General features: G+C 41.2%; 1 protein-coding gene across 2 annotated transcripts; it reads right to left on the reverse strand.

Annotated features, from left to right (window-relative positions):
* Window positions 1-25,091: 25,091 nt before the first annotated feature.
* Window positions 25,092-97,304, reverse strand: LOC124596262 (bile salt-activated lipase-like). 2 transcript variants are annotated; one of them, XM_047135336.1, is made up of 10 exons: window positions 97,170-97,304; window positions 85,657-85,803; window positions 69,117-69,276; window positions 66,610-66,795; window positions 64,259-64,455; window positions 63,105-63,273; window positions 50,594-50,766; window positions 44,267-44,417; window positions 27,338-27,473; window positions 25,092-25,336 (listed from the first exon to the last, which is right to left on the reverse strand). In XM_047135336.1, the coding sequence occupies exons 3-10, from the start codon at window positions 69,166-69,168 to the stop codon at window positions 25,174-25,176; spliced, it is 1,227 nt and encodes a 408-aa protein (XP_046991292.1). In that variant the 5' UTR covers window positions 69,169-69,276; window positions 85,657-85,803; window positions 97,170-97,304; the 3' UTR covers window positions 25,092-25,173. The 2 variants fall into 2 exon arrangements, with proteins under 2 accessions (XP_046991292.1, XP_046991293.1); XM_047135337.1 differs by lacking the exons at window positions 63,105-63,273; window positions 64,259-64,455.
* Between the last annotated feature and the right edge of the window lie 24,271 nt (window positions 97,305-121,575).

Here is a 121,575-nt window from a genome sequence, read left to right on the forward strand (position 1 = left end):
CTTGTAAGCAGAAGTCTAGGTAGGTTTGAGTCTGCGAGCAAAGCAACCAACTTAGAACGTTATTTATCGCTCACTGTAAATGAAACGTATTTATGTTACGTATATGGATTGTCTTGCGCGCCACCAGACTTTCCGATTATGGATTTGTCATTTTGACCAACGCTTATCTCGTGAATGTGGTGTTGCTAAGGGAAAGGCATAGTGCTAACCTGTACATTCGATGTTACCATTTTTTCAGTCTTCTGCTGTCTCATCGTTACCTTCCACTTGCTGATTCGCACACATACCTCATTCATATCTTAATAGGACTGTGGCTCTCTATGTGAGTCAATATCATCTGTTTGTCGAAGTCCAGTACACTTATCTCGAATCTTGATTAGATCTTCCAGATAATCGTTTCACCAGAATATCAGGGTGTAGGGTTTCGGTTAATAGGTCATGGGTCCATTACAGACAGTAGACGGCTACACGCTGTGTGGAGTGCACTGTGAGGCTTTTTAGGTCGAGGGTCTCGAGAAAACACAAGAAGGGCTTCAGTCTCCACGGGTGCGGGTCAAGCACAGGAAAGACGCTTGGCCTAGGAACTGTAGCTATTAAGGTAGTGAACCGCTGTAGCTGTTTTGCGAAAGAACCAGATATTCAAAAGCAAATAGGAAGCACTGATGCTCAAATCGTTATGGGTACTGGAGGCTAGCTAAAGGATCCGAAATTTTTACAAGAGACCTAACTATGTTCAGATAGGAAGATTGAATATGTTTAGGGGTGGCGTGTTTGTTGTTAGAAATAGTTTACCTTTTAATTCAGTGAAATGTGTGTGTGTGGCTGGGGCCTCCAGATGGTTAGACCGCTCGTCTGGGGCAAGTCTTTTAAGCTGACCCCATTTAGACGATTTGCGTGCTGATAGAGGTGAAATGACGATGAATACAATACGACTTCCAGCAATCAATGGGAGAAAATCTCCGACCCGGCCGGGAAGCGAACGCTGGCCCTTAGCATGGCAGTCTGCCAGGCTGACCACTCAGCTATGGAACAGGACTATCTTGTAATGACGCTGAAATAGGTAATTTCTGTGAGTTAGCAGGGATGGAGATTATACTTGACAAACGGAATAGATTATTAACTGATCCCTTCACCGATCTCCTGACTCAGGTGATACATTTCCTGAACGGTTCAGAGAAAACCTGAGTATCATATCAGATAGGAACCGCACTCATAAAGCTACAGTTGGTCGTGACTTGAGCCTATCTTTTTTATTTGGGCGAAAATACATGAGGAAAGCCGGTGGTATGCATATAACTTCGTTCGAAATTGTGCTAAATGATTTCTCCGAAAATTATTTTGAGTACACAGTTCTGGAGTCCACTTGAAGTGTAAATAGTCCCGAAATCATACTTGACCTTTTACCAACAAATAATCCTGAGCAAATAGTGAGCACAATCATACATACAAGTATTAGTGAACACAAAGTTGTGGTTACGAGACTGGCTACCGCAACATCTAATTCCACCAAAAGTAAACGTAAAGTATGTCTACTTAAGGAAAACTGATACAAATTCTCCTGACTCTGTCCTAAGAGACAGTCTGCACTTCTTCCAAACAAATTATGTAAGTGTAAACCAGACGTGGTTTAAATTCTAAGGAATAGTTTTGGATGGCAACGGATCACTGTCGTTGAAACAGCGAAAAACAGATGGCAGATTTAAGAGAACGCAAAATTGGTCATGTTATACAGAAGCCCGAAATTAGTGGTGACCTCAATGCGAGAAGCTTTTAATGATATCCACAACGAAATTCTGTCTCGAAATTTGGCAGAAAATTCAGAGGCATTCTGGTCGTACGTAAAGTACGCTATTTGGAAGGCACAGTCACTACCTTCAATGTGTGATAGTGTTGGCAACGTTGCCGATGACAGTGCCGCTAAGGCGAAGTTGCTAAACATGGTTTCCTGTAATTCCTTCGCCAAAGAAGGCAAAATGAATATTACAGAATTCTGACCAAGAAGTTTTGCCAGCATGAGTAACTTAAAAGTAGATATCCACGCTGCAGCCTAGAAAGTTAAATCACTTAATCAAGTTAAGCCTCCAGTCCGAATTGTACGAGTATATCAGTTAGGTTCCTTTCAGGATATGCTGATATTATAGCTGGCTCGACGAAGGATCTGTATCTAAGGGTCGGAAAGTTGCACGTGCCACATCATTACTCAGGAAGGTAACAGTAATCCCGTGGGTTAAACACTCAGACCACTGACGTCGATCTGCAATAGTATTTTAGAACATACTCCGATCTTTATGAAGCACTTTGAAGAAAACGATCTCTTAACACACAGCACGGATTCAGACAACGTTGTTCTTGGGCAACACAACAAGCTCTTTAATCACATGGAGTAGTAAGTGCTATCGACAAGGGATGTCAAATGAATAACATATTTCCAGAAGACTTCTGACACCATTTCTCACAAGCGGTTCTGATCGAAATATGTGCCTATGGAGTATTTCTCAGTTCTGCGACTAGATTCGTGATTTCCTCTCAGGAAGGCTACAGTTCGTAGTGGCTGACGGAAAGAGGTCGAGTAAAATGGAAGTGAAATCGGGCGTTCCATAAGGGCGTGTTATAGGTTCTCTGCTCATCTTCATCGATGTAAACGATTTACCAGACATCTAAACATCCCTCTTAAATTGTCTGCAGATAATGCTGTCATTTACCGTCTAATAAAGTCATTAGAAGATCAAAACCAATTGCAAAATGATTTAAATAATATTTCTGAGGGGTGTGAAAAGTGCCATTGACTGTAGTGTACATAATGAGGCGTGTGAGGTCATCCACATGGGCACTAAAAGGAATCTGTTTAATTTGGTAACAAAGTAAATAATGAAAATCTGAAGAATGTCTACTGAACTAAACACCTTGGGGCAACAATAATGAACAATATAAGTTGCAAAGATCACACAGAAAATGTTAGGAAGGGGGAGAGAAACTGTGTTTTACTGTCGGAACATTCAGAACATGCAACATTTCTAATAAAGGGACTGCGTACATTACGATTTTTCCGCCCACTTCTGGAGCATTGCTTTGCGTTATGGGATCTTTACGGGATTCGATTGACGAAGAATATAGAAAAGTTCAAAGAACTGTAGCTCGTTTTGTATTATCACAAAATAGCGGAGAGAGGGTGACGGATATGGGGTAACAACCATTTAAATAAAGACGTTTCTCGTTGCATTGAGACATTCAACCTCCTCCTGATAATGCGAAAACATATTGCTGAAAATCACCTACAAGAGGACAAATGATCGTCTTAATAATATAAGAGAGATCATAGCTCGCGCGGTGAGATTTAAGTGTTTGTTTTTTCTCGAGTTGCTTGGGAGCGGAACGATAGAGATATAGTTAAGCGTGAATTGCGTAGAAATTGTGTAGATGCAGAGGGACCTTAAATGTTTAGTCTATGGTATTTGTAACCGACATTTCCACAGCACCATACCTGCATCTGTTCAAGCGCATTCTAAGCACTTACTATCATGTTTGTCCTGGGTGTTTCGTACATCATAACGAATACCATCGACTGTTGCTTTCGATGTTTTAATTTCTTATTTAAAATATCCCAGTGTTCTTTATTTGTAAACTCAACATGAATAAATTTGAAATGGATCTGTATCGCCCATATTGTAAAATCCATGTGGGGTATTAGTCGCTCTTGCTTTGGCATTTGTCAAAGTCTACATTATATTTCGTAAATTGACTTGAAACATATATGTATGTAACATACAACGGGGAAAGGTTCTTACCAAAAATCTCTAAACGATCTTAGCTGTTTCACTTTCTATTTATACATTCAGATGAGAGAATTCAGAAAATGAATGAAAAATTAAGTTCCTAACAAACGAAATATGTCGTGATACCCTGACTGTAAAGCTTATCGCAAGAATAAATAACAGCTGCAATATTCGTCTTGTACATACCACATCAAACGTCACTAGATAACAGGATGAGCGAAAGCTCGAGAAACATGATTAAAAACTCTTATTTATTGCGTCGTTGCCTTTGTTACGTATTTCACTCTGTGGAATTCAAACGTGTATACTTTGCAATAGAAGCCACCGAACCTATACTCAGGACAGTGGAAATTAAAATATCCCGCGGTGTCTTTTCTGCTCCCAGTCGACCGGTTTGACATCCATTAAAAGAAAAAAGAAACCCCTCACAATTTATTCTGGGTGAAATTATTTCTAACAGGAACAATAAAACTCTTCAGAAAATTTGCACTCTTTATTGCCAATTAGCTAATAATTTTCTCTTTTGTCAGACATAAAATTAAATATAGGGAACTTGAAAGCAGTAAAGACAAGAGACAAGCAAGACAGTACACATTTCTTCAATCCTTAGGTCCAAGCATTTTTTAACTCTAATCTTGCTACAACTTTACAGAGCGTGCTTGCCTTCCTACGGAAGAATCTATCCCCTCTTCAAAGTTTGTCAAACGTTTTGCTACATGATAATCAAAATGTGATTGTCCAATACTGAAAAGGCGGTTAATACTAATAGTAGCCAAGGGTGGCGTAGTTTCTCGATTTGATTGCGTATATCTTGTCACTACTTCTCTTTACCTTCATCTTTCTTCGATTTACTCTCAGTCCATACTCTGTACTCCTCAGACTGTTCATTCCGTTCAGCAGATCATATAATTCTTCTTCACTTTTACTTAGGATAACAATGTCATCAGCGAATCGTACCATTGATATCCTTTCACCCTGAATTTTAATTCCACTCCTGAACCTTTCTTTTATTTCTATCACTGTCCTCCCCCTGCAGCTAAGTGGTCAGCGCGACGGACTGTCAATCCTAAGGGTTCGATAGCCGGCTGAGTTGGAGATTTTCTCCGCTCAGGGACTGGGTGTTGTGTTGTCTTAATCATCATCACTTCATCCACATCGACGCGCAAGTCGCCGAAGTGGTGTCAAATCGAAAGACACCAGGCGAGCGGTCTACCCAACGGGAGGCCCTCGTCACAAACCATCATTATTATTTCTATCACTGCTACCTCGATGTACTCATTGAACAGTCTTACACCCTTTTTAATACGAGAACTTCGTTCTCGGTCGTTATCTCTTGTTATTCCCTCATGGCTGTTGTACATATTGTATATGACCGGTCTCCCCTATAGCTTACCCCTCCTTTTTTCAGAATTTCGAACATCTTGCATCATTTTACACTGTCGAACGCTTTTTCCAAGTCGGCAAATCCTATGAACGTGTATTTATTTTTCTTTAGTCTTCTTTCCATTATTAACCGCAACGTCAGAATTCCCTGTCTCGTGCCTTTAACTTTCCTAAAGCCAAAATGATCGTCATCTAGCGCATCCTCAATTTACTCTGCCATTCTTCTGCATATTATTCGTGTAAGCAACTTGGATGCATGAGCTGTTAAGCTAATTGTGCGATAATTCTGGCATTTGCCAGCTCTTGCCGTCTTCGGAATTGTGTGGATAATGCTTTTCCGAAAGTCAGATGGTATGTCGCCAGACTCATACATTCTACACACCAACGTGTATAGGCGCTTTGTTGCCACTGTCCCCAATCATTTTGGAAATTCTGAGGGAATGCCATCCATCCCTTCTACCTTATTTGATCTTAAGTCCTCCAAAGCTCTTTTAAATTCTGATTCTAATACTGGATCCCCTATCTCTTCTAAATCGACTCCTGTTTCTTCTTCTATGACATCGGACAAATCACCCCCTCATAGAGGCTTTCAATGTATTCTTCCCACCTATCCGCTCTCTCCTCTGCATTTAACGGTGGAATTACCGTTGTACTCCTAATGTTATAACCCTTGCTCTTAATGTCACGGAAGGTTGTTTTGACCTTCCTGTATGCTGAGTCTGTCCTTCCGACAATCATTCCTTTTTCGATATTTACACATTTTTCGTGCAGCCTTTTGTCTTAGCTTCACTGTACTTCGTATTTATTTCACTCCTGAGCGACTTGTATTACTGTAGTCCTGAGTTCCCCGGAACGTTTTTGTACTTCCTCCTTTCATCGATCAATTGAAGTATTTCTTCTCTTACCCATTATCATCTCTGTCTGACCATGATGTAATCTAACTGAAATCTTCCCGTATTACGCCGCCTTGTGCAAGTACGGCTCCTCCTCTTGTGGTTCTTGAACAGAGTATTCACGATTACTACCTGAAACTTGTTACAGAACTCAATTAGTCTTTCTCCTCTCTCATATCTTTTCCCAAGCCCATATTCTCCTGTAACCTATCCTTGTACTCCTTCCCCTATAACTGCATTCCAGTCCCCCATGACTATTAGATTTTCATTCCCTTTGCATACTGTATTGCCCTTTGAATATCTCTTTATTTTCAGCTTGCGACGTCGGCATGTGTACCCGAACTATCGTTGTCTTTGTTGGTTTGTTGTCGATTCTGATAAGAACAGCCCTGTTACTGAACTGTTCACATTAACAAAATCTGTGCACTACTTTAATATTCATAACGAATCCTACTCCCGTCATACCATTTTCTGCTGCTGTTGATACTACCCTATACTCATCTGACCAGTAATCCTTGACTTATTTCCACATCACTTCACTAACCCCTACTATATTTAGACTGAGCCTTCGCATTTCCCCTTTCAGATTTTCTAGTTTCACTACCACGCTCATGTTCCTGACATTCCACGTAGGACATCGTTTCTTTGATTATTCGACATTTTTCTCATGGTAACCTGCCTCTTGGCAGTCCCTTGCCGAAGAACCGAATGGGGGACTATTCCGGGATCTTTTGCCAATGGAGAGATCATCATGAGAATTCTTCAGTTACAGGCCACATGTCCTTTGGGTGCACGTTACATGTCTTTAATGTAGTGGTTTCCATTGCCTTCTGTATCCTCGTGCCGTTGATCACTCCTGATTCTTCCGCCTTTAAGGGCAGTTTCGCACCCCTATGACAAAAGAGTGCCCCGAACCTCTGTCCACTCCTCCACTCTCTTTGACAAGGCCGTTGGCAGAATGAGGCTGACTTCTTATGCCGGAAGTCTTCGGCCGGCAATGCTGATTATTAATAGAAACTGAAGCAACGTCGGGATTCTAACCCGGGACCTTAGATGTTTCGATTATGAATCAAAGACGCTACCCCTAGACCCGAAATGAGAAGAGCGAGAAACTTAACTTCGGAATTGATGGTCAGGAAGTAGATGAAGTTAGGGAATTCTGCTACCTAAGCAGTAAAATAATCAGTGACCGACGGAGCAAGGAGGAAATCAAAAGCAGACTAGCAATGGCAAAAAGGGCATTTCTTGCCAAGAGAAGTCTACTAATATTAAATATCGGCCTTAATTTGAGTAAGAAATTTCTGAGAATGTACGTCTGGAGCAATTTTATTCTAGTGAAACGTGGACTGTGGTAAAATCTGAACAGAAGAGAATCCAAGCTTTTGAGATGTGGTGCTACAGACGAATGTTGAAAATTAGGTGGACTGATGAGATAAGGAATGAGGAGGTTCTGCGGAGAATCAAAGAGGAAAGGAATATGTGGAAAACACTGATAAGGAGAAGGGACATGATGATATGACATAAATCATAAGGGAATGACTTCCATGATACTAGAGGGAGCTGTAGTGGGCAAAAACTGTAGAGTATGTCAGAGATTGGAATACATCCAGCAAATAATTGAGGACGTAGGTTGCAAGAGCTTCTGTGACAGTAAAAGGTTAGCAAAGGAGCGGAATTCGTGGCTGGCCTCATCAAACCAGTCAGAAGACTGACATAAAAAAAGGAAGCTTCTCACTGTCTGCTAGATATAAAGAAATAGGTCTTTCTAATGCAGTTGCAATTGTGACACACCCCAAATAAGGGAGACTGTTGTGGCAGAAACGGTCATTTTTGTTTACCTCATTTACATAAATAACACGACTGAATGCCTAGTAAAACAAAACGTTTTATGGTAGGAAATACGTTAACATTTCATTCATATCCTCCAGTTTCTCAAGCATGAGACGAAAAGGAGTAGTATGAAATTATTATATGAATTTGGAATCATTATATTATTCAATATAATTTGTGTGATGTCCCTGTTTCTTCTCCTTCCTTATTGTAACAAGGTATCTTGTAATCACTAGTTCTGTTACTGTTTCTCCCACTGTTAAAACTTATTCTGCAGTTAACTTCAATAACCCTGTCAGAATCACTGATTCAATTATGACGCGTTTATTCTCAGGTGAGGCTTTATTATGTGTTCGTAAAAGGTGTTTTCTTAGCTGCTCCGAGTACATAACGTAAGTGGCTTCTAACTGCTGACAGTACTACTGTCCTTAGTGTGTAACATTCAGGCAAAAAATTTCTGTCAAAATTTCATGTTCTTGGAGACACGGGGAAGGTAATATGCAATCTCTCTTGCTTTTTATTCCTGTTAGTCGTGTATTTCCACTTTGGTACTCTGAATCTATGGATTTCGCTAATAATTGTGACAACGCTTATCATTGGCACACACAATCAATCGCATAAAGAAATAGCGATCAGCAGTCACGCGTTCAGATTTATTCGGCTCAGTTCGTATACTCCCGTCCCCTTTTGTCTGCGGGAAGTTTTTTATTTCTAGTTTCGACGGAGATTCCCCTGGCAGAGGTGTTGCGTACACTGCGCACGTACTCAAGAATCAGCTAATGAGTCGTTCAGTAAACAACTTATAATGATTTCAAAAATGTTCAAAAACCAACAGCGATGCGTTTGCTTCTCTAGAGACTTTCAGTTGGAAGAAGAAACAACGTGCAATAAGCCTTTTAAGTTCCCCTCACCTGTTTCTTATCTCTCAGAAAAAAAACAAGTCTCTCATCTTGCTTAGACCATCTGTTTGCTCATGCTTGTTGGAAACTGACGTTACCTGTGATGTTATTGCGCCATCTCAGATTCAGCACCTGAGATTGCAAATTGCTACTGATTCAGCTGGGAAGCATACTGTAAACGTCGAAAAACGTGTTACGAAGCTTGCGGTTAATGTTGAGCCATCACTGACGTCACAAACGACAGCACTACCATCGACACCACTACCACCAACGCCACAACCATCGTAGCTGTCTTCATCGCTTTAGCTCGTACACAACAAGACTATGACACTATGTAAATATGTCATATGTCTTACTGGTAACATTCTGATAACTCAACCTCTTTTTATTGTTATTTTACATAGATTTCATTATTAACAATATTACTGGTCACTCGAACATGTTTTGGCAATGTTACACAATCCGTGGCCTACTATCCTCTTCCTTCTAAAAGAGTAGCAGCAGCAGCAGTAGAGAGAGAAGAAGACCACTGTAATTTCGTGGACTTTTTCGTCATTGTCATCGTATTTGTCATCAGCTTAAGGCTAAGTAGAGTAGTAGTTCATATCTAGTGATAAGTTATTGATAAGCCATCTACAAAGCGTACTACAATCGGCTACGATAATCTAGAATGGGTTAGCGCGAATTCAGCTGTTAAAAATCAAATATATATCGGCCATAGTGTCAAAACACATATACACACCGCTTTTAGTAACATAAAATACTTTTGGTGTCCTTACTTGATGTATTACGCTACGTGGGTCTGCATGACGCATTTTAAATTCTTTTGGGTCAAATGTTTTCAGCGTATAATTACAATAAAAATCAAAGCGCCTTATCATGTAAATGTCTAGAATAGCCATTCCTACAGCTGTAGGTTTGTCAAAAGAATGTTAATTCTGCTCATTTCAGTTGCTACTAAATCTTCATTAAATATTAATCTGCACTTCCAGTGAATTACATAATTTTGCTTATTGTACAACGTAGAAATGAACTTCTTTGACATTCCTGACTTGTTGATGCTAGGTAGATAACGAACTTCATGTAAATTTTCAAGTCAGTCTAGATGTACCTCAAGGATATAGCTCACATCTGAATCATCGGCTACACTCATAAGAAAGAAACCCTCAACAGCCATCCATTCAATCTGAGGATGTTATGTGTGTTGCATCATGGCGTAGCCATGAAGACCGTTAACATGGAGGTATATAATATAAGATTCGTCCTTATTTTTGCCGTACTCAGCAACATACTTGCAAACTACATTTCTATGGGACATGTGAACAATATCACCTCTGCTAACGCGGTTAAAAACACTGTAACTGACTAACTTTGATTCTATAAGAAACCTTCGTGCACAGAGACTGTATATTATTACAAGAAAGAATAGGGGCACAGCAGTCGGTCGTAATCCCGTGCAATTCCATCTGCCAATAGTAAAGGCATTTCGTTACATGTACTGCTGGGAATTTGTGGGATTATAACTCACTTAAATGCACTGAAGATGGCTGAAATCTGGGTACGAGAGAATAATAAAAGAATCAATGGGACTGCAAGTAATTGCTGTGTTCCCATCCGTTCTTATTAACTATAACTGCCCAATACCAGTAATCAGCTTTAGTTTTTCTTTACTGGTTTTCAGCAATATTCTATGCTGAGCCACATGAGGTAACAAACTAGACAAGATCCAGTTCGTGTGTTTTAAGACCTAGTGTATGAAGAGGTTTTTAAACACATCGCCTAGAAAAAATACACTGGTTTTTGTAACATAACTCTCAGTAGTCTTCATAGATCTTGCATTCAAATGAGTTCCACACTTAGCATGCTCTTTAACAATCCTGTTCTTCGATTGCTGTTTCACAATTTGGCAAGCTTCCATGCATTTGAAATGGACCATTAAATATCCAGGCATAATTCGATGTTAACTGTTCCTCCGTCAAAACGGATTCATCGGTATCAAGCTCATAAGTAAAGACCCGTTATATGTTTGATCAAATTAGACACCTTGCTGTAGGAGAAATTCTCTCTTGTTACCTTCAACTCTTCCGTCCTTACATATCAGAATCATATTTCCAGTGAGCATGCCAGAACGTCGAAGGAATTTACAAACAAAAATTTTATGTCACTGTGATATCCCAGAGGTCTAGATTTAGTGAACGTTTGAAATTTTTCCGTATTACAGAAATACGTGTAGATTTATTTTAGCCGTTTCTTTGACACGTTTGGAGATGTTGATGATTATGAAATGTGCGTCATAATTAGTTAGATTGTAAAACTCGATAGACACCCTAAAATTAGGTCTATAATTTAAATTACATCTGTCATGTGTGGTCTCACAAAGTCTGCGCATAAAATGGCAGTGATCCCTGTGTTTCACTTGTCTTTTCATGAAGTGATCTTTTTGCAGATGCGACAGATTTATTCCGTTTGAAAAGCTTCTTCCTCTTCAACGCCAATAATCATGTGTTTGTTCTGCAACAGGTGATTGTTTTTATTCTTTCAGCAATCTATTACAGCCGTTTATGAAACTACTCAGTGCAACGTTCACGTAAGTACAGTCGAAATTCCGAGCACTTGTCACTTTAACTGTAGTGTGCATTCAAATCTACACTCTAAGGCTTTTGCAAAAATACCTAGTTGGAGTACGAACCAAAGCCAGGGCTATGGCTGCTACCAGCCAACCAGTATGCCTTCCGAATTAGAATAAATCCCAAAAGGCTGTTTCAGTTCCTGATGAAACTCATTTCCTCGTTGTTTTGAGGGAAACTTAATGTAAACACTGAACCTAAAAACTTTATTTGCGTACTTTATGATGAAAATTCAGTCATCCGTTGTGTCTATTAACCTACAGCGAAACCTATTGTATCTTAAAACATAGTACGAGACAGAAAATTTAGAATAAATTTTACGTGTAGCTTATTTGTGTGTTTGAATTTTCCTCCTTCTTCACTTTATAGCCTGTTTCCACACTGCTTTAGCGAGTGTATATCTGTTTCACAACTTCGCTACGTCTTATGAGGAATGCCGAGACCTTACAAAGACATCTCCTCATCTCTCTTACCTGGACCTCTCTCTCTCTCTCTCTCTCTCTCTCTCTCTCTCTCTTTCTCTCTCTACCTCACAGCAGGCAGGTGAAGACATTTACTGACACTGCGTAATACGTGTATGTGATGAAAGAGCTTGAGACAATAGAGTGTTTATACTTTACGCATACAGCTACGAGACATGTCATTTAATGATGAGACAGAGGCGGAAAGATGTTCACAAACACGAATGTGATATATTTGACGAGGAAATTGAATGACGAAACAGTACAGACGGCACTTACATAGGAAATTTCTTGAAATTTCTAGAAAACTGACAAGAATTGAATACTGATCATAGGTGTGCTTAAAGCGTACACTATGTTTGACATATGAAATACAGAGAGAGTTATGTGGAAGAGAGAGGGAAAGAGAGAGAGAGAGAGAGAGAAGAGAGAAAGAGGGAGAGAATGTTATGATTAACAGAGTCACACATTACATACAGAAATACGTGTGTGTGTGTGTGTATGTGTGTGTGTCTGTGTGTGTATGTATGTGTTTGCTGTTTAATACGTTGCTCTGAATGTGGAGGGGCCATTTGAATAGTACGATTGACTGGTTGCTTGATTTGTGGAAGGGGTCCAAAGAGCGAGGTCATTCCCGTCAGAATAGGGAGGGGTGGGGATGGAATTCGTCCGTGCCCTTTCAAAGGAACCATTCCCTTGTTTGCCTGAAGCAATTTTGGGAAATCTAAATCAGGATAGCTGAAAGCGGGCTTGAACCGTCGTCTTCCAGAAAGCGAATCCGATGTGCTAACCACTGCGCCACCTGGCTCGGTGAATATTACGCCATAGGTAAGTAATACATAGGGTCCTAATACATAATACATGGCTTTAATTTAGTATATTAAAGCGGAGGTACGTGACTTTTACTTTAAACTGAGGGTCACATAATTTTCTACTGCATATCTGGTAAATAATTTCGATACTACGTTTTGATTTAGTCTTAAATGGTGTAGGTTGGCATTATTATTGCACACCACTTAAACATTACACTCTGACTGGTTGGAGGTATGAGGAGGTTTGGGGCACAAAGCACAATTAGTTAGTTTCCATCACACTGGGAGTTTTTAGTACTGTACTGTGACTAGCTACAAATAAAGAAGGGGAGGGGCGTTACATAATTTGTACTATGTATCTGGCGCATCATTTTAATACTGCTCTCTGACTGGTTAGAAAAAGGAACATATAAGTGGTCTGTTTCCAAAACCTTGACTAGATGGAGACAACCAGGCGACGAGGAAGAAAGAGGGATTACTTGATATGTACGTCGGAAATAACGTAATTTTCCCATATTGTTTAAGACAACACTCTGTCTTGTTCAGGTTTTAAATTTCCCACTAACACAATTAGATTCCTCAGTCGTGAATGTTTATGCTGCACTATGATTGGCTGGACATATGGAGAGTAAAGGTTGAGAATTTTTAATGTCCTGTGTTATTTTCTAATACTAAACTCTGATTGGCTGGAGACAGAGAGGGAGGGGATGTAAGGCGTTCAAATGGGCTGTTTCCCTCATGTTAGAGTTTTTTCATTTGCTGGAGATCAGGAGCGGAATGGAGTCGAGTGGATTTTTTTAAATTTACCCTCAAAAGCGACTACATTGTTAAGACTATGGTGTCAGGTTGTGGTAGGAACTCGTACTCTGTTGACGGTACACAATGGGCTTACTAATAAGAGGAGACAGATAATAGCTGGAAACAGTACAAAGGAGGCCTCTGTAGTGGTGGAGGGAGAGAGGAACTGTCTGATGACGTGATAGAAGAAAGAATTGTAGGCGTCGTGGAAGAAGTGTGGGATCCAAAAGCAGAGTCGGAATTTAAAGTGGTTTTGGATAACTTAAGATCAAATGAGATAGAAAAGTTGGAGAAATACATAAGATTCCGTCAGAATTTCTGAAATCATTGACCGGGGGGGGGGGGGGGGGGGGGGTTGAGGGGGAGTGGCAGTGAAACTACTATTCAAGTGGGTGTGTAGAATCTATCAGACTGATGGTGTAACATCAGACTTTCGGAAAAATATCCTCCACACCATTCTGAAGATATAAAGGGCAGATAAATGGATGAACTACGGCACAGTCAGCTTAACAAGTCCTGCAACCAAGCTACTGACAAGAATAATGTACAGAAGAACGGAAAAGAAAGCTGATGCTGCCGTAGGAAAGGGAAAGGCACCAGAAACATTGCACTTGGTAATGGAAGCAAGATTGAAGAATAATCTACACGTGTTCACAGGATTTATCGATCTCGAAAGAGCGTTGGTCAGTGTGAAATAGTGGAAGAAGTTTGTAACCCTACGAAAAACAGGAGTAAGATATAACGCCAAACGGGTGAAGTACAATGACCACGAACCAAGAGAAAGCAATGAGACCGGAATACCAAGAATGAAGTGCTCTGATTAAAAAGGGGGTATGATAGGGATTCAGTCTTTCGCAACCTCTTGTTCGGTCTATGCATCGAAGAAGCAATAAAGGAAATAAAGAAAGTGTTCAAGAGTGGGACTGAAATTGAGGGTGTGAAGATATTAGAGGCAAGATTCGCTGATGACATTGCTATCATCAGTGAAGCAGAATAATAATAATAAGACCTGTTTAATGGGACAAACCGTCTAATGACTACAAACTATGGTTTGGGAATAAACCAAAGAATGACGAAAATAATGAGAGTAGCGAAAAACCTAACATCAAAATTGGTTACCATGAAATAGATACAATTAAAGAATTCAGTTACCTTGGAAGCAACCTAATGCGTGACAAACGAAGTAATGTGGACAGGCACAAATAACATTCCTGGGAGATAGAATCAATTAGTATCAAACATAAGTCTTAAACTGTAGAAGAAATTTCTGCAGAAGTACGTATGGAGCACAGAATTGTATGGCAGTGAGTCGAGGGCCGTGGGAGAACCTGAGAAAGAGAGAATCTAAACGTTTGAAATGTGGTATTAGAGATGAATGTGAAAAATTACTTCGACTGATAGTGTAAGGAATTATCTGGTCCTCTTCAAAAACGGTGAAGAATGACACTTATGGGAAACACCTAGAAGAAGTACGGACAAGATGACAGGATATGTTTTAAGACATTGGAGAATAACTTCCATGGTACTTTAGGGATCTGTACCTTGCAAAAGCTGTAAACAGAGATTGGAAAACATACAACAGATAACTGAGGATGTAGGACCCTAGTGCTGCTCTGAAATGAAGACGTTGGCTCAGGAGAGGAATTCGAGACGGACTGCATCAAACAGGTCACTAGATTGATGACAAAAATACGATATAAACTAAATAAATAAGTACAGGTGTCAGTACTGCCATTTCGAACCCTTAATTTTTCATGATGTTTCCATAAAAATAAATAAATACAGATGTCAGTACTGCCATTTCGTACCCAGATTTTTTCATGGTGCTCCCATATCTTACATATTGTTCCATAATTTTCCACATTCCACATATAAATGTATGAATTGATGTGTTATTATTTTTACCTTACCAAGTTTCCTCAGCATCCCCACAAAGCGAGAGAACATGTACAAACTGTCTGCCAGATCACTTTTTTCCTTTTCTTCTTCCAAATGTGAACCCGGAAAAAAATGTCTGTCAACACACGATGCTGACTGCCAAAGCTAGCCCTTGTATATACCGGAAACGTTGGTGGTGGAGGTGGGGTGCTAACCTCTTGTAGGTGTTTTAAATACAGATTTATGATTACTAATTGTAACAAAATTTACCTCTGTGGCCATCTGAAAACAGTGATTTCCAATATTAACCCCTCATGTGTCGATATCTGTGAGTACAGTACAATAACTACCACAAATAAAAATTGTACATGATCAGCATGTAGCCGTATTTGCATATGAATGAGTAATGCGAGTGTAAAATCCACTTCAGTATGATTCATAATACAAATGATACATGTAATTAATTAATTAACTGAAGGCTTTATGTACACTCATAAGGTACATGTTATATGTAAAAAGATAGAAGTAATTTTCAAGGAACTGACTATATCCTATTCTAAACACACATTGTGTAAACGCTCTATTTGTGTGCACATGTGGCGCTTTCTCACAGGGGCCCACAGACCCTACCCCGGATCTAACACTTGTGAATCAAGCTCTGGACGCTACCCCAGGTGTAATGCAGATGTAACAATCCTGAACAATACCCTAGGTTAAAGCTAGTGCTGCCAGCACTGAACAGTATCCCAAATTTAGTACTAGAGTATCCTAGGTATAGCGACGGGGGAGCCACAACCGTAGATACCATGGGTAGATCCATGAGTGAACATCATCCAAAACAGCCGCGGCCCCCAGCATAAGCAGACACATGACCACACAAAGTAGCGTAACAGGACCATGTTTTTTTTTTCTTTTAAAATAAGGTAAAATGAATTCTTCGAACATTATTTCCATCTGTTACATACATGTAGGAGTTTTGCTGTGTGTGTGTGTGTGTGTGTGTGTGTGTGTGTGTGTGTGTGTGTGCGTCTATTTGTGTGTGCCTGTATGTATGTGTGTGTGTGTGTGTGTGTGTGTGTGTGTATGTGTGTGTGTGTGTGTGTATCACTGTCGGATAGCAAAGAAACTTGGAATGGTAAGCTGTGAGATCCCAAATTTGCTCATACATTTATATATAGAATGTGAAAAAAATGAAGGATATGGGAAAATGAGGGAAACGTGGAAAATATGGAAAAGTATTGTAAAATGTGGAAACCATAGGGAAAAAAATCAGGATACGAAATGAGAGAGTTGTACGTATGTATGTATTCAGAGTGAGTAACCGAAATTTGTGGCATGAGTTGTAGGAAAGTAATTTAAGCAATAGATACAGTAGAGGCATCGTACCATACATACACTTAGAAAAAAGAACAATTTATAAAGAGAGAGTAGTAACATTACTCACAATCCATGTGTGCTTTTGTGTATAAGAGTTGGATTTGGCAGTAAACACTGTGCGTTGACACTAGTTTTTTTTCTGGGTGGACATTTTGAAGAAGAGGAAAAGTGAAAAGTGATCTGCCGCCACTTTGTAGAATCTCTGGCTTGGTGAGGGAATCCCAGTTACTGTTGGATGCTTAAGAAACCTGGTACGGTAATCAATAAGATCACAAATATTCTTGTACTTATAAACATATAACATCGAACAATATACTAAATATGACAAATATCACTTAATGACGTGGCCTCTTTGAGTCAGCTTGTAACAAAGCATTCCAGTAAGATCTTCCATGTCTTCCGATCCTGAGCTTCCCGTTGTCAGTTGAATCCCACTGACTTCCTTATATCTCTGTCCCATCCATGTGGTAGTCTTCCTCTTGGTCTTTTTTGGTAAATTGGGCTCCTGTATAGGACTTGTTTAGACCATCTACTATCTTTTGTTTGAGCAACATGGCCAGCGCACTGCCATTTCGGTGTATTCACTCTTTCCATTATGTAGGTGACCTTCGTTGTTCGTCTTATTTCAGCTGCTCTGATCTTGTCTTTTTTCGTGTAACCCGACATTGATGTTTCCATTCCTCTTGGGACTACTGTTAGCTTCCTAACAATGAACTCATGTAATGTCCATGTTTCGCAGCCATAAGCTATTACTGGCAATATAATTTGGTCAAAAATAGACTTCTTCAGCTCAACTGACATCTTGGATTTCAAAATTGAAGAGAGCCTCTCTTAAGCTCGTTAGCCCAATTTAATTCGTCGTAATATTTCTGGTTTTAAATCTCATTTCATGTTTATCAGTTGACACAGACAGATATATTCTGTGACTCTTTGGAGCTGTGTACTTCCAACTGATATACTGCCCTGCTAGATATAAAACGAAAAAACAGGTTATCTCGAGTGCAATACTACATTTGACAGTAATATATTTAAATGAATTCATGAAAAATAGGTTACGACCCTGTAACTGACCTGTTATAATTGTCACACTCGTTTTGTCTAGGCTCATCTCCGCGTGTGAGAGCAGCATCTAATTGTAAATTGCAAATCAGTTACCATAATTTCAGCAATACTTATTGTTTTACTACATGTGCTGTAATTTATACACTTTCCACATGAGGAAAATACAAGATAAGTTGGTGTACAGGATATTCTGCATAGTTTGTATTGCATTAAGGATACACATTTGCTGCTGCTGAAGTAAGTACCTTAGGATGGATCAATATGTGGTCCACGCAAATCCCGCCATTGTCACACCATGTTTTGGTAGGTCAGTCTGCCTACACCCATTCAGCAGATCGGCTCATGTCATGGTGGTAACGCTGCCGAACAGCCAGCAATCATCTGTCAGCACAACTCCTGTATGTAAGTGCCATAGTATTGCCCCTGGTGAAACACATTTTCCCAATCCACGACGTTGCTCTCTACTATACTATCGAATATATGGCCATTACCGAATTAGGATTCGCTGCTTTCTAGTATTTAACATACATGTACGACTACTGTCATTCTTACATTTGTCTAGTGCAGTTAAAAATACACGGAAGTTGGTTGGTGTAGTAGCCTACCTTTCAGACATTAATGACCAAGGAAAGGTTACAAATTATTTGGGTTCAAAATGGCTCTGAGCATTATGGGACTTAACATCTGAGGTCATCAGTCCCCTAGAACTTAGAACTACTTAAACCTAACTAACCTAAGGACATCACACACATCCATGCCCGAGGCAGGATTCGAACCTGCGACCGTAGCGGTCGCACAGTTCCAGACTGAAGCACCTAGAACAGCTCGGCCACACCGGCCGGCAATTATTTAGGTCTTATCTGCTTATAGTTCTAATTATTTGCCTGTAAACTATGTATAAATCTTGTTACACATCTCATTCCATTGCTCTGCTAGAGTACTGTCGTTTCTTTGTAACCAAACTTCATTCCAAATCTGTAGAACATGGTGGCCGCTCTGTTCTAGTCTACCTTCGCCTTCCCTTCGCCACTCGACAACGTTAACACAGTATACTGCTTGCTGAGGACCCTCTCTGTCCCAGATGTCTACACCAACATGCACCGTTTCGTTTGTGATACGGCTGCGCACTACCTCACAAACCGTAGGTGGGCATTTTTGGTGCGACTGTCGCCTCAGTTCGTAGGGCCCACTGAACTGATTCATCCTGACGTCATTCACTACGCTGCTACTCGACGTAATGCCATTGCCATGATGTTGTTTAAAGATATGGCGTTGTCACGCTTTTTTTAGTGTGGACGTTGCAGAGCTGTTACATTTTAGGCACTACTTAACGATCAACTTCAATGCTTTATGGCACAAGGTACTGTATGGTTGGCTCTTTGCGAATTACTTGGGGTCCTTGTTTACGCATCCTGCAGAGCACTGGGCTGCGCCTGGTGTGAGTAGAGATTGAGGGTACAGCACATAATGGACTGACACGTGACGTCAACAGCAATTACACGATGTTTAACCCTCGATGAACGAGGAGATGACCTGGATCCTCCCTCATCTCACCCGCCCCTCTGACTCTTGCTGTGGACGTCCCCAGGAAAAAAATAAGTATAAAAACATTGCACACGTACGTTTCTTTTTTTCCGTTTTTTATGCAGAAGGATCGGAGGCATGTTTCGTTTCTGTTCATTTGTGGAACCTAGGTGTTGGCAAAAATCCATCCGAATTAGTTTTTACATGGAAGTGGCGATGGCATTAGATACTGCTTTTGTATGTTGGTTAAACAGATTTTGGGAGTAGTATGAGTGTTGGGGGTCAACGCCTGTGGTGGAAGAGGTCTAAAGAGGAAAAGAAGAAAAGAGAGAGAGAGAGAGAGAGAGATGGTAGAGGACCTGCCCGAAAATTCGTTATGTTAATACAAGTCTGCTCTCCCTCAGGAGTGTGAGTGTGTGTGAATGTGTGCGTGTGTGTGTGTGTGTGTGCGTGTGTATGTGCGCGTTTGTGTTCGAATAGCTTTAAATCTACTGCGGAATCTGCACTACTTGCGATGTGATATTGATATCCCGGTCGTTCTTATTTAGTGTTGTATTGCACATGTCCTAAAGATTCTGTAACTCAATTGGAACAACGATCAAATAAGAGCGACCCTAGCGTTTCACTAAAAAATCGGAAAGATAAAATAATTTTTATCTTTTATGGAAGACTATTGAAAATCTGTGTTGCAGATGGAATTTTAGAAAGCAGATGTCATGCCTGGCTGGACGTAGGACTTTTCCTTCTGCCTTATAACATGCTCATAGATACTGAAGTTTTTACTTACGTATACTAGAGACACAATAACACAACGACAACATAGGAAATGTGCGTTTTAATAATCTAACGAAGGTATTTTACGCCATAGATTTCGTAAAACAGTGCTCCGCGATCGCATGCACAAGTCGCATAGTTTCCCAGCGTTCAGCAGCAAGATGAACTCGTCAGGCCAACGGTTTAAGACGCAGCGGAGAGAGCAACTATTCCCTACCCTAATTATCGTCATCTGTCAGATGTATAGGTATTGGTCGATCATTATCGGCATCCAAGACACATAATGTACGAGTTAAAGTATGTCGGCTGCAGATTCTCTCCTTCTCTCTCTGCCACCAGCAGACTGTGATTCCTCAATCGCAAACTGTAATGATACACTAAGTGGTCAAATGTATACGGACGCCTGGTTGATAATGACTTACAAGTTCGTGGCGCCCTCCATCGGTAATACTGGAATTCACTATAGTGTTGGCCCAGCCTTAGCCTTAATGACAACTTCCACTCTCACAGGCATAATTTCTATCAGGTACTCGAAGGTTTCTTGAGGAATGGTAGCCCATTCTTCACGGAGTGCTGCACTGAGGAGAGGTATCGATGTCGGTCGGTGAGGCCTGTCACGAAGTCAGTGTTCCAAAACATCCCAAAGGCCTTCTATGGGATTCAGGTCAGCACTCCGTGCAGGCAAGTCCATTACAGGGATATTATTGTCGTGTAACCACTCCGTCAAAGGCCGTGCATTATAAACAAGTGCTCAATCGTGTAGAAAGATGTAATTGCCATCCTCTAATTGCTCTTCAACAGTGGTAAGCAAGAAGGTGCTTAAAACATCAATGTAGGCCTGTGCTGTGATATTGCCACACAAAACAACAAGGGGTGTAAGCCGCCTCCATGAAAAACTCGACCACACCATAACACCACAGCCTCCACACACGCTGGCAGACGACATTCACCGGGCAGTCGCCATACCCACACTCTGCCATCGAATCGCCACATTGTATACCGTGATTCGTCACTCCACACAACGTTTTTCCACTGTTCAGTCGCCCAGTGTTTACGCTCCTTATACCAAGCGAGGCGTCGTTTGGCATTTACCGGCGTGATGTGTGGCTCATGTATAGCCGCTCGACCAGGAAATCCAAGTTTTCTCACTTCCCTCCTAACTGTCATAGTACTTCTGATGTAGTTTGGAATTACTGTGTGATGGTCTGGATAGATGTCTGCCTGTTACACATTATGACCCTCTTCATCTGTCGGCGGTCGCTGTCAGTCAACAGACGATGTCGACCTGTACGCTTTCATGCTGTGCATGTCCCTTCACGTTTCCAGTTCACTATCACATCAGAAACAGTGGACTTAGGGATGTTTACGACTGTGGAAATCTCGCGTACAGACGTATGATATAAGTGACACCCAATGACCTGCTCCATTCTGCTCTCTCACGATATCTAATGACTAATGAGTTCGCTGATGTGGATTACCTGGCAGTAGATGGCAGCACAATGCAATATGAAAAACGTATGTTCTTGGGGATGTCCGGACACTTTTGACCACATAGTGTATGTCTGGCGGCAGCAACCTCTTTCTGCGGTACCTTCCCCAACCTAAACCTGTAGCAACACAGTGACCAGTGTCTAACAGCTGCGAGAGTTAAGGCAGTGGGCCCTGAGCTACTAATCTGGAGACACGCGTTGGAGCAGTGAGACCCTGAGACGTGAGTCTCTCCTTACATGTTTTGTAATGCATTAGTGTCGTACTCCTCTAAGGTTAACTTGACTAGACAGCATTGTTTTTAAGATATTAACAATGCAGGCACTAGTTTCTCCTGGCAAGAGTTTCTTTGTTGCTTGGTGCTACTTGTTTCATGTGGATATCAGTGCGTTTGTTAAAACTATACACTATGCTAACTGCGCTCTACGTGCGCTCCTATCCACCTCGTTTCTCGACGGGAGTTGTAATCTTTGACTGTGAGCTTCGTTAGCAGTGCTAGACAGCGCTCGCGGAGGCGCAAGTGTGGACAGCGCGTGTCCCAACCGCCGAGAGGAGTAGTACAGGGACTTGTCGATGAGCCGCCGGGAATTGAGCATCAATGTGAAGTGTAAACGCTGCCATAAGGGCGAGTTTTGGCGTGGCTGTGGGCGTGAATTTTGATCGGTTGGCCGCTCAGGATCGTTGACTGGGTCAGCTGCGTGGTTACTGGGATGTACCGTGCGGCCCTGGTCGGTGGGACGTCTGGCTCTGAATCTCGTGCACTTAATCACGAATGATGATGTATTTAGATGTATTTATTCACCTGCCTGTTGTCAAGGTAACATATCATGCGGCAGTACTTTTGTTGTTTGTGTAATCTGGCACTTCAGCGTAGATATACGACAAGATCTGCAGTAAAAGATCGCTCTATTTTGATATAGAAAACATTGCAAATTAAATGGTGAAAGACTTTACTCTTGTATGTTCTGATGGAAAGTATCGTTTAGGTGAATGCAACATAAGCCATATGCACAATAATATTTGTGTGTCTGATATTTCATAACTAACCTTTGAACGTCAATCCAGGCCAAACTGTTTGGCCTGTCTCTTTAGTGTTTATATTCAGGTTTTATTGTACTTAATAGGAGCAGGTAAACATTTGTGGAAAGCAAAGCTCTTTCGAGTCAGTGCTAAGTATAACGTAGCTTCTCATACTGATTAACGGCAGTTGCTGCTGAAGGGATGTTATATGGCAATTTTTCTTTTAACATCATTAGGATTAACCAAGCAAATATAAATTTTACTACAGAGCTGAGCGTGGCCGTTGTGAATGTTTTATCAAAAAAATAAATAGCCTCAAGCAGACATTTGCTCTTAAGTTAACCGTTTTTAATTATTTATAATACATTCCTCATTATCAGTGCTGTTGAAAAACAGGAGGCTTCCTAGAAGCATATTTGAATTTTCTTAAAGAGTCAGAATATTTCAAGGGTTAAGTTATTGATGGCCTTTTATATCAACCAAATCCAGTATGCGAAACTTTTCTTTAATATTTTCAATACCTACCAACACCATTATTTATGGTGTTTTAGTTTTGCTTTTAAAAAGGGGCGGGGGGGGGAGGGGCAAATGTTATTGGAGCATTGTTTGTATGTGAAATGTGATTACAATTTTTAGTCATTTCTGGAGATTGATTGTAACTGTCTCTCTGTCCGAACCTGTGGGGTGATTCTGGTATGGCGACTGAGTCCCCCGTTATTCTTGTCGCCGACTCACGTATCTATAGACTCTCGTTGAAAACATACTTTTGTAAATGGTACTTTCAAGATTCAAGTAATTTCTTCACTAATGATGACAACTATCTACACATTCTTGTTCAAAATATCCTTTGGTAAATGATTTACAATTAAGATTTAAGTAATTTTGTTATTACTTATGCGTAAATTTATTCATTAAAATAGATTCTCATTGGATTTTGTCATTTAATTCTGAATAGGGCTTAAAATATAATTTGGGTTTACTTACTGTGGCGTGGCTTTCTCACCCAAAAGCGAATTATTCTGATGCGAAGGTGCTATGCCACTTTTCAAATTGTTTAATGGGGATACTGACATTATAGAAATATAAAACAGTACTGACTGTGCAGTCTCACATTTACGTGTGTATGTTTGGAATACTGAGAGGAAGTCGAGATAAGCGAAACGGACTGTAAACAGCGTTGGAGGAGTGGGGCTGTACGGTGATATGCTTGTTAAAGGCACTTAGTGTATCTGTTGTTAAACAAAGCGTTTTGGAAATCGTTTAATGCTGGATAATGGTGATTTTTGTTAAAATAATGCAATGTGGTTATTGATAATTTATTTAGAGGGAAGGAAGGGCGGGATAAACGATCAGAGGGTGTTCTTGTCTTAGATCGTTGACTGAACCAGAACCAGTATAGTGGATGGGTGACCATTTTGCCAACATTCTTTAGCCATGCAGCTGCCCTGCAAGCAGATATCCGGTTACATCTTGATATTGAATGTACCTCACACAATTTCCCTCGAGGTGTGGAAGGACCATCACGTTAGTGACCTTATGATATGATCGTTATCCTAGAATCCACTCTGATATACTACTGACTGCTCGTAGCATGAGTTATCTTTTCCACAGATTTTTTTACAAATCGCTGTGCAGTGTTCGACCGTTCCTGTCCATCAGTACACTATGTCTTCCTGGGTGATACTGCGTGGTTGTTCCTTCGCATTTCCACTTCACAGTCACATCAACAATCTACTTGGGATGTTTGTTTTAGAAGGGGTGTACTAACCCTGATGGATATGTAACTCAGGCAACATCTAATGACCAGGTTCAAAGACACTGAGCTCTCTTCACCGACCCATTTTCCCGTTACGGCTGCTCTACTGATGTTACTCCGTGCCTTCTCTTATACTGGTTGCGTCCACCTCCCTTGGTATCTGGTGGTCAGATCTCAAATTACACGGGGGCATCCGGTCAGTTTTACTTAGATATTTAACAGGTTTTAAAATAGGTATATCTTCAAGAGTCTGGCAAACTCTATCACGAAAGCAATGGTTTCTGGTGCAATGCTGCATGCAATTCTATTGCCGACAAACTATCATATCCAATCACATTACCTATGGGTTGTCAATGGAACGAGATCTAAAGTGTAAATGTTCACTACTTAAACTGTAGGTGTGCCTACAAAGTGAACGACCTCTAAGAATTTTAAATTAGTTCAAATAGCTCTGAGCACTATGGGATTCAACATCTGAGGTCATCAGTCCCATAGAACTTAGAACTACTTAAACCTAACTAACCTAAGGACAACACACACATCCATGCCCGAGGCTGGATTAGAACCTGCGACCGTAGCGGTTACGCGGTTCCAGACTGTAGTGCCTAGAACCGCACGGTCACTCCGGCCGGCTTTAAATTAGTTCTAAATAGGATACTTTAAGCAGCATGGCCATCAGTTCGATGATTTTTGTTTTCAATGTACTAGTTTAATAAAAGAGAGGCATGAACGATGATTGTAAACAACATTTAGAAAGACGTTGTCATGTCTGGAGTCATTCAGTGTGTTTACAGTCTGTTCAACACTCTGGAGTTCATCTACATCCTGAAGATACTGTCCCAGAAGTCCACTCGATCCTTCATCAAATCCTTCTTAGAACTCAACCCATCACTGGTGATGTCTAGGTAATATCCCTCGTCCTTCTTGAAAGGCAACCAGGTCACTGACAACATAGGGTCCGCTGGATCTGGTGTTGGATTCCTGTTGAAAAAATGAAAACAATAAAACTTTGGTAGCTACTACTCGAAAGCGTGAAACGAATACAGAGAACACTGTTTTAATTGTTGATCATTTATAGGATTGACGTACATAGAGTCCGAGCTCATTGTTTTTGTACATTGCTTGTTCGAATCTTGTGTAGTAAAATAACATGCACTTATGAACTCAATTCTTGAGCAAAATTCCCAATTATATTATTGTTACGACTGAAACTGTATTCAAGAAAAAAGTAAAAAAAATTAAAAATTAAAAACAAGGAAGAATTTTTACTCTGCTCCTACTCCACGGGCGACAAAATAGTGGAAAGCAGAACGTATGTTGAAAAATATAATCACTCCTTTCATAAATATGAACTAACATGTGGTTTTCAAGGCTTTTGCTTCAACGCAACCAGCCCTTTTAAATCTTCCAAATGCAAAAATCCATGAACAATGTAGGGCACAAGTATTTTGATTCCAATATCATGAAAAATATTCAGGGGAAACGTACTTTGCCACGCCGTCATCACTAGTACTATTCGTTATCGAGTTTTGAATACAACTGTGGGTCATATGAATGAAACTAAATTGTTCCTTAACAGCATTCAAAAGTCCTTGATTGTAATATGATGATTATTTTGCTTGAAGTTAACTTTCGCTGAAAAAATGTGTGAGGGATATGCCAAGAGTAACCACACGACACAGTATCACATCCTTTGCTTCATAAACAACGGGTGACGCGACAGGATTGATATGTTATACTTCGAAACATTTCTGATAATACTCGTTCTTACGAAGAACAAACAGAAAAATCTCTAGCCTATGCAAGTTCACAGATATCTAGGTAAACCACGAAGAAGGTAGAGAGAACCATATCAACGAAAATAAAACTTCTGTCTTCGTCTATTACAGTGCGTTAAATTTGTTTTAGTTTCATGCATTAGGCACAGATGGAAACTGCTTCTATTTGATTAAAGTATGAGTAAACACTAAAAACTAAACAGACCAATAACTGATTGATAACTGAGTCACGAAATTCGATGGAATTCGGAAATTTAGAAACGTCCTACATGTACCTTCCGTATTTTGAATGACACCTACAAATGTTTAAATGTATTTAGTTTTTATGTCGTGAAGCGTAAGTGAGCTACGTTCATTGTATTGGCAAAAGATAAAATAACGTGAAACAGTTATATGGGGGGGGGGGGGGTTGAATTTTTTTTTTACTGTTTGATCCTGAACAATAGTTTGTTATACCTAGGTGAAGTGTCACAGGATGCTTCAAATGAAGTTGAACTTGTAATCAGTTTTCTGTCTGTAAAATACTTCCTGATACTTTCTTATAATGTTAGGCAGACGCATGAATAACAGTGGTAATCACTTGGTTTTCTGCACGTTGAAATGTAGAAAGGATTAATTTGCTTATTGTTCTACTTATGCTGTTGTTCGTATTCGTACGTTCTGTTATGTCTACAAGAATCCATCTCTCGGAATTGCACTTCATGCACTGTTTCTGAATATTTTTCAAATGGTCTAATTTATGGACGTTTCCTTAAAATAGCTCTCAATAACTACGCTACAACATAAGCTGGTAGATTTATTACCATTGCTTCTCCATAACTACTTTTTATGAACTGCATATAAGTACGACCTTAACCGACTCTTATCATCACGCGAATTTCGCGGAGTAGAAATCTGCGTATACGCTGTTAGAAATCAGTCAAATAAAGAACAGTAATAAGGCTTCCATTCTCAATTACGAAGGAATGGAACAGTAGTACTACTAGAAACTCAGTTCCTTTGTTATAACCTTAATAAAGGCAAAATATTTAACTAACAAGAGCTGGAGAAGTACCTGTATGGAAGGTTAAATTAATGGTGTGACAACTCATTGTATCTGCCGATTGACCTTGAAATACGTTTCTAATCATGTCTGACACTTATCAGAGATTTCTGTCACTGCAAATTAGGAAAGATATGGCTGAAAAACAAGTAGAAAGCTTACCCAGTCTTGGCGAAGTTGGTCCAAAGCCGGGTCATACGCGCTATGGCTTTGCCTTCTTCGGTTTCTGGTCCCTTCGGAATGTCCTTCGTTTTCTCTTCGGAAAACAAGTAAGGTAAATCATCACAGTGACTGACACCTGTAAAAATAAGCGAAAATCAAACAAAATATTACCTAATTTACATCAAAAGTGATGCAACTGTGGCTTTTCAGCCAATACACTTCCCTCTCTTTCGGCGGTTCATAGAGTATCGAGATGCTTACTTTAGTAAGATCTACCGGAAGATGAATCAGAGATTTCGTCTGTGATTATATGATATCTGATAAAAGTCTTCAATATTCGTGGTACCTTTCGAGTGGTAGATATTTCCGTGACATATTCTGTCGGCTGTTAATTTGCTCGGTTGAGTTCTATCAAATCCTCCACGTGGCTTTATATTTGCTTCACTAATATTGTTTTAATATTAGGTCCTACTGTAGGATATTCCACGCTATTTACTGTATAATCCCTGTACTACCCCGTCTCCCGAAGAAGTGTCTGAGTCCCATCTACTATGTCCTTGCTTCACTTCAAACCACTCTAACTAGTCTAGAAGTTACGTTTGTAATATTTACACAGCGATAGGTTGAAAATTTCAAAACTTAGATATGTGTGACTAAAACGAATCTTAGACCTAAGATTGAGCACATCACATTTCAGAAGATGTTAAGATTCTTACTCTAAGATTCTCTTATTCTACGAGGGACAGAAAGAAAATTAAGAAATGTTTCTATGAAAGCTTGCGCCATATGTTTAAATACTAGCTGCTGGAAGACCAACCTCGTACCACGTGGCCACATGTGGCTGGTAATTGTGCTGAAACATGAGTTATAGAGGAAAGTACCTTGAATTCTGACATCGCTCTCATGTAGGCGTAGTTTGTAGGAGTCAATATGGCACCTTGTGTTCAGTCGTGCTTCAAACCATCGTACATGGCATATGTCTGAGGTGATACTAAACAATATTTGATTCGTGATTGCTACCGTCAGAGCTCTGCACGATGACATTAATACACTACTGTTGTTGGAAGTCGGGTGCTCCACATATTTCATCAAATAAGTGTGTGACAGGCATGGGCATGCTCTTGTCACTTTTCGACATTTGTGCTCTCGGTATGCCGTCATAGTTCAGACGTTTCTCGTTTGCGAAAGAAGGAAGCTGGAGTGAAGTTTTGCCTGCAGCTCGCAGCAAACGATGTCGAACAATGTATAATAACAGATCGAGTATACTACTCTCCAGCACCTAGCCGACATCATATACGATACCATACGGTCTGCTACTACCATATGGCTGGCTGGTGGCTATACCATTGTGTGTGATCAATTCATAATCATCACGTCGCTATGTAACACCAGTTTGTATTAATTGGTTCCACAGGTGCACACTATAGCTGCATGTCCAGTAAGTTTGAAATTTTATGGTACGAGAAACTCGTATCTATGAGACTGAGCTTTCTTCTCCGTTCTATTTCAATAGCTTACTTACACTACGAGCTATGACGTCGACGAAGCTTACTGGCACTTCTTTCCAGATAATCAAGCGGCTCTAGAGCTCCTGAGATTGTTGTACCGCTGGTCTTCCCTGCCAAAATAATGCAATGCTGAACAACGCTCTTAACGTCTTATTCAGGTACACTGCTCTGTATAATATATGAGGTAGGATTCGCCCAAGCCAGTCTCAGTGGACGTTGCAGTTGTTACTAAGATTAGTGGCTCTGAGCACTATGGGACTTAACATCTGTGGTCATCAGTCCCTTAGAACTTAGAACTACTTAAACCTAACTAACCTAAGGACACACACACATCCATGCCCGAGGCAGGATTCGAACCTGCGACCGTAGCAGTTGCGCGGTTCCGGACTCAAATGCCTAGAACCACTCGGCCACCGCTAAGATTAGTGAAACACAGCACAATACCAACTGTTTTCTTTCTTTCAATGATACTGCTGCCATTTTTTGCGTTGTAATACGATCCAGATTTCGGCCTTAGGCCATTTTCAAGTACAAAAACTTAATTTAAATGTCAAAAGTATCAGACTGGTATCAAATACAAGTCTTTGAACGCACATCTGGCCATAAAGGCCAGATCTGTCATAAGTAAAAGTGAGAACATCTCTAAAACGCCTAAATGTATTACAAAACTTCATTTCTGGACTCCATAGTACAGTCGTTATATGAAACTACTAGAACACTTAATAGGTATGCGCCACATTATTCTGTCTGAACAGTAGCTGACAAAATATGACCAGATACGATTCGTCGACAGGCACTTGTATATCAATCCAGTCTGATGTCTTTTCATGTATAAATAAGTTTTTGTGCTAGAAAAAGGCCTAAGGCCGTAATATGGATCATCTTATTACAGACAAATGGCGTCAGCATCATACAAACAATTTACAATGACTGTTGTTCCTGCAAAAATAAAAATTGTCAATACCAACTGTGTAAATAAATATAACTGAAAAATTTTCACACGGGTCTCAGATAATTAAGTAATTGTTTTTCCTAGCTGCCGCTATATAGTACTCACTGTCTGGTAAACTACGTCTGAAATACGAACGAGATGATTAAACATACGGAAAATATATTTATTGTGCACCATCTTTGCATATAAGAGCAGGAAGAGACCGCGGTCTATCGTGGATACGAATCCTCGGTACACATTGTAATTGCCTATAGCTTCTGCATAGTGATTTGGAATGTTTTCCGTGTGTGCGACGTATATCCACACCATTCATTACGCAATCTGTACTGCCACTGAACTCTCCTTCCATGGTTGCACGCGTACTGTGGCACATTTCATGTTCACTCAGGCTACAAGCGCTGTAAATTAGCCTATAAGCCGAATTGTGCTCGTCTCCTCTCATTAAATGCGTCAAACCTTGGAATGTTTGAACTAAATGTAAATGTCGTGTGACTAGGGCCTCCCGTCGGTTGCACCGTTCGCCGGGTGCAAGTCTTTCGATTTGACGCCACTTCGGCGACTTGAGCGTCTATAGGGATGAAATGATGATGACGACAACACAGCACCCATACCCTGAGCCGAGCAAATCTCCATCCAGCCGGGAATCGAACCCGGGCCCTTAGGATTGGCATTCTGTCGCATTGACTACTCAGCTACAGGGGGCAGACAATGTCTGAGCTGTATGACAACTACAGTTCGTCTGACCAAGACAATAGCTGCCACCAAGGGACAGTTGCCCTGAAGCACGTAGTATACGTGCAATATGGTATCAGGTGCAGCAGCGTCATTTGTCGACCATGCCTTGTTGTCAGCCAGTTTCGGTGGATCCGGCGCAGGTGAGCCTTGAACACGGTCAGTGGCTAGAAGCCCGCGTCTCTGTCTCGATGGTACACTTTGTAACACATGCAGCGTCTGTCCAGCAATCAGTCCAGCTGCAAATATTCGATTATTCTCCCCTTCAGAAGTTAACCTGCACTTCAGAACAGCGTAAAAATTACATCATCGTTGGACATCACAATTGTACACATCCAACAAACACTATTTTCACAAATAATGAGAGAACTCTCACGAATAAGCACTTTCGCAAGTAATGCGTCAACGATCACGAATAAGGTTAAGTGCCGTTCTGATAAAGGTCTACAATATTCGTGACACCTTTAGAGAGCTAGATATTTCCGTGAATCTGTAAATATTACTCAGTTACAATTGTGAGACTTTTTAATTCCACATCCTTACACGCTTCTTTATGACAAATGGAATTCTTTATGTATCTTGTATTCCTTGTCCATCCTCTTCATTATGCTATACCCGCTGACAGCTGCGTAGTTGAACTCAGTAAGTCTTTGGGATTTTCGTTACTTGGTGAGCTATTTAGTCACAACATTTGAAAGTTGTGTGTTAAACAACACTTTCATTTCACTCGAAGGATTTATCTTGGTTATGTGACATAATCTTTGCAAACGTTTCGCAAATATTTCCTGTAATCGGTATCGATAGGTCGCTGTTGCAGTTTGAGTGTTTTCAACTTCGACAAAGTTCCGCTCTACTACAGGCGTCAGGTGGTTGACTGTGTTCCAGATCCAGCGGCCAGGTTGTGTAAGTTGATCGAAGGTGATCTTTGCAATTGGATATTTGGTGGGACCGTAACAGGTATTAATTTGCATCATGTAAACATTTCAGTACGGAGAGTTTGGTATTTGCACACATAAATCACATCTTTTCGCATGTTGAATTAGTGACGAATTGCGAGCGTGGTCTAATAATTAGTAACGCGGTATTACACAGGCTCACAGACCGATAACTTTTCGCAAATTGGGGAAGATGATTAGAGGACCGTGTTGTAGTCATTTAATCCAGTGTTTTATGCTCTCAGTTTCGTTATTCTCTACTGTATTTATGGTTATTCAATGCAATACTGACAATGGCTTTGCCGCAGTGGTAACACCGGTCCGCGTCAGATCACTGTAGTTAAGCGCTGTCGCACTTGGCTACCATTTGGATGGGTGACCGTCAAGTCAGTCGACCGCTGTTGACAAGCGTGCTGCACGCAGCCCTTGGGGGGGGGGGGGAGGGGGAAATTAAGGAGCTACTTAATTGAGAAGTAGCGGCTCCGGTCACGAAAACTGACAAAAGCTGGGAGAACGGGATTCTGGCCACATGCCCTTCCATATCCGCATTCAGTGACGCCTATAGGCTGAGGACGACACGGCGACCGGTCAGCACCGTTAGGGTCTTCCGAGACCTGTTGGTTTTTAGTTTTCAATGCGTGCAGAGGACACTTGCATTTCTGTGACTGACAGAAAATCGATTCATGTTCACGGGTATTGTAAAGCCCAAGTGTTGTTCATGTAACATTTGATTATTTTGAACTAAATACAGAGTATCAGTTTAGCTTTGTGGTTACTCATTTATGGTCTCCTTATACTTGTTGCCAATATCCACCAATGTCAATTCAGTGACCATCAAAGTCACAGATAAAATTAATTAATTCTGTCATATACAGATTCTCCCATGAATTAGTAATAAATATTGCGCTCTGTGTACTTAATAAAAGTTCTTTGATGACACCAGGACGGAAATTTGCAGTAGCAAATTTTTATAGCATGTACATTGATGTTTTCATGCAATATTTGTGAGCCAGCCGGTTCAAGGCGCTACAGTTTGGAACCGCGTGACCGCTACGGTCGCAGGTTCGAATCCTGCCTCGGGCATGGATGTGTGTGGTGTCCTTAGGTTAGTTAGGTTTAAGTAGTTCTAAGTCCTAGGGGACTGATGACCTCAGAAGTTAAGTCCCATAGTGCTCAGAGCGATTAGAACCATGTTTGCAATTTTTGTGCAGAGCATGGTAGTTAGGTTTTTAATTTTAGCAACAGTACGTGCAGATTTTATTGTTCTGCTACGTCGTTATTCAGGGTTTTATTGACGTGTTTTCTGTGATAGACCAGTTTCAGATTAATATGATTACATTCAAGGGAAATCGTCCCAAGGTAAGCACATTCCCGCACAACAATTCTTAGAGCCTTTCTAAGCGTGATTACACATTGTTAGATGTTTATTTACACAGGATATCACGTTAAGTCGATTTTCTGTCAGTGCTGTTGTGACTAATTCTTTTGCTTACGTCACAGGGTCACAAACATCAGCGTAACAGGGCATAGCTTCGTACGTCAGGGCTTAGTCTAATAACCCAAGGTAGCAGATGAGTTATAAACTCAGTACGCAACTGACACACTATTATTTCTGTACTTGTTAGCCATTTCGTTTCTCCTATGTATATTTGACACATATCACGTGTGAACAGCTGGAAAAAGACATTTCGTAAATGTCATTCACTATTTATTTCACTATCAAATGTAGAGCATATTTTAGAAAAATCAGTTGTTGAGAAAGTTATCTATTTCGAGGCTGTTTGAACGTAATCGCTTAAATTCGACGAAAAATGTATTAAAATTTTCGATTAAACTGTAACAATAGAAATAAGTACTTGAGATATATATTTTACTAACATTCCGAAGTGTTTTTGAAATTCCTATTAAAAGGACTGAATGATTGTTTGTTACAGATACTAAGAACATAATAACGGACATTTATAATAGTTACAATGACTGTAATATTCAGCGCTTACTTAGAAACGTTGTTAGTGCTTGATTAAGCTAATAAGGTAACGTACAAATATCTTAAACCTTTTAGTAAGCTAATAAGGAATGTGGTGATTCAAATAGGTTTTCAAACCGTTTTGTGTGGGTCACCTTGGCACCGAATGGCGCGGAAAGAAACAAGATGACAGTCAAAGGCAGGATAGCCGTGTGTGCGGACGTAGCCGTGTAATGTATGGTGACGTTATTATTTTTGTGACTGCTAAAACTGTGTAAATTCGACCGAAAATTCGGGTGGCAGCGGCATTTACGTTGCAAAGTCTTCTCTGGAAATTTTGTATGTAGGAAAGCAAGATTATCCAATATTAATCTACCGCGGGATTTTGAACCGACACTACATCAAGAACAATGGCTCCCGCAAGCAATGTAGTCGTACTAAATTAATTCCATTTAGAAGGAGATGTGAAGAGCCTAGCCAGCTATCATTGTGCAAACGTCAGCTACGGCACCACAACAGCTACTACACACAAGGCGAGAACTTTTATGAATTATAAGTGGGTAGATCTGTAGTGAACATTACAGTCCAAACTTCATACGCCACTGTGGAATAGGTGAAGTTACTTAAAATTATTACTCAAATTCATTCTCCGAAAATCATATATCTTTTCTTGTTTTGTTTTACCCTTTTTTATAATTTTCTGTAAAGATCATATTACTTTCCAAATAGCACGATAATTAAATATAATCGTAACTTCAAGTAATGTTAACTTTGCTGCAAAGGCAGCTGTAAATGCATTTTTATATTACTGAAATGTAATGGTCGCATTGACATTGCTCTTGGGATTTCTTTTACAATTTTGGCAGTTATTTCATTTTCATTTTTTTATAACAGCAAGTTTTAAAGTGTGTAACCACTGAGCTACACAGTGATCTCAGAGCTTGCAGCTAACTTGATTGAAAGTAGAAGTTTCAAAATAGTTAACAAGATAACTGTATTTCAATAATAGTAAAATAGATTCTGATGTATTAAACTGATCCTTCGCAACTGGCGATCGAAAAATCTTCATATAATTAGTATCTTTCAGCGTTGGACTGTTGTACAGCAAGATTATACAGTCTTCAAACCATTCATTGCTGTGGTTAGGATAAATTTACCACGTAGACAGTGAAGCAATAATTCAGTGAAATGCGCTTTGTAGTGTGACGAAATTATGAAATTACTCATCGAGCCTCTTTATCGACTTCGCGCATTGCAAAGAGCTCCATAAAAAAATCAACTACCTAAAGATTAACCATGTATTTCGTTAGGTTGACATGGTCAACCAGATAATTAACCATTACTAGACTCAGTAGAATGGTCACAATTTTAAAGCTACATACTAAATACAAACGCTGAACTAAGCCAAAAACGACGTCAGTTTTTCTGGCCAGTGACCGGTTGCAGTGTTAGGCAATTTTCTGTTGGTTCAGTTTGTGGGCGGACGAATCGCACGCTGCTCTGCTGTCTAAAAGGATGATATAGAGGATATAGAGGCCTGTTTATATGTAACGTCTGGGACTCTATACAGTGTCTCTCCAGTACTAAACATCGTATTCCGTACCGAGTTTAATACGTCTGAAAGCAAACATGAAAGAATTATCAGACTGGACTGGAAATCGGTAGATGGAACGTACACATCAAGACCAACAATTGCTTACTACTTCAGAAAAACTGGATAATTTATTGAAGAGAAAGAGAACAAGACATTCGATCAGGTGGACATCCGCAATTGAGGAATATATTTATAAAACAAAAGTCAGCCTCAGCTTCTAGTAAGTTTCTTAATTTTCTTCCACGGCCGGTTTCGAAGCTTAAACCTTCAAGTGCTGTCCAAGGGAGCGCTATTTTTGCTAGGCCTACGCATGATGGCATCTAAAGACGTACCTTTATGCTTCGAAACCGGTCATGGAGTATATTAAGAAAACTGCTAGCAAACGAAGCGGATTTTTACTCTATAAAAATGAACAGAAAGAACCACACAAAATGAGCAAGTCAGTAACGAGATGATCCACCTCTGACCTTTATGCAAGCAGTTATTCGGCTTAGCGTTGATTGACAGAGTTGTCAGATGCCCTGCTAAAGGACATCGTGCGAAATTCTGCCCAGTTGGCGCACTAGATCGTCAAAATACCGAGCTGGTCGTAGGTCTCTGCCCATAACTATTCAAACCTTATCAGCTGGTGAGACAACCTGCAACTTTGCTGCCCAAGGTAGGTTCGAACAAGCACGAAGACAGGTAGTAGAAACTTTCAACGTGTGTGGGTGGGTATTGGTTCAAATTGCTCTGAGCACTATGGGACTTAACTGCTGCGGTCATCAGTCCCCTAGAACTGAGAACTACTTAAACCTAACTAACCTAAGGACATCACACACATTCATGCCAGAGGCAGGATTCGAACTTGCGACCGTAGTGGTCGCGCGGTTCCAGACTGTAGCGCCTAGAACCGCTCGGCCACTCTGGCCGGCGTATGGGTATTATCTTGCTGAAATGTAAGCCTAGGATTGCTTGCTATGAAGGGCAACCAAATGAGGCGTACAATATAGCCAACGTATCGCGGAGGACAACCAAAGCAGTCTTGGGGAGAAATGAAATGGCATTCCCGACACTCACCCCTGTTTGCCGGACCGTACGGCGGGTGACACCCTGTTTGGTATCCCACTACCGTTCGGGGTGGCCCCAGACACGTTTTCGCTGGCCATTAGGGACTGGAATCTCATTGACTGGAGTAGAATTCAGTGATGAGTCCCGCTTCGGACTAAGCCCCGATAACCAGCGAAGCCGTATCTGGAGAGGCCCCGGACGGTGGTGGGAACCAAACGAACTGTAACTATCCATACGCCCGACAACCAGGGGTATCGTTTCGTATCATGGCAAGATCCCTTCGGTTGTCATCCGCCGCACCCTTACACCACAACGGTACGTCGACAATATTCTACGCCCGTTTTGTTGATCTTCATGGCAAGTCATTCTGGGCTTACATTTCTGAAAAATAATGTCCGCTCTCACAGAGCAAGGGTTTCTACCGCTTGTCTTCGTGCTTGCCAAATCGTACCTTGGGCATCAAGGTCACCGTATGTGTCCCCAGTCGAGAACTTTTGGAGCATTGTGGGCAGGGTACTGAAACCAGCTCGGTATTTTGACAATATAGTGCCTCAATTGAGCCGAATTTGGCATGATATCCCCTAGCAGGACATCTGACAATTCTATCAATCAATGCCAAGCCGATAATCGCATGCACTTGGGCCAAAGGAGGCGAGAAGGACAAATGCATTATTGACTTTCTGAAACTGTGAAGCTCTTGAATAAATCTTCAAATTCTTTTGAAACTTTAGCCATCTGTTTCTCTGTGCACGTACGTCACAGATCTCGATTTGCGTTCTATTTGGATAATTGCTTCGTGGTGCATTTTTTTTGTCTTGGTGTGTATTTACAGGAAAATGAAAGAAAACTAGTATAAGATGACCTCGGGAACGATTTATTTGTGTTCCTGACAAATGTAAGGAAAGGTGAAACAATACTGAACGTAAGTCGTAATTTACAGGATAGGTTAAAAGGAGGCAAACAAGGGTTTATAGCATTAGTTTTTCTGTAGTCTGTTCTCTGCCCTCAGTCCCAGTTTTGAAACCCGCCACCGCTTGAATTGTGAATAAAAATCATCAGCAATGGCGGCTAAACGATTCCGTCAAAAGGAGTCACACTCATTCAGTCAACAGCCAGGCAGAGGTTCAGGGCAGTCTCTTGCCCTTGGGATCGGAAACTATCCTTAAAGAAGGAAAAATCAGCAATGATCAACGGACTGACGATGCAGAAGACCATGGAAACCACTGCATTGAAGACACACAATGTGTATCCACAGATCATGTGGTCTGTAACTGAAAAAGTGTCATGATGATCTCTCCGTTGGCAAAATATTCCGGAATATTCCCCCATTCGGATTTCCGGGAGGAGACTGCCAAGGAGGAACTGAACAAGACTGAATAACCAACGAAAGGAAAATGTTTTACGAGACGGTGCGCAGAATGTCGGAAGATTGAACACGGTAAGTAAACCAGAATATCTGGAAATGGAAATTCTAAGGCTCAATCATGATACAGTGGGCCTCCGTGAAGTGAAATGAAGAGAAGGACTTCAAGTCAGACGAGTAAAGCGTAATATCAACAGCAGCGGATATGGCAGAACGATTCATAACGAATAGGAACGCAGAACAGAGGAAGTTTCTGCGAGCATTTCAGTTAATCGACAGCAAACGAACACCGACAACGAGAGCTGAGTTATACATACCGATGTCGCAGACGGAAGATGAAGAGGTAGAGAAAGTACTGCAATACCGTTGTAGGGGCAGAAGCGGAAGAAAAGGGTACGGCAGAATAGGGGTTGGTACTAGGAATGAGAGAGGAGAAAATCTAATTGAGTTTTGCAATAACATACAATGCAATACTGTTGTAGGGGCAGGAGCGGAAGAAAGGGGTACGGTAGAATATGGGGTTGGTACTAGGAATGAGAGAGGAGAAAATCTAATTGAGTTCTGCAATAACGTTTAGCTAGTCGTAGCGAATACTCCGTTCAAGCATCACAAGGGCAGGAGGTATACTCGGGGCCAAGAGATACATGGGATTTCAGTTAGATTACATCTTGGACAGGCAGAGACTCCGAATCCAGGTACTGGATTTTAAGACGTACCCTAGAGCATATACAGATTCACATCACAATTTAGTAGTGATAAAGAGTAGGCTTAATTTAAGAGAGCATTTAGGAAGCGTAAATGCGCAAAGAAGTGGGATGCTGAAGTACTAAGTAAAGTAGAAATACGCATGAAGCTCTCTGAGGCTATATATATAGATACAAGGAATATTTCAGTAGGCAGGTAAGCTGAAGAGGGATGGACATCTCTAAAAAGGGCAATCACTGAAGTAGGAAATAAGAACGTAAGTACAAAGTAGCATTTGAGATGTGGCTCTAAAGAAGAATGTTGAAAATTAGGTGGTTCGATAAGGTAAGTAATGAGGAGGTTCTCTGTAAAATCGACGAGGAAATGAATATATATAGAAAACACTCACAAGAAGAAGGGACAGGATGGTATGGAATCTCTTAAGACATCAGGAAATACCTGCAGTGGTATTAAAGAGAGCTGTAGATGATTAAAACTGTAGGGGGAAACAAAAATTAGAATGCATTCAGCGAATAACTGAGAAAGTGGGGCCGGCCAGTGTGGCCGAGCGGTTCTAGGCTTTTCAGTCTGGAATCGCGCGACCGCTACGGTCGCATGTTCGAATCTTGCCTCGGGCATGGATGTGTGTGATGCCCTTAGGTTAGTTAGTTTTAAGTAGTTCTAAGTTCTAGGGGACTGATGACTTCAGATGTTAAGTCCCACAGTGCTCAGAGCCATTCAAACCATTTGAGGACGTGGATTGCAAGTGCTACTCTGAAATGGGGTCTTGAGCTATAGCAACATCGACATCCATTGTACACAAGGAGGATATTGTGTAATGATGTCAGCATAGATCCTAAGATAGCAACAGAGAATTGCCGAAACCGGTCATCTGTATGAATAGATGATTTCAGCGATTTCGGCAGTTGGAAATTTATTCGGTGTTCACAATACTACAGATAGCCCCTGCCTTGAAGAAGTCAGAAATTTATGGCTATAAGATGAACACCAAGAAAATTAAAACAATGATAATCCAATGTAGTCGAATTAAATCTTGTTACAATGAATGAATTAGACTAGGAAATGAGACTCTAAAAATAGTACATGAGTTTTGCTCTTTGGGCATCAAAATAACTGATGACAGGCAAAGTAGAGGAAAAAAAGAAATGAAGACTGACTGTATCACGAAAAGTGTTTGTGAATAAAAAAGACTTGCAACTCTTAATACAAATTTAAGCCATACGAAATCTTTTCTGAGTGTATTTGTCTGAAGCATAGTCTTTTACGGAAATAAAATGTGGACAACAAGCAGTTCAGACAAGAAGACAGTAGAAGCTCTTGAAATGTGATGCTATACAAGAGTGTTCAAATTAAAAGGGTAAATAGACAAAATACGAGGGTGTATTGATTGATTGATTTGTGGAAGAATTTGTGGCACAACTTGACTAAAAGGAGCTAGCTATTGATATGATGTGTGCTGAGGCATGATGGGATCGTCAGTTTAGTTATGAAGGGACGTGTGGGAGGTAAACATTGCTGAGGAATGATGGGATCGTCAGTTTAGTTATGGAGGGACGTGTGGGAGGTCAAAACTGCAGAGAATGTCCTAGGTTCACTAGAGAAAGCAGTGCCAAGTGACTGTAGATTGGAGCATTTATCCGAAGATGACAAGGTTTGCACGTGATAGACTTGTGGGGAGATTTGTATTAAACTGGCTGCGGACTTAATACCACAACAGCAACTGTAAATCTGGAGTAAACTGATCGTTTGCTATGAAATTTATATTACTAAAATTGGATTTTTGCAACAGTTTCTCCAGTACCTTAAGCTTACGTTCTATCTACCTCTTTCTTAACGTTTAATCTGGCACATAATTTCATCACAACTACAAGACGCCATTTTCTGATGGAGAAGAAAAAGTATATATACTTGGGAAGGTGTTACATATTAGAAATTCAAAATAAACTTTCACGATATCACTGTTAGTGAAATGTTAAGTGGTTCTTTCCTTGCCTTTGTCTTATGTAAGGCCTTTCGAAAAGAGGACCATGTAGTGATAGTGGGTGGGGCGGGAAACCTTTGGACAGGGATGGGGCATATGACATAGGTGGTCACTTGGACAAGATAGCTTCCCTGACTCATGGCACCGACGTAAATTTCGTTGAGCTGTTCCGGCGTCATGGTCGATCACACCTTGATGTAGCTGTGGGGCGAATCAGTGTGGGATTAGGGATGGCTCTGAGGACAGCAACTTTGCTGATGTTTCTCTGGTGCCTGTCGGGACTATCAACACATGGGGTTTCACTAGCCATGGCCTTCACCTAAACAGGACTGGGAAGGGAAGATTGGTACAGCTGAGTCATGAAAGTACAGGGGTGAATCTCGGGCCACACATGTCAAATACCTGTTGTCATAGTGAGAAAAGTAAGTGTTTTGTAGGATAAATCCCGACAACAGGTTCCCCTTCCTAGAGAGTATCTCTAGCAGTTTAAAAAATACTGAAACAATCACTCACAATCTAGATTTTAACACTTCAAATACCACACATACCAGATGTCACAAAAAAAACCACTGGAAAGAGCAACATGGGGAATTTCACAGACTTAACAATCCTCATGCAACATGCAATCATTAAAAAATAAAATAAAACTATTAGAAGTTGAGCTCCAATGTTTGGACTGCACTGTAGTTTGTGTTACTGAGCACTGGTGTAGAGACACAGAAATCCAACATGTAATGTTATTACTGCATGAAAGGGCAAACTCATACTACAGAACTACTCCAAGGGGTGGAGGATCACGCATTTATATCAGAAAAGAAACACAGTTCAAATCAAGACATGGCCTCAGTACAGTAAGTGAAGACAAACACTTCGAAATATCAGCTATTGAATTAACAGGGCTTGATGTCACAGAGCAATTAATCATTTTGTGTGCGTATAGATCTCCCAGTGGTAGTGTGGACACTTTTTTCAATAAATTAACAGAAGTTCTAGATGAAGTCTCAAGTACAAAGGTCAACATAATTCCGTGTGGGTACATTAACATCAATACTAATATCACAAGTGAATCCAGCAGCACCTTCATAAAATTCCTCCAGAGTTTTGGCATGTCAATAGTGCGACAAGGGTTACTACAATGACTGCCTCAGTAATTGAGCATGTGGCCACAAATACGGATAGGGTAAAAGGTGACGTAGCAGTAAAATATCTTGGACTATCAGACCATCTCTGTCAAATAACAACAGTAAACATTCCCTAAGCTACAAGCCTCCAAACGACTTTTATCATAAATCAAAATAAGAGATTTTTCAAAAGAACTAGGAAAACAAAGCTGGGTAAAGTGTATAACGAAACCAATGTGAATATGAAATTCTCTAAACTCTCCACATTGTTTAAACTGAACTTTGAAAACCATTTCCAAAAGTATGCATCTGTGTATCAACATCTCACAAAAACAGATGGGTAACAGCAAACACTTGAACATCTGAGTTCCATGAAAATGATTCACAATGATCCAGAATTCTTAAATTTCCATCATAGATACAAAAATATCTATAGAAAGGTGCTGACTGATGCAAAAAAGTCATTTAATGACAAAATAATATATAATGCAGAGAATGAAAGCAAAGCAGTCTGAGATGTTATAACAAAGGGAACGGGGAGAAGCAAACAAGCACAGTATAACATACTGGTAAGGGAGGGGGATAAGGTGATAAATGATCCGCCAAATTTTGCAAATTATTTAAACGATAATTATTCAAGTGTCGTCGAGAAGGTACAGCAAAAATTGCCCAAAACAAATAAAACACCTGTAAATAATGTTGCACTAAATACAATCCTGTTACTTCCAACCACAGAGATTGAAGTCAATAAAACTGTTCAAAAACTAAAATATAAAGTCAGTAGGCTTAGATGAAGTACCACTGTGTGTACTGAAACAATGCATAGAGATTATACAAGGGCCCTTAACAAATATAATAAATGAATCCTTCACATCAGGGACATTTCCAGAGCAGTTAAGACAGGCAAGAGTTGTACTTTTGCTTAAGAAAGGTAATGCGGAAAACATAGAAAATTACTGGCCCTTTTCCCTACTGTCAGGATTCTCAAAAATTATAGAAGCAATTATGAAAGACAGATTAATGAATTATCTGAATAAATACAATCCCTTAAGTGAATTACAGTCTGGTTTCTGAAGTGGCAAAAATACTGAGTCAGCCATAGTAGAATTCACAAAAGTTGTACTTGATACTCTTGATAAAGATGAGTGTGCCACAGGCCTATTTTTGGATTTTCCTAAGGCGTTTTATACAGTCGACCATAAGATTCTATTAAATAAATTAGAAGAATTAGGAATAAGAGTGGTAGCTAATGATTGGTTTCGATCACATCTAGCACATAGAGTACAAAAAGTAGAGGTACCACATACTTCAAATAGATCTAAACATTTAGTAAAACACTTATCAGAACCAAAAGACATTAATATAGTGATTCTGCAAGGTAGCATATTAGGACCAATACTATTCATGATATACATCAATGACTTTCCTAGTAGTGTTACTCAGGGTGAAAAAATTCTGTTCACTTTTGTCGAGAAAGCAAACGGAACTGTTAAGGAAGTTTATGATTGGTCAGTAACCAAAAAAGTGACATTGAACATAACAAATCTAATGCCATGAATTTCAGTTTAAAGAGGATAATAACATTGTTAAATTAAATGTAGATGGCACCTCTATAGACTGTGTAACAAATGCAAAATTTCCAGGAATGAATATTGATTCTCAGTTTAAGTGGTGTGAACACACAAAGGTAGTTTCAAACCGAATGTCATCAGCATCTTATGCCCTTAGAATTCTATCATCAACGTGTAACATGCAGTGTCTTTTAGTTACATATTATTCATAAGTACACTCAATTCTTAACTATGGCATTCCTTTTTGGGGAACAAACGCACAAAATGGAAACATAATTTTCAAACTCCACAAAAGAGCCATAAGAATAACAACCAAAATACTAGTCGAGCTCATTGTAAAGATCTGTTTAAAACACTGGGTGCCGGCCGCGGTGGCCGTGCGGTTCTGGCGCTGCAGTCCGGAACCGCGGGGCTGCTACAGTCGCAGGTTCGAATCCTGCCTCGGGCATGGGTGTGTGTGATGTCCTTAGGTTAGTTAGGTTTAAGTAGTTCTAAGTTCTAGGGGACTTATGACCTAAGATGTTGAGTCCCATAGTGCTCAGAGCCATTTGAACCATTTTGTGTAGTACTGTTATGCTGTACATTTTATACATTGAAGGACTACTTAGATAAAACAGAGTAGGGGTTTGATTAACAGTGTTGTAGAAATAAATAACAATAATAATGATTATAAAACATCCAACATTCCACATAACACCTTCACTTATGTTTTTTCCTTCTTTTTTCCTTTCTAGAAATACTTACCCCCAAGCTATGCATAGCACAATATTATCACCTCTTCCTCTTCCTGAGCCCAACAACTCACTCATTATGGAGGGATGCTGACTCAGTTTTTCAGGTTAGCAAATGGGGAGTTGCAGTACAGAAAGTGGCCCAGAGATCACCAGTTTTTGTGTGTGTGTGTGTGTGTGTGTGTGTGTGTATGTGTGTGTGTATTGGGTGAAGTGTTATGAAACAATGTGTGTATAGTGTGTTCAGCGACTGATAGTGAGGTATGAGTGAACAGTGTGACATCACTTTATTTAATAAGTTATTTTTAAAAAGAGTATTGTATACCAGGAGTAAATCTAGTGATTATGCCTAACTAAAGGTCTCTAAATATATGTCTACCCGAATTAGCTTATTTTAAATTTGTCTAAACCTTTAAATACTTTGACATGTCCTATATCTTTGTAAAAAGAAATCTACAGATGAATAAAGCTACTACTACTACTACTCTCCGCCTGCCTCTTTCTTAACATGTAACCTGGCAAATAATTTCATCACAACTACGATACGCCATTTTCTGATGGAGAAGGAAATTTAATATGCTTAGGAAGGCGTTACGTATTACAAATTCAAAATAAGCTTTCTTGATATAACTGTCAGTGGAATGTTAAGTGGTTCTTTCCTTGCCTTTGTCAGAAACGTCACAATAAATTAATAATTAAGGGGAAGTGACGGCTACTTACCTGAAAACTGCTCTCCATACAGTTTCTTAAAAACATTAAGTTTTGTAGTGACGTCGAAGTGATAGAAATAGGTAGGCTGAGCCGCAGGCATGGAAGAGAGAATCCTAGCCGTTACCACCGAGGGGTATATGGTGACAAGGTCTGCATGGAGCTGTTAATAAAAATAAATTGCAATGTTTTACTCAATTTTATGTTAATATCTTCCAAATTCTGAATGAAACTGAAATATATTAAGAGTAACACTGTTTTCTAATTGCAGGAAGTTAGTTACTTAGAGTTACATAGATCATGTAAATGATCTTGGAAATGATGTGCAACTCGTGATTTTACAAGGTGTGTACACATGATTATTGTTAAAGTTAAAGAATACATCACATATATAGTTTAAAAATCATTTTATACATCATGTACATCTACATCTCAATGACTACGCAGCAATTTACAGTTAAAAGTTTGCCACTAGGCTCACAAAAGCACTTTGAGACTATTTCTCAAGAGTTACAGTATGGAACAGTACATTGGAAAAATATAGCATGATTTTCTTTCGTGCGATCTCTGATTTCTCTTATTTTATTACAATGAGTACTTCTTTTTATATGTTAAATGGATGGTCGTCAACAAAACATTTTCTCATTTGCAGAAAAAAGCTGGCGATTGCAACTCGTGGAAATCTCATGCCAAACGAAAAAAGCCTTTTTTCTTAATGATTGCCTCCCTCATATAACATATTCGTCATAACCTCTCCACTATTTCGAGATAATACAGAACGAGCTGCCCTTCTGTGAACTTGTCGGATGTCTTTGTCAGTCCTACCGAGTAAGGATCCCTTACCTCGTGTCATTACTCCAAAATCGGACAAGTGTAGTGTAGGCACTCTCCTTGGGAGATATGTTGCGCTTTCTAAATCTTCTGCCATCAGGTTAGACATCAACATTTATGTAACATCAGTTTGTTTTGTCCAATGCTTGATCGACAGATGGTCATCCACATTTTTCTCCTTATGTTTTAGGTGGCACTTTATATATGCGGAAGCGAATTAATAGACTTCACAAGTACGTCTATCTTGAAAATATGTTCTAGTGAAAATGAAAAGATTAATTTTGCAGAAAGTAAAGGGCAGCCAATTCACTTAAATGACTCGCTTTTGTTATATGTAAACGGGGAGTCCACATGACAGTTTAAGGAAGCATGATCGTAAACACATTAAGCTGAAATACACAGTAAAAGAAAAAAGTATATTACTTTTATTTTGTTGTGTTAAATTATGTACTAATAAACATGTTGCCCCTACCCCTGTGAACCATGGACTTTGCTGTTGGTAGGGAGGCTTTCATGTCTCAGTGATATGGATAGCCATACCGTAACCACAATGGAGGGGTATCTATTGAGAGACCAGAGAAATGTGTGATTCCTGAAGAGACGCAGCAACCATTTCAATTGTTGCAGGGGCAACATTCTGGATGATTGACCGCTCTGGCGTTGTAACATAAACCAAAACTGCTTTGCTGTGCTGTTACTGCGAACATCTCAAATCAAGGGGAAACCATAGCCGTAATTTTTCCCGAGGACATGCTGCTTTACTGTGTGGTTAAATGATGATGGAATCCTCTTGGGTAAAATATTCCGGAAGTAAAATAGACCCTCATTTGGATCTCCGGGTGGGGACTAGTCAGCAGGATGTCATTATCAGGAACATAACTAGCGTTCTACGGATCGGAGAGTGGAATGTCAGATCCCTTAATCAGGCAGGTAGGTTAGATTTAAAAAAGGAAATGGATAGTTTAAAGTTTGATATAATGTAAATTAGTGAAATTCGATGGCATGGGGAACAAGACTTCTGGTCAGGTGAATATAGGGTTGTAAACAAAAAGTCAAATATGGGTAATGCATGAGTAGGTTTAATAACGAATAAAAAATTAGGAACGCGGATAAACTACTACGAACAGCATCATTTTAGCCAAGGTAGACACGAAGGCCACGCCTGCCTCAGTAGTACAGTAGTACAAGCTTATATGCCAACTAGGTCCGCAGATAACGAAGAGATTGTAAAAATCTATGATAAAATTAAAGTCATGGGGTGCTGGAATTCGATAGTGGGAAAAGGAAGACAAGGAAAAGTAGTAGTTGAATATGGACTGGGGGTAAGGAATGAAAGAGGAAACTGTCTGGTAGAATTTTCCACAGAGCATAACTCAATCATTGCTCACACTTGGTTTAAGAACCATGAAAGAAGGTTGTATAAGTGGAAGAGGCCTGGAGGCATCGGAAGATTTTAGACAGATTATGTAATGGTAAAAGAGAGAGTTAGGAACCAGGTTTCAAATTGTACGACTTTTCCAGGGGCAAACGTGAACTCTGATCACAATTTATTGGTTGTCAACTGTAGATTAAAGCTGATGAAACTGCAATAGGGCAAAAATTTAAGGATATGGGACCTGGATAAACTGAAAGAACCATAGGATGTGGAGGCTTTCAAAAGGAGCATTGACAAGAAAGGGGAAAGGAATACAGTAGAATTAGAATGGATAGCTTTGAGAGATGAAAAAGTGAAGCCAACATTGAATCAAGTAGCTAAAAGGACGAGGGCTGGTACAAATCCTTAGGTAATACAAGACATACTGAATTTGATTGATGGAAGGAGAAAATATAAAAATACAGTACATGAAGTAGTCGAAAAGGAAAAGGAACGTCTCAAAAATGAGATCGATGGGAAGTGCAAAATGGCTAAGCAGGAATGGCAAGAGGAAAATTGTAAGGATGTAGAAGCATGTATCACTAGAGGCATGACAGATGCCGCCTACAAGTAAATTAAGAAGACCTTTGGAGAAAAGAAAACAACCTGTATGAATACCAAGAGCTGAGATGGAAAACCAGTCCTAAGCAAAGAAGGGGAAGTAGAAAGGTGCAAGGACTATATAGAGGATCTACACAAGGGTGATGTTCTTGAGATCAATATTATGGGAATGGAACAGGACGTAGATGAGGATGAAATAGGAGATATGATATTGCGTGAAGAATTTGACAAAGCACTGAAAGATCTGTCAAAAGAAGCTCCTGGGAGTAGACAACATTCCCTTAGTACTACTGATAGACTTAAGAGAGCCTGCCATGACAATACCCATCCATTCGGTGAGGGAGATATATGAGACAGATGAAATTCCCTCAGACATGAAGTAGAATATAATGATTCCAATTCCAAAGGAAGCAGCTATTGACAGATGTGATAATAAACAAACTATCAGTTTAATGAATTACGGCTGCAAAACACTAACACGAATCCTTTACAGACGAATGAAAAATCTGGCAAGAGGCGACCTCGAGGAAGATCAATTTGCATTCCCTAGAAACAAAGGAACACGCGCAGCAATTGTAACCCTACGAGTTATCTTAAAAGATAGGTTAAGGAAGGGTAAAACTACGTTTATAGCATTAGTAGGCTTGGAGGAGGGGTTCGACAATGTTGACTGGAATACCCTTTTTCAAATTATGAAGGTGGATGGAGTAAAATATAGGGAGTGAAAGGCTATTTACAATTTGTACAGAAACCAGATGGCAGTTATAAGAGTAGAGGTGCACGAAAGAGAAGCTGGTGTTGGGAAGGGAATGAGACAGGGTTGTGGCCTATCCCCGATGTGGTTCAATCTCAATACCGAGCAAGTACGAAAGGAAACAAAAGAAAAATTGGAAGTAGCAATTGAAATCCAAGGAGAAGAATAAAAACCTTGAGGTTTGCCGAGAACATTGTAATCTGTCAGAGAGAAAAAAGAATCGAAAGAGCAACTGAACTGAATGGACATTGTCTTGAAAGCAGGATGTAAGATGAACATCAACAAAAGCTAAACTAGCATAATTAAATGAGGTGAGGGAAAGGGAATTAGATTAGAAAAAGAGACGCTTAAAGTACTAAATGAGTTTTGCTATTTGGGCAGCAAAATAACTGATGATGTTGGATGTAGAGAGGACATAGAACGTAGGCCGGCGATGGCAAGGAAAGAGTTCCTGAAGAGAAATTTGTTAACATCGAGTATGGGTTGTAGCTATGTATGGAAGTGAAACATAGATGATAAATAGTTTAGACGAGAAGAGAATACAAGCTTTTGAAGTGTGGCGTTGCAGAAGAATGCTGGAGATTACATGGGTAGATCTCGTAAGTAATGTGGAGGTACTGAAAAGAACTGGGGAGAAGAGAAATTTCTGGTACAGCCTGACTAAAGCGAGGAATCGATTGGCTGGACACATTCTGAGGGCCGGCCGAAGTGGCCGAGCTGTTCTAGGTACTACAGTCTGGAAGCACGCGACCGCTACGGTTGCATGTTCGAATCCTGCCTTGGGCATGGATGTGTGTGATGTCCCTAGGTTAGTTAGGTTTAAGTAGTTCTAGGTTCTAGGGGACTGATGACTTCAGAAGTTAAGTCCCTTAGTGCTCAGAGCCAATTTTGAACCATTGTGAGGCATCAAGAGATCACCAATTTACTACTGGAGGGATTAGTGTGTTGGGATGGTGTGTGAGGGGGGTAAAAATCATAGAGCGAGACCAACAGATGAATACAGTTAACAGACTCAGAAGGATATAGTTTACAATAGTTACTCAGAGATGAAGAGGCTGGTACATGATAGAGTAGCATGGGAAACTGCATCAAACCAATCTTTGGACTGAAGACCACAACAACAACAAAACATTTTGACAGAATAGTGTTTTACATGTTATTATCAAAAGATATTTCATACACATTATCTATACAACAGTTCATCTGCATTGTCGAAGTAGTTATCAACTAAGAAGTATCAAATTTGACTCTTTAATTTCTTCTTAATGCTCCTCGCCAACTACTCATTTGATCAGTAATTTTGTACTGTAGCCAGATGAAGCCTCTGGTAATTAATATTGTTCATTGTTTTCTTCCTAGTGCTACAGTTATGGGTGTTACAGTTGTGCTTTTATTTCATGTTCTCAATACCGTCGAACGCAGTAAGAGGACAAATGCATTACACAGATATTATACTTTACGCCAATACTAAGCTTATGTATTTAAAGAGTTGATGACAAGAGCAATGAGTATCTCCAAATCCTTATCGGTGTTCTAAGCTATGAACATCTTTAAGAGTAATGTATATTTGTCGTAGGACTTTATTCATTTCGACTATAACGAACGGCAGCATCGAAAGTAAACTATCCGACCTCAGTCACACATAAACGAAAAGCAGCCGACATTATAAACCAGAAATATAAGATTTCCAGCCCACGTTCTCATCAGCATGTACATGGAGGACATTTGAGCATTCATTTTTTTCATGTTGCCTGCCACCCAGCTACTACTATTGTTGTCCAAATTTCGCTCTGTCTTGTACATACCACGTGAACTGCGGTTTTCATAAATCAGATGACAGTCATTTTACTGAGAAACAATCTTTTATTTTACTAAAAGTATCATTTACTTTCTTTACGTTCACACATAGCTGCCACATTGGACCATGGTCATTTCATTGTGGAGAAAGGCTGTCTACATATTGTAAGACTAGTAGTGGATCAACTACAGTGTCGAAGTGTTGAATAAGCTCTAAATGAGGCGATTTGTATAAAATAGTGTGATAAGTTTCCGTAATAGCGGCACATAATTTTGTATCTTCATTCTGCAAGAAATACACAGTACGTAGCACATTTCTTACCCTTTCGTAACATGGCACGTATAATGCAGTGATAGACGTATAAACCTAGCAACTCTTTATAGAATAATAAATATTAGTATATAGTGGTCACCAGAAAGACAATTTCGGTTTTAAACTGGATGAGAGTTGAGAGGCTTACATACCTTACCTTTTACTGGTAGTTTTAAATTTCTGTTAAAAATACGATTTCTGTAAGAAATGCCTCAGAATACTAAATGAAAAACAAATTATTTTTAATAATAATGCATTGACTGAGAAAATTCTTTAACACTTGTGAGATGTGACTGAGTAGTGTGAAATTCTTATTTATTTAATTGTTCCATTGCTTTTGTGGAAGGTGTCTAGAAAAGATTTTCTACACACTTCGTTATTTTTTTGTATATTACATATGAGGTGCTGAGGACGATAAGGGCCTGAAGCTCACAGCTGTCGTGCCCACATTTCAGCGAATATCAGGGGAACCAGTGAAAGAAAACTTCGTGAATGTTCATATGTACAATATGGGCCCACAGCACAGATAAACCGAACTCAGTATGAGATCAACAATTGTCAGAAGCATTACAATCGATGATGGTGTGCTTTAGGTCCTTATTGTTCTGAGCACATTGTAATATAACGATACTTTTATACATTTGGTCATACATTAAGATAACAACTTACGTCAGCGTACAGATCAATTGTAGATTCGTCTAGCGGCTGGTTATCAAAATAGAAGCGCTTGACGTCTCGAGCAACGGCGATGCGCTCCTCCTTTTTGACAGGAATAGTGGCGGGTAGAGCTCTCTGAAAGTTCAAGTTGAGCTCTCGCAGGGCTGCTTTGTCCACGTTGAGTACTGTGAAGGAGGGACATTACTGCACCACTCAGCATCCAGGATTAAGGACAGTGTTACAACACATGATGTGGAGTATGATATTTGAAGTTTTTATTAATAACTTCTAAGACCAAGCAGCCTGAATTACTCCACATTTCTGTTTCTGGCTTTTAGTAATAACTTATTTACTATGTTGTGCGCTAGCTTAGAATTTACGATGTGGGTAGCTTTGTTCCTCATAGTTTCAAGTTGAGTTTTGAAAATGTAAACAGGGTGACCGGCAGGCACAGGCAATCAAAAATCTGGCTGCCATCAAACAGATAGTTTTGACGGACATGTCTTGCTGTATCCAAGAACAAGGAAGTTATTTATTTTGAGTTCCAGTGTGCTATGTCAACAGGCCGTCAAAATCTTAACTGATATTGTGTACTGAGTGTTAATTCCCTAATGTCCTTACTAATCAACTGAGGTAACGGACCTAATCAAATACAATATGCGTATGGTTGATGATATTCCCGTATGTCTCCTCCGAAGATGAGAATACTGCGGCAGAAGGTTAATGGAATGCTTCGGGATGGCCTCATCAGACCGTCAATTGCTCCCTACGCTTCTCTGATCTTTTTAGTGCCCAACCAGCAAGCAAGGATTGCCGATTCGTGATCGATTATAGAGCACTTAAGCAAAAGGCCATTCTGGAATCTGTGACGCTCCCTCACCTCCACAATTGTTTCACTTCGTTTTCCAAGGTTCGTTATTTTACATGTTTGACCATAATCAAGCCCGTTATCAGATACCTTTGACTGAAAATTCCAAGCATTTTACTGCATTTTGAACAGGTTGGAACCTCTGTGAGTTGAATCGAGTGCCTTTAGGTTTGTCTACCGGTGCTGTCGTGCTCTCCTGACTTTTAGATCATGTCCTGGGCGATCTAAAATTAAGTTGTAGACACAACTACCTGGACGATGTTGTAGTGTATAGCTATTTCTTTGGTGAACAGTTGTGGCACCTTGAACATGTATTATTCAAGCTTCAAGGGGCCGGATTGACAGTTAAGCCGTGAAAAATTACCTTGGCTAGACAGCAGGTTCCTTCTTGGGGCAGCTGGGTCGAGTGATGGAATTAGGATCGACCAAGAACGTAAGTCCGACTTAAGGAAATTTCTTACTCCAAGGAATAAAAAGGGGGTGGTGAGGTCCATCGGCATGGCCATTTTTTGCACGACGTTTATTCCCACCTTTTCCCATATTGCTGCTCCTTTTTACAACCTCTGCAAAAAAGGGGAGACCTCCGTCGAGGGTGAGAGCCGACAGCTGCTTTCGAGGCTTTGCCATGAGTAATACTCTTGTGCTAGTCACTCCCGGTTTTGTCGACGCTTTTAACGCTGGTGTCACGGCTGCAGTCTTGCAGAGCGACTGTATAGTGAAGGGTAACGGAAGCGACAACTACCCCACTAGGGACAAGCCAGACGAATCGGGAGAAGGCGCCAACCACCACCAGTATGTAACGATTCCCCTCATTGGTACAGGGAAGGGGCCCCACGTAACCGATGAACAGGTGCTTCCAGGAGGTTATCAGCTGCCGAACTCGAATAATCCGTCTATGAGTGTGACGCCTTGGAGTCCTGTTCACCCTCTAGAAGTTTAGATTCTATCTCGAGCACAGAAAGTTCGATCTATAGATATATAACCAAGCCTCGGGTTGGGTTTTGCCGAGGCCTAGAAGGAGTAGTAGATGGGTGGTGCTTCCCCATAGAACTCGTTCCTTCGGTGTTCCATTACTTTCATGATTCTTTTCTGGGAGGTCATTTCATTAAGACTTTTATCCCAGTGAGAGAATTGGGACTCAAACACACACATTTGTTTTGGGCTAGGCTGGCTACCAACAAGAACCTAAATATTACGATGCAATTCCGCCAATGTCACTGAGCGAGTAGAAATTGTGACACATATTGCTGAAAAATGAGTCTGTATCTGTGCATAAAAAAACGAGACAGACTATGTCAGGCGACCACTAGCATGTGCCTAAGCATGTGCGGCAACTGTTGCTGTGGTGCAGCGGCGTGTGACGTAGCCGTCACTGTGTAAGGATATTCGTCGGTTAGTTGGCCAGTTGGAGTTGTGAAACATGGGTAACCTGAATCATAACTTACACAATGGGCTTTTGCAATCGAGCGGGAGCAGCATCCTACGGACAAACTGTTCGTCGGTTACTTGGGTCCTCTTCCCTGTACTAATGATGGGAATCTTTACATTCTGGTTGTCGTTGACGCCTTCTCCCGATTCGTCTGGCTTGTCCCTATTAGGGTAGTTCTCGCTTCCGTTATCATTCACCATCTGCCTAGGATCTTCCCGCTGTTCGGGTCACCTAGAGCTCTGGTCAGTGATAACGCCCCCGCCTTCATGTCTAGGGAGTTTAAGCGCCTCTGTTTTGGTAAGGCCATTAATTATATCATCACCACACCCTGCAATTCTCCTTCGCCGAAAGGGTGAAAAGGAAACTGAAGACCGCCCTTATTATTTACCCCGCCAAGTCTCAGACGAATTGGGACAGCTCTCTTCCTTGGATTAATTTTGATTTAAATTCATCTCAGGATGAGGCTTCCTCGGCTGTGTCCATTGGCCTTCTTTTTGCCTGTCCGCTTAATTTTCCTTTAGCAAATTTATTGAAAATTAACCATGTTTTGCCAGACAATATCACTCCAGATATCATCAGACGGGACTGGAATAGGGCCAGAAGGACAATATAGTTAGCTCATCGACGACAGAGGAGGTGTTACAATTGAGAGAGGCAACCCTTTCAAGCGAAAGTAGGGAAAGAAACTCGCACCTTGATTTACAGGACAGAGGGTAATGAGTCCAGTTAACCTGTTTGTTCGTAGCCCCGCTACCGGTAGGACCTCCAGGATCGACGTTAGCCAGGTCAAGAATGAACTACCCTCCACCTCCCCCCCCCCCCCCCCCTCTACTAGCTTAGAAAATAGGGTGCGGGGTCTTCTGGTTTGAGTGAGGAAACCTGGGCCATGCTGGCTCGTATCCATATCTGCTTCGCAGCCTATTGGCCTGACTTCACGGTCATCGGCCATGGTGCGCCGCGAGGCAGCGGGGTGCGAATGCGCGCCGTTGCGAATTTTTCTGTGATCATTGAATCGAGGACAAGACCGGTCTCTCTGGGGAGAGGGAGAGGAAGAGCCAGCCGTTCGACATGATGCAAGCACGTTTTGAAATAGTGTGTTACCTTATATGTGGGAACCATGACGGTGGAAGATTGATCTATGGGGAACCTTGAAAGTTCTGTGTTTGGAAAGGCATTTTTCTGGTGCATTCCATTCATGGGCTAAGTGGATGAGCCCACCGCATCCATGGCCGTTTACGCTGCTTTAACTTGGACGCCTTGCACGTCCTGCGAGAGTCTACAGTTTCCTCGTGAATTTGCTTGACGCCGAGAGTTGGGTTGTGTTGTTTTGGGGAAGGAGACCAGACAGCGAGGTCATCGGTCTCATCGGATTAGGGAAGGAAGTCGGCCATGCCCTTTGAAAGGAACCATCCCGGCATTTGCCTGGAGCGACTTAGGGAAATCACGGAAAACCTAAATCAGCATGGCCGGACGCGGGATTGAACCGTCGTCCTCCCGAATGCGAGTCCAGTACGCCGAGAGTTGTTTTGGGGCAGACCGCCTCTGCCTTCCTCTTACATCTTATTAATACTAATGTGAGCGTGTTTGTTTCAACATAATCTTAATGCTTTCCATCACTAATCGTTTCTCTATTAAATCTAACCAAATGATTAGTAAAAGTTCCTTAGCAAGTCGTGATCAGTGGCCTTTATAGTTAGAGTGTGTTTAAGGTTATTGTATAGAGCTAAAGGATTCGGGCCACGTCGCTGTTGTGTAATATTATTCGCTTCTGCTGTGATAGTAGCATACGAGTTTCTGCTCATTTGTGCTTAATTCTGGTTATCCGTTTAAAGTATGTTCATGTTTTAACATTTATTGGTTTTAGTTTATTTTTCAGATGTGTGGTCTGGCCAGTCCTTGTTGAGGCTGTTAATGCGGAGAAATTGGTTTGCTTCTCGTCATTGTCCTGTCTGATTCTGAGGTGACATCTTGTTTGGCTTATGTGACTGCATCCGTCTCGGGGCTTACGTTCATACCTGAACACGCAAAAAAAATTTTTTGGGGTGCAATTTGACATTTCTCTGTAGCCCTCAGGGCAAGTAATTGTAACTATTTTCAATTTCTTTAATTGGTGTTGCAAATTGTGAAATTTCGTTTGTCTCTTTTAGTACTTTTACTAAAGGAAATTTTTTAATACATAAATTTAATGGATACTCAAATTGCAACTAAGTGGAGAGTAACATGATTTAGTTTGTTTATGAAAAATTGTCATTTAATTGCAACTAATTGAAGTTCCACACCCTTTGTTGAAGGGCTACTGTGCCTGTTTTACTGTTTGATCTGATCTGTCTTTCTTAGGCGATTCCTTCGCGGCGCTGTTTCCTACTTGGTTGCGTGGCTTGGCGTCGAGAGGGGGGGTGGGATGATCGGAGGGAGCGGGGGGTGGGGTGGGGGGGTGGGAATGGTCCCGGTACTGCTGGAGTGTCTGTGCCTTGCCGTGTGCATCTGCTCTGCGTGGCACGACTCCGGCATGCTGTTTGTCGGGCAGCGCAAGGTCTGACCTGTAACTTCCCTCTGCCACTTCGTCAGCTCCATAAGCTGAGCTTGCCTTTCCTTCCATAACATTTAGCTGCTTGATCCTCAGTGCCTCATATACAGAGATTCTGTTTACACCCTTAATCACTAGCCGGCCGAAGTGGCCGTGCGGTTAAAGGCGCTGCAGTCTGGAACCGCAAGACCGCTACGGTCGCAGGTTCGAATCCTGCCTCGGGCATGGATGTTTGTGATGTCCTTAGGTTAGTTAGGTTTAACTAGTTCTAAGTTCTAGGGGACTAATGACCTCAGCAGTTGAGTCCCATAGTGCTCAGAGCCATTTGAACCTTAATCACTAGCGTCCTTGAGAATGAAACAAGTGGTAAATGCGGCTACCATATTGGGTCATAACGTATGCCAGAGCCAAAGCGAGATGCTGCAATACGCTACTGGGAGGACGCTAGCCTTTCCTCACTTGACACCATGAAAGTGTTGAGAGCACGTGCCTTAGCCCCTAAACGAACGTGAGTAGTTACCGATTTCGGTAATAAAATATTCTCGACTCAGTGTCACAGACTACACCATAAGACTTGCCTCCCGGAGTGACATCCTGGAATTCAGTACAGGCTTCGGCTCGCCAGATGGATGCCTCGGCCACAGCGCGGTGTTGTCAGCTGCGCTACCACGCTGTCATCTCGCTCGCAGCCGTAGTCGTCACTGGCAGTGGCATTCGAGTATCGCCCCGCTCTTTGTGCTGTCAGCAGTGCCAGACGTCTACTGTTTAGCATGAGAGGCAAACGGACGCCTCCGCCATACTGTGCCCAATGAGTTACGGCTGAAGGCCACAGTAGAGAATTTAACAAATCTACTGTCGTTCTGACGCTTCATCCCACTCTTTATGGGTGATAATCAAAGGCTCATCTAACACAGCCAAGATTAAATGGCTGCAGGAAAGATGTTAAGAAACACAAAAAGAAATAATTATCAGGAGGACTGATTCAGCATACAGACAAGGCAAATAATCTTCAGTGAAATTAAAAGTGAGGATGGTAAACTTAAGAGTGCAATGACAATTCCGCCGTTAAACGCAGAGGAGAGAATGGAGAGGTGAGAACAGACGTAGTTGGTGTTGCTGTGGATGCAGCTCTCCAAGCTACTCTCTCCTGTGCAAGCCTCTTCATCTCCAAATAATTACTGCAACTTACACCCTTCTGAATCTACGTGCTGTACTCAACTCTTGCTCTCCCTCTACGGATTTTATCCAGACACTTCCCTCCAGTACTAAACTGGTGATCCCTTGATGTCTCAGAATGTGTCCCACTAGCCGTTCCATTCTTCTAGTCAGCTTATGGAACAAATTTCTTTACTCCCCAGTTCTATTCAGTACTTCCTCATTTGTTATGTGATCTACCCATTTAATCTTCTGCATTCTTCTGTAGCAGTGGGAAAGCCGAACTACATAGCTTTACGTCTTTTATATAATATAACACTGAATCAGACAAATTGCTACCAGCATACTGTCTATAGACGTGAAGTAGAAAAACTGTGCGAACATCGTCAGACACCTGTAGATCTTGTGGGAGATTATACTGCTTTTTTAAATTTCTTTTTTGTTTATTTTATTTAAAAATGGTTCAAATGGCTCTGAGCATTATGGGACTTAACTTCTGAGGTCATCAGTCCCCTAGAACTTAGAACTACTTAAACCTAACTAACCTAAGGACATCACACACATCCATGCCCGAGGCAGGATTCGAACCTGCGACCGTAGCGGTCACGCGGTTCCAGACTGTAGCGCCTACAACCGCATGGCCACTCTGGCCGGCTTTATTTTATTCACTATAGTAAAATATAGTCCATTGAATTTAATTTGCATTGCTGTAAGTATGTAGCACTGCAACTACAATATCCAGATGCATCGACTACAACTGAAGCATCATAAATATGATTTAGGTCTAAGGCGTAGCTGGATATAACATCCAGATGCGTCGAGCATCATAAATATAACGCAAGGGCAATTATTTCTATGGCCCTCCTCTTCCGCAGCTCTCATAGCTATTTTCACTTTTCTGGCTTGAGTAAACTGCAAAGTGAAAGTCTCATTCGGTGGAAGAGATTAGTTTATTTAGCGTCACCAGACGCTATTAACTTGATGAGTAAATAATAAACATTCTAACATTATATGCTTTGTTATGAAGCTTTCATTGGCACCACCGCTAAGACAGTATAGCACTAATCACTGAACAGTACCATCCAGAAAGAAATTTTAGATTCTGCTTATAACATAGTTTCAAATTGGAAAAAATACTTTTCAAACCAGACAAGCAAAATGTAGAAGGAAATATTTCACAGTAACTGAAAAACTGGAGTCAAAAGCTTGGACGAAATTTTCACTTGTGTATGACCGCAATGCCATTTAGATTCCAGCTTCCGGTGACATGAAAGGAGAAGCAGTTGTGATGAAAATGTGGAACAAGGAACAAAATGTGCTAACAGTAATGGCTCGAATTCGTCATCCCCAAGCAAAGTCTGTACTAATATGTAAGCTGCGTGGGACATTGGAGCACCTTCGAGTAGATGTCCATTACTTTATGTACCTGTACATAATACAAGATTTCCACAAGAGAACTACGACATGGTTCCCATGTTGTACCTATGATCTAATGGTAGCGTATTTGATTAGTAATTAAAATATCCTGGGTCCCTTACACAGTCAGAGCTTAATTTTTGAATGATAATCGTGTCCAAAGGTGGTTAGTGTGTTCTGTCATCTAACAGCTGCCTTGTCAGGAGGGTGGAGAGGCGGACAGAGTTTCAGGACAGTCTCTATACCTCGGGGTGGAAAAGTATCCCTCAAAGGCGGAAGACGCAGCAATGATCAACGGCGTTATAATGCAAAACGCAATGGAAACTCCTACATTAAACGCACATAACGTGTACCCATAGACAAAGTGTGCTGTAATTGAAGAAGTGCCATGATAATATCTGCTTTGATAAAATCCCCATTAGGTTTTCTGGGACAGAACTACCGACCTGAGCAGTTTGGTCCCTTAGGAATTCACACACATTTGAACATTTTGAACAGAAGTACCAAGGGGCAGGTGGCTGTGAGGAAAAGATGGACTAACCAGTGACAATACGAGGTTCCACGAGTCTGGCGATGGAATTTCAGTATAAACGTATTAGAAAGGTTAGAAAGCCGAAAGATGGACATCCACAGGTTGAAGAAAAATTTGCGCACTCGGACTCAGCGCGATTACTCACATACTAGCAATACAAACAAGTCTGTCACAAAATTTCTTTCTGCGCTATTTTCGGGCAGTAAATGGACGTTACAGATTGGCAATCTTGCAACACTGCAATCACATGTACGGTAACCACCTATGTCAGGATACAGCAGAAGACCCACTTTAATAGCTGCATGACGATTAAGACGCCAGATGCCGTACCACGCAGACTACTTTCCGCAAATAAAGAGAAATTAACCTTGGCCCAGAATCGAACCCACGACCTTCTGCATGCTAATACAAAACGCTGCCAGTGTACTACAGCACAGCACTTCTGCTAGATACTGACAGAGACTGCTACTGTAAATGTGATTACAGTGTTGACAGATTGCCAATATTTAACATCCATTTATTGCCATAAATATGCGCAGGACAAAATTTTATGACAGACATTTTTGTGTTGCCAGCACACAAGGAATTGCGCTGCGAAGTCCGAATGCGGGAATTTTTCCTCACCCTGACTAGGTAGACTAGACATTTATTTCTAGATAGTTTCAGAATGAGTGGAAATTTCGTGTCTCGACGGCAAAGAAGTCGCATGAGACATCTGTGGAATAGCCACCTTGTAGCAGCGACTGTAGTTATCTCCGAACTTCTGTACCCTTGGCTCAGTTGTAGAGTGGCGAGTAGTCGAGTGTTGGACATGGAGTAGCTGGCAGAATTTTTAGCGTAGTGCAAATTGGAGGAGGAATTTTACGAAGAAAATTGTTAAGAATTATTAATCTGATGGAAGCGTTACAGATGCAGAATTTATGGAACAGAGTGGATTTGCAATATTGATATGTTTATAAGGCAATAATAATTTTTTTGCTGGTGTGTACTGATAATTTGAGCGATTCCTGCAACAGAATAGTCCACCTCCTCACCTCACTTTAGGTCATTGCATTTTGCATAATCGTAGAAGCATTGCCTAGTAAAGAAAGTAACGGTTTTGATTTCCTTTGACTTTTGTGTTCTTCTGAAACAAGAGCTTAAGAACAACGTTTTAGTTACAATGAACGTATTAGTATTTTCATTTCAAGTAAGAAGCTGTTTTTTATCATGAGAAAGTCATCTCAGTGTTTCTTCCTAAAGATTAGTTTTACTTTAGCTGGCGCTATTTCTTCATACAGTGCGGCTGCTCTAGGCGCGCAGTCCGAAACCGCGCGACTGCTACGGTCGCAGGTTCGAATCCTGCCTCGGGCATGGATGTGTGTGATGTCCTTAGGTTAGTTAGGTTTAAGTAGTTCTAAGTTCTAGGGGACTGATGACCTCAGATGTTAAGTCCCATAGTGCTCATAGCCATTTGAACCATTTTTTGAAGTGCGGCTGCTGCTGATTATGCTGTAATTTTTCTGGTAAGATTCTTTTTATGTTATGTTGGTTAGTTTGTTTCTCAATTTACGTTCCCACTGCTGAGATTCTAAGCATTTTTTTTTTTTTTTTTTTGTAATTTAGATTTTTAATGGGAGAGTGAACAGTGTGTGTTTCATAGTGTTGCCATATAATCTCGGTGTTTCAGTTTTTTGGGTAGTGCGCAGTTCGATTTTTGTAGCGTTTCTTGGGTAACACTTTTGATTTATTTTCCTGCATAGTGGCCGAGTGGTTCTAGGCACGTCAGACCGGAACTGCGCTGCTGCTACGGTCGCAGGTTCGAATCCGGCCTCGCGCATGGATGTGTGAGTAACGGCTGTGTCATCAGTCATGACAGAACATCGATAAAAAATTGTTGAGAACCTGGATTGCAATGACCACAGCACATGTGAAAAAAGGAGAGCCAGGGTATGACAAGTTACACAAAATTCGACCTGCAATCAGTGCAACATCAAATAAGCTTCGTAAAGTGTACAAACCATCCTCTGTTTTAGCAGTTGGCGAATGTATGGTGGCCTTCAAAGTACGGTCAACATTCAAACAATATACGCCAATGAAACCAGTGAGGCATGGAAATAAAGTGTGGTGGATGGCTGATGCTAGTACTGGGTTAATCATAAATATAGACATCTACTCTGGAAAGATAGATACAAATGATACGTCTGAATGTACTTTGAGGGAAGAAATTGCGCTTACTCTAACAAAAAGCAATGGCTGACAGCAAAAGTCTGATGGCATTTCACAATTATTTCACAACAGTATGAATAACGGAAGAGTTACAGTCTCATGGACTTTATGGCACTGGAACTTTTCTTTAAAATCGGAAATATTTGTCTGATATGCTGCAAAAAAAACTCTAGACTCTGCAGGGGAGAATTCGAATTTGCTGTCAGGTCTCGTGTTGCAGCAGTGAAGCGACAGGATAGTAAACCTGTTTGTATACTATCAAATTATCACAACTGTTTTGAGAAGAAACAAAGACGGAAGCAGAAGTGAAGTATTCTGCCCATGGACTGTGGCAGAGTACAATAAAATAATGTGTGGAGTGGGTAGATTTGATCAGCTGTGTGAATGGTATGCTGTAGGTCGTCGTTCATGGAAGTGGTGGCACGGACTGTTTCTCTTTCTTGCAGATCTGACAGTTGTCAATTCCTACATAATGTGGAAGCTACAGAAGACAGAAGCAGACCAGCTAACATTTAGATTACACATGACAAAGCAGCTCATATCTGGCTTCTCAAGTCGTAAGCGAAGAGAAGGCCCGTTCATTTTCAGACACCAAAAATAGGCGTGTCTGGAATACCAGTTGAAGTTCGTCTGGATAAAGTTAAACTCATTTGCCTACAAAAGGTAAAACAAACAGAATATACCGCAAATGTAGCACCAAGAACAAAGAAAACAGAACAAAATTAATGTGTAGCAACTGTCATGTACCTTTGCGTGTAGCACCATGCTCCTCGAAGTTCCATAGTGAACTCAAAGGACAATATGAAGTAATACAAATATTAACGTATTGTTTAATATGTTTTTTTGCACTAAAAATGAAGGATATACAGTTTTTTAAATTACCGTGTCAAGTTACTCCAGAGTTCGGTGCGAACAATAGTTCGCACTAATTTTCTTATACCTGTAGCCACACTTTCACATTCAAGATGTAAACTATGATTTTGTGTATGGTTTCTTAGCGCAGTAAAGTCTTCATAAAAAGTCTACAACTTCTGGAAATAATTTGGTCACTAAATGGATAAAGTACAATATCTACATGGAGCCGTTTGTAAGCACATTTAGAGATACTTTCCTTCAGCGCCATACAAGTAAACAAATGGATTGTCATGAAATCAACTCCAGTTACATCCAGTTCTATTCATTATATGATATGCATTGCTGCTTGTAATGAAGAATGAACATTGAAGATAATATTGTTAGGCAAATTATTTCGAAAATGTTGGCTGTTGAGATAATATAATTATTTCCGCTGACAGTGCACATGTAGGATGATTACTGAAAATGTGCAACATCACGAAAACATTTTATGTACAGACTTAAGTGTAGTAACCATATAATTTTTGCTTATTTGTAGTTAGTGTTTATACTTAGAAGGACCGTGTTGATATCTGTGAATGCTGATTTAGAACTACAAGAAATACTTTGTGGAGGTGCTTACTGATGTCTTTGAATATTTATTTAAGATCTACAAGAATTATTTTATGGAATTACACAGTTCCATGGCAGATAAAGTCCTGGCTAGTCATGTAGTGAACTGCTGGGTAGAGTTTACAGAAGAGCATGCAGATGATTCACAATTTGGAGGAGACTCTGGTGCAATTAGTGTGGCTCCTACTACTACAGTCTCAAAGATGACTCACTGACTGTCACAGACTGACTGACTGACAATAGTATGGGTAACACAGTTTCAAGTGTACCAATGGGTCATTCTTCAAGTACAGATACAGCAGTTAGACAAGAATGTTCGCATGTGCTTGAAGAACGATTTCATAAATGTCGTGGAACTGTCTCTGATACTGTAGTGGCTGTAAATGTGAATTTACATGTGTGGTTTATAATTGATTGTGAACTCTAGGCCTTTGGGAACCGTCTTCCTTCTGAGCACATTTACTAATAGAAGTACACATTCCTAATGAACTGAAAATATTTTTAAGCGTTTTGAACACTTGTTCTGTGCTCCTTCTTCGTTGGTATGAATATTTACCACACCATACACCAACTCATGGTAGGTTTCGAAATAAATATTATTGATTCCTATTTCCAAAGAATACACATTGACACGTTTTTACTTTACTACGCTGGATAGAACATTGTGTCACTTACAGGATTAAGTCTTCCTGGAGAAACTGCATGATAAATTTATACATTTACACAAATTTCCAAGAATGGTTCTACCATATTTGGTATACAGCAACTCTTTTTTACCTGTGAGTGGAAGCATGAGTTCCTGTCCCTCATTAATGACATTAAATTTATTAGATTTGCAGGGAGTGGACGTTTTTTGCACCAATTTATTGTATTATAATTAAAGATACTTCATGAAATTACCGTCTTGGTGAGAGTACGAACCATGCGTAAAAATCAGTCCTTCACGAGAGGTGACGCCTACAATCCTCGGCACTGGAGTAAATTTTCCACTGCTTAGTATATCGTAAGGGTCTTGGGTAAGCACACTGTCTGGCACCCCAGGAGGCTCGATCGATGGTACGAATGGCGCCATTGTCGGTCTCTCCAGTCGCTAAATAAGACAGAATTATTGTTAGCGGCACGTGTACGACAGCAGTTATTTCTTCATATAGGGTGCTCCTCCAAAGAGTTGTCGGGTACATTTTTTCTGGTGTTTCGGCAGATAAGCCACGCTCAATGTCAACCGAAAGTGTCGGTTTATTTCCCGTTACAAACAAATTGATTTTTTAGTGGAATTTTACGTGCCCCTTGGATAGAGCAGTATCAAACTATTCAGTTTAGTAATATGTATTACCAGGGACAGTACACCAGCAGCTACCGAGCAGCGCCACTGCAAGGCGGAAGGAGTTATCGCGGGCCGTGACAGTGTTGTCCCGCCTAGAGTTCTTGTTATTATTAGAGTTTTATTGTTCTTATTAATACACATACATAAAACGAATACCCCATTAGACTAATTTCTGGCCTCGTCTATGTGATACACGTAAAATTCAGCTTTAAAGACCATTTCGTTTATGTCGGAGAAAGGCCTCAATCAATTCGCGTCCTATATAATTTTGGTTGTCTTCCCTTGTCAAGTTCGGCAGGGTATTTATTTCCTGCCTGAATTTTCTCGTATATTCCATGCTCATATTTTCCATGCCAGGGAGGAAAATCACGCTGGGAACCCGAATTGGTGCGTGTTTGTTCCCAGCTAACTGCAACTGACAGCAGAATAAATAACGGTAACCACGGTGCACAGTTAGCGCTCATCTACGCAAAGTCCTTGTTATGAACCAAAGTTAACTTGGTCATAAAAGCCAAAGTTCGCTTTTAAACAAAAACAAACCGACGCTTTCCGTAGATACTTGGCATCACGTGAAAGATATGATGAGCAGTATTCGCTTGGTCTGTCTCCAGCTACACATTGCAAAAGCGAAATTGCAAACAGCTGCCGAAAAATACCAGAAAAAATGCGCATGGCGACTTTGAGGAGCCATTCAGTGTGTATGTTTGCTTTATATATTTATACTGTTTATTTGTTGATTGTAAGTCTTTACCTCCTTCGTAACTGCCTCAGGCGCATGTTCGACGAGTCTTCTTGCCGGTTGTTCCATCAAAAAGGCGACCAGTTCCTCCGTGGTGTTCCCGGTGAAACCCAGGGTTCTGGCTAAGCCGAATGCTTGTTCTCTACCACCACTACCCATCAGACCTTTGATTGGGACTCCACTTTGACAAATTACACGTTGGAATAAACCTGCAGGTGAATGCATTTACAAATGAATGTGTTTAGAGAAACGATTCTGCCATGAGCAGACACAACTATCTTCTTTTCAATTTGGCTGCAGCCATAGTCATTGTAAATTTTTTGTATGATGCAGCAACAATTGTCAGTATAATTAATATTTTATTGTTATACGCTACAGAATTCGACTTTAGGCTATTTTCAAGTGTAAAAACGTATCTGCTTGTCAAAACACATCAGATTGGAATGAAATATGTCATTGTCGAAAAAGTATATGTGGTCATATAGGCCAAACATGCTTTTTCGACAGGGACTTGTATTTCGTACCAATATGATATCTTTTGACATACAAAATAAGTTCTTGTACTTGAAAATGGCCTAAGGCCGAAATCTGGATCGCATAACTGTAAATAAAAATTGTTATAGTCAAATGGCGGCAGCAACGTAAAATAACTGTCTTCGTCTTCATGCCTACATGTCTCAGTGAAGCTTCACCTTGTCTGCCGCTTGATTTCATTTTCTCTTTACTAAGAGGAGCAATTTGTATGATAGTACATGGAGTTGCAGTATTGTGATCATTACATTCATACTATTTTAGCAACAAATATTCCTTAATGGCAGATATTTAGGTTTACATAGCTGTCCTTCGCCTGCTATACAGATGATATTTGATGCACTTTTTCGTCCACAGTTACAAGGATTCAGCAATAGTAGAGGATATTCATAAATTACTTCATGATCGTAAGGAGGTGGCGCCACATTGATGGAAAATAGATTCTGTGACGTTTTCCTTTTGTAACTGAGGAATCACATAATGTTCAAGCACAACCAGGTACCATACGCCAGTTAACGCTGACTCGGAAAAAACAAAGAACCGTTTATCTTGCTACAGCTTACAGCGCAAAAAGACACTTACCTTAGGGGAGTACCGTATATGTCCAATGACGTGACGTGGTATCTGCTCACCCCATATCCCAACATAATGAATATTCAATTTATCGTAGGTGATTTCCTCACTGAACAGTTTTATTAAGAAAATCATCTTCAGCTTGAATTTTGTTAAACATTTCTACGCAAAAACCTACTAGTTTTCCTTTGTTGTTTTCTCTTATGGCTTGTAACAATTCCAATTTGTAGGGTTTGAATGGCAGGCGTTTCCGTAATACCCTCCTCGCTAAGGCTTATGCTTATTCAATTCTAAGCTGGCACGTCTGGTTCATTTACAGGGGCTACGAATGTAAGACTACTAAATTTGATCATTTCTTGCGTCAGAGATTGCTGGGCGACCCTGACCCGGCGTACTATGTGATACACAGCCACAGCTTACCTACTAATAACAATTTTTGTTTGAGATGGTGGCTTGCGATATTTACTCCTGAATTTTCTCTGAACTGTAGTAGTGGATTTGGTTTCATGAAATCATAAATAACACTGCGCACACTCTGCACCATCATACGACACCATGACGAACATTGTAGTAATTCATTCGCACATGACATCTATCTGAAATATCTGGAACTAACAGTATTAGGCGACAATAAAAAGATATATTGCAGTCAGCACTGTATTAAACCTTTTTTGTAAGTTATTTATCCTGATAACAATTAAAGTTTGTTTTCGTGTAACTAATTTATAAACATCCTGTACATTATTTACACAGAATGGAAACGAACGGCTAAGCATAAAAAGGACCTATGAGATTTTGAATTATTTTGTTCTTTGTTGATATTACGTTATTTACGGCATATGTTTGTATAATACTTTCTTCTGGCAACACTGTTTTGTTAATTATCTTTTAATGTTTCTTTGCTAGGTTATTGTAATTGCTACCGAACGTGTAATCAGGGCACAACAAGATGAATACGTTTATGCTTTGCCCCTGCGATGAATATCACACATTTCTTTAATAAATTATAACCTCCGACTGATGTCCTCTTCGGACCGGGCGGAAGAGTATGGACATTATTTAATGCTTACATTTCAGTTTGCAAGCTTTGGTTGGTGGGTATTAACCCGAAACCGGTCACCTACTGAAGATACATCTATTTTATTCGTAACTCTAGCTACCTTTTCACATCACAGTTCGATAAAAGTTGCTTTTCCGTGACATGCAGCATCTGAAAGTATGCAGGTAAACATACTACCCAACGCCTGAAGGAAACTTACCTTTGGCCGCAGAAGATATGGAGAGTATATGACAGGACATGGAACCCGCGCTCTCGCCAAATATGGTGACGTTGCCCGGGTCACCGCCAAACCTGGCGATGTTGCTCTTTACCCACTTCAGAGCCATCACCATGTCTTTGAGACCTGCGTTTCCGGGGACCAACTGGTCTTCCGTGGATAGAAATCCTGCGCGAGAGAAAAGTATGTGATTGTTCCAGCCCTTCTGTACTGAAGACACTTCTGAACATATTATGCGAATTACAAAACCGTCGAACATGAGACTCTCCATCAATTGTTTTTCTTGTCATTGACTAGCCGATTGTCTTCCATCTGACTGATGTAGTCACCCATTTGTAACGTATGCGACTATACAGACTTGGTATGTAGTAATTCCTTGGAAAAGTCTTGATCGCTAAAAACTTCATTTATGAAGCGTTTCGAGTAATCATCATCAGATAAAATATGCGTCGGAAATCTCATATAAGTCAGCAATACAAGAAAAACGTACAATCTCATGTGCAGATGCCGTTAGGCATATTTGCAAGAAATATTATTTTGAGAGGTCACGTGCTAGTGTGCAAATGACGCCTTGGAATAATGTGTTTTGCAAATACGCCTAACGGCAATTCCGCATGAGACCGTATGTGTTTCTTTTAGATTTTCGATTGCTAGTAATATTTTTTCTTCCTTTTTTTGCGTGCTGGTGTTTGTTTACATTTATGCCAAGTGATCTGCTGGTGAGCTATTCTTCTGTCTACTCCCCCAAAAATTCTCATTAGAGCAAACATTCTGTACATGCATCTTCCCATCGTTTTCTTGTGTTTGTTTCGGGCAGCGTTTCCGCATGTATAATGTCTTTACATTATGTGTCTTGTCAAAACAGTCAAGCATTTGGGAGTTAAAAACACAGGAGACATGGTAGAATAAATCAAAACGCAGAATGGTTTCACTGTCATCAGGAACATTAACCAATATCTGCACAAACCATTAACAAAATCAATTCTTTGCAAATATCAACACACAGAGAAAAGAGTAATTCGTATACTGGTACAGATATGTCAACATGACTTGTGCACAAGTTGGATCACAAGAAGGGCGAAAATTTCATACAGAATTCAACACGTAAATATAAATATAAAATTGTCATTAGAAAAGAAGAAAGAAATACTTTCTCGATCTAACAATAACGAAAGGAAATCCTTCATATTAATTTCAAGTTAATTAGGGAATCCACAGATGTAGATAAATTACTAAGATTCATTCTGATCATCCCCACAACCAAAAGTAAGCTGTACTGAGAGACTTGTATAAACTAGAATTCTACATAACGAGAGAAGTATGGGAAGGAGCGGCAAACAATAAAACAAACAGCATTTAACAATATATATGAACACAGATATTAGACCAGCTAAATTACAAAATCCAAACTAAAAAGAGAACAAAACCTTCACAGACACAATACGGGAAAATACGCAAAGCAGCAGACAATAAATAAAGACAACACATACAAACAGATTGACTACTAAACAGGAAAGGAAACGATTTGGTACACGATAAAATACATACGTAAATTAATCATACAGTGCGTCAGAAATTCTAAGGAAACAAATTCTTTCCATGCAGACGCCAACAACTAAACACTCAAGACAGAAAACTTAATTGTCTTTATCTGTATGAATTTTAAATCGAGGTACAAAAACCATATCAGATGTGGGAAGTGTAACATTAATCGTTTCACATTTACAGAAACTTTACGACATAGCGATCTCTCAAAGACGTAGGGGAAGATATCAAAATTATGAGAATAAAGAAGTACAGCAAATGTCTAATCCTGATGGTAGAGAAATATTTACGAAAAGTTATAGTAGAAGCCCAGCAACTGATAATTGATAACATGCACATAAACAACATCTCACTATAAAACCTAACAAAACAAAATTAAATACATACTACGCATACTCGCAGACACACACACATACACAAATACACACACACACACACACACACACACACACACACACACACAAACACAAACACAAAAGCGCGCGCACTCGCAAACAAATATAATCCTTTACCACAGGCATCCCGTAAATACAACACTACACAAAACAAACATAATACATGGTACAAAGGCGCATGAGCAGTTCATGCACTGTGCCGACACGAATTCTCAGTGAATTAGGGAGAATAATATTTCCACAAAAAAAAAAAAACAGCACAAATGTAAAACAACAGCAACATTTAGAGGAAGTAATGAAATATATGTACTGAGCAACAAAATGCCGAAGCGGAAATCACTTGTAGCTTATAGGTACTATGGTACAATATGCAAGTTAGAAGTGCTGTATTAAGAGTAAACTCTACGACGTTGAGGACAAAGGTGAGAATTCAATAAATGAAGTTGGAAGGCGTCTGGTAAAATGTAAATCGCATTTACTCATTTCCCGATAAACACACATAACCCAAAAACCAAAACAAAGTGTGTTATGACTAGCACATAAACTTACCAAGCACTCCAAGACGATAGTTGAACGTCACTAACAGAACATCATGTTCCATGAGATAATCCGGCCCATACAGCTCTGTATTCCCAGAACCTAACAAAAATGCTCCTCCATGGATTCACACCATAACGGGGATGAGTTGTGCATTTTCTCCTGTTGGAAGCTGAAACGTAAATGAAGGACATAGTTACTGAAAAACAAGCAGTGCTTAATAAGCAAGAAAAATATGATTACATTTTCAATTGAACAATGGTAATTTGCATGTACGTGTTAAATAACTTCATTCTTTCAAAACTTTATGCTTATAGACAGTGGAAGCTGCTGTGTGTTGCTTGAAATAGACATTAACTTTTATTTACTAAATTGGTTTTCTGTTGGTGTACAGAATTTCGTGTCATTATTATTTTATCAGTAAGTACAACAGACTATAGAAAGTAATGAGAAAGTGTGGACCAATGTCATGTGACTCCCTCAAAAACGAACTTGCTGTTGATAATTTGTTTATATACAGCTTCTACCCATAATTTCATAAATCATTCTAAAATTATCTGATTGACTGAATAACATCACAAATCCTCTCTTATTACCTTACAAGTACCTCTAATAACAGGTTATTTTTTACAAGAAAAAGGCAAAAGATAGTGGACAACCTGAAGACTTTCTAAAACAGTTCCTCGTAGAAACCTTCATAGATTTCTGCGACAAATTATTCGCACCTTGTATGGAACTGATGTACATGATCAGAAAGGAATGTGATTAAAAATATTACTTGCTAAATATCGCTTCACAGGTTTAAAACCATTCACGTAAAGTACTATGTTTGTTGTAAAGACTTAACGTAAAAGAATTGGGAATTTAACATCTTGTTAGTATCGAAGTCATTAGGGGCGGGTGGGGCAACAGCGGAGTTAGTGTAATCAGCGAAAAGGGATTGCTGGTCATCTTGTTGATGAAGCCAGTCCTTTGAATGACGCCACGTAATATTGGCACGAACATTGGCACGAAGATCACTATGCCGCTGAGGGAAATGGCAGATAATGACGAAGATGGTTTGAGGGCTGCTTTTCCTGAATACCTGTCCATCACCTTAACCACAGGTGGAGGACTGTAGTGGGAAGCATAAATGCAATGTATTGTAGCTATACCACTTATCCGATTCTTTTACATGTTATTCTGCACTGTACTGTAACATGTATTAGGGTATCTTGAGGGTCCATTACAATATGGGCCAGTGGAAAAAATGATTTCTGAAATGTGTCTGCACGAGCAGTAATTAGTATAATATTATCTTTCCCTCCCTGCATGAAGGAAGGAAGATTTAGACTACAACGTTCCACTGACAGCGAGGTTATTTAGAGACCCCAGTACAAGCTCAGGTGGAGGTGAGTGGGGAAGGGTATCAGCCGAGCGCCTTACAAAGAAGCAGTGGCTGCTCGTGAAAAATTTTATCAACGTGCTACAACGTGGTGGGTTGGGCCCTTTTGACTACAAGGGCAATAATCGTAAATAAATTGAGTCATTAAAATTGCGTATATATTTAATTTCTATAATCAATACTTTAACACTCACTTCGTAGGAAGTACCAGAAACTAATTATATGTGGTGACTTCAATATTAATTTCGGATATCATTGTGCAAGAAAAAGGAAGTTGGCAGATCTAAATTCATCTGATCTGATGCAAACTGTGTTTTTTCCAACTAGGGTGCAGGGGAACAGTAGCACTGCCATAGACAATATTTTTATTCATTCTTCATTACTAGATGGCCATTCTGTTAGCAAAAGTGTCAATGACCTTTAAGACCATGACGCACAAATTTTAACACTAAAAGGCTTCAAACCAAAGTCATATTTAATTACAAACTATGTAGGAAAGTTAATCCAACAGCAACAGAGAGTTTTTTAAAACTTTTCAAGGAACAAGAGTGGCCGGAAGTTTATAGTGCCGATAACACAGATGATAAATACAATGCTTTCCATAACACATTTCTCATGCTCTTTGAGAGTTGTTTTCCATTAGAACATTCTAAACGGGGTACTAGCAGTAATGGGCAGCCTGGGTGGTTGACTAGTGGGATAAGGATATAATGTACAACAAAGCGGGAATTATATCAAAATGTTAGAAGTAGTCACAATCGACCTACAGTAGCCCATTACGAACAGTATATTAAGATGCTTAAAAATGTTATTAGGAAGGCAAAGAGTAAGTGATATGCAAATAGAATAGCTAATTCACAGGATAAAATTAAAATCATATGGTCAGTTGTGAAGGAAGTGTCTGGTCAGCAACCCAAGGTCGACGATATAAAGTCTGTTCGCAGTAAAAGTATTTCTGTTACTGATAAATCAGATATGTGTACAGTATTTGACAATCATTTTCTGAGGATTGCTGGTGAATTAAATAAAAATTTAGTTTCTACAGGAAATCATATAACTTTCTTGGCAAATGCCTTTCCGAGATTGATGTCTGAAATACGCTACAGACAAGAGGGAGATCGAGTCAATTATTAAATCACTGAAGACTAAGGACTCTCATGGTTATGATGGAGTGTCTAGCAGAATATTAAAGTACTGTGCTGCACATGTTAGCCCAGTATTTAGCCATATTTTAAGAATGGTCTGTTTTCTGAGCGGTTAAGGTACTCAGTAGTAAAGCCGCTTTATAAAAAGGGAGAAAGGGATAATGTAGATAATTTTAGAACTATTTCTATGTCATCAGTGTTTGCAAAAGTTATTGAAAAGGCTGTGTATGTAAGGATAATTGATCATTTTATATCATACGATATGCTATCAAATGTACAGTTCGGCTTGAGAAGTCGTTTAACAACTGAAAATACTATATTCCCTTTTCTCTGTGAGGTACCGGATAGGCTAAACAAAAAGTTTCGAACGCTTGTCGTATTTTTTTATTTAACTAAGGCATTTGATTGCGTTGATCACAGAATACTGCTCCAGAAGTTGGACCATTATGGAATACAGGGAGTAGCTCACAACAGGCAGCAAAAGGTCATTATTCACAATGTTGATAACGGCTGTGATGTGGGATCTGAGTGGGGTACTGTCAAGTGGGGGGTGCCCCAGGGATCAGTATTGGGGACGCTCCTGATCCTTATTTATATAAATGATATGCCCTCTAGCATTACAGGTAACTCTAAAATATTTATGTTTGCTGATGACACTACCTTGGTAGTGAAGGATGTTTTGTGCAACATTGGCTCTGTTTCGAATAGTGCAGTACATGACCTCAGTTGTAGAAAATAAACTAACGTTAAATCACAGTAAGACTCACTTTTTACAGTTTCCAACACACATTTCAGCAAAACCTGACCTTTTAATTTCACAGATCGGGCATATGATTAGTGAAACTGAACAGTTCAAATTTCTAGGTTTTCTAGTAGATAGTAAGCTGTCTTGGAAAGCCCACGTTCAGGAACTTGTTCAAAGACTTAATACACCATTTTTACTATTCGAACTGTATCAAAAGTGAGTGAAACTTCTACACGAAAATTAGTCTAATTTGCTTATTTTAATTCGCTTATGTCGTATGGAATTATTTCTTGGGGTAACTCTCATATTCTACAAGGATATTTTTGGCTCAGAAAATGACGGTTCGGGCAATAAGTGATGTGAGTTCACGAACCTCTTGTCGACCTTCACGAGTCTGGGTCTTTTGACATTGGCCTCTCAATATGTATATTCCTTATTGTCGTTTCTTGTTACCAATATTAGTTTATTTCCAAAAATAAGCAGCTTTCATTCGGTTAATACTCTGCAGAAATCAAACCTCCATTCGGATCGGACTTCCTTACCTATTGTACATAAAGGTGTGCAGTATACTGCTGCATCCACTTTCAATGATCTGCCACTCGAATTCAAAAATCTTAGCAGTAATCCACGCGCTTTCAAATGGAAACTGAAGAGTTTCCTCATGGGTCATTCCTTCTATTCTGTCGAGGAGTTCCTTGAAAAATTAAGCTGATTCTTATTGTACTGCTGATAGCGTTTACTTAAACTTATGGACTGACATTTTTCAGGTTCACGAACATTTATTTTTATCTGTTATTACACTACAGGCGATTAGAATTGCTAAACCACGAAGATGATGTGCTACAGACACGAAATCTAACCAACAGGAAGAAGATGCTGTGATATGCAAATGATTAGCATATCTGAACATTCACACAAGGTAGGCGCCGGTGGCAATACCTACAACGTCCTGACAAGAGGAAAGTTTCCAACCGATTTCTCATACACAGACAGCAGTTGACCTGCGTTGCCTAGTGAAACGTTGGTGTGATGCCTCATGTAAGGAGGAGAAATGCGTACCATCACGTTTCCGACATTGATAATGGTCGGATTGTAGCCCATCGCGATTGCGGTTTATCGTATCGCGACATTGCTGCTCGCGTTGGTGGAGATCCAATGACTGTTAGCAGAATATGGAATCGGTGGGTTCAGGAGGGTAATAGGGAACGTCGTGCTGGATCCCAACGGCCTCGTATTACTAGCAGTCGAGATGACAGGCATCTTATCCGCATGCCTGTAACGGATCGTGCAGCCACGTCTCGAGCCCTGAGTCAACAGATGGGGACGTTTGCAAGACAACAACCATCTGCACGAACAGTTCGACGACGTTTGCAGCAGCATGGACTATCAACTCGGAGACCATGGCCGCGGTTACCCTTGAAGCTGATTCACAGGCAGGAGCGCCTGCGATGGTGTGCTCAATAATGAACCTGGGTGCACGAATGCAAAAAGGCATTTTTTCGGATGAATCCAGGTTCTGTTTACAGCATCACGATGGTCGCATCCGTTTTTGGCGACATCGCGGTGAACGCACATTGGAAGCGTGTATTCGTCATCGCCATACTGGCTTATCACCCTGCGTGATGGTATGGGGTGGCATTGGTTACATGTCTCGGTCATCTCTTGTTCGCATTGACTGCTCTTTGAACAGTGGACGTTACATTTCAGATGTGTTACGACCCGTGACTCTACCCTTCATTCGATCCCTGCGAAACCGTATATTTCAGCAGGATAATACACGACCGGATGTTGCAGGTCCTGTACGGGCCTTTCTGGATACAGAAAATGTTCCACTGCTGCCCTGGCCAGCACATTCTCCAGATCTCTCACCAAGTGAAAACGTCTGGTCAATGGTGGCCGAGCAACTGGCTCGTCACAATACGCCAGTCACTACTCTTAATGAACTGTGGTATCGTGTTGAAGCTGCATGGGCAGCTGTACCTGTACACGCCATCCAAGCTCTGTTTGACTCAATACCCAGCCGTATCAAGGCCGTTTTTACGGCCGGAGGTGGTTGTTCTGGGTACTGATTTCTCAGGATCTCGGCACTGAAATTGCGTGAAAATGTAATCACGTGCCAGTTCTAGTATATTATGTTTGACCAATGAATAACCGTTTATTGATTGGCGACTCCATATTGTCTTGTGCACTACGACCAGATAACAGGTATACTTGAATAAAGAGACAGCATTGGTCGTATATTTTTTATTTTTTATTTTTTAATACTACCAATGCTGTCTCTTTTTCCAAGAATACCCGTTTATCATCTGCATTTCTTCTTAGTGTATCACTTTTAATGGCCTGTGGTTTACCTTTGTATTGTAATTTCATGTGGTGACACGTCCCATGACCTTGGAGATTTGCTCCCCAATTTGGTCCTACGGAACTTGACGTATAAATAAAAATAAATAAAACCACTAGATTGGCGGAAGGGGTCAAAATTACCCCTGACATACTTTTCTCGTTCAGTGTCATATCCAATAAATTTCCTTCATTACTGAAATTATATGACTTTCTAATTTTTTCTCGTCTTTTTGAATATGATTTAGTATTTACAAAATGTTTTAATTTTCTTCGCCGGCCGGTATGGCCTAGCGATTCCAGGCGTTTCAGTCTGGAACCGCTACGGTCGCAGGTTCGAATCCTGCCTCGGGCATGGATGTGTGTGATGTTCTTAGGTTAGTTAGGTTTAAGTAGTTCTAAGTTATGTGGGAATGATGACCTCAGATATTACGTCCCATAGTGCTCAGAGCCATTTGAACCATTTGAATCATATACCTAGAACGGCGGAAGGGATCAATTTCACCCCACTGGGATTTATATTTTGAACATATGCAAATTATCTAACAATACAATGGCAACAGTGAGCAGTAACGCAGAACAGTTGCTGCTCAATGTTGCAACTTGGCACGCGTACATTCCAGTCTGCCACAGCTTATGTTGTGTCACTCAGGCAGTCTTTGTCCGTGAAACACGTTTTCGAACATGTATGGTCAGTAGTGGATTTTCAGATGAAGAAGTGTTACATCTCTTGCAGAATTCCGAAGTTGAATCGGAATTGACTTCACTGATGAATATGATGATTATGTACCTGTCACAAGTGAAGATGAAGACATTCTGAACGTCGGGCGATTAGTGGAAGAGGATTCAGATGCCGATATATGTCAGTCATCACCTCTTTCACCACAGCAGGCACAGTTGTTAGCGTCTACAAAGATGATTGCGGGGGATGGAACCGTGCGGGAGATTGGAAATTATTCATCTTCTTGAAGGCGGTCAGCTGGGAATGTTCTCAATGAGAGAGGAGGCCCCACTACTAATGCTTGCCAACGAGTAGACAGATCTGTCATCAGTGCCTTCCGTCTTACTTCTGATGAAGACATACACAGAATCAAATGCTCTAAAAGTACTGAAAAACAATGACTGGACTGTGTCACTTGAGGAACTGGAGAAACTGATAGCCATAATTAATGTTCGGGGTCTATTGTGCACAAAATGTATGTCTCAGGCTGATCTCTGGTCGTACTCTAGCGGGCCTACTTTTCTTAAGGTCATTATGCAAAGGGACAGATTTCAGGAGCTCCTCAGATTTATCCATTTTGATGAAAAAACAACACGGGATGAGCGCCTGGCAGCCAACAAATTCGCTCTTGTATCTGAAATTTGGGGAAAGTTCATTGAAAATAGTATTCGCGCTTCCTGGCCTGGTGAAAATATAACCATTGACGAGCAACTATTACCAAACAAAGCAAGATGCAGCTTTACTCAACTCATCTCCAACAAACCGTACAATTATGGTCTCAAATTCTGGTTGGTTGTTGAGGAACGACAAAGTATATACGTAATGCTTTCCCATACCTCGGCAAAGAGGACAACATTGACAGAAACAACCACTTGCAGAGTATGTCGTTCTGCGTCTCATGGAGCCATTTGTAAATCAAGGAAGAAATGTGACCACAGACAACTTCTTTACATCTTTTCAAGTTGCTAAAAAACTCAAAGAAAAGAAAACATTTGTTGGTACAATGAACAAGATCCGCCGAGAAAGCCCCGATGAAGTAAGGAAGCCTAATGCTGTAAAACACTCCACCACAATACTACACAATAGAGCAACAAAGACTGCTCCTTGACTGTACACCAAGGAAAGAAGACTAAGAAAGTTCTTTTGAGTACGATGCATGCTGAACTAGCAATAAGAAAGGAAGGAATGAAAAAACCTGAAACCGTAACATTTTACAATGCAACAAATAATAGGGTGGGCATGGTTGAACAAATGATATGTTAATATCCTACGAAGGTTGCATGTAGAAGATGGTCAATGCATGTATTCTAGAACATACTGGACATGGCGGCAATAAATGCATGGATCACCTATAGCGTGGTAACGAACATGAAAATGGAAAGGAAGAAGTTCATACTTCAACTGGCAAAGGAACTCAAGGAAACGAAAGAGCAAGAACATAAGGCAGAGGAAGAGGATATGGGACTGAAATCACCTACAAAGCGGAGGATGTACCAAAACAGCCTCTGCAAAGGCAACAAGACCAGCGAAAATTGTGTAAAGTGCCACAAAGCCGTGTGAGGAAAATGTGCACGTACAACAGAAATCACATGTGCTAAGTGCGTCTAGAAGCGTCAACCGACTTGAATGAAAATGAATACAGAAGTGTCTGTAAATCACATTTGAGAGTAAAATGGCCTAAATATACTGAAGGTCCCTCCCATGAACCATGGACCTTCTCGTTGGTGGGGAGGCTTGGGTGCCTCAGCGATACAGATGGCCGTACCGTAGGTGCAACCACAACGGAGTGGTATCTGTTGAGAGGCCAGACAAATGTGTGGTTCCTGAAGAGGGGCAGCAGCCTTTTCAGTAGTTGCAGGGGCAACAGTCTGAATGATTGACTGATCTCGCCTTGTAACGTTAACGAAAACGGCCTTGCTGTGCTGGTACTGGGAACAGCTGAAAGCAAGGGGAAACTATAGCTGTAATTTTTCCCGAGGGCATGCAGCTTTACTGTATGGTTAAATGATGATGGCGTCCTCTTGGGTAATATATTCCGGAGGTAAAGTAGTCCCCCATTCGGATATCCGGGCTGGGACTACTCAGGAGGACGTCGTTATCAGGAGAAAGAAAACGGCATTCTACGGATCGGAGCGTGTAATGTCAGATCCCTTAATCGGGCGGGTAGGTTAGAAAATTTTAAAAGGGAAATGGATAGGTTAAAGTTAGATACAGTGGGATTTAGTGAAGTCCGGTTGCAGGAGGAACAAGACTTCTGGTCAGGTGAATACAGGGGTATAAATATAAAATTAAATAGCGGTAATGTACGAGTTAGTTTAATAATGAATAAAAAATAGTAATGCGGGTAAGATACTACAAATATCATAGTGAACGCATCATTGTGCACAAGATAGATACTAAGTCCACGCCTACCACAGTAGTACAAGTTTATAAGCCAGCTAGCTCCGCAGATGATGAAGAGATTTATGAAATGTATGATGAGATAGATTGTGAAGGGAGACGAAAATTTAAGAATCATGGGTGACCGTAATTTGAAAGTAGGAAAAGGAAGAGAAGGAAACGTAGTAGGTGAATATGGAATGGGGCTAAGGAATAAAAGAGGAAGCCGCCTGGTAGAATTTTGCATAGTGCATACCTTAATCATAGCTAACACTTGGTTCAAGAATCATAAAAGAAGGTTGTATACATGGAAGAAGCCTGGAGATACTGACAAGTTTCAGATAGATTATATAGTGGTAAGACAGAGATTTAGGAATCAGGTTTTAAATTGTAAGACATTTCCAGGGGCACATGTCGACTCTAACCACAATCAATTGGTGATAAACTGTAGATAAAAACTGAAGAAACTGCAAAATAGTGGGAATTTGAGGAGATAGGACCTGGATAAACTGACAAAACCAGAGGTTGTAGATAGTTTCAGGGAGAGCATTAGGGAACGACTGACAAGAATGGGGGAAAGAAATACAGTAGAAGTATGGCTAGCTTTGAGAGATGAAATAGTGAAAGCAGCAGAGGATGAAGTAGGTAAATAGGCAAGGGCTAAAAGAAATCCTTGGCTAACAGACGAAATAATGAATCTAATTGATGAAAGGAAAAAATAAAAAAATGCAGTAAATGCAGCAGGCAAAAAGGAATACAAACGTCTCAAAAATGTGATCGACAGGAAGTGCAAAATGGCTAAGCAGGGACGGATAGAGGACAAATGTAAGGATGTAGAGGCATATATCACTAGGGGTAAGACAGATTGCCAACAGAAAAATTAAAGAGACTTTTGGAGAAAAGAGAACCACTTGCAGGAATCTCAAGAGCTCCGATGGAAACACAGTTCTAAGCAAAGAAGGGAAAGCAGAAAGGTGGAAGTAGTTATAGAGGGTCTATACAAGGGCGATGTTCTTGAGGGCAATATTATGGAAAAGGAAGAGGGTGCAGATGAAGATGAAATGGGAGGTATGATACCGAGTGATGAGTTTGACAGAGCACTGAAAGACCTAAAGTCGAAACAAGGCCCAGGGAGTAGACAACATTCCATTAGAACTACTGATAGTCTTGGGGGATCCAGCCCTGACAAAACTCTACCAACTGGTGAGCAAGATGTATGAGACAGGCGTAATACCCTCAGACTTCAAGAAGAATGTAATAATTCCAATCCCAAAGAAAGCAGGTATTGACAGATGTGAAAATGACAGAATTATCAGTTTAATAAGTCACGGCAGCAAAATACTGACACGAATTCTTTACAGACGAATGGAAAAACTGGTAGAAGCCGTTCTCGGGGAAGATCAGTTTGGATTCCGTCGAAATGTTGGAACACGTGAGGCAATACTGACCTTACGCCTTATCTTAGAAGAAAGATTAAGGAAAGACAAACCTATGTTTCTAGCATTTGTAGACTTAGAGAAGGCTTTTGACAATGTTGACTGGAATACTCTCTTTCAGGGGTAAAATACAGGGAGCGAAAGGCTATTTACAATTGTACAGAAAGCAGATGGCAGTTATAAGAGTCATGGGGCATGAAAGGGTAGCAGTGGTTGGGAAGGGAGTGAGACAGGGTTGTAGCCTCTCCCCAATGTTATTCAATCTATATATTGAGCAAGCAGTAAAGGAAACAAAAAAATTCGGAGTAGGTATCCATGGAGAAGAAATAAAAAGTTTGAGGTTCGCCGATGACATTGTAATTCTGTCAGAGACAGCAAAGGACGTGGAAGAGCAGTTGAACGGAATGGACAGTGTCTTGAAAGGAAGATATAAGATGAACATCAACAAAAGCAGAACGAGGATAATGGAATGTAGTGGAATTAAGTCGGGTGATGCTGAGGGAATTAGATTATGAAATGAGACACTTAAAGTAGTAAAGGAGTTTTGCTATTTGGGAAGCAAAATAACTGATGATGGTCGAAGTAGAGATGATATAAAATGTAGACTGGCAATGGCAAGGAACGCGTTTTTGAAGAAGAGGAATTTGTTAACATCGAGTATAGGTTTAAGTATCAAGAAGTCGTTTCTGAAAGTATTTGTATGGAGTGTAGCCATGTATGGAAGTGAAACATGGACGATAAACAGTTTGGACAAGAAGAGAATAGAAGCTTTCGAAATGTTGTGCTACAGAAGAATGCTGAAGATTAGATGGGTTGATCACATAACTAATGAGGAGGTATTGAATAGACTAGGGAAGAGGAGGAGTTTGTGGCACAACTTGATAAGAAGCAGGGACCGGTTGGCAGGACACGTTCTGAGGCATCAAGGGATCACAAATTTAGCATTGGAGGGCAGCGTGGAAGGTAAAAATCGTATACGGAGACCAAGAGATGAGTACACTAAGCAGATTCAGAAGGATGTAGGTTGCAGTAAGTACTCGGAGATGAAGAAGCTTGCACAGGACAGAGTAGCATGGGAGCTGCATCAAACCAGTCTCAGGACTGAAGACCACAACAACAACAAGATACTAAATGTGTCTAGAAGGTTTATGATTAGTTAATAAATTAAAATCTATAGTTAAGAAACTTGTTAGCAGTAGCAACAAAAAAATTTGTATGATACATTGTTGTCAAAATAAATTAGTAGTTATAGTTTATAATTGTAAATAATTGTTGTGATTACTTGAAATAAAGAATGGATTAACAAACACTAGAAAAGGCACTTGTTTAAGTCAAATATGAAAATATTTTATGTGGGGTCAAAATGACCCCTTTCCACCGTTTTAGGGATGTCAGAATCTACGTCGTTCTAGTGTTACAAAAATGAAAAGAATTATAACAGCGGGGATCGAATAAGAGTCGACGAATAGCCAGTCATTGTGTTAGATTACTCGGGCATAGCGTGGTTACATTGGCTGCTTAAAAATCCCTCAAACTCTACACTTGGACAACACGCATATTCATAGAAGTACAGTGACCTAGTGTTGTGAGCAACGTAGCACTGATCGTGCAGAAGGGATGATGTCACATCAGAGTTAGAGCTGACGTTCCTGCCGGGGAGCACGCGCTCTGTGTTTGTCTAATTGCTTCGGCATTTTTTCGCGTGCTAGTGTCGCCGTTGATCAGAATGGCCAATACTTACATAAAACTGACACTGAAATTCGGTTTCAACAGTGCATTTGCTCGATCAAAAGCTCTGGAAGTAGAACGTTTTCTCAGATACAAAGTATATTTCCCTAGTAACGAACTGGTTGACACACACTCTTCCATAGTCAACAGTGTTGTGTATGTCAATCTACTCAACGACGCAATCTGCGACAGGACACTAGAGACTAAAAACGGGCTCAGTTTCTGCCACTCATATAGTAACGAGGGTGCCTTGGAAATAGGACATAGAATTTCCGAACTCGTTTTTGAACTGCCAGCGGAAGAGATGGTGTGTGCACTTCGCCTGTATGGACCACAGCATGAACATGGTGCTGTGAAATGGGCTCAGTTCAGCACGTAATTCATCGTAAAGGAGATGCGTCAGGCCCGCATAACTTTAAATAAACATGCACCGTCTTATTTACACATTGGAGGATGCAGATCCGTCATCATTTACGACGGACAGCCGAAGACGTGCTCGGGATGCAGTAAAGAAGATCATGTGCGCTCCGAATGTCCACAGGAGGGTAGCACATCTACCACCTGCAGTCTCGATCTCTCACCTTTGTTGACATATGTGGCAACGAGCAGGAACGATGCCGCCAGATTGCTGCCTCTGATGGTCCCTTGCAACGCTCTGCAGTTAACTTATGCACTACAGAGGAAAGAAGAGTCTCCCACGCCCATTACAGCCCCCTTCTGCCACCACAGCTTTGTCGACGGACGACGAAATGCCGATGGAGACATATACGTTGACACCATGATAATGCCTAAGGCAGCGTTCGTGCCAGACCATCGGGACTCTACCATCGTCTGACGCGGAAGCGCACTCATGTAAACAACGATTGCAGAAGAAGCGCGAGAGGAGACGGAGCACATCGATTGATGACCGCGCGACACACTCCCGGGCAGATGATGTCCCACTTGAGGTAGATGATAACAGAAGCCGTGGGAACATGCACCCTATTCCCAGACGCTTGACCAGACACTGATGCGCCCTTGTCAAAAGTGGATCAGTCTGATGTTCGTTGAGGTAACAACGCTCCCCTGCCACTCCAGCGCCAACACCGACGTTGACCCTCTCGAGGATGCTAGCAGCTGAAACCACCCACAACCCATGATGACGAAGATCCTCCGACTGAAGTTCTGCTAGCGCCTCGGCGGCCTGTGATTAATAAATTTCTGAAACTACCTGGCAGATTGAAACTGTGTGCCGGACCGAGACTCGAACTCGGGACCTTTGCCTTTCGCGGCCAAGTGCTCTACCAACTGAGCTACCCGAGCACGACTTACGCCCCATCCTCACAGCTTTACTTCTGCCCGTACCTCGTCTCCTACCTTCCAAACTTTACAGAAGCTCTCTTGCGAACCTTGCAGGACTACCACTCCTGAAAGAAAGGATGTTGCGGAGACATGGCTTAGAAAAGGTCCCGAGTTCGAGTCTCGGTCCGACACAGAATTTTAATCTGCCAGGAAGTTTCATATCAGCGCACACTCCGCTGCAGAGTGACAATCTCATTCTGGAATAAATTTCTTTTGAAGTGGAGAAAGACATCGGCATGTACACTGCAGAAAATATCGAACCATCACATACATTTATTGCAATGAGTGTCCGTACGCCTGCAGACCCGCCACAGGTTTTCCAGATTGAGTCTATCAATCTCGACACCATCGGTTCAAGAGTGAAGTTTCAATTGATGCATCATATGCCACATTTGTCAGATGTGGACATTGCAGTTATGCAAGAAGTTATTTTGGAGACCTTCCGGACTTCTAGGGATATGCTTGGCACGTTTTCCTGCCGATGATGGCGGTAGCAGTAAGGCCATACTGGTGCGAGAAGGCATAGAATTAACGACTTGACGTATTTATCGCCGACCGGAGGTTTGGCGATAATCACACAAAGTATATGGATTTTAAACATCTATGCCCGCTCTGGCACGGACAAGAGTCACCAGCAGATCCGCTGCTATTCAGAGGGTTTCACGCCGCTCTTCCTACGACGCTATGACAACAGCATCCTTAGTGGAGACTTAAGTAGGGTGCTTCACCAGAAAGATCAGAACTCCAATTACACCACACGTCCCGAACTCCGTCTGTTATTGCAAGAACTACGTCTTTTAGACACTTGGGAAAGGGTGCATGGCGACCGTCCAGAATGCACATGCATCACGAGTCACTCTGGGAGTCGCTTCGCTCGCATTTATATCTCTCTTGATCTAGCGGCAATGACGTTGGTAGCAGGAAAATGGCATTTGGCTTTTCCGACCATAGCGCATACATCTGCACTGTCTCGCTCCGTCATCAGAAGCTATGGAGGAGTCACGGATGCTGGAAAATGAACATAGTTCACTTTGAGGAGCCGGATTGTCGTCGACTCATGGGCTACCTGTGAAGATCGAGTGCTAAAAGCTAGTTATGTTTCACAAGAACGATATTTCCTGAATCGGTGTTGGCTATTTGTCAATAAATCGTTTTCTTTCGAGGTAATTCGTAATATTTGAAGTCTGCATATGTTTGAAAATCCGACTGCAATCGACGTTAGAGATACCGGCCTGTAATTCAGTGGGTCAATACTATTTCCGTTCTTTGGTACTGATGTCAGGTGTGGTACTTTGCAGTCTTTAGGTACGGATCTACCGACGACTGTCCGGTGGTATATGATTGCGAATAGGGAGCTATTGCCTCAGCATACTGCGAAAGGAACCTGATTGTCATACAAACTGAACCGGAAGTATTACCTTTATTGAGTGATTTAAGCTGATTCACTATAGTGACGATATCTACATCTAAGTTACTCATGGCGACAGTAGCTTTTCATCCGAAATATTGATTATTTAGTTCGTCTTGTTTGGTGAAGGAATTATGGAAACCGCGCCCGGGTTCCCGGGTTCGAATCCCGGCGGGGTCAGAGATTTTTCTCTGCCTCGTGATGACTGAGTGTTGTGTAATGTCCTTAGATTTAAGTAGTTCTAAGTTCTAGGGGACTGATGACCATAGATGTTAAGTCCCACAGTGCTCAGAGCCAGCCAATTACGGAAAACCTTTATAGGCATCTTAACTAAAAAAGCCAAAATCACAAAAACATAAAACATAATATAATAAGAACCAAAATCAACTCTGCATCACTGAGTGGCAGCTATCACTGAGTGAAGGTATGGATTGTGTCTTGCCGCTGGTGTACTTTCCATACGATCAGAATCTCTATCGACTTTCTGGCAGATTTCGAGACAGAGTTTCGTTGTGGACACTGCTAAAGGAATTTCACAGTGAAGTTCTAGCTGAATTTCGAACTTGCGTAAAACGCTGTCAGTCTTGGGGACTTAGCATTCTTTTAAATTTGGCATGTTTTTTTCGTTGCTTCTGCGACAGGGTTGTGTGGGGCAATTAACATACAGATAGACTCACAACATACTTCAACGGTGCACTCTTGAAATTACTTGTACATCTGTAATCATCAAGACTCAAACATCATCAGGTCAAGCGCGACAGTATTAAGATGCTTTAGCGGTAAGGGATACGAAGTACTTTTCCTTTAAAGTACTTAGAGAAAAAAAGGTTTGTATACTATTTGTATTTAAAGTTACACTCATAGCCATGATACTCAACAGAGATTAATTAGTTCGACTGCTTCGTCATCTTAGTCTTAAATGTCAAAGGAAAGCTACGGTGGTTTGTAATTAGTGGAGAGAAACGTCGTTTAAAGCTATTAGCTACAAGTGGGTGCATTACAGCGTATATTATTGAGGGTCTCACAGAATTCCACGCGAAATGCATCTACAGCAAAGGAATTCTAAGAACTGTCTTTCTGTGAACTTAGCTACAATAAAATAATACGCACTAAATTTATTTTGCAAAGGTACGAATTGCAGTAAGCTTCTGAGAAAATGATGTTCATATCTATTGCTGGTGAATTAATGACACTGTCATTCATCAATGATTTCACAGAACCTCACATCGGTGAAAGAAACGAATAATAAACATTAACAAAGTCTCGACGACTTTAAACAAGGTTGATGAGTAATACGGAATGTATGGATATAGGGAAGATGCAAATCGAGTCCTTTACGGATCAATGAAGTAGATGCATAGAGCTATAATGAAGAGAGAGACAGATAGATTTACATGTTTTCAATACTTCGTAACGATAGGGAGAGATTGATTGAATGTAAGTTGCGAAACAAGATATTTTAAATTAATTGTTGCTCCAATCACAAATTTCGGAAACAGTTCACAATGGGTGAAAGCTGCTACAGAATCAATTGCGATACACAGTAGTAGGGAAAGAAAGAGACTGGAGGGATAGGGTCAGCCAGGAGCAGGATAAATAAAGTCAGATGTAAAATCGATAAAATATAGACCAAGCGCATAAGGACATAGCAAGCAAACTCCATATCAAAAGTGGTCACGCAGAGTTGTTAACTGCAGTTAATACCAACCTTTGGCCGGCCGGAGTGGCCGAGCGGTTCTAGGCGCTACAGTCTGGAACCGCGCGACCGCTACGGTCGCAGGTTCGAATCCTGCCTCGTGCATGGATGGATGTGATGTCCTTAGATTAGTTAGGTTTAAGTAGTTCTGAGTTCTAGGGGACTGATGACCTCAGAAGTTAGTCCCATAGTGCTCAGAGCCATTTGAACCATTTGAAACAATACTAACCTTTGAAGTGTAAACGTTTAGGTACAGACAGTCTTCGTCTCCTTCATATTCCGTCTTGCTTCTCATAAGGAAGTCTATCTGCGGGGCTATGTTGCCTTCCTTTGTTGCGTTTCGTATGCCGCTCCATGGTTCTGGTGGTTCCGGTGACTGAGAGAAAGCAATATTAAAATAGGTAAACAGAAATCAAAAAATTGCAAAGGACGAGAATTCACCATTACAGTGATCTATAGTACGATAATGAGAGATAACCATCAGAAAAGGAGCCATATCAGGCACGCACTTTGGCAAGTTAAGAGTAGAAGAATTCGAATAAAGTTAACTAAACAGAAGAAATGAGAGCACTAGGAGTGAATGTAATCAATAAGGAACTACTTTGAAACGAAAAATCCTTACTGAAACAAATAGTACTACAAATTTATAGCTTACGTTATCAAATCATTAATGTTTCTTAAGTCTAGAAATGTTAAGTTACTAGTCACTTTTGAAAAAAGGGGAAACTAACAGATGCGACAGTTAAATAGGCATAAAATTATTTATCTATTTTTATAAGGTAATAGTTAACTCTGTAGCAAATATATTTACCAAAAGGAATCAATTTTCTTATGATAGTCTCGATCGTGTAGGCACAGTACGAGCATTTCATGAAAGAGTAAAAAATTTTAAGGAGCCTTTCGGTGTTCCGTTGCCATGTTATGAGAAGCGTGCCTGTAACACGTCTTTAGAAATACAGTTCCAGTATGCCCACCTGGACTTCTTCTCTGAATACTGCGAAATACTTTCCGATGAACGTGGCGAGCGATTCAAACAGGATACAGAATAGCAGTTGTGAAGAATAGGTGAGTAGGGAAGACGGCCCCCGCTATTATGGCCGACTAATACTGGACTCTTGCGACGGATTGTGCACATCTAACATAAAATCCACAAGCCAAGCGGAAACCCGCAACTGATCTATAGTTTTAAAGAAACCAATAAAATGACATCTGAAAATATACTTGACGCGGAAACCGAGTATTGTATGCTCTAGAGGTACATATTTGTTTATTCATTATAGATTAATGTGGCGTTCATTTTTAATAACTTCTATAAGAAACTTTAAAAAAATCACAGAAAATTATTCTTTGCCCTTTGGTACAATTCCATTATTTTGTGAGTTGATGTTTATTGAATTTTATCAATGCCAGTTATTTCATATTTTCGAGTGAATATTTATCGCATTGATCACAATTATGGACAAACGTCTTACATTAGAAGTTAATGCGGTGTACTGTTATTTTCAATAAAAATTTTTGTCTGAGTTTAATTTTATAAAATAAATCCATTTTCTGTAAAAGTGGCAATCTTAAACCTTAAGGTATACCCTCACGGTCTGTGTTTCTATATATGGCTCACATACCTATCGACTATTGCAATAACTGAGGACATTTATCACTGTTACCATGGTTTTTTTATAATTGCTTGCAAATACAGTAAGTTACGAAGTCACAGTGTTTTGTTATGCAACTTTTGCACAACTCATATGAGACATGAGAACAGTTACATTCACGTTGTTGACTCTGAGACTCGAAAGAGTGTTCACTTTTGGAAGTGGCTTTCTCTTCAAGTCGATACCTCCTGGGCACTCTCTATGCAAAGAAAAAGTTTATAAAGCAAACACCGAACTATTCGGCGACAATACTGCATTGGTGTGCAAAATTTAAGGAGGAAGGTATCTTTCACTAAATGAGTCATTTCCATGCAACATAATTCTACGAAACTTGTTCCTTACATAGAAGGAACTATCAGAGACCAGTAGGGACGGTAACTGAAAGAAACACACAGTGAGACTCACAGAAATGATACTTTCATCCAGAGATAAAAGTTACAGTGAAATCACCGCGATTTATCATGGTCATTTGGATACGGAAATAGGCCGGACATGGTTCTTAGCAGGGTATGCGATCACCGGGGACAGCAATGCATGCTCTGCTGACTGACTCCACGCTGGCCGCAAGGTGGGTGAGGAGTTCTTGTCGTACGGCGTCCCATTCCTCTACTAGCGCGGTTAGCGACTGATGGATGGTAGTTAGCGCATGTGTCCGTGCTGAAATACGTCCCTCCAATGTATCCGACACGTTCTCGATGGGATTCGACTCGGGACGATGGACAGGCCAGTCCATTCTGTGACTGTCCTCCCGTCGTCTCGTCCAAAGAGCTCCTCGTCCTTCACTGATGCAATCGCGCTTTGTCATCCATAAAAATAAAATCAGGTACAAATGCACCTCCTAAAACGCCGCACTTAGGGAAGCAGTATGGTATCATAAGAACGTTGACTTGCGAGCGTGCCGTTTCTTAAGATGTAGAGGTCAGTACGCCCAAGCACTCACATGATAACAACAGGGCCACTAAAACGATCATGTTCGACAGTGCTCTTAAGTGCATTAGGTATTCTTATTTGTCTCCATATGTGCGTATCTCCAAAACCACTACTCAGAATGAATCTGCTCTTATCCGAGAAGAGCACACAACCCAAATCCTCATTGGTTTAGATCTTATGGTCTTGGCACCATCGCAAAGAGTGTCTCCGAAATGTTGGTGTTGACAAAGCACAACGTAGGCGTACTGGTCGTCGAACAATCAGACCACCCTCATGCTGTCGCCATGCAAATGTGAAGTGCGAAATTGTATGCCTTATAGTTCTGTTAAATGTAGTAGCAATTGCACTCAAAGAAACAGTCATCTGCCGCTGCAGTTCACGGTGGTCCACCACCTCCTCTATTTTGGGAGCAAGCCTGCTGTTCGGAACACTCACCCATCCATATGAAACAAGGCTCTGAACTTACTAAACTCTTGAGCTACACTCGTTACTTTTTCCCCTTCTGTTGTCATCCAATGTGGTCTCTGAGCCATGTTGTAATCAGCACCACGATAGGGCATCGTAACTGTTCGCTGATTGACACACTACTCTGTGTTAGGCCCTTTCTTCAACTGCCTCTTGTCGCTGGGCCACTACCTTTTCGCGCTATTTTTTTTTGTTTCTTTTTTATCATCAGCCTTCTCACTGGTTTGATGCTTCTCTGTGAAAGCCTCTTCATCTCTGAGTAACGCTTGCAACCTACGTCCTCAGTTATTTGCTGGATGTATTCCCATCTTTGTCATCTTCTGCAGTTTTTGTCCTCTACCGCTCCCTCTAGTACAATGGAAGTCATTCCCTCATGTCTTAACAGATGTCCTATCATCCTATCCCTTCTCCTTATCAGTGTCTTCCACATAGTCCTTTCCACCAGATTCTGCGCAGAACCTAGCAGGCTACCTAATTTTGAAGATTCGTCTGTAGGACCACATCTCAAATTCTTCTATTTTCTTCTGTTCCAGTTTTCCAACAGTCCATGCTTCACTACCATACAATGCTGTAAGCCAGAAGTACATTCTCAGAAATTTGTTCCTCGAATTCAGGCCGATATTTTATATTAGTAGACCTCTCTTGGCGAGGAATGCCATTTTTGTCATAGTTAGTCTCCTGTTGATGTCCTCCTTTCTCCGTCCGTCATTGGTTATTTTACTGCCTAGGTAGCAGAATTCCTTAACTTCATCAACTTCGGGACCATCAACCCTGACGTTAAGTTTCTCGCTGTTCTCATTTCTACTACTTCTCATTACCTTCGTCTTCCTTCAATTTACTCTCAGTCCATACTGTGTAGTCATTAGACTGTCCATTCCGTTCAGCAGATCATGTAATTCTTCTTCACTTTCAATCAGGATAGTAACGTCATCAGCGAATCGTATCATTGATATCCTTTCACCTCGAATTTTAATTCCAATCCTGAACCTTTCTTTTATTTCCATCATTGCTTCCTCGATGTACAGATTGAACAGTAGGGGCGAAAGACTATATCCTTGTCTTACACCCTTTGTAATACGACCATTCGTTGTTCGTCGTTCACTCTTATTAATCAATCCTGGCTGTTGTATATATTGTATATGACCCGTCTCTCCTTATAGATTACCCCTACTTTTCACATAATTTCGAACATCTTGCACCATATTGAATTGTCGGTGCCCTTTCCTGGTCGACAGATCCTATGAACGTGTATTGTGTTTTCTTTAGTCTTGCTTCCATTATTAACTGCAAAGTCAGAATTGCCTCTCTCGTGCCTTTACCTTTGATAAAGCCAAATTAAACGTCATATAGCGCATCCTCAAATTTCTTTTCCATTCTTCTGTATATTAACATTGGAAGCAACTTGGATGCGCGATAATTCTTGCTCTTGTCAGCTCTTGCCGTCTTCCGAATTGTGTGGATGATGCTTTTCTGAAAGTCAGATGGTATGTCACCAGACTCATACATTCTACACACAAATGTGAAAAATCGTTTTGTTGCCATTTCCCACAAAATTCTGACGGAATGTTATTTACCTCCTCTGCCTTATTTGACCTCAATTCCTCCAAAGATCTTATTCTAACATTGGATCCCCTATCTCTTCTAAATCCACTCTTGTTTCGTTTTCTATAACATCAGATATATCTTCCCCCTCATAGGGGCTTTCAATGTATTCTTTCCACCTATCCGCTTTCTCCTCCATATTTAACAGTGGAATTCTCGTTGCACTCTTAATATTACCACCCTTGCCTTTAATGTCACCAAAGGCTCTTTTGACTTTCCTGCATGCTGAGCTTGTCCTTCCGACAGTCATTTCTTTTTCGATGTATTCACATTTTTCCTAGAGCCATGCCGTCTTAGCTTCCCTGCACATCCTATTTATTTCATTCCTCAGCACTTGTATTTCTGTATTCCTGAGTTTCCTGGAATATGTTTGTACTTCCTCCTTTCATCAATCATCTGAAGTATTTCTTCAGTTACCCATGGTTTCTTCGCAGCTACCTTCTTTGTACCCTTTTTAGAGATGTCCATTCCTCTTCAACTGTACTGCCTACTGCGCTATTCCTTATTGCTGTATCTATAGCCTTAGAGAACTTCAAGCGTATCCCGTCATTCCCTAGTACTTCCGTATCCAACTTCTTTACGTATTGATTCTTCCTGACTAATGTCTTCAACTTCAGCCTATTCTTCATCACTACTATATTGTGATCTGAGCCTTACAATCCAGTATCTGATTTAGGAATCTCTGTCTGATCATGATGTAATCTAACCGAAATCTTCCCGTATCACCCGGCCTTTTCCAAGCATATCTCCTCTTGTAATTCTTGAGCAGGGTATTCTCTATTACTAACTGAAACTTGTTACAGAACTCAGTTAGTCTTTCTCTTCTCTCATTTCTTGCCCTAAACCCATATTATCTTGAAACCTTTTCTTCTACTCGTTCCCCTACAACTGCAGTCCAGTCCCCCATGACTATTAGATTTTCATCCCCCTTTACATACTTCATTACCCTTTGAATATCCTCGTACACTTCCTCTATCTCTTCATCTTCAGCTTGCGACCTCGGCATGTATAACTGAACTATCGTTGCCGGTATTGGTGTGTTGTCGATTCTGATAAGAACGACCCTGTCACTGAACTGTTCACAGTAACACACCCCCTGCTCCACCTTCCTATCCGTAAAGAATCCTACTCCCGTTACACCGTTTTCTGCTCCTGTTGATATTACCCTACACTCGCCTGACCAGAAATCCTTGTCTAAAAAGTAATAGAGAAGATCGACACTGAAGTTTCCGAATGACTTTTATGTCACGAAATAAGAACGATTCTTTTTCAACAGGAAGCTTCATGACAATAAAATACGTGTTAATTACCATATATTTGACGATTTTCATACTTAAAGTTAACTCAAAAAAAAAATGGAACGAAAGGAAGTAGTGACCGAAACCAGATACTTACTGGCAACTACCAGTCTCGAACGCTACTGCTATTTTTCGTCTTTATGCATTTTACGATTCAACTATGTTTACAAATTTTCATCGGCGGCAAATCGAATCCAGTCGTTCCACTTTGGTGACGATCAGTTCACCACAGGGCCACACTGTAAGTCGCACTCCGAAAACTTCAAAATTTTAAATTCAATTTTCTCTCGAATTTATGAGAGTGCCTTGTCGTCTCCTTGTAAGTCAAATGAGTTACTACAGATTACATGCGTAATTACATTCAGTGGGCAAACACAAAGATAACAGGATAGCATATAATAGTTATACTGAGTGGGGAAACGCAAAGAGAGTAGAATAAGGACACCTCACTACACAACCTCTACGAACTTCATTTTACACATAGACTGGCTGAGTCCCCGGCATTGTCTGAGTGTTTATTCATTGCAATTCTATTAGCCCATCTCATCCTTCCCCACTCTATTTGTCCATTCTTTCGTCTTCCTATCTGTCTATCTCCTTCTCTCCCTTTTCTGTCCACCTCGTGCTTCATCCTTCACTGTCCCTCTGCTCGTCCCCAATCTCTCTGCCCATCTGCTCCTCCTCAATCTTTCTGTGCATCTGCTCCTTCCCTAGTCATTCCGTCTCATCCGTCCCACGTCTGAGTCCATCTCCTCCTGCCCCTCTACATCCTTTTTACTCCCTTTATCTCTACCTCCCACTTCACTCTGTCCATTTCCTCCTATCCCTGTTCTCTCCTACAATTTTTCAGTCCATCTCCCCTTCCCTTTTCCGTTTATTTGCTCCTACCAGTCTACCCATCTCCACCTCCAGCTTTTCTCAATCTCCTCCTTCTCCTTGCCTCTGTTCATCTCCTCCTCTTTCGTTTCTATGTCCATTTCCTACTCGAACCGCTCTCTGTCCATCTCCTCTGCTTCCATTTCTGTGTCCATTTCCCCATTCCTCTGACTGTGTCCATCTCCTATTCCCTCATATCTGTGACCATACCTTCCTTCCCTCTCTCTGTCCATGGACAGAGTCAGTCTCTTTCCTCAATCTGTCAATTTTTGTTTTCTTGCCCCCTCCTCTCTCCACGTTATCACCTCCACCTAAATTGCTGGTTGCTGATTCTTACTCCTTCAGTATTTGTTTCCTGATGGTAATATGTAAACAACGTTTGGCTGAGCATTCCACCCGCAGCTTTGCCGAAGTATGCATATCTCACATATATTTGACATATATTTAAACTGTTACGCCTATTTTTCACCTTATCTGTAGCGAATTTCGTCCTGTAGTTTGGAATACACACATTTCAATCCCTATGTCGTCACGTCTCCTGAACAGTGTGCCGTATAATGATACTGAACCGTTGCGCCAACGATAGGTCGTGCTCACAGTCTATAGTAGAGCGTCATTGGTATGTGAAGGTGTGGTTAGCGCGGAAATCGTAGGCGACAGGCCAGTGACTGTAGGACTGGGGAAGTGAAACGGTTCGCTCGTGGTGAGGCGTCCGAGCAGAAACCTGGCGGCGAGGGCGAGTATTGCGCCATCATTTGATGGCAGGTATAATTTTGGTAGTTAACAGTCACCGGTTCTGAGTGTAGCAACAATACCAGTAAGAGACACCCAGGTAGGCTCCTGTATTGCCAACCATTAATACCTCGGTTGTGGCCGACTGGAAACCTTTGGATGTTTTGTACTGAGGGTAGGAGCGTGGTGAGTGCTTCAGCAACTGACCGGACCAGTAGAGGAGGGAGAGGGGGGGGGGGGGGGGGAGGGGGCGCCGGACCGTCGTTGCTATGTTGAAAATGTTTGTCGGCTCCACAATATCCTTTCTGGATCTTTGAACAGATACGTCTGGTGCGCTTCCTATTTGGTTTATCAGATGCGTGTGACCGTAGCTATAATTGCCACTTCATGCAGCAGTATTTTAATGTTTAGTTCGGCATTTTTCCGGTTGATAGGGGTTCACATCTGCATCCGTATAAGAGTCTGTTGATATCGCTTCTTTCTCTAGGCTCAATTTGGATTCCTCATTTAATGCTCCTAATGTGTTATTTGTGAAGTTCGGTCTCAACTTCCTAGTTGGCTCCTGTAAGGCGTCGGATATGTGGCGGCGCGTATTTATACAGGGCGATTTTTTTTTTTTTTTTTTTTGTACGGTTTACAAACTCTAGGGACTGATCGATGAGAGGATACGGAACAAAAAAGGTGTAATTCACTTATGTCCGGAAATGACTGGTTTCCATGCTATAGGTCAATTATTCAATCATACTTTGTTACAGAGTCTGCGGTGTAACACGCGCTGTAGCACGCAGGCACAGTTACGGCACGCATGGTTTCCTTCTAGAGAGTGGCACGTTTTGTCATGCGTCACGCCCTAGTGCCCTCTCCTCGCATAGTAATTTGTAATGTTGTGTCCGGTTCAATTCTCTTGCTGACTCACCTTGTAGTGGGTGTGATACTGCGTTGTACACAATGATTCCGTATTCGAATCGAGAGCTTGCCGACGCGGTGTCTACTTACGGAAAGGCAAATGGAAACTGGCGCCTGGCAGCAAGGTTGTATCAGGAGACCTAGCCACGCCAAGAACCACAGCATTCAATATTTGCAGTAGTGTTTCACCGTTTATCTAAGACAGGGTCGTTTCAGGAAGCAGGAAATCATGAAGGACGTATCTGAAATGTTCGTACACCAGACTTGGTAAAAATGTGATTAACACAGTGAAAGGCGGCAGCTATGTCAGTAGCCGGCCGCGGTGGCCGAGTGGTTCTAGGCGCTCAGTCCGGAACCGCACGACTGCTACGGTCGCAGGTTCGAATCCTGCCTCGGGCATGGATGTGTGTGATGTCCTTAGGTTAGTTAGGTTTAAGTAGTTCTAAGTTCTAGGGGACTGATGACCACAGATGTTAAGTCCCATAGTGCTCAGAGCCATTTTTGAAGCTATGTCAGTACCAGGAAGTTCGTCCGCCAACACAGCGTAATCCAGACGACCGTGTGGACAATTCTCCACTACAATTGTTACTACCCTTATCACTTACAGCATGTGCAGAGTTACTAGCGATAGACTTCCCATAACAAAATTAGTTTTGTAACTGGTTTAATCACCAGGAAACCACGATTCCGCGATTTGTGTCATCCATCCAAGTCGCAGATCAGACCACCTCACCTCTACCAAAGTGATATCTTCAACATTCATAACAGTCATCTACGGAATAATATGCAGAACCCCCGTGGTATAGTGACAGCGCATCATCATCATCATCGGTGTGGTCGGAAACTGTGGGCCGAGATAACTGATGACCTATTTTGGGACTAGCTTTCTTCCACGTCACCTAACAAGCAGGGAACTATCGGCATTTCTAGCGGCTGACTTTGCCTCTCCCTCTGGAAGATATGCCATTCATTATTCGAAGGGTTATGTGGCTGCTGCGTGATGGTGCTCCACCAACTTCGCCGTTAACGTGCGGACGCATCTCAATCGTGTCGTCCCCAGTTGATGAATCGGACGAGCTGGTCCAGTTGCATTTGGCAATAAGGGTAACGACATTCCTCTCAACAGCGAGTAGTTCGCCTTCCGTAATGTTTGCACATGCATTGACAATGCGCTGACGCATGTTGTTAGGCGTTGTCGGTGGATCACGATAGCAAATATCCTTCAACTTTCCCCACAGAAATAAATCCAGGGTCGTCAGATCCGGTGAACGTGCGGGCCAAGGTATGGTGCTTCGACGACCAATCCACCTGTCATGCTATTCAATACCGCTTCAACCGCACGGGAGCTATATGCCGGACATCCATCATGTTGCAAGTACATCGCCATTCTGTCATGCCGTGAAACATCTTGTAGTAACATAGGTAGAACATTACGTAGGAAATCAGCATACACTGCACCCTTTAGATTGCCATCGATAAAATGGGGGCCAATTATCCTTTCTCCCATAATGCCGCACCATACATTAACCCGCCAAGGTCGCTGATATTTCACTTGCCGCAGCCATCGTGTATTTTCCGTTGCGCAGTAGTGAATATTATGCCGGTTTACGTTACCGCTGTTGGTGAATGACTCTTCGTCGCTAGATGCAACGCGTGCAAAAAATTTGTCATCGGCCCATAATTTCTCTTGTGCTCAGTGGCAGAACTGTACATGACGTTCAAAGTCGTCACCATGCAATTCCTGGTGCATAGAAATATGGTACGGGTACAATCGATGTTGATGTAGCATTCTCAACACCGACGTTATTGAGATTCCCGATGCTCGTGCAATTTGTCTGCTACTGATGCGATGATTAGCCGCGACAGCAGCTAAAACACCTATTTGGGCATCATCATTTGTAGCAGGATGTGGTTGACGTTTCCCATGTGGCTGAACACCTCCTTTTCCCTTAAATAACGTAACTATCCAGCGAACGGTCCGGACACGTGGATGATGTCGGCCAGGATACCGAGCAGCATACATTGCACAGGCCCGATGGGAATTTTGATCACAATAGTCATACATCAACACGATATGGGCATTTTCCGCAATTGGTAAACGGTCCATTTTAACACGGGTAATGTATCACGAAGCAAATACCGTCCGCACTGGCGGAATGTTACGTGATACCACGTACTTATACGTTTGTGACTATTACAGCGCCATCTATCACAAAGCGAAAAAAGTGATCCAACTAAAACATTCATATATCTCTACGTACTATACGAATATGTAATAAAAATGGGGGTTCCTATTTTTAAAAAAACGCAGTTGATATCCGTTTGACCAATGGCAGCGCCATCTAGCGGGCCAATCATAGCGCAATCTGGTTTCCCCCTTCAAGCTAGCAGTGCTCTGCCAGCAATCAATACGTTTTCTTAATCGTAAACAAGCTCACCAATATCGGTCGCAAAATATAAATGTCGTAACTATCTTTTGACCTATTTTCGAAAACAAAGGAAGAGCCTTTAGTTTCAAATGGTTCTAATGGCTCTGAGCACTATGGGACTTAACAGCTGTGGTCATCGGTCCCCTAGAACTTAGAACGATTTAAACTAACCTAAGGACATCGCACACATCGATGCCCGAGGCAGGATTCGAACCTGCGACCGTAGCGGTCGCGCAGTTCCAGGCTGAAGCGCCTAGAACCGCTTGGCCACTCCGGCCGGCCTTCTAGTTTCGACCGACGTAATAGATGACTGAGTTGGTTCGTTGAGCAAGACTACCTTCAATTCCTTCATCACACTATCGTTTTGCTACCTGAATATCTGTGGCTGCCCTACTCGGCGGTATTCCTCGCAGTAGAAGAAAGTTTCATTGTCACTATTTGCTAAGGGAGGAAGACATGGTGGTCTGAAGTTCCTCAAAAGCAATTTTACGCCCTTATCTTAAATTAATATTTCGGGGACTGAGAGTATAACGCACTCTGTTGTGATCCATCCATCGGGTGTGTAAGTTGGGTGCGACTACCGATCAAGACTACTGACTACACACGCAGTTATCATAGTCACCTACTCGCTCGTACTTCAGACGTGAGCCTCACAGTTCACAAGGATGTTGAGCCTTTGTGCGACTGTTTTACTTACCGCTAGGGTTCTCTCAGTCAGCAGTGCCACATTTTTCCCTACTTTTTGCGCTGTGCGTTTCCATTTGTCTTGAAAGACCACAATATCAACCTCAAGCTCAATTCAGTGTTTCCTTGTACGACACAACTTTGATTATAGGAAGTGTTTCGACTGACCTTGAACCTGAGCGGCCCGACCGGTGGCTTGGCATAAGGGATACCCTGGAAGCTGCAGTAGGTTCTGCCGGAGGGTGTCTTGAGCCTGCGGCCTCTGAGCGCACCCTGGGGGATGCTGACGGTCACCGCGCTGCCCATCCGTTCCATGTTGAGCCACGCTGACTCGCAGAATGACGGGCAGCCGTCTCACTGCTTTAATACCAGCGACGATAAGCGCAGAGCAAGGTGTCAGGAGCCAATCTAAGCACTCTGATATCAAACGTGTGACGCATCACTGCACACGGCTTACATCTCAGAGGTACATTTTCCTCCTTATCAAAGTAATATCTGAACCGGATCTTCAGCTGTGTTGGATAGTGGACCCGGATGCTTCACCTGGCTCCTACAGCCTCTACTGTTTGTAGCAGCTGTGGAGTCTTGGTCATATGATGGTTCAAGATTATCCGAAAAGTTTTGAAGCGACGAACACTTGTCATTTGATGAAGTCGTTCAATTGTCAGTTGTTCAAAGTAGAACAAACTGTTACAATTTATCGATATACACCCTGCAATTTCTGTTGCTGATGAATTTCTCTAAGAGCGTGAGGGTTCTAAGGCCTGACTGATATTTCGAACGAATGCAAAAGAGCCAAAGGCGACCTTAATGCTGTTCGTGATACGTAACAGTGACTGAACTGGAAGCTTGGTGTCAACTTAAGTTGTGCAGCTGAGCTTGTACCCCCAGAAAAGAATCGCTGAGGAATATACGATGCCAAAAGTAAAGGAATTCTTAACACCATCAGGTGAGCTCTCCGCTGCATTCTTTCACGAGGATAATTATGACAAGCATTCACCTGAATGCTGCTGCCCTGCGGAGTAGTTATGTCTTGAGAAATGAGTTCCCCCAACTCACTAACTTACTATTTTTTTTACAGTTAGGCTTCAGTAAAGTTGCTTCGTTTTCTGATTCATATTATTTCGTCGCAATTAATATGTACCCTTCCAACAAGTGGAATTTACTTTGCTGGATGATAAGGGTACACGCAGGTGGTTCTTGCATGTTCTCAGAGCGTTTTCCGACACTTACGTTGTCCATAGTGAGAGCGTAAACCGTTGGCCCATCGTTGCGGTTAAATGTCATTTGTATGACTGACGGTTTTAGTATATTATATGAATTTCATATATATATTATTAAAAATTCAGCATGTAAGCGATCTATGACAGAATTAAAATGTATAAGTGAAATGGTTCTCAAATGTAAAGCTACTTAACGAACCTCCTTTGTCATGCCTGTGGCCACCAAAAGTGAATCGTTACAGTAAGGCTTAAACACTTGCTACCTGATGTTTTACGATGCTTCATGTTTAATTTTTGCGTACCTAAACAGTACCTACACATTAACAACAAATGGTTCAAATGGCGCTGAGCACTATGGGACTCAACTTCTGAGGTCATTAGTCCCCTAGAACTTAGAACTAGTTAAACGCAACCAACCTAAGGACATCACACACATACATGTCCGAGGCAGGATTCGAACCTGCGACCGTAGCGGTCTCGCGGTTCCAGACTGCAGCTCCTAGAACCGCACGGCCACTAGGCCGGCCATTAACAACAGACACCGTCGACAGTTTGTAGAGTACTTTCTCCCACCAGTTGTTAAAGCATCGATCAGAGTCATACAAACCAAAATCAACAGCTCCCATAGTCTTACTATGGAAACAGATCGGGTTTAGGGGTAACGCTTTTGCCTTAGTTTCATCATTTTGCTTGGGCTTACCTTTGCCTAATGTAGGCTCACGACAAATGCTTGGAACAACTACTGGTTCACTGTCTTGCCATCTTGCTGCTAATGTTTGTTGTCTGCTCACAATAAATTCGCAGCCCACTCTTTCCAGTTTTCTTCGGAACTTTGGTATCTGAGGGCAGTGCTCACTGAAGCTAATTTGATAATATTCAGTAAATTGACGCCTGTGGAACAGCTGTCAATAAAAAGCATGACCTCTTCCTTTCTGACTGTATTTGACAGTGTCAAGAAAATTCCCTTCCAAAGTGAGTCTTCCCTGTGTAATGGATCAGGGAGATGTTATTTTTTTACCGTATTTGTCGATACTGAATTGAAAATGTTTTCTTATATTTTTGTCAGAATTTATTATAATTTGTCTTATTATATGTTAATTTACTTCTGTTTTTGAGAGTAAAAGCATATTGATTACTATTAGAAAATGTATCGAAGAATAGCAAAGAAACTGATTGTGTAAAATATCTTTGACGTTGGAGTAGTCTTTGACTATAGCCAGTCCGAGTCGGAAGCTAACTCCTGGTGTGTGTTGATGGAAGAACAATGTGAAGGTCGCAGTCATAAATAATTTTGAATTATGTTAACTATTATTTTTGTATTATCTGAAAAGAAGAAACTACATTTGAAGAAACTGTATTTGAAACACCAAAATGAGAGAAACACGTTGAACCACGTCTTTTCTGCAGCCGACAACGATGCATTGTGGAATCATACTTAGACAACTGAAGCCAAGACTTATATTTGCTTGCAAACGTCTAATGGAAAAGGTACTGTCACGAAATATGGCAAATTTAAGTTTATAAAAAAATAGTGACCATATTTTCAACTTGTGTCTTAGCCGGGATGCCATATTTCACCTGGTAACCTTTTACCTAATTTATAAATTTATAATTTATAAAGTTCAGCAATCAGGCGTCCTTTTTTGTAGGTTTTATTTGGCAAATCCAGATTTCGGCTAATGCCTAGCCATTATCAATGCACTATTTTCTAGTCTCGATACATGTCAGTTCCCTTCCGTTGTGGCGTCAGTTTACCTGATTGTTTAATCCGCATAAACATTGACATCATACGTGTATTCAGTTACAGCGTCACAACGATCTCGAATTTTTATACCTCCTTTAATAGGTTACCTGAGAGCAGATTTCCCTTTGTATTTTGGCATAAACTCTTCTATACTCTGATAGCAGCTCTCTTCCCTTCCCCTACAAAAGATGTGATCGAGAGAAGCGGATAACCTCATCGGTATAATATGTTTTTGAAGAGCCTGCAGGTTGTTGTGGACCATTGAAACATAACTTCGACAGCAAATTTTAAAGCATGTTTCGCGCAATTTACGCATTTGTTCCCTCATTACCCACGTACTGGGTGATCAAAAAGTCGGTATAAATTTGAAAACTGAATAAATCAAGGAATAATGTAGATAGAAAGGTATAAATTTTGAATGACATGGGGTTTTATTAGAACCAAAAAAATACAAAAGTTCAAAAATGTCCGACAGATGGCGCTTCAACTGATCAGAATTGCAATAATTAGTATGACAACGTAAGACAAAGCAAAGATGATGTTTTTTACAGGAAATGCTCAATATCCTCCATCATTCCTGAACAATAGCTGTAGTCGAGGAATATTGTTGTGAACAGCACTGTAAAGCATGTCCGGAGTTACGGTGAGGCATTGGCGTCGGATGTTGTCTTTCAGCATCCCTAGAGATGTCTGTCGACCACGACACACTTGAGACTTCAGGTAACCCCAAAGCCAATAATCGCACGGACTGAGGTCTGGGGACCTGGGAGGCCAAGCATGACGAAAGTGGCGGCTGAGCACACGATCATCACCAAACGACGCGCGCAAGAGATCTTTCACGCGTCTAGCAATATGGAGTGGTTTTTTGCTTCTAATAAAACCCCATGTCATTCCTAGCATGTGTGTCAATTTTTGCCTTTCTATCTACATTATTTCGTGGTTTAATAAGTTTTCAAATTTATACTGACTTTTTGCTCACCTGGTATTTATCATGAGACCGATAATCTGAAATATTGGGTAGCGTATTATAACTCATTACAAGCAAGCAACCAATCTACATATTTTGTCTGGATCAGTGTCTTCTGTGGTGTTATTTTTACTTTTCCGTAACAAACGAAACGTTTGTTGGTACATTGACGCATGAACATTATCAAGCTGTGAGGAGATAATTGTAGGAAACAGTACATTGCATCAAAATACGCAGTCCAATGCCTCCCTGCACGTTCGTCTGTCTGGAAGGATCGAAGATCACTCAAAGGCCCAAAGAGGGCTTGAAATGTTGTGTGATGTGGTTGATATCTGTTTCCACATCATATTTCCATCTACTTGGCTGTACACAAACACCATCTCAGCTTGTTCTCTACGTGAATACCGGACCATTCTGCTGCTTACAGCACTCAGCGTAAATCACACATTCTTCAACACACAAGCAGCACACGACACGTCGTCACAGGAACTGTCATTAGACAACGCCACCTGCCGTGGCCACGATGTATTTCCAGACACATGTTCATAGGATCTTTTCCCCTCCATTTCCAGTCAGAAATCCGTCCCTGCAGTTTGTAAGTTTTATTAATGTTCAAGCTGTATATATGAAGACTGACCAATTGCACTTAATATAGTATATTCACGTTTTACTTATTACAGCGTGGTAACTGTTTATGCTTTATTGTTTGTACCTACATTCATTTTGAATGAACATACTTTGGGATTCTTTATAGAAAAATTAGAAAAAACTTATTCATTTTGAAACTTGGTGAGTAGTATAGATGCCAAATATTTAGCACACAGCTCCCGTTTCTGTACCTAGTTGGCGCCACAGTCATGAAGTATCGCTTTAGGCGAGAAACTAAAAATCGCTGATGTTGCTCAAAGTTCAAAATAATTGGCGGGAAATATAAAATAGAGCGATTTCCATAAACTTAAAATGGCAGGAAATTTAAAACTCAAAAATGGGCGGAAGCAGGATTATAAAACGGCAGGAAATTAAAAAAAAACGAAGATGGTGGGAAATTTAACAATAAGTAGGAAATTTTAAAAATCGCAATATGGTGGAGATAGCTTAATTGTGCTACATGTCCCACATCTCCCTTCCCATCTTTCCAGCCTGTCACAGCAAAGTATTATAATGATGCTTAAAAATGGCGCCAAATGGCATTACTTCACTTGAAAGTCAAAGGCACAAATACCTCTGATACAATATCAAAGAAATATCAAAGTCAAGGACATATATTTTTTACACAAAATTGTGTATACAACATACTTCTCACATAATATTACAATGACTACAAGGTCAAAAATGTGCACTATATACATCAATATCAGGTTGCCTTAGAGGAGTCCAATATTATTACATTATAATAGAGCTGTAAATAACGGTGGGAAATCCAGGTAGAAGCTATTGTATAGGCAATTATGTACCCTTACACAAGATATCAATAAATTGCACCAATATCCCACGCATGTACTATCTCCACTAGCATAGTACAGGACCGATAACGACATCGTTATTATAAATCACCATAAAGGTGTGGGTGAGTTAGTTCCATGGTCAGCAATATGTGGTCTAAATTCACCCTGCACTCCGGCTAGCTGCCGTCACCATGAATCTCATCCTTCTGCAGTAACCGCAGCTAGACGATTGCTAGGCCAATGACAGGAACACGGCAGGCTACTGCATGCAAAAAAACGATCCACTCAGTAGCAATGGGGCAATCAGTTGGCTTTCTAGTCCACAGGACTACCTTTCACATTCTCAATATTAAATGAGTAATGATCACATCACAGCAACACACTACACGTAAACAGGGACGTTCTGGGTTCGATCAATGGCATTCGTAATTCTTTTCTCAACATGCCTAATGTGCAATATCCCTCGTTTTCAGTTAGTAATCACTGTCCTAAACAACATCCGTATATACACAGGAAAAGGGTGACTACCCTATACATCATTCATGTGGTATGGCAAGCCAAAGACTAAATTCTACTGCCCAAACATGTAGAAGATGCAATAGATCTACACCAAAAATGAAAGCACCGGCTCTTTGCTCGTCAGTTTACTTTTAGTTTGATGCTATATGGTACTGCCGTTTCCAGTATACGTGACTTTAACTAATGTGCCGTTAAAACTATTTTCTTTGAGATATAAAGCAACTTTCACCTTTATTACTTTGAAATGCAGGTGGTAGATGTGTATGTTTATACAAGGTCTCGTCCCAGACCGCTCAATTTGTTTGAACCAAATTGGGCACAGGAACAGCGGGCCTCATGAATATCAGCACTGTGTGGCTAATAACCTCCTAGCTACAATGTGAGGGACGATATGGGAAAAGTGTGTTTTTCCCAGCCACTGGAATACATGCTGCCCTGTATTACAGACATGTGTGGGAATAGGATCTGACTGTCAAATCAACCTGCTTTGCAGGGCAGCCTACATGTCGATTACAAGAAATGGTTTACCTGGCTCACACATGGAGAATGCCCTGCGTGACAGGTGAGTTGAAATAGTATTGGCCTGCTTCATTGATCTGTTTTGCATTGCAGCTTGTATGCCAGGGGTAAACAAATGATGTGTTGGTCTGCTTTATTAAACTGTATTGTAGGGGCTACGTTTGCAGATTAGCACTGCTGGGGACAGGTTCAGATGAGTAGAGGGCAAGGTGGAAGAGGGATCCGAAAGAGGAGAGGATTGAGAGATACAGGAGGCTGCTGGAAAGTATAGAGGATTGGTCGGGAGGTGCAGAAGAAAGAGGGAAGGAGGCAGAGATCAAAAGAGAGAGGGGAGGAGTAGGAGGATATGGTCAGAGGGAAGAGAAGGAAAATAGTGGGTGGAGGAAATAGAGAGGGAGTGGAGAACATGAGAGGGAGACAGAGAGAGAGAGAGAGAAAGAGAGAGAGAAAGAGAGAGAGAGAGAAAGACAGACAGAGAGAGAGAAGAGATAGACAGATGAGAAGGAGTTGACAGAGGTGGGAGGGTGGGAGAATGAGGTGGACGGAAAGAGGGCGGAAGAGACGGATACAGAGGTGAAGAGGAGGAGGTGTGTTCAGTATACGTGCAGGCAAAACCTTGGAGGTAATTTTAGGTAATGGGCATTTTAAGTAGATTTTGCGTTAATTCTACAGCCACCATCATAAGTATCAGATAGCACCATGAGAATAATATAACAGAGATTAGAACACGTACAGACATTCACTATTCCGTTGCTCTTTATGATTTTTTTTTCTGGTCATCAGTCTACTGACTGGTTTGATGCGGCCCGCCACAAATTCCTTTCCTCTGCTCATCTCAGAGTAGCACTTGCAACCTACGTCCTCAATTATTTGCTTGACGTATTCCAATCTCTGTCTTCCTCTACGGTTTTTGCCCTCTCCAACTCCCTCTAGTACCATGGAAGTCATTCCCTCATCTCTTAGCAGATGTCCTATCATCCAGTACCTTCTCCTTATCAGTGTTTTCCACATATTCCTTTCCTCTCCAATTCTGCGTAGAACCTCATCATTCCTTACCTTATCAGTCCACCTAATTTTCAACATTCGTCTATAGCGCCACATCTCAAATGCTTCGATTCTCTTCTGTTCCGGTTTTCCCACAGTCCATGTTTCACTACCATACATTGCTGTACTCCAGACGTACATCCTCAGAAATTTCTTCCGCAAATAAAGGCCGGTATTTGATATTAGTAGACTTCTCTTGGCCAGAAATGCTTTTTTTGCCATAGCGAGTCTGTTTTTGATGTCCTCCTTGCTCCGTCCGTCATTGGTTATTTTACTGCCTAGGTAGCAGAATTCCTTAACTTCATTGACTTCGTGACCATCAATCCTGATGTTAAGTTTCTCGCTGTTCTCATTTCTACTACTTCTCATTACCTTCGTCTTTCTCTGATTTACTCTCAAACCATACTGTGTACTCATTAGACTGTTCATTCCGTTCAGCAGATCATTTAATTCTTCTTCACTTTCACTCAGGATAGCAATGTCATCAGCGAATCGTATCATTGATATCCTTTCACCTCGAATTTTAATTCCACTCCTGAACCTTTCTTTTATTTCCATCAGTGCTTCCTCGATGTACAGATTGAAGAGTAGGGGCGAAAGGCTACAGCCTTGCCTTACACCCTTCCTAAACCGAGCACTTCGTTCTTGATCGTCCACTCTTATTATTACCTCTTGCTTGTTGTACATATTGTATATGACCCGTCTCTCCCTATAGCTTACCCCTACTTTTTTCAGGTTCTCGAACAGCTTGCACCATTTTATATTGTCGAACGCTTTTTCCAGGTCGACAAATCCTATGAAAGTGTCTTGATTTTTCTTTAGCCTTGCTTCCATTATTAGCCGTAACGTCAGAATTGCCTCTCTCGTCTCTTTACTTTTCCTAAAGCCAAACTGATCGTCACCTAGCGCATTCTCAATTTTCTTTTCCATTCGTCTGTATATTATTCTTGTAAGCAGCTTCGATGCATGAGCTGTTAAGCTGATTGTGCGATAATTCTCACACTTGTCAGCTCTTGCCGTCTTCGGAATTGTGTGGATGATGCTCTGCCGAAAGTCAGATGGTATATCGCCAGACTCATATATTCTGCACACCAACGTGAATAGTCGTTTTGTTGCCACTTCCCCCAATGATTTTAGAAATTCTGATGGAATGTTATCTATCCCTTCTGCCTTATTTGACCGTAAGTCCTCAAAAGCTCTTTTAAATTCCGATTCTAATACTGGATCCCCTATCTCTTCTAAATCGACTCCTGTTTCTTCTTCTATCACATCAGACATATCTTCACCCTCGTAGAGGCTTACAATGTATTTATTCCACCTATCTGCTCTCTCCTCTGGATTTAACTGTGGAATTCCCGTTGCACTCTTAATGTTACCACCGTTGCTTTTAATGTCACCAAAGGTTGTTTTGACTTTGCTGTATGCTGAGTCTGTCCTTTCGACAACCATATCTTTTTCGATGTCTTCACGTTTTTCCTGCAGCCATTTCGTCTTAGCTTCCCTGCACTTCCTATTTATTTCATTCCTCAGCGACTTGTATTTCTGTATTCCTGATTTTCCCGGAACATGTTTGTACTTCCTCCTTCCATCAATCAACTGAAGTACTTCTTCTGTTACCCATGGTTTCTTCGCAGCTACCTTCTTGGTACTTATGTTTTCCTACCCAACTTCCTGTGATGGCCCTCTTTAGAGATGTCCATTCCTCTTCAACTGTACTGCCTACTGCGCTATTCCTTATTGCTGTATCTATAGCGTTAGAGAACTTCAAACGTATCTCGTCATTTCTTAGTACTTCCGTATCCCACTTCTTTGCGTATTGATTCTTCCTGACTAATGTCTTGAACTTCAGCCTACTCTTCATTACTACTTTATTGTGATCTGAGTCTATATCTGCTCCTGGGTACGCCTTACAATCCAGTATCTGATTTCGGAATCTCTGTCTGACCATGATGTAATCTAATTGAAATCTTCCCGTATCTCCCGGCCTTTTCCAAGTATACCTCCTCCTCTTGTGATTCTTGAACAGGGTATTCGCTATTACTAGCTGAAACTTGTTACAGAACTCAGTTAGTCTTTCTCCTCTTTCATTCCCTGTCCCAAGACCATATTCTCCTGTAACCTTTTCTTCTACTGCTTCTCCTACAACTGCATTCCAGTCGCCCATGACTATTAGATTTTCATCCCCCTTTACATATTGCATTACCCTTTCAATATCCTCATACACTATCTCTATCTGTTCATCTTCAGCTTGCGACGTCGGCATGTATACCTGAACTATCGTTGTCGGTGTTGGTCTGCTGTCGATTCTGATTAGAACAACCCGGTCACTGAACTGTTCACAGCAACACACCCCCTGCCCTACCTTCCTATTCATAACGAATCCTACACCTGTTATACCATTTTCTGCTGCTGTTGATATTACCCGATACTCATCTGATCAGAAATCCTTGTCTTCCTTCCACTTCACTTCACTGACCCCTACTACATCTAGATTGAGCCTTTGCATTTCCCTTTTCAGATTTTCTAGTTTCCCTACCACGTTCAAGCTTCTAACATACCACGCCCTAGCTCGTAGAACGTTATGCTTTCGTTGATTATTCAATCTTTTTCTCATGGTAACCTCCCCCTTGGCAGTCCCCTCCCGGAGATCCGAATGGGGGACTATTCCGGAATCTTTTGCCAATGGAGAGATCATCATGACACTTCTTCAATTACAGGCCACATGTCCCGTGGATACACGTTACGTGTCTTTAATGCAGTGGTTTCCATTGCCTTCTGCATCCTCATGTCGTTGATCAACGTAGCTCTCAGTCGCTATTTATCACGAGCATTACTTGATGGTAGACAATGTTTATGTGGCGACACGAAAGTCGCCATTGTCCCGATGCATTTGAACTCACGAGCTCGCCTCTGTCGCCACAATTGGTAGCCCCGTGGGCAGCGCGACTGTGGCGCCTCCTGAACGTAGGTTTCTGCCGCCACCCGTTGACGCCTGCAGCGACCATCAGTGGAGTCCTCACCGCAGCGAGTGCTCCACTGTTAGTTTTTGCTGGGGCAGTATCTTCAATGGCGGTGCCTACCATCGGTTCACTCAGTGCGCTAATGATCGCCTGCCCGGAATTGTGAAACCTGGTGTTCCTCATTGTGTGCACAGAAGTGTCAGATGCCTTGTTCGTTATCCAGAAAGTCTCTCGTCATCTTACAACCGTTGGTTTGGCTAGTCAATGGCAAGTTGGTTGCCTTTAATTTGCGATTGTGGTGCCTGCAGCCATATCGGAGTTCAGTTTGAGAACAAGTCGTTATAAATTTTATTGACACTTATCTTAAATGTGGGTGTTTATGTAAAGCAACAGGTGTTTAAAATGGTTCAAATGGCTCTGAGCACTATGGGACTTAACTGCTGTGGTCATCAGTCCCTTTGAACTTAGAACTATTTAAACCTAACTAACCTAAGAACATCACACACATCCATGCCCGAGGCAGGATTCGAACCTGCGACTGTAGCGCCTAGAACCGCACGGCCACTCCGGCCGGCAACAAGTGTTTACAACTTGATTTTAATCTTAGTGAGGCTTATTGTCATGCATGCCACAGCAGTATTTTTCCATGAATGGATAATCGGGAAGTGATAAATTTTTTTCTTGAACTTGTCTTACTATCTACTATTGTAGTTGCATTTTGTAATTGGTCATGAAGTGCACGAGGTGTATCCACTTCACTGGATTAAAGTTATATTATTTTTAGATTCAATGTAGGTTTGAATATTATTTTCGGTTAATGGGAGTTTTGGAAATAAAGTTATGTGTTTGGAGAAAAGTACGACACTCACTCTCAACCTCGCCCTTACTCGATAACAGTTTGCTCTTGGTATAATACAGCCTATAACGCTTCTTGCTATTTTACGTGATACTTTAAGAACTAAACCCCAGGTCACGAAACCTACAATGGTCCGAATATAGGAGTTTTAAAGGAAAGAACTTCTGTATAAAATGTTCTTCACACTGTCACTTTACCCTACGAAAATGGACTGTTTTTATCTAGTAACACAATAGCAGCAGCTTCAGCTGGGCATCAGTACTGGCAACGCTTTTTCGTTTTTAACTTCTAATACTGATGTGTTGCCACCAATCTCAAGGATATAAATGCTACATTTTACTGATTTTTCAGGAACCATTTGTACTTCTTTCTCTTTCTACGACTAATTTTTCACACGCGTCAAGAATAGAATAAAAAAATCATCATGAAAGTGGTGCACCAGAAATTCCCAGTATCCAAGAAATAGAAAATATTGATCCAGGGGAAAATATATCAGATGCAATTATGCTAGTGATGAAGGAGATTCAGAAACCGTTAGTTTCATATGTAAGCCGTAACAAAACCGCCGCACAAGTGTTGGCCCCTTGATCTATGGCCGAGACAAAAGGATCGGCTGTTAGGAGGTCGCCCGGGCGCTGGATACTGTGCAACTCCACCAGGGCTCCTTGCAATCAAGCGAACAAAGGCTATGACGTAAATTCTGGAAGGTGCGTTGTTAACCTGCCGGCCTTGTTCACAAGTGTAGCGGAAATTTAAGCGATGGAAAGCACCATTGTCCTAACGTCAAACAATGAGCAGAAGTACCTAACTTTCTCTCGCCGTAGCTCCCGAAACTGTAACTTCGCAACAACCTGCCTGTGTCTCGTCCTGAAACTTCTCATCCTTAAACTAACATCTCTTTAATTTACATTTAATTACATTTCAATGACCAACTGTTATTCAGTTTGTTACGCTATGTATGATAACCCTGTGTTAAAACAGAACGTTTGCATCGAGTTTCTAAAACTGAGCCGGCCGGTGTGGCCGTGCGGTTAGAGGCGCTTCAGTCTGGAACCGCGTGACCGTTGCGGTCGCAGGTTCGAATCCTGCCTCAGGCATGGATGTGTGTGATGTCCTTAGGTTAGTTTGGATTAATTAGTTCTAAGTTCTGGGCGACTGATGACCTCAGAAGTTAAGTCGCATAGTACTCAGAGCCGTTTGAACATTCTAAAACTGAAATTGTCTCTACATATTGTTAAAAAGTTCTAATTTCCATTAGAAGTTATCTTTGTGTGTACGAAAGATGCAGCATTAAGAGTGCGGAATAATTTTAATGAGATCGCATCTAGGTAGAAAGAATACACTGACGGCCTCTGCGAGCGGAAGTAAGTATGCGGAGGTGACAGAAGAAATAGTTCATTCGGAAGACAGTCAGGGATGGGAAGACACATTAAAAGTCCTAGGGAAAATGAAAACCACACAACGGTTAAAATTGTTATGTGGAACGTACGAAATAGGGGACATACCATACGACTTTTGGAAAAATATCATCCACACAATACCGACGATAGCAAGGGCCGAAAATAATTAGAATTATGGGAACATCAGCCTAACAGCTCATACACATGTTTCTTAATTTAATAATATGTGAACAACTGCAAAAGAAAATTGAAATCTGTTATAAGCGACTATCAGATTGATTTTAGGTATCCAGAGGCAGTTGGGACGTTGAGCTCGACAGCTGAAAAAAGAATCGACATACTTTCAAAGGATCTGTTTACCTAGAGAAAATGTTCGACTATGTAAAATGGTGGCGACTGTCGAATTTTTAATAAAGGTAGGTGCATGCTTTTGGGAAATGTGTGCACTGTGCAATATGAATAATAACCGGGAGGGACCTAAAATCAAAAGTAATATGGTCGGATGAAAAAGGTTGTAAAGCAGGGAAGCACTCTTTCTCCCCTGCTGTTCTATTTGTACAATGAAGAAGCAATAACGGAGATAAAGGATAGGTTCAGAATTGGGGTTGAAATTCACTGTGATGGAGTATTGATGACATACTTGGCAGACGACATTGCAATCCTCAGTGCGAGTGAGGAAGAACGCAAGAAATACTGACTGCAATTAACAGTCTACTGAGCACAAAATCTGGACTGCGACTCATACAAAGGAAGATGGAAACTATGATGACTAGGTGAAATGAGATAAGCGATAAAACATCAAAATTAGTGACTGCGAATGACGCGAAATGAAGGAATTGTAGTATCTTTGAAACAAACAACAGATGGCGGGCAAAGCAAGGAGGACGTAGAAAGCAGACTAGCTTATGTAATTGGACGTTATTTTCTAAAAAAATTCTACTAGTCTCAGACGTCGATCTTACCATGAGGACGCAACGGTGTGGAGACGGCACATTGGAGCACGACGTTATATGAAAGTGAATCATGGAACGAAGGAAAACCACAAAGAAAAAGAATCGAAGAGTTTGCTGTGTCTTACTACAGAATGGTACGGAAAATTCACTGATAAGAAAAGGAATAAAGAGAGCCTCTGCCTCTGCAGGTGTGCCCAAGGTTCTGTCCTCTCCCCTCACCTCTACCTCCTGTACTCGGTAGATATGCCCCCCCCCCCCTCCATTACACCTTCTGCAGTATGCCAATGACACCTCGTTCCTAGCCCTCGCTCCTACCCTCCAACTGTCCCAACGCCAGAATCACCTTGACCTTCTTGCTGCATGGTGTAGCCAGTGGCTTCTGAGAATCAATCCTTCCAAGACCAAGACAATCATCATAGGTCGTACCACTCACTCCTTCCAGCTCCTGGATTTTTCCCTTACCATCTGTGCCCAACCTCTCCGCCTCACCATTGACAGTCACCTCACCTGAATCCCTCATTTCAGCTCCATCCAATTCAAAGTCCACAACCGCCTCTGACTCCTCAAACTTCTCTATGGCCAGACGTGGGGGTTGCACTCCTCTACCGCCCTCCACACCTACAAATCCTTAATCCATCCCATCCTCTATTATGTCAGTCCCACCTGGATATCCGGACCCCCTCCCCCCCCCTCCCCCAAATTATATAAGTCCCTCCAGATGCTCAAGCACCATGCACTTCGCCTCGCCCTCCATATATGCCTCCTGTCCCCCACACGCATCCTCTACAACCTTATTCCATTCCCCCATCTGCTCCTCATCCTCGAACATATCTGCATACTCTACAATTCCCGCCACCTTGATCCCCCTCTCCCTCTGGTTGCTCCTCTCCTCTTCAATCCCTGCCCTCTGCCACTCTTTTACTGTTGTGTCCCCCTACCCTCCATCTCTACACCCTTTATCTCCTTTCCCAAGGTGGCTTCCATCAATTCACCCTCCCAGATGATGCCCTCTGTCCCTCCATTTATCTCTCCTATCAACTCTGATCCTCAGTCCTTTCCCCAGGTTCCCTCTCCCCCTCCCCCCATTCCATCCTGTTTTCTCTCCACCTCACCTCTCTATGCCTCCCCTCCCCCCCCAAGTCCATTTGTATACCCCTCCTCTGCCTTTCCCCACTCCCTGTCATGTCGACCCAGCACCTGCCCACTCTTATGGGTCCTCGTCCTCCATTGGGGCTCCTTTTCCCCCCCTCCCTCCACTTAGTTTTTTTCTCTCCTGTCCCACCCCCCTTTCCTTTCCCGTCATCTGTCCAGGTTCCCTCCATCTGCCCTCGGCTGTGGTTTATCATATTTGTGTAAATTTTTTAGTGCAGTGTTCAAGTAAATGTTCAGTGATGTTCGTCATTCCAAAGTGTTGCGATCAGAAACCGTGCTGTCACTGGGTGTAAATTTTATACCTTCTGCAAACAGAAACCAGTCACCTTGTTTTTGTAATTGTCTGTCTATTCTTTTACCTGTTTACTTCATATGTATTTTATTAGCATCATCAACCCTTTGTTCTATAACAAGTTTGTGTGGCCATGTTTCAAGTTCCACGATTTTCCGCCGTTTTACCGTTTAAGTCTTTTTAAAACAAATTCTGTAGGCTGAAGAGCGGCGTACTAAGCTGCTGCCAGCCCGCCCCCTTCAGAGGGAATCGAAACTCAATAAAGGAAAAAAAGTGCCTCGTAGAATTGGGAGAGGAGTTTGTGGCAAAAATTAACAAGAAGAAGGAACAGGACGGTAGGACACATGTTAAGATATGAGGGAATAACTTCCATGGTACTAGTATTAAGTGTAAATGATAAAAACCCTAGAGCAAGACAAAGCTTGGAATATACCCAAAAATAATCGAGGACGTTGGTTGAGATGACGCCTTGGTGGGTCGCATTGTAGAAGATTTATCACCCCACCCAAAGAAAGTATCGACGGAAATAAAGTTTATAGTCATAAATGTATCCACTGACGCTCTTTACCAAAATGTGGCAAATATGGGCAATATATGGAAACCTGTAGTGGGCCGAGCACGGAAATTGTAATAGGAGTGGGGCGTTTGGATCAACTTATTCTTTCAAAACGATGGCGCACAGCAGTAAGTCATCCTGTCCTTTCAGGTTTTATTAGAGCAAATATAAGTTTCGGCTAGCAACTGGCCATTATCAATGCTATACTTCACAGTTTTAATATATGTCCTACTACGTCAGTCCCTTGTTGTTCGGGCTCCTGTCACAGTTCATTCAAGTCTTTTTTACTGTGTTTTAATCATTAAAATTAAATTTACTGGAGTATAAATTATTAAAATCTAACAGTGAGGCTACATTTGCCGTGTTTTATTGATTGGGATGGGGGGAGCATGATTCCAGGTAAATAATTACTAGATTTAAAACGGATAGTTAAGATATTCATTAACTAAATAAAGGTTCTCAGACTGAATACATACAGAGAGTTTTATTCAGGGGTTTATCCGTAACGAGAAAAAAAGTTCGGCTAGTATGATTTGTGTTAGAGCTATTCGGAAATGGTCAAAACTGCAACAAAAAGGCACAATCTCTTCCTGACAGTATATTTTATGACTAAGATTGGGCTTGCAGAATTGTGTACACATGATATGGACAATATTTGGATCATTAGCATGTGTTCATGAGGTTTTAATTTTAATAGCTATAAATTATTTATAGGGAGGCGGTTCTTTCAAATGTTCGAAACTCGTAATTGTGCTAGACAGATGTAATAAGAATTCTAAAATGACAAGTATTACAACTCTAATTTGATACAGCGATTATCTAGCTTCAACAAGGAATCCGGTGCAAAACAATTACCTAATTCAGTTCTAAAGGTTGACACAAAAATAAGTATTTAAAACATCATTACTCGTAATTAAAAATTTGATTCTCCAGATATGAGTACTCACCTGTTGACAAGTTATGTCGAAATTTTGGCTTGTTTGAATTTCTCATTTCTGCCAGCTTTACATCTGAGAGTAGCACTTACAACCGATGTCTTCAAATATTTCCTACCGATTTTATACATTAAAGTTTAATCTATGATGCTGTTACGTCCACTTAAAACTCCCTTTAACATTGAGTGACACCTTATGCTCAATCCAGAAATATAAGCATCGGCGAACCCTTGGTATAAGCCACTTAGACATATACGAGTTGACGTAGAAAGAGTGCACGAGAAAGATCAGTAAACTATAAGTATATTTAAACAATTTCGGAGAACGTGGTTATAACTCACAGGTGCAAATTTTATTTTCTGTGGACGTTCTTTACATTGTTGGAATTGCTTTGGGAACGGTGGAAGCCTGTTTAAAACATAGATAAGCAACGCCTCTTAGTGGGGGAGGGTTGTAAGCTACAACTTAGAAGAAGGCTTTAACATTGCAAAATTGCCTACAAACATGTAACAAACCCTTTCTTCTGGACAGTAAGAAGAAACCTTTGAAGACTCTTGCAGTTGTTGATAACAGCGACAAGATAAAAGCGGTGCCACCCTGAAAGTATTCATCACGTAAGCTCACGGCACTATCATCTCAGATTCTGTTGTCATACTTCACCAATTTTGCACAGCTTTTCTTGCTACGCAGAGACTAGGGTGGATGAGATGACTACTTTTCCGTCTTATTAACTTTTACAGTTCGTCTTGCTGTCATCTCAAAACTTCAGCGAAAACACATCAATAGGAAGACAGTACGAAATGATGCTCTAGGACAGAAATCCAACTGGTAGTATGGTGATGATACGAGGGGCTAATCAGAGATCTCCACCTCGAAAAAATATAAAGCTGTGACCATGAAATTTCATGATGCTATTCGTCCTTCGCTCTTGAATACGACTCATGTTTTCCAACGATGGATGAATGACTTAGCGAATAGCTTGGTTGTGGAGCGGGAATTCTGACTGTCCAGGAAACGTTGCATCTCGAAATCACCTCTTCGTCATCCTCGAAGTGCCTGTACTTAAATGGATTTTTCATCCGTTGGGAGAGGAAAAATCATCTAGTTGACATGGCAGGATAATACTGGGGGAGGGGGCAAAATTAGAAGCCTCAAAGAAGCAGTACTTGTGATTGTGTCCCGTGCGGAGAGAGCCGGTACGTTGTGGTGGAACAAAAACACCCTTTGGGGCAGCTTTCTGCAACGCTTCTTATTGACTGTCACCTGTAACCCTGCCATCAGATTTTGGTAGTATGCTCTTGAGACGGTTTGCCTCTTTCGGGCATAATCTGATCGCACCACAATGGTAGTCCCCAAAAATATTCCCCACTGACGGTTTGGTTTTCGATTCCCCCTGCGGTCGTGAATATGCATGTTTGTTTTCCTCCTTTGCCCCAGCGTTCTAGTGACTGTCCGTGTGGTTAAGCAGCTAAGGAAAACATCTGGCCTGGCGTGGGCAGGGCTGCAACATTTTCACTTCAGTCTTAGTTCGGCGAGATTTTGAACGGATGTGAGTAATCGCGGACCCCTGCCGGCGGTAATCTTTGTAAATGTCGTACATTATGTTGCAGAATGATCTATAAACGACTTTACTTTTTCCACCATTCGTAGTTTGTGATACGTCGGTCTTTGAGCGCCAGGACCTCCTCTTCTTTTGCTACACGTGGCTTTTCACACAGGGATGGTCTGCTACTCCGCTCTTCGTGATTACACTTGATTGAGCACTGTTGAGGCTTCTGCACCATCTGAGCGCTGTCATATGAGGTCCGTTTTGGACGTTCACGTGTACCTTTTAAGCACCACTGTTGCAACGTTGTTCCTCTTCAAATACAGTAAACGCGTTATCGTATGAGAGTCCAATTTATCAGTAGGTTGCCACTTTTTTTTTACTCCTATAGCATCCTGCTACGGTAATGCGGCGCACTGATTTTAATGTGTACGTAGACTGCACATAGGTACCGGAAACTGAATTAAAATTTATTCTACAACTTAACATACTTAAAAAGTTGTGACTACCCCTGATAGTTACGGTCCAAAATAGGAAGTGTAACGATTACAGCGTATTGGAGAAACCGTACTACCTGTGGGCTTGTGCCGTGGAAGGAGGAGGGGAAGGATACATACTTTCCTGCTTCCATGAGTTTGTTGACCTGCTGTGCCGCGAAATAAACAGATGAGCGTAACACCTTCTGTTACGTCACCTTACGAAGAAACATAGCTCACTGATAATACGCTCCAAGACATTTTACAAGATGGACGTAAATTGTCAGAGATCTCTTCTTCAACTTAAGACTCGTGTTTGCTACTAGTAGACTTCTCTTGGCCAGGAATGTCCTTTTTGCCATTATCAATGTACTTTTTATGTCTATAGTTATTTTGATACCTAGATATGAAAATTGTTGAACTTTGTCTACTTTGTGATCCCAAATTTTCATGTTAAGTTTCTCGCTGTCCTCATTTCCACTACTTCTCATTATTTTCGTCTTCCTCCGTTTTACTTTCAGTCCATATTCGGTACTTATTAAAAAGTACCTTCCATTCAACAGATCTTGCAATTCTTAAACACTTTCATTCAGGATAGTAATATCAAAAACGAATCTTATCACTGATATCCTTTCACCCAGTATTTCAGTCCCATTCTTTTATTTCCTTTATTTACGTGGTTGCATAATGAATATACAGATCGAACAGTAGGGGCGAATGGCTGCGTCCCTGTCTTGCACTCTTTTTAATTCGAGCACTTTGGTCTTGGTCCTCCAGCCTTATCGGTCCTTCCTGGCCCTTGTACATATTCTACGATTGTACGATATATTGCCGGCCGCGGTGGCCGTGCGGTTCTAGGCGCTCCAGTCCGGAGCCGAGCTGTTGTTACGGTCGCAGGTTCGAATCCTGCCTCGGGCATGGGTGTATGTGATGTCCTTAGGTTAGTTAGGTTTAAGTAGTTCTAAGTTCTAAGGGACTGATGACCACAGCAGTTGAGTCCCATAGTGCTCAGAGCCATTTGAACCATTTTTTTTTTTTGTACGATATATTACCCATCGTTCCGTATAGCTCACCGCTATTTTTCTTAGATTTCCGAACGTCTTGCACCATTTTTCGATGTCTAACGCATTTTGCAAGTCAACAGGTCCTATGAAATTGTCTTGATTTTTATTCAGTGCTGCTTCTATTACAAGCGCAGCTTCAAACCTCCCTCTTAAGGTGCCGTTACCTATCCCGAAGCCAAACCGATCGTCATCTAACAGATTGTCAACTACCTTTTTAATTCTTCTGCATATCCTGTTCTTGTTGGTAACCTGAACCCAAGACCTGGAAAACTGATTGCCCTCTTCGGAATTGTGTAAGTGACGTTTTTCCTAAAGTCTGATTGTATATCGGCAGTCTCATACATTCTACACACCAACGTGAATAGTCGTTTTGTTACACTTTCCCAAATGAGTTTAGAAATTTCGATAGAATATTATCCATCCCTTGCACCTTATTTGATCATAAGTCGTCTAAAGCTCTTTTAAATTATAACTCTACTACTGGATTTCCTATGTCATTCATAGCGACTTCAGTTTCAGCTTGTATCACGTAGTCAGACAAGTCCCACCACTCATAGAGGCCTTCAGTGTATTCTTCCCACCCACCCGTCCTCTCCCCTGTTTTCAAAAGTGCAATTCCGTTGCACTCACGATGTAACTGACCTTGATTTCATTTTCACAGATGGCTGTGCCTCAGCGGACAGAGAGCCGTACATTGGTGCAGCCGCAATAGAGGGTATTTGTTGAGAGGACGGAGAAACGTTTGGTTCCTGACGACTGGCAATAGGCCTTTCAGTAGTTGCAGAAGCCACAGTCTGGATGATTGACTGAACTGGCCTTGCAACATCAGCTAAAACGGCCTTGCTTTGCTGGTATTGCGAACGGCTAAAAGCAAGGGAAAAATAATTTTTCTCGAGGGCATACAGCTCTACTGTATGGTTAAATGATGCTGGCATCCTCTTGAGTAAAATGTTCTGGAGGTAAAACCGTCACCCATTCGGATCTCCGGGTGGGAAATACTCAGGAGGACATTGTTATCAGGAGAAACAAGACTGGCGTTCTAAGGAACGGAGCGTGGAACGTCAGATATAGCGGGAATTAATGAAGCTCGGTGGCAGGAGGAATAGGACTTCTAATCAGGTGAATACAGGGTTATAAGTACAATATTAAATAGGGGTAAAGCAGGAGTAGATTTAATAATGAATAAAAAATAGGAACACGGATAAACTAGTACGAGCAGCATAGTGAACGCATTATTGTAGCCAAGATAGACATGAAGTCCACACCCACCAAAGTAGTACATGTTTATGAATCAACTAGCTCCGCAGATGACGAAGAGACTGAGGAAATATATGAGGAGAAAAGAGGAATTATTCAGATAGTTCAGGGAGCCGAAAATATAACAGTCATGGTGGATGGAATTAAATAGTACGAAAAGAAAGGGACGGAAAAGTGGTAGGTGACAAGGAATGAATGAGAGAGCCGCCTGGGAGAATTTTGCACAGACCATAATTTAATTATAGCTAACACTTGGTTTAAGAATCAAGAGAGAGGGTTGAATACTTGGAAGCGAACAGAAGGCACCTGAAGGTTTCAGATCGATTATATAATTTTTAGAAAGAGACTTTGGAACCAGATTTTAAATTGTATAACATTTCCACGGTAGATGCGAACTCTGACGGATTAAAAGTGAAGAAACTGCCAACAGGCAGGTATTTAAGGAGATGGGACCTGGATAAACTGAAGGAACTAGACGTTGTAGAAGGTTTGAGAGAGATAATTAGGGAACGATTGACCAAAACAGGGGAAAGAAAAACAGTAGAAGAAGAATGGGTAGCTTTGAGAGATGAAATAGTGAAGGCTGCTGAGGATCAAATAGGTAAAAAGACGAGGGCTATTAGAAATACTCGGGTAACACAAGAGATATTGGATTTAATTCATGAAAGGAGAAAATATAAAAACGCAGTAAATGAAGCAGGCGAAAGGGAATACAAACGTCTAAATAATGAGATCGACAGAAAGTGCAAAATGGCTAAGCAGGAATAGTAAGAGGACAAATGTAAGGATGTAGAAGCATATATCACTAGAGGTAAGATAGATACTCCCTACAGGAAAATTAAAGAGGCCTTTGGAGAAAAGAGAACATCTGTACGAATATCAAGAGATGGATCTCACCTGTCCTAAACAAAGAAGGGAGAGCAGAAAAGTGGAAGGAGTATATATAGGGTCGTTACAAGAGAGATGTACTTGAGGGCAATATTATGGTAATGGAAGAGGAAGATAAGAAGGGAGATATGATACTACATGAAAAATCTGACAAAGCACTGAAAGGCTCTAGTCGAAGCAAGACCCTGGGAGTAGACAACATTCCGTTAGCGCTACTGATAGCCTTCGAAGAACCAGCCATGACAAAACGCTTTCATCTGGTGAGGAAGATGTATGAGACAGGTGAAATACCCCCAGACTTCTACAAGAATATAATAATCCCAATTTCAAAGAAAGCAGGTGCTGAAATATGTGAAAATTACGAATTACCAGTTCAATAAGTCACAGCTGCTAAATACTAACACAAACCCTTTACAGAAGAAAGGAAAAACTGGTAGAAGCCGACCTCGGCGAAGATCAGTTTGGATTCCGGAGAAATGTAAGAAAACGCAAGGCAATACTGACCCTATGACTTCTCGTAGAAGATACGTTAAAGAAAGGCAAACGTATGTTCATAGCATTTGTAGACTTACAGAAAGCTTTTGACAATGTTGAGTGGAATACTCTCTTTCAAATTCTTCAGGTAGCAGGGGTAAAATGCAGGAAGCGAAAGGCTATTTACAATTAGGACAGAAACCAGATGGCAGTGATGAGAGTCGAGTTCATCAAAGGGAAGCAGTGGTTGAGAAGCGAATGAGAGAGGGTTGCAGCCGAACCCCGATGTTATTCAGTGTGTATACTGATCAAGCAGCAAAGGAAACAAAAGAAAAATTCGGAGTGGGAATTAAAATCCACGGAGAAGAAATAAAAACTTTGAGGTTCGCCGATGCCATTGTAATTCTCTAAGAGACAGTAAAGGACCTGGAAGAACATTTGAACGGAGTGGACAGTGTCTTGAAAGGAGGATATGAGATGAAATCAACAAAAGCAAAGCCGGCCGAAGTGGCCGTGCGGTTAAAGGCGCTGTAGTCTGGAACCGCAAGACCGCTACGGCCGCAGGTTCGAATCCTGCCTCGGGCATGGATGTTTGTGATGTCCTTAGGTTAGTTAGGTTTAACTAGTTCTAAGTTCTAGGGGACTAATGACCTCAGTAGTTGAGTCCCATAGTGCTCAGAGCCATTTGAACAAAAGCAAAACTAGGATAATGAAATGTAGTCAAAGTAAATCGGATGATGCTGAGGGAATTAGATTAGGAAATGAGACACTTACGAGTTTTACTATTTAGGGAGCAAAATAACTGATGATGGTTGAAGTAGAGAGCATTTAAATGTAAACTGGCAATGGCAAGGAAAACTTTTCTGAAGAAGAGAAGTTAGTTAACGTCGAGTATAAATTTAAGTGTCAGGAAGTCGTTTCTGAAAGTATTTGTATGGAGTGTAGCCATGTATGGAAGTGAAACGTGGACGATGAATAATTTAGACAGAAAGGGAATAGAAGCTTTCGAAATGTGGTGCTACATAAGAATGCTAGAAATTAGATCGGTAGATCACTAATGAGGAGGTATTGAGTAAAATAGAAGAGAAATTTGTGGCACAACTTGACTACAAGAAGGGATCGGTTGGTAGGACATGTTCTTAGGCATCAAGGGATCGCTAATTTAGTACTGGAGGGCAGCGTAGAGAGTAAAAATCGTAGAGGGAGACCAAGAGATGAATATACTATGCAGATTCAGAAGGATCTTGGTTGCAGTAGGTGCCGGGAGACGAAGAAGCTTGCACAGGATAGAGCAGCATGGAGTGCTACATCAAACCTGTGTCTGGACTGAAGACCACAACATCAACAACAACAACACAACCCTTTGTGGGGTGGCACCGTGTTTACTGACCGTGGTAGAGATGTCGAAACTTTACTGTCTCGGTTCGACCTCTGCCTCTTAAATACTAGGGCCGCCACACATTTTAGTGGGCTCATGGTAGTTACTCAGCCATTGATTTAGCAATTTGTAATGCAGTGTTTCTCCCATTTATCTACTCGAGAGGACGACTGTGTGGTAGTGACCACTTCCCCATCTTCCTGTAACTGCCCCGGCGACAGGCGTATGGACGCTTGTCCAGAGGGGCTTTAAACAAGGCGGACTGGAACGCTTTCACCTTTGCTGTCACCGTTGAATCTCCCCGCACGGTAACATCGATGTGTTGGTTGAGCAGGTGACTACAGCAATCGTTTCTGTGGCATAAAACACGATTCCTCGCTCCTTAGGTTTCCCCCGGCGAAAGGCAGTCCTTTGGTGGTCGCCGAAAGTCGCTGAAGCAATTAAGGAGCGTCGGCGATCTCTACACCGACGTAAGCGGCCCCTTCCCTGGAGCACCTCATAGCCTTTAATTGGCCAAGTGCCCGCGTTCGCCAGCTTATCAAACGACAGAAGCAGGAGTGTTTGGAGAGATACGTCTCGACCATTGTGTGCCATACGTCACCTTCCGATGTCTGGGCAAAGATAAAACGTGTTTTCGGGTACCAGACCACTACAGGTTTTCCCAGTGTTAACATGAATGCCGTGTTATCAAACGACGCAAACGCGTTTGCCGATCACTTTGCTTAGCACTATGCTCGAGCCTCTGCGTTGGAGGAGTTGCCAACGTCCCCCCCCCCCCTCCTTTCGCACTCTCAAATGGTGGCTGGATGGGAAAGTCCTCTCGTTCACAAAACGCCACAGTGAATCTTATAACGCCCCATTTACAGAGTGGGAGCTCCTCAGCGCCCTTGCACATTGCCCCGGCACAGCGCCTGGGCCAGATCGGA

This window comes from Schistocerca americana, chromosome 2 (genome assembly GCF_021461395.2).
Source record: "Schistocerca americana isolate TAMUIC-IGC-003095 chromosome 2, iqSchAmer2.1, whole genome shotgun sequence".
NCBI classification, from domain to species: domain Eukaryota; kingdom Metazoa; phylum Arthropoda; class Insecta; order Orthoptera; family Acrididae; genus Schistocerca; species Schistocerca americana.

Excerpts from the sequence above, each read along its gene's own strand:
- LOC124596262 (XM_047135336.1), bottom strand. The coding sequence starts at position 69,168 with ATGGAACATGATGTTCTGTTAGTGACGTTCAACTATCGTCTTGGAGTG. Across the intron at positions 66,796-69,116 it reads CTATCGTCTTGGAGTGCTTG|GATTTCTATCCACGGAAGAC; the intron begins GTAAGTTTATGT and ends TCTCTCGCGCAG. Across the intron at positions 50,767-63,104 it reads AGGACTGATTTTTACGCATG|TACTCAACGTGGACAAAGCA; the intron begins GTTCGTACTCTC and ends CCTCCTTCACAG.